Source organism: Micromys minutus (genome assembly GCF_963924665.1).
Source record: "Micromys minutus genome assembly, chromosome: 28".
NCBI classification, from domain to species: Eukaryota; Metazoa; Chordata; class Mammalia; order Rodentia; family Muridae; genus Micromys; species Micromys minutus.
This window is the reverse complement of record NC_137963.1, coordinates 9,374,339-9,518,517: the sequence shown is the minus strand read 5'-3', so window position 1 is coordinate 9,518,517 and position 144,179 is coordinate 9,374,339. Positions and strand designations below refer to the sequence as shown.

Here is a 144,179-nt window from a genome sequence, read left to right as displayed (position 1 = left end):
TCCAACCCAGCTCTTGTTCTCAGACAAGCGGCGCCGCTGGAATTCAAACCGCAGCCGCCGCCATCTTTCCCGGCGCTTCTTCCTACGGAAACAAGGCGGGGTCACACAGGCGCTCGCGTTGAAGCCGCCCAGCTCCGACCCGAAACCTGGCAGGGAGAGCTTGAATGGGCGCCATCTTAACTCAGGGCAGAACCTGTGCGCTTGAGCCTGCAATACTAGGAGAAAAGAAGCGGCAACCATGTTTTGTGTGTGAGAGCTTTCGGGCCGAAGCCAAGGTGAGCGCCATATTTGTTGAGGGTAAAAGTCGACTCGAATCAGTTAGTTTAAGCGGGAGGTGGGGACAGTTCAGACTACCAGTCTTTTTTCTGTTCCATACTCAAGAGTCCTCAATCACGCCTTGGATCTTTGTACCCAAAAGGCTTCTGCCTTAAGCTGAAACTCAGGTAATTGAGTTCTGCCTCGATTTAGAAAAATACCACCTGTGGAGCGCTATTACAAGCAGTAGTTTACAGGCTGAGTTTGAAGCCACATACCTATAAAGGGTCCATACATACATACTTTATGTGAATTTGTTACCATCAGGATTCGTGTACCACCAATAAACTGAGACTCCGAGAGAAAAAATGAGTTACCCAGAGTAATAAACATGTTTATTATCTACTGAAACCAGATCCTTAGCTCCTGGTTTCAACATCTGAGCACTCTTTAACCTTCTTGGCCAGTGAATATATTTTAAGAAGAGACACTTGTTCCCTCCCAAACAAAGGTCCTGACTAAATTGGAATTTCAGCTATTTCTGCCTTGAAACCCCTCCCGCTCTCAGTTCTTCCTCGCTTTAATAAATCTACACAGGAATGAGGGAAAGGAGGGGAGAGGAGGAAAGAAGAGGGGAGGAGGACAGAGGAGGGGAGGGAGATATATGATGCTGGGATGTGGAACATGGTCCCTGGCAGTAAAGCGGTTCTTCTGTCATGCCCCTTTGACTGAGAACTCTGCTGTTACAAGACTGTGCCAGACACCACTAGCTCCACCTTTCCCTGCCATAGTTTGCGATCTTTACCAGAGCAAGTGGGTGTCTATGACTAACAAGCTAAGCTCTGAGAGAATGGGCTAGTACCTATCCTATAAAGCTTTTGTAAGGATGACATGAGATAACTATAGGAATTTTTTTCAATAGTAATTCTCATTTCCCCACAACCCTAAACCCTCTTTCTTTGCAAACTGGTAATAACCAGAGATGTGATTTGAGCCCAGACCCTTCTGCACCCCAAAATTCTAAAACGTGCACATAGGCTACATTCCCCAAGTGTTCCGTTCTTTTTCCATCTTAAAACTTACAGTTCAGACATGAGATCTGCAACTGCTAGGGAGGAAGACCACTGAATAACCCCCATCCGTGCTCATACAGACAACCCTAATTAAACTCAGTGGGGAGGAAAAGAACAAGAAAGTAGGAGAGTATTTGGAAAGAACAATGGAGTCCCCAGGGGTCCATGGAGACAAGAGAGTGTAATGGGAGGTGATGATGAATATGACTAGAACGCATTGTATACATGTATGAAATGTAAAACAAAAACAGAAATCAAACAAACAAACAAAAAAAAAGAGTGAGAGAGAAAAAGTCTAGCAAACCAGACTCCATTCTTAAGGCAAGCATCTCAAGGTGGCTGACAAATAGGATTGTGGGGCAAGCAGCATGGATGCCTAGATTCTAACTACAACTTCTCCTGTGACCACTTCTGCCTTTCATACTTTGGTTTTCCTGTTTGTAAAATGAAGTAGAGAACCATAAAGAACCTATAGGAAGTTAATCCCTTACCCTATTCAGAAAGGGCATGTTTGTGGATTATGAGCTTAACCCCTGGTGAACCTGGAAACTGAAAATAGAATCAGTTACACAAAGGAGAAAGTATAACGGAAGTCGATTTTCCTGCTACTGTAGCATATTCATGATTAGAGACAGAGAGGCCATTGCCCTGTTTTTTTTTCACTGAGCTATTTCTTTCTGCCAAGCCTAGAAGTGACATCACTCCCATCAGCTGTTTGGGCTATCTGGAGCCATCTCCTTGACAACAGCCATCCAGCCACAAAGACAGCATTATTACTTCCTTGGAAGAAGGAATTCTGCACGGCTGGAAGTGGTTTGTATCCAGATGCTTTTGATTTGGCAGGAATCCCCTAAAGTTGTAGCAGCTCAAAACAGTAAAGCTGTAATTACTAACAGCAAGAACCACTTTGTACAAGTTAAAGCATTCACATTGCTCTTTGTACTAGTTTATCTTTTATTTCCTGACTCTGGTAAGTAGGTTAGGATGATCAACCCCCTCACCCCTCCACCCCCCAGCATCCCCCCAACCCCCATGGAGATAAATAAGCAGCTCTATAGTTTGGATCCAAGGTTCCATATATGAAAGCCTGTGACATGCTTAGAAAATGGTGGACCATGAGAATTTGCGCATAGGTTCTAGAAGGGGAACCCAATTTTCCATATGCCCTTGATGGAAGAATAGTGCCCCTCCATCAGTCAAGATTGTCATCTTCCAATGGACCTGAAGCTTTTAGAAGGACAACACATGGAGCAGTGAGAGAAGGGGCAGCAGCCTAGCCAGTCAGATCAGCCAGATCAACTGGGTGACAGAAGCCACAGCCAGGTCCCCTTTATGTTTCTACTGGAAGATGCTGAGACCATCAAGAGATAGAGCCTACTTTAGCGAAGGCGGGTCTTCAGAAGCAATGATGATTCAAAATACACCTTCCATCTTCACCAGTTGATTACCTGAAGCACCTTTTTTTTTTTTTTTTTTTTTTTTTTTTTTCTGTAAATAGAGGTTTAACAAAATCAAACTAGATGCTGTGAGGGGAAAACAATAAAAGCATTTGTCAAAGACCAAGTCTTCCTTTTTGACTTTTCATTTAGAAACACTTTCAGACTTAGAAAAATGTTGTGAAAGTGGCACAAGAAAACCAAGTATGATGGTAGTACACACCTGTAATCCCAACACTCAGGAGGCTGAAGTGGGAGGATCATGCAACATGGTCTATATAGTTTCAGAGCTCCCAGTCTGTCTGTCTGTCTGTCTGTCTGTGTATATGTGCATGCGTGTATGTTAACAGAGCAAATTCTTCACGTTTACCTTTATTCAGTTCCCTATAATCTTCACCTCTTATACAACTGTAACATACCTGTTGTCAAAAATAACAAATGTGCTGCCTGGTTTTGTGTCAACTTGACACGAGCTGGAGTTATCACAGAGAAAGGAGTCTCAGCTGAGAAAATGCCTTCATGAGATCCAGCTGTAAGGCATTTTCTCAACTAGTGATCAAGGGGAAGGGCCCATCCCATTGTGGGTGGTGCCATCCCTGGGCTGGTAGACCAGGGTTCTATAAGAAAGCAGGCTGAGCAAGCCAGGGGAAGCAAGCCAGTAAGTGACATCCCTCCATGGCCTCTGCATCAGCTCCTGCTTCCTACCCTGCTTGAGTTCCAGTCCTGACTTCCTCTGGTGATGAACAGCAATGTGGAAGTGTAAGCTGATTAACCCTTTCCTCCCCAGCTTGCTTCATGGCCATGATGTTTGTGCAGGAATAGAAACCTTGACTAAGACAAACAACGACAACAACAAAAGAAGTTTCTCTGACACAATTCAATTTACTACACACCTGATCATAAAGTACACAGTTGCTCATTAATTTCCTTCCAGGTCCTTGAATAGATCCAGGGTGTGACATTCCCTTTCTCACCTCTAGTCACTGATATTTCTTTTTTCACGGTATCGATACTTTCTAAAAGTTCATTCCCGATATTTTCTACAAAGTTCTTCAATCATGTTCCTTGATTTTTTTTCATGATTGAATATAGACGATACATTTTGAACAGGAATATTATAAAAATGAGATGCTATGCCCCTCTAAGGGAGCAGACAAGAAGGCATATGATGTTGATATGTGTCACTGACTAGAATATCTACTCCGATAAATTAGAAGAGGGTTTCTTTTGCCAAGTTTTCACAACAAATTTGGCGATTTGTTTTCTGGAATCAACAAGAATCTTGTAAAGAACTACATGAGATTATATAACCTGATCTTCAAATTTTCCCTGTAATTTTCCCATGTGTGCTTAAACCATACCCAATGCAATTATAGGGCCTGGACAATGAGTAAAGCACTTGCCACACAACCATAAAAGCTGACACTGAGTCCAGGTAGAAGCCAGAGGCGGTAGCAAGTATCTGGAATCCCAGTGTTCTTCGGCAGAGGTTGGAGGCAGAGAAAACAGAATGCCCTGCAAAATCACGCACACACACACACACACACACACACACACACACAGAGAGGGGGGGGGAGGGAGAGACAAGAGCTCTCTCAGATGGAAAAAAAGTAGACACCCAGGATTGTCTTATGAACTCCATATCCATACCCTGGCACAGCATGTACATCCCTTCTTAACATCTACTCACTACACTGTTTTCATTAGTAAGGACCTCCATACATTTGGTTCATTTTATGTATTAAAATCAATTGCTATTATTTGCTGTCTTGTTGCACAAATTGCCCTAGGTCTAACCATGCTTCTCTTCTAACCCCTGGCCGTGCCAAGGTTTAATATGTTTGGTCCCAAGGTCAGAAGCATTTCTGGAACACCCGTCTGCCTTCTTATTCTGAAGAACATTTTCTAGCTAGACTTCAACATCCATAGTTCTTATTGAGAGATAGTTTCCAATTATCACCCACTTTCTCTTCACAGTATGATGGTTTATAATAAACCCAACATCAAGCCCAAGGCTATGCACAGAGTAAGTGTTCAGTGCCAGTTTCTTAAATTAATTCCAACGCTGGTCTCTTCTGAAGATAAGAAGAGGAGGATGATTATACTTCACAATGACTTATAATATATTTGAAAAGGACCAGTTGAGCAAAACTCAAAGAATCCAAACAAAAAGAAATAAAGAACTGAAAATGTTATCTGTCTCATTTGATTAGTTCAACTTGTATATATGTACTGAAATATGACACTTAGTATACAATTGTTGTGTTGATTTAAAATAAAATTGAAATACCCCATTACGAGGAACTGGATATAGATTGTTGAAAAAGCATCTATATGGTATGGCATATGACTTGCTTGTGTCCCAGTTTGTTTTCCATTGCTGTGATAAACACTATGACCCAACTTGGGGCCATAAAAGATTTTTTAGCTTACAGGGGGCCACATCACATTTTATGATTGAGGCAGGTCAGAACAGGAATTCAAACAGGGAGGACAGTAGAAGGATACTCACCAGGTTGCCCATCGTGCTTTCTTATATAACCCAACACCAGCAGCTGCCTAGGGTGTAGTATCACCCACAGTGGGCTTTTCCACAACAATTTCACATTCATCAAGAAAAAGCTCAGTCCAATCTGATAGAAGCAGTTCCTCAATTAATATTCTTTCTCCTCCAATAACTCTAGTTTGTGTCAAGGTAACAAATAAAAATCCAACCACTGAAACAAGTAACAAATTAAACTTGCCGAGCTTTTGTATTTTGTTTTGTTTTTACTGGTGTATTAAATGTATTTCATCAAAGTACCAAGCCCCTTCAACTGAGAAATTCCTCGAATAACTGAAATGAACTGCCGTGCCTTGAGCTCTTTGAACACACCAAATGCTGAGCCAAGGGCATTGAACCCTCACAGTAACCCTATGAAAGACTGATTATGTACCAACTTTATAGTTAACAAGTTCAGAAAAGAAAAGCATTTATTTAACTGGTCATTGAACATGCGAATATCAAATATGTTCTTCTGGCTTAAGGATCACTTGAAACTAAAAGTAAGTCAGATCAGCAAGACACAGAAGAATTACCTACCTGCCCCTTTCCACCTAAAATTAAAACATAAACATCCCTTTATGAAGGTATTACTCTCTCCCATTCCCCCATCTATTGCCTTATTAATTTCCCATTATTTACCATCTTCCGAAGGCCAGTTCTGCTTTCTTTTATTAAAGCAGCACACTGGCCCTACTTCTTTGTGTAGCTCTAATGTGAAGGTCCTGTTTCCCAATTGGCTCTTGATCTGTCAGTAAAGAAGCCCTGGGCTAGTTGCTGGGTGGAAGTGCTAGGCAGGACTTCTGGGTTCCTGGAGGCAAGCAGACAGACACAAGGGAGGAGAGCAGAGTTCAGTATGCTTCTGGTGGAGAAACAATGACTAGACATGTGAGATCTCAGAGTCGCCACACAGGCTGCGCCAACAGGCAGGCAGTTGGGGATGTTTATTAGAGACTAGATTTAACGGAACAATTAAAGTTTAGAGCAGAAGGAGAGGTGCGGAGCTGAGAATATTAATGGGGGCATACTTTTTTTTTTCAGAGAAAAGATATGTAGCACCAAAAAGACAAGTTAAAATTGAACAGCTGTGTGTGTCTTTGTCTTTTATCTGTGGATTCAAGGGAAGCTGGATAGGGGCTGGTAGCGTGGCCCATTCTCAGTGTTGGGATTCTATAAACTCCACCCTACAGTTACCTGGCCACAGCCAGGTATGCTCCAACCCAGTTACCTGACACTATAAAGGGGGTTACTTGCCCCCTTCTCTCTCTCTCTCTCTCTCTCTCTCTCTCTCTCTCACTCTCTTGCTCTCCTAACCCTTCCCTTTCTCTCCCATTCCCTTCCCCCATCTCTCTTCACATGCTCATGTTCCCCCAACTTTCTTCATCTTTTAACTAGCAGTGGTGCTGAAACCCAGGACATAAACAACACCCACAGCTTAGAATGGATAGCAAAGCCACATGCAACATCTCTGAGTTTTACTTATCTACAAACTCACATACAATTTTCCTCTCAAACACTACACAAGTAGCTAAGCAGAGAAGTTGGAATCTGAACCCAGATTTCATTCTGAAGCTCATGTTCACCATGAAGTCACGCACTTTCTTTCCAGTGAGCTACACACATTCCAGCCCTCAAGCAGCTGCTTTAAATGTACACAGTTATACACAAAAGATAAAAATCTTCACTCAATTGATATGAGCAAAATAATAATAAACATCAGGATATAAACCAAGTCCTTGTGATCTAGGTGTTGGGAAAAGTTTTGTAAACAAGATCTGTGCCCCCACAAAGAGAAACCTGCATATACCGAATCCATGCTAGCATCTCACTTTTTGAGACCTGGAAAAAGAAGACAAAACTCCCATTGTGAGCACAATTTCTTTTTATTTTTTTTTTTATATTGGATATTCTCTGCATTTACATTTCAGATGTTATCCTCTTTCACCTAATCCCATCCCCCTTTCTTCTCCCTTCTCCCATTGCTTCCAATGAAGGTGCTCCCTCTCCCAACCACTCTCTCCCACCTCAGCGCCTTGGCATTTCCCTATACTGGCAAAACAAGCCTTTGATGGACCGAATACCTTTACTCCCATTGATGCCAGAAAATGCTAACCTCTGCTGCATAAGTACCTGGAGCTGTGGGTCTCTCCATGCGAACTCACTGGTTTGTATTTTAGGTGCTGGGAGCTGTGGTGGGTTTGATGAGTTGATAATTTTGTTCTTCCCATAGGGTTGCAAACCCTTTCAGCTCCTTCCGTTCTTTCTCTAGCACCTTCATCAGGGTCCCCATGTTCAGTCGGACGGTTAGCTGCAAGCATCCTCCTCTGTATCAGTATGGCTCTGGCAAAGCCTCTGAGGAGGCATCCATATCAGATTCCTGCCAGAAAGCACTACTTGGCATCAGCAATGGTATGGTGAGCACAATTTTTTTAACATTACTTATGAAGCCCGTGTTTTATTCCTCGGGGTGGATGTATGTGGTGGGCAACAGGAGATATGTGCTACAGGATTGAACATGGGGAGCAGCTTTTGGTTTTGTATTTGTACAAGGAGGGAGGGGGCTTACCACTTTACCCAGACTGTCCTTGAACTCATTGTTCTTACAGTACTTGAACTTACAGCTAGCCTTTACATAGGTGTTACGGATCTGAACTCAGGACCAAAAGCATTTGCTGCAAACACCTTTTCCAATACCTACCTCCTTAAACCTCTCTCTCTCTCTCTCTCTCTCTCTCTCTCTCTCTCTCTCTCTCTCTCTCTCTCTTCTCTCTCTCTCCTGTATATATGTAGACAGGGTGTTCTTTGATCCACGTGCCTCAGCTTTGCAATGCTATGATTATAGGTATACAATGTTTCATCTGGCTTAAACTTACCTTATGACCTTCACAATAGCCCTGAGTTTTTATGTTATACTGTGAAGTCAGGCAACACACTGACTTCATTTTGGATCATTTTTACTTCCAAAAAGCTTACATCTGTGTAGCCAGGGCCCCAAATCTCATGGTTTCCCTGACAAAACTTTGAGGGAACAGAGAAATAGTCAAAATCTGTGGTGTCCAATAAAGTAATCATCAGCCACATGTATCAAGTGGAATGTGCAAGAATCTCTTTGTGAATAAGGGAGTAAAGTTTGTTTTCCGACAGGGAAGGTCTTATACTATAGCCAAGACAGGCTTGGAACTTACTCTATAATGATGGCTAGAGTAGAAGTCATGGCAATCCTCCTGTCTCCATGACCCCATTGCTGAGATTTCTTGATGTGAACCATCACATCATAGTTGATTTTCTTGAGACAATATCTTTATGTATCCCAGGCTAGCTTAAATGCATAAGGCCAGAAATAACCTTAATCCTCTGATCAGCCTGCCTCTGCCTCCTGTATGGTACCATTACAACTTTATGTAATTAGCCAATTTATATGATGCTGGTGTTTCTAAGCTAGTGCTTCAAGCATGTTGGGCAAGCAGTCTACCAACTGAGGCACATCTCCAGCCCTGATGTTCTCTACTCTACTTAACTAGTAGAATCTAACTAGGTACTATTTCAGCATAAAGAGAAAAATAGTTCCCTTACTTCTAAAAGCTCCCCAGTGGCCTACTGGAAATGTTCCTCGCTTCATGTTAAAAATTTAAGTGTTCATGTAACTGCAATGGCACCATAATTTCTCTTTGGTGTTGGTCCCCTCTGAAGAGAAGGCTCTTTTATTTCTGCATCGTAGGGTTTAGTATAGTGGTTGGCAAATGGTGGGTGTTCAGTGAATATTGATTAAAAATGGATGATTCAATCTTAACCAGAAGTAATGATCTTACTTACTTACTTACAGAAGTCTTTTACTCTCCTATAACGTGAATCAGAAATGTGAAAGCCCCATGAAAAACACCAACTCCATCTCCTGATAAACCCTGGGGGAAACTGAATTAGTTCCAGGTAGGATCAGCAATCCTATGCTCACTGCAAACTCAGGGCACAGACCAGACACTCAAGCGTGTACCCTCTTCATGTCACAAACACACATGTGTACACACTTCTAACAGATAGCACAGTGGTTCCCACAATGCCACAGGATATTTAGTCTCCTGGCCCATCTACAGAAAGCACAGAAATAGCAACATCTTACCCTGGAAAGTATCTCATGACATTCCAAATGTTTCCCAAACCTAGCAATGGGCTCACTGCAACTTCAGGCTGTGCATTGGCTTTCTCTCCAGAAGACAAACCTCACTGTACACGGTCCAGTTCTTCACTCACGAGAGAGAGAATCACACTGTATTTTTCTGAAATAGTCTCCTTGAAAACTTGAGTAGAAGGAACTGTTGTGCACTATTGGCTGAAAGTCTTTCCACGTGTTTCAGCGAACCTTACTGCAATGCTAAAAACTAAGCATCCTTAGGTTAGAAGTCAGATTAAGATGACTACCTCAAAACCCTGCAGCTGGAAAGCCTGCACCGGAAGCTGTATTTCTCTGCTTCAAAGAAAATGGGCTCTGCCATGTGGCCTATTCTTTAGAACCTAGACAAATAGTTTTTCTTTCTGTTAGCATTCTAGGACTCTGCTTTCATGTGCAGGAGTCGCCAGGGAGCTCAGGTTAGAGTTAGTTGTCAGTTTATAACATAGACTTTTTAGCCCAGGTATTCTTCTTGGGAGACACAGAGACAGACACAGAGGCAGAGAGAGAGAGAGAGAGAGAGAGAGAGAGAGAGATTCATTTTATTTATGCTTATATGAATATGCCAGGTTTCATCAGCTCCCATGGGGCTGGAATCACAGGCAGGTGTGAGTCATAGCGCCATCTGACCTGGGTGCTGGGTATTGAACATGGGTCCTCTGGAAGAGTACCATGTTCCTTTAACCACTGAACTATTTTCTCTATTTGGTGACTGGGGAAAGTATACCACCAATGGGCAGGCTTTGAGATTTCAATAGACTTGTGCCTCTCTACTTCCTGTTTGTGGTTGAAGATGGAGCTGTTTCTTCAGGGGCCTGCCAACCTCCTACTTCTGTTCAATCATGGAGTCTAACTCTCTGGAACTATGAGTCCCAAGTGAATTCTTTCTTATGTAAATTGCTTTGGCCACGGTGTTTCGTCACATCAATAGAAAAGTAAGGGACATAGACATTGGTATGAGGAAATGGGCTGTTGCTGTGCAGAACTAAGTGACTATATTGGTTTTTTGGAGGCATGTGTAAGACCTTGAATGTTGGACTAGAAAAATGGTTGAATGCTGTAAGCAGAGCTCAAAGGCCTAGGAAGAACTTAGAAGACAGTAGTGCCAAGAGCAATATAGACTGTGAAGGCCTAGGTCAAGATATTTCAGAAGACAACAATATTAACAGTTAGGCTGGAGACCATTCTTGTGATATTTTGGGGAAAATATCGCTGCTTTCTCCCCTTGTAATCATTTACCTGAAGCTAAAAAGGCAATAGATATTTCTTTCTGATGGAGGATATTTCTAGACATCCTAATATTGGCTCTGTTGTGTGGTTATTAATAATCACTTCTTTGCAGGTCTATGATAAAAAAAATGAGTAAATGAGGTAGAAAGAAATACATAATGTAGTTTGGAGAGGAAAAGGACAGTAGGAAGCTTAATGTTACTGTCAGGGTTTGTGCTGGAAGAGAGGCTGAGATTGCTAATGATTATTACATTATATTATATTACACTATATTATATGATTACTTCCATTAAGCAGAAGGCAAATTATACAGAAGAAATAATTGGAAAGGGTAACCTCAGTGTAAGAACCCACCTTAGTTTCCAACTTGTAAAAGAAAAGGCCTAAGGAATTTTCTGTTCCTTGAATGGAACAGCAAATAAAATCTGATTTAAATGTGATTAAAGGGGGCCAGTGCTCCTCCCTTGTCGGGAGCCACATTTAACAACATTGTCAATATGGTGCTAGGTTTGGAGTCAGAAAGGACACACTAGTAAAGGGTCCATGGAATCTTCCTCCATAGATATAGGGAGCCACTGAATCCAGGTGCATGGCAGTGAAGTCCCTGCATGGATGCCTTTATGAGAGGCCACTGTGTGAAGTTGTAAAGGTGAAAGATGACTTGCTTTTGTGACACCAGGATGTCCAGGGTTCCAGAATCAAGAGACATCTGCCACGAACCATCGGGCAGAGGGGCCCTTTGATATTGGATCCGGTTATCCTGCTGGAGCTTCGGTCTTGCTTTGGTGTTTCCTCATTATGTTCCAACTGCCCCTGTTTGGAATGGCAGTGTGTATTATGTGACATTGTATATTGGAGGTATCTGACCTGCTTTTGACTTTACATCATTCTAATTAAGAGGTCACCTGGAGTTTTTGAAGAGACAGTGTTAGGCTTTCAAACACCTCTGAATCTGTGAAAAGTCTACGGGACTTTTGAGAAGTTGGACTAAATGCATTTTACATTGTAATATGGATACAAGACCGTCATTGAAGCCTGTAATGACGATTTTGGAATTTTGGTTTATTTTAAAAACACAGAATTATTATGAGTGTGTTTTCATTTTAATCCCAGGTGTGGGATATGGGGTTGCTTCAGATTACCCAAAGCAGCTGACTCTGAATGGCCTTGTGCTATAGCCGAGGAGTCAGCTGCAGATAATTTCCACGATTTTATGACATCTGGAATTTTGGAGACTTTTCAGAGGGTATTGAAATGCTAGGTAGGTTGGTCGTTGGTTACTGGGTTTGTTTGTTTGTTTGTTTGTTTGTTTGTTTTTTGGAGTTTGTTATTCAATAGGGCACCACGAAGAAACAACAACAAGAAGAAATGGTGAGGATCAAACTTGCCCCAAGCTTGATGCGCCTAGTCAGCAGGAAGTAGTCTAACGATAATGCTGCTCCTTTCTGACTCCTGACTTTATTCAGGGAGTTTTTTTTTTTCCCCTTTCTTTCCTTGAGTCCTTTTTCTTTCTTATCTTCTGTAGGAGGTTTAAAGAGTGGAAGAAAAGGGGTAGAGAAGGGTGAAAGAAAGAAGAAACCCCAAAGTAGAAAACACTGGCTACAGGGACCCATGAATGGAATGCAGCAGTTTGAATAAAATACCCCCCCCCATAAGTCTTGTGCACTTGAATGCTTGGGCCCTAGTTGTTGGCAGTTTGGGGAGTACTAGGAAGTGTGGCCCTGTGGAGAAAGTATGTCACTGGGGGTGGGCTTCCAGTTTTCTCAAGAGTCTTGCCATTTTGAGTTTGTTCTTTCTGCTTCCATTTGTGGCTCAGGCCTCCATGCTAGGCAAGCTTTCCACCACAAGCTACTACTACGCATGCTCAGCCCTTATGTTTTAGTTTCAGACAGTGTATTATTAAACTGCCCAAGCTGGTACTGAACTAATAACTAGAATGACAGGCATTCCTGCACCTACCATTTCACTCCAACGCCAAGAAACTCAAAAGGTAACTGCTGCCTAAACTCTGACTTGTTCTTTCAGCATGTGAAGTCTTCTGCATCTCAGGCAATCCCTCTGGGAATTCATGGTTCATTGTTGTCTATTCAATTTGCTTAATTATCCCCAGATTATTATCTCAACTAAAACAGAATCTTAATAGACAGTCCTTAATGTCTTTATCCTTGTCTAGGTGAACCTCATCTCTTGGGAAGGAAAAAAAAAATTCCTCTAAGCAAGACTGGATAATACTTTGCTATGGTGATTCAAACAATAGAATTATTTAGAAATAATCATTTAGAAAAGTTTGTGGGGTGTGTGTGTGTGTGTGTGTGTGAGAGAGAGAGGGGGGGGGGAGAGAGATTTGGGGAGGAAAGGAGAAGGGGAAGAAGAGGAGGAGGAGAAAGAATAAAAAGTTGTTGTTGTTATTGGAATGCAGCCTGTCCTGCAGGTTTCAAAATAAAGGCTAACTGGGGAGGGTACCCAAAGCATCCATACTTCAGAAGAGGTTTGCTTCCTACCCCAAAGCACGTGGTGTGTGAGGATTCTTAGCTCTGGCCAGAGACCTCACTGAGGAACGGGCTTCACCAGCATCATTCCTCAGGAGGGCAGGGTTTGCTCTTCCCAGGGTCCCTTACAAGCATCTCTATTTACAGGGGACTTGATGACTACCCAAACAACTTCCTGTTTGGCCTTTGTGCCCAGCACCAATTCAAAGTCTCAGGCTGCAGTGTATAGGTGGTGTCCACTACATTTACCCAGGATTCCTTTACCATTTATTAGCATTTTCTGTGCTTCTTGAGAACAAAGGACACTAGCCCATGCTTGGTCATGGGAATTCAGAACTGAAAGTAGGCCTTGCCGACAGCTTTTGTGCATCATCTCACAGAACAAAAAGTGAGGAAAGACAATTCTGATGCTCTCACACATTTAACCTCTGACCTGGTGGTAGTTTGAATAGCAATGGTCCGTATAGGCTCATAGATAAAAATTCTTGATCACTACAGAGTAGTAATATTAAAATATATGGCCTTATTTGAGTATATGTGCCTTGCTGGAGGAAATGGGAAGTCACTGGGCTTTGAGGAGTCAAATACTCATGTCAGGACCAGTGTCTCTTTTACCTTTACTGCTACTGGCCTAGCTATAGTATTCTCAGCTACTTCTCCAGAGCCATGCCTGCTTGCATGCTGCATGCTTACTGCCATGACGATAATGATCTAACCTTCTGAATCTGAGAGCCAGCCCTGATGAATTACATGTTTTTCCTTTATAAGAGAGAGTTGACAGGGTCATAGTAACTTCACAGCAGTAGAAACCTTAACACAGACACCAAATATGTATGCATGCTATCCCTCAGTTCTGTGTAGACATTAATGGGGTCTCTCACAGTTTATTGTCACCTGACAGTATATATCTGGAGGTGGTAATAGATCTTGTAGTCTCGGGGTATGGGGTACAGTCCCATTAAGACATACCCCATGTCAGATATAGATTAAAAGCCCACATCTCCTGTCTTGATTCTTACTGTTGCTAAGATTTATCCCTCTGACTTGCTACTTTCCTAGAATGGATTACAGAATTCAGGCGAACCCTTCCTTGTTCTTACCTGTTTACTACAGAGGTTACCACTCAGAAGTGCCAAGTAGGTGAGATGAACAGGTTGAAATACAGGTGGCAGAAATCCCAGGAGCTGTCCTAGTACCACGGTCACCAATCTGAAAGCTATCCAAAGTCCTCAAGTTGGAGTTTTATGAAGGTATAACTACATGAACCCAAATGATGAAGTCACTGGCCACAGTGAATTAAAATTGCTCTCAGACTTTTGTCCCTCCCAAGATCTTGAGGCAGGCTAAAAGTTCTGACATTTGGGAATCCTGTGTTTCATTCATGTGGGAACCTATACCATGTTTAAGGACTTTCAGACTAAGATATGGTAGGCAAAGGGCTTTTTGGGATTACCAAAAGGTGTTCCTTTTGTCTTTTGAAAGCCAGAGACAAAAAACAAATTTTTCAAATAAGAGGGGATGTCAGGGATTGACATGGTGCTGCTACGTATTCAAATGTAAAATCCTGGTCCCCAAGATCTAGCTGTGGCCTTATGTACACCAAGTGATGCTCCCCAATTGAAAACAACTGAATAAATAAAGGTGTATTGGTAAACTGTTGAAAGTCCATTTCATGCTTCTGGTGGGTGCATGCACCTCTTCTGTACCCATCCAAGAGGATGGATTCACTAATGAAAGACAGAGATAGACAGACAGACAGACACACAGGCACACACACGCACACACACACACACACACACACACACACACACACACACACACACTTTATATTTTAATATGCCTTAACTATCTCAATGACTGGGCACATCAAAACCTGCCTATGACTAGCACACTCACTTCCTATATTCCTGAGTTCTTTCTAAACTTTTGTCTTTGTTGTCCTGATTCCTTCTGGGCAGCCTTCCCATGGGACCGCTTTCCTTTTGTACCTACATTTCAGCTATCTTACCCTCCTATTCCTTTGGAGCATAGTCCATCTTATGTCCCCCTCATGTTCCCTGTCTTACCTTTCTTGCCCAGGTATCCCTCCTCTATCCTTCTGCCCAGCCATTGGCCATTGGCTCTTTCTTGACCAGTCAAAAAACCAACTGTTGGAGGAGACCTGCAGCAGATGTGCAAATTCCCATTTAAGTACAAATCACATCCCCAACATAAAAGTTGCTACAGCCAATTATTGGGAAGAATAGAGATAGGTGGGGTTTCATTTAATGGGCTGGGGTCTCAGGTAGGGACCACAAGGAGAGAGAGGAGGAGGGAGAGATAGAAGAAAGGATAGAAGAGGAAGGTGAAAGAAGACAGAAAGGAAGAAAGTCTCTCTCCACTAGAAGTGACAGATCAGGAACATGCAGCTGAGTGAAATGCCCCCTGAGGATGGGCTGATGGAGCAGAAATAACCTAGATGAGACTCACACAGCAAGTACTTGGAGACTGCAGCTGGGAAATTAACAATCTAGTGTATGGAAAAACAGATTAAGGGTAATTTGCCCAGTAATTGTGCTGAAGCTGATTTTAAAAATCCATAGTAGTCTGCCAGAATTATTGGGGGGTTCTCTAGGCCCTATTCATAGCTAATAAAATTATGAAAAAACATTTAGAACATTTATTTACAAGGGAACATTTCTATAGCTCTTTACCACTCAGCGAGATTATTAATTTATGTTTGTTTGCTTATTTGCATGTTCATTTTGAGAATTTTACCATGTAACATTGTTTGCCTGGAACTGGTTGTGTAGATCAGGCTGGCCTTGGACTCAAGGAGATCCACTTATCTCTGTCTTCCCAGCACTGTGATTAAAAGCACGCAGTCCAATGCAAGGCGATGGTGGTTAATTTTGAGTGATAACTTGACTAGATTAAAAAACACTTGGTGGCTGTATGATGACTGCAGATAAAGCTTTTTCATTTGTGCCTGGTGACCTGAATTCCATCCTCAGAAAAAAAATAATGGTGGAAGGGGAGAAGTGTGCCATAAGAATTGTTCTCTGACTTCCTTACAGTATCAGTCTATGCTTCTGTCACACACACACACACACACACACACACACACACACACACATACACTAATTAAAAGAAAGAACACCATTCTGTATTCACAGGAGGCAGATCTCTGAGTTTGAGGATAACCTGGTCTATAGATAAGAGTTTCAGAACAGCTAGAACTACACAGAGAAATCCTGTATCAAAAACAAAAGAAGTGGAAGAAGAAAGATGGTGATGAAGAAGAAGAAGAAGGAGGAGGAGGAGGAGGAGGAGAAGGAGAAGGAGAAGAAGAATGAGAAGAAGAAAACAACAGACTTGAGAGCTCAGTGGTTTAATGTGGTTCCCAGCACTCACCCTGCAGCTAGCTTATAATGATCTGTAACTCCGGTTTCAGAGAATCTGATGCTGTCTTCTGACCTACTTAGGCACAAGGCACACATGTGGTACAAAGATATACATGTAGGTAAAACATCTATGCACCACAAGTAGAAATCAATAACTCTCGTTTCCCACATTTATTTTATTTTAGAAATTCCCTAAGTAATGTAATCCCCTTGGCATATTTATTTTTATTTGATATTTTATTTATTTACATTTCAAGTTTTGTCCCCTTTCCCAGTTTCCCCTCTGGAAACTCCCTATTTTATTCTCCCTCCTCCTCTCTTTCTATGAGTGTGCTCCCACATCCAGCCATCCACTCCTGTCTCACCACCTTGGCATTCTCCTACACTGGGGCATTGAGCCTTCCCAGGACCAAGGCCTCTCGTCTCATTAACATCTGACATGGCCATCCTCTGCTACTTACGTGGCTGGAGCCATGGGTCCCTCCATGTGTATGTACTCTTTTAATGGTAGTTTAGTCCCTGGGAGATCTGGGGGAGGGGTTGTCTGGTGGGTTGATATTGTTGTTCTTCTGGGTTGCAAACCCCTTCGGCTCCTTCAGTCCTTTCTCTAACTCCTCTACTGGGGACACTGTTCTCAGTACAATGGTTGGATGCAAGCATCTGCTTCTGTGTTTGTTAGACTTTGGCAGAGACTCTCAGAAGACACATATGTCAGCATGTACTTCTTGGCATCTACAATAGTGTCTGGGTTTGGTGTTTGTATATAGGATGGATCCCCAGATGGGGATGTCTCTAGATGGCCTTTCGTTCAGTCTCTGCTCCACACTTTGTCCCTGTATTTCCTCCTGTGACTATTTTTTTCCCTCCTCTACGAAGGACTGAAGCATCCATGCTTCGGTCTTTCTTCTTGAGCTTCATGTGGTCTGTGAATTATATCTTGGGTAATCCGAGCTTTTGTGATAATATCCACTTATCAGTCAGTACATACCATGTGTGTTCTTTTGTGACTGGGTTACCTCACACAGGATGATATTTTCTACTTCCATCCATTTGCCTAAGAATTTCATGAAGTCATTTTCTTTTAAATAGCTGAGTAGTACTCCATTGTGTAAATGTACCACTTTTTTTTTTTTTTTTTTTTTTTTTTTTTTTTGTATACACTCCTCTGTTCAAGGCCATCTGGGATCTTTCCAACTTCTGCCTATTATAAGTAAGGCTGCTATAAACAGAGTGGAACATGTGTCCTTGTTATATGTTAGAGCATCTTTGGGTATACGCCCAGGAGTATCATAGCTAGCTCTTCAGGTAGTACTATGCCCAATTTTTGGAGGAACTGCCAGACTGATTTCCACAGTGGTTGTACCAGTTTGCAATCCCACTAACAATGGAAGAGTGTATCTCTTTCCTTACATCTTTGCCAGCTGATGCTCTAAGATCAACAATTGACAAATGGGACCTCATAAAATTGCAAAGGTTTTGTAAGACAAAAGACCCTGTCAATAGGACAAAACAACAACCAATGATTGGGAAAAGATCTTTATCAACTCTACATCCAATAGTGGGTAATATCCAATATATACAAAGAACTCAAGAATTTACACTGCAGAGAACCAAATAACCCTATTAAAACTTTAGGGTTCAGAGCTAGACAAAGAATTCTTAACCTAGGAATATCAAATGGCTGAGAAGCACCTAAAGAAATGTCCTATATCCTTACTCATCAGGAAAATGCAAATCAAAGCAACCCTGAGATTTTACCATACATCTATCAGAATGGCTAAGATGAAAACCTCAAATCAATAAATCTTAAATAAACAAATGAAGAAATAAATAATAAAAAAAAACCCTTGGGCAGCAGTGAGGCACAGTTTTTGGTGAGTCTATGTGGTGCCTATGAAAGAAAGCAGCATGATGAAGGGCTTGTGGGCTTGGATCTTGAACTAAATAATAAAGAAGTCATCCGAAAGCCAATGCTTTCCTTTCTGCTTCTTGATGTGCTAAGATGTGAACATGTGTGTCGTCAAAGACATGCAGAGGGATCTGTTCTTTCCTTCTGTCTTTACATAGGTTCTGGAGATCAAAACTAAGGTCATCAGGCTTAGGCTGCAAATGCTTTTTACCTGGTGATTCATCTTACCGTCTCTGATTTGATACTGGAAGCTTATTTAATCTTGTTTGACAGCTCAGTGTCTGACCTATCTCGGTAAGAGTTTTATGCGTAGCCTGCTGCTGATTGAAGTGCTCTAGGTTATCAAGGGGAGAATATTTTCTAGTTCTTACAACATTACTGTTTTCTCTAGCACAGATAATCAAGTTATGGCATTTCATCCAAAATATCTCCTTTATACATATATGTTTAGACATAGATAATATCTTCTATTGAATAGATATTACCAAGGCAACCTTTAAAAAAAAAGTATTTAGTTTTGAGCTTGCTTATAGTTTCAGAGTTAGTCCATTATAAACATGGTGTGTGGCAGGCAGGCAGCAGGCAGCAGGCAGGCAGCAGGCAGGCAGGCAGCAGGCAGGCAGGCAGCAGGCAGACAGGCAGGCAGGCAGCAGGCAGCAGGCAGGCAGGCAGCAGGCAGGCAGGCAGCAGGCAGCAGGCAGGCAGGCAGGCAGGCGGCAGGCAGGCAGCAGGCAGGCAGGCAGCAGGCAGGCAGGCAGCAGGCAGGCAGGCAGGCAGGCAGGCAGCAGGCAGCAGGCAGCAGGCAGGCAGGCAGGCAGGCATGCTGTTACAGAAGAAGCTGAACAATCACATCGGACTGGCGATAAGAAGAGAAAGGGGTGAGAGCAGGAGGGAGGGAGGGGAGAGAGAAGGGGGGTGACCTGATGTGGGCTTTTGAAATCAGCACGTCTCTTTAAATAAAGCCATACCTCTGAATCCCCCTCAAATAGTTCCATTGACTGGGAATCAAACACTCAAATACATGGCCTATGGGAGACATTCTCATTCAAACCAGCACAGATGAAATCATGTTTATCTATAGACTCTGTTCTATTACAGTTTCTGTATACGTGAGATGACTCAGTGGGTAAAGCTACTTGTCACCAAGCCTAAGGTCAGTCTCTGAGATCCACAGGTGTAAGAAGAGAACTAACTTCCAAACTTTGTCCTCTGACCTACACACACACACACACACACACACACACACACACACACACACACACACACACACACACCAGGGCATATTCCCCCAACCCAACTAGATACCAGTGGAATTTTTATATATCATCACTATGCACTAGTGCTACCTAGCTTATATCAACATGGCACATAAGCTAGACTTATCTAAAAGGAGACAACCTTAATTAAGAAAATGTCTCCATGAGATCCAGTTGTAATGCATCTTCTTAGTGATTGATGGGGAGAACCCAGTGTTTTGTAGGTAGTTCCATCCTAGGGCTGATGATCCTTGGTTCTGTAAGAAAGCAGGCTGAGAAAGCTATGGGAAGCAAGTCTGTAAGCATCACCCCTCTATAGCCTCTGTCTCAACTCCTGGTTCCTCTCTTGTTTGAGTTCCTGTCCCGGCTTCCTTCAGTGATGTAGAACAGAAATGTAGACATGCAAGCTGAATAAACTCTTTCCTTCCCAACTTGCTTTTTGGTCATGGTGCATTGTTGCAGCAACTAGAAACCTATGTAAGACAACAGTGTTACATATATAACAACTTTTGTTATATACTGTGGTATAGTGAATGATCAGCCCTCTACAGCCTTATTTTCTACATCCATGGCTTCATGCAACCGTGTGACTACAAAGAGCAGCCTGAGAACCCATGGATGTGAGTTTTCTGAAATGCGCATCTCCAATACCTTCACAGTCATCAGTGCAGCTGCCACTTCCTTCTAAAGTTGCACTTTTGCAATGATTATTGCCTTATTGTCATATACATACACTTCTAAACAACACATCTTACTTTCAAATTCTTGGCTCTTTTATTATATAAATTATACTATTTCCACATTCCCCGTGACATGCTCTTTTTTTTTTTCTTTCCTCAATGTTGTTTTTGGACATACTAATCAAGCTGATTAATGGCTATTATTCATGCCTCTCTCACTACTGCATAGAATTCTATGAGAATAGAAAGAGGCGGTGATCTATCAATCCTTACACTGAGGATATATGGCTGTTTCCATTTATCTTCTACAACAACGCCGCAACACTGAATCAGACACATGGCTTCTGCCGCATGTGTGTAAGTGGTTCTTTAGTCCCCAGGAGTAGAATGTCAGGCTTGTCTTTAAAATTCCCATATTGTAATATCTTTATCTCATATTAAACAATTCATCCTAATCATTTACTCGCTATATATTATCATAAGCATATGCATTCCTCTCCGATGTTGAACAGATAAAATTTTCTCTAATTTTAAGTAATTTTGCCCACAGTCTGGAAAATAATACCCATGTAGAAGTCTTCTTTTTTCATCCCAAATTTTGTGTTTTGTTTTGTTTTTTAGGTCTAGATTTCTAAGAGTAGTTTTTTTTTTTTTTTTTTTTTTTTTTTTTTTGTCAAGACAAATTTACCAAGTGAATCAATTTACATTCTTTGGGAGGTTTCCTATTGCTAAAAAATGGGAAACAATCTCCATCCAAGCAGTTGTTAATCTTTACGGGAATATAATTAAAAGTACTTTGTACTAAGGAGGAAAAAAAAAACCAAAAAACTAAAAACTAGATCTGTCACAATTGGGTTACTCAAATTTCTGAAGCCTGCATGTTGCTATCACTACTGAACAAGAAATACTCTCCTCTTAGTCCATCTGTGCTGCTATAATAAAATACACAAGGCAAAGTACTTTATAAAAATGTTTTATTTAGCTCACATTTCAGGAAACTCGAGAGGATTACTGGCTTTTGCTTGCTTCTAGGGAGAGCTTCACAGTAGACAGCATAAAACGGTGGGAGAACATTCAAGAGTAGTCAGCAGCACCATAAGGAAAGGAGTACTTGCTCTTATGGGAAACATATACTCCCATGACACAGGCATCAATCCCTCTAAAGACCTGGTCACCTCCCTCTGGGCCCCATCTCTTAAAAGCTTTCACTACTACCATACTGCTATCCTGGGGACCAAGACAGGACAATAATACCTAGATGGAGAAGCCCTATCTGAGCTCCAGCATTCTACTGCATATATGTAAGTTTACCATACTTTGCCTGAGAAGTTCATAAAACAATTATGCTGGTATCAACAAGTATCATTTGTTTTAAACCACATAGTAAGAGTTCATGAAGTATCAGCAAAATGGCAGACACCAAGTGTCCTTAAAACCTCCTAGTTTTAAGGAAAACAGAATCTACAGAGGATGGCAGAAAGTAACACGTGCAGCAAGAAGTATTCATTAGGCAAATAGAGGTTATATTATGGAACAATATACTGTCTTTCCCAAAGAGCTATAAGGAATGAGCATATAAGGTCTCTCACTAATCCTGCAGGCCACTGATTTGGCTGCATTGACTAGCCAGAGAGCTACTGAGATCTGCCTACTCTATCTTCACAACACTGGTATATCTTCTGCCATACGTGGTTTTTTATGTGATCTGGGAATCTGAGTTCAAGTACTCATTTATGTGCAACAAACACTGATGGAGTCATCTCCCCAGCTCTAGTATAAAAGTTTTAAAATTATTTATTAATACAATGAAGTGCATTATTAAACGATACCTCCTAACATCTAATACTAGTGGCTTTCTTTCTATAAACAGAAGTATCAGAAAACCTGAAAAATACTTACTGCTGTAGCTGTCTTTTGCTACTTTGTGGGTTCTTCTTTCCTCCACCCTTTTACACCCTTTTTCTTCTACCCTTTCAGTCCCCTAACACTATATAGGAGAGAAAAAAGATAATAGGTTTCAGAAAGGAAGTAAAAATATCATAATCTTGTTGATTAGGGGTGTTGAGTTCTTTGGTGCAAGTGTGATCTTCTCTGTTAGAATATCTAATTTCTTCTTTGCCCATGACATAACAAACCTCATCCAACAACACAACCAACAACCCACCCTGCTTCTTGGGGCCCTAACTTTTATATACCTTCTAAAAAGTCCCCAGAACTCCAAAATACACTGACTCATAGAAACTATCTACAGCTAGTAAAAGCATAGCCCTGATTGTAGAGCATGGGGCAAATCATAGTCAGCTGCTGTGAACACCTGGGACAGTCCCATATTTCATACCCGGGATTAAAATGAAAACATATTCTTACAATATTTGTGATGGTTTGTATATGCTTGGCCCAGAGAGTGGCACTATTTGGAGGCACTCCCTTGTTAGAAAAATTGTGTCACTGTGGGTATGGGCTTTAAGAACCCCCCACCCCAATCCTACCTGTCTGGAAGCCAGTCTTCTCCTAGCTGTCTTCAGAACAAGAGGTGAAAAAGTCTTAGCTCCTTCAGCTCCACATCTGCCTGAACACTGCCATGTTCCTGCCTTAATGATAATGCCCTGAACCTCTGAACTTCTAAGTCAGCCTCAATTAAATGTCATACTTTATAAGAGTTGCCTTGGTTATGGTGTCTGTTCAGAGCAGTAAAACCTAAGATAATACTTGTTTTTTTTTTAAAGAAATAAAAATAAAAAATTGTCACTGCATACTGTAATTTTTTAGTCTTTAAAAAATTTACAGGTATAAGTGATTTTAATATTGGCATAGATTGCTGCTTTTCTGTTAGTTCACAATCCTAACACTATCAATTTTTGTAAAAATTATTTTTAGTAACAATATTATTTTGTGTATGGGTTGGAGTCAAGAGGACAACTCCATGGAGTCAGCTCTCTGCCTCCACCTTTACCGGGGTCCTGGTGACTGAACTCCAGTCTCCAGGTTTGTGCAGTAAGCACCTCTATCAGCTGACTGAGCCCTCTCACCATTCCTAGCTTAACTGGAAGTCTAAGGGAGCAAGGGATAGAGATGAAGCTCTAGAGAGCTTGTCTAGCATGTATTAGCCTCAGGGTCTTCTGAAATCCTGCCATAAGAAAAATCAATAAGACAAAACTGATTATAATGGTTTTATTTACAATTGTTGCTGCATTTTAATTACAATAGAGCATTTAAATCAGTTGTGATAATGCAATGTATAAAGATACTTCATACTTTCAGTGGTATTTCTCCTACTGTGTTGTTTGTATACATTTTTTTTTTTTCTCTTGAAAGCTTTATTTAGCTTCCTGGCACAATTATTTTGTTTCCTTAACATACCAAATATATATCATACAGACATATGATGTTAACTACTTAAGGTTTGCTTATGAAGTATATTTTAAATTTTAGCTCAATCAACTGAAATATAATTTTCTTTTTAATATAGAGTCTCTTGTAGCCCAGGTTGGCCTAGAATACACTATGTAGTATTGATTCCCCTGCTTTCACCTCCCAAGTGCTGAGATCACAGGTGTGAGCTATCATGAGCAGCTGAGGTAGAATAAATTGACTTAAGGTTTTAAAGTTCTCAGTGCAAGGACCTGACTGAGGATGTTTAATGGGATAAGCAGATGGCATCTCATTAAACATGATTTAACAGTAAAAAGGAAACTTCTTCAATGGAATCTTAAAATTATAGAAAGATGCACTGTTTTATGGGTTACCTACTAAACGCAGAATGTACTTCACTTCCAGAGTTCAGAGAGTATTCACATGCAAATGTCAGAAATCCAAAGGGGATCAGTCTCAACCCATTTTGATAGAAATCCCAGTGGATAGCACACAAGCTTGTTAGAAATCTCACGGAGTGGAACAGAAGACAGAAAATGGTGTGAATAAATATATATGCTATTGTTTGTTTATTGTAAGGGCTGAGGTTGGAACTAGAGGCCTTGGGCCTTGGGCTTGGTATGCAAGTGAGGTATACCTAAGCCATATCCCCAGCCCAATAATAAATGCTCATATATGTTTTCATCTCTGGTGTGAGTTTGCTGTCTGAGAATGCATTGTCCCATGTGGTACCTCCTCCCCAAGGGTAGACACTTCTTTGATGAACATAAATAAGACCCTGGTCAGTACAGAAAGGATGTGAGGACTTCCATGAAATAAACTGACAAGTGATCTGTAGCACTTACCCGGAGACTTCTAAAATCTCAGTACGTAAAAAACTGAAGCAAATCTACAATGGGTACAAATTATATACATTTATTAATAATTTTAAATAACACTCTTGTATAAATTCTTTCATATATTCAAATCATACACAAATTTAGAAATGCATCATGAAGCCTAGTACAACACATATATGAGACATGGTTTTTAAAGTTTGGGTTAGGATTTTAGTGACATAAATACAGTTTTAAGTTGTAGAAACATACCGTAATTCATTGGGCTGGTATTTAAGAGAAGAGAATGCTTGTGCCTAGCATTAAAAGTGAACTAGAAGTCATTTAGCTTTAGGCAACTTGAATCTGAAGCTCTGGGCTCACTCCAGGGCCGCTGAAGTTTCTATGTATGTATAAGTAACTAGGAAGATCCGCAATGTCTTTGAAAAGTATCATTCAAACCACTGGTGTTTTAATGATCCATACTCTTTAGACATTTGATATTATTTGACTTCTTCAGGTCAATCACCATGTTCTTCCTGCTTAGCCATTCGCTCAGAGGGAAAGAAAAAGACAAATTAGCCTTGCCCAGCTCTACAACACAGACTCCAAACCCCCCTCAACTCCTAAATCATTTGCTGTCAAAATTACCAACAGACTTACAGGTATTTATTTATTTAATGTTTGTGTGTGTATGGATGAAGTCACAACTTCTGTTGCCCTAACAATAGCACTGGATTCTTTTAACTCATTCTGAATATTGAATATTTTGTCAGAGAGCTTTTCTTGACTGATGTAGAAACCCAATTCCTACACACACAGCACTTCAAACTATAAGAAGCCAGACAGAATCGTCAAAATTAATTTTATGTCTATAAATGTAAAAAAGAGAAGAGGACCAGGGTAAATAATGAATAATAAAGCTCCGACTCTCTTTTTCTAAAACACAACACCTTGATGATCAGATAATCCAAATTAACTGGTAGATCAGTGAGTATTTCTTTGAGATTAATGATTCTGGAAATACTATGACTAGGGAAGCATGATATCATTTGGGATTTAGATAGTCTTGTTAAAAAAACAAAATGAAACAACAACAAAAACAAACCACAAATCAAAACAACGATAAAAACCTATCCTCCCAGCCCACGCCTAGCTTGCTGTCCTACCTTAATACCTAAGTATCCCTGGGAAAAATAATGTACTGGGTCCACAGCATGTTCACATAAACAAGAGGCTTTCATTATCGTCTTGTTTTCTCTGGAATTTGAAAGACTGTGAATAAAAGTCCTTGGAGGCAATGTGGGGATGCTGATGAGGAGGGAGGTCAATGACATGGTTGACACTGGCACGATATCCACCTACCAGAAATGCACAGGGCTTAATAAGGGGAACCGATGAAGGTAGCACTGCCGTTTAGACAAAAGTTGCTCCAGCCTTGGGCTTTGCAGAGGGCTTATGGAAATGGGTGGAGCCTCCAGAGGAATGGGAACCCTGAAACGGGTTTTCTATTGGTTCCCACTCTACTTTCAAGGGAGGATGACCTCATGGTTGATTATTTACAGAAACACTATTTCTATAAGCAGGGCACTGGGGTCACTAAATAATGTTATTTGAAACACATTTTAAGGCTATACCTTTTCTTCATTAAAAAAAAAAACATGATTTAGGAGCTATTAACAGGTATTTGATAAATTTGTGGTTTAGTTTCTGTGTTATCTTTTAAGATCTATATCAGAAAATCTCAATTTAGCTGGAATTTTGACGATTTACTTTGGATCTCAGACTCATACAAACATTATTATATTTATCTATTGGGTGAACATCTGTTTAACAAGCGCTTGGTTTTTTTTTTTATCTCCCTACCATTATTTTGGGCAGGAGACGGGGTATCAGGGAGGCAGTCCCTGTGCTTGGTGCTTTGGGACTGTGTGCTGCACCTTCAATACACACCTGTGCTACAATGCCTAGAAAAATCCTCTCTGCTCCCCTCCCCAAGTCACTTGCTTTAATGAACACTAATCGGCAGCTTTGCCTTCTCATCATTAATCCTGTCTTTAGGTAGAAATCCTCTTAAGTTCTTTTAACAGTCTTTAGTAGCCCTGAATTGTGCCTGTGAGTCACATGCTCTCCCCTCCCCCATGGTGGGGAAGTACACGTGAGAGCACACAGGGCTCTGTAGAAGCATCCACAAATGGGGATTCTCATTGCAGCCAGCCAGGACCCATGGCCAGTCGATTCATATGTGGTCACATAGCAAAATGACAACAAAGTAGAGGCGAGAATTGATTCCAGGAATAATAATGATGTGCACGGTAGAGTGCTGAACAACTTAGACTCTCTGTGCCTCAGTTACTTCATCTATGAAATGAATATAGGACTACTTCCTAAGGAGGCTACAGTAAGGACCAAAGCACACACATGGAAAGGTATTTTGTAAATGACAAAGGGCAATAAAATATTAATATATTTTCTAATTCTAAGGATTAAACCCATAGACTTATATGCTAGGCAATCAATCGGCCACTTGTGAATTCTTTCAGTATGATGATATGTAATGTCTACCTTTATAAAGACAGACAACTATTCAGAGCACACTCAGGTTACCTATGGATCCTCTAGGATACAGTCATTTCTAAACCCTGAGAAAAAGGTGGGGTCTCCTACAGAGGATGACCAAAGTCTCTATTTTTCTGAGGACATAAGCAAAGGAGTCTGAGTTTCCTAGGTCTGGTCTCTGTTCCCACCTGACTACTTCGTCACCTTTCCTGGCTCTCAATCTGAAGCCTGTGGATGTGTAACAAATGAAAGCAGCAGTAGTTAGCCCCAGGGAAAATAGCATCAAAAGCAAGGACTGAATACACACCGACCAGAGTGACCCTCTGCCCAGAAATGAAGGTGGATGAACTCTCGCACTGAAGAAGCCAAACATTCCTCGTGATGCGTGGGTGACAGCTTATGCTCAAATGTCAGAGGCCTTTATTTTGGCAGATATGGGAGGCACATAAATATTTCATGGGCATAAAAATGAGGAACCCGAAGTGATGTGATGGCTTTTCTTTGCAATTAAAATTTTCTATCCTTTGGAAGACTGTCTTTTACATTCAGGAAAGAAGTCTTTTCTTGAGGATGTTTACACTGAGCACTGTAAAACAGAGTGGCTAATCAGGTGGGTCGGGAGAGTGCAGCCTGTGTTCCAGTTTCACAATTATAGACTTCAAAATCTATTGCTTGACTCTATGGTAAGTCAAAGAGTACATGACTCTAGGTGGAGAGAAGAAAGGTTAGAAACATTTGTCCTCTTACAAATTTCAACAGTGTCCAAAGAGGGACTAAAATGACTGATGCTCACCAGAGTCCCAGCTCTAGCAACATTGTTACCTATTTTACAGTATTTTAACCAATTTCCCATATCTTCTTTTTACAACACCATTAACTGCTATACAGATAAAGTCTAGATGATAAAATAGGACATGATTTTTTTACAAATAGATACAAGTACAATGTTGACCAGATAATGCTACATTAATTATGTACACCTTGTTTCTTTAGAGGCAGGAAGCTCTCCAAGGAGGACTATCAGCTCTCTGCCCTCTGAGTGCTGTGCCTGCACTCACCGTGGAAGCTTATTCCTGTGCTTTAATTCCATTCTTGAAGGAAACTCTTGGGAAGAAAGCCAAGTCCTTCTACAGAACTTCTTGGGACCTTTTAACCCTTAGTCTACACACACAACCAATATATATTTTTAACTGTGGTATAGCCTAGGTATCATCTCTTTCTCAGTTACATCTCTTAGTACAGTAAAATGAACACATCCCTGCCTCTCTTTTATAAAATATGTTTTCGAAATGGAGATGAAGTCTTCCATCAGTCTCTCTCCTCCACCTCAACACTGTGTCATGCCTGGTGAGGTGAACACTTTCTAAGCAGTTCTTTGAGAGGCCAGGTAGACTTAGGCTGCTCTGTGGGATTCAGTCTTTCCATACACACATGTGGTTTGCTACAAAAATATACTTTACTTCAAGTCCACAATGACGATGAGTGCTTCAGATCTTCATGGGGAGTAAGAGCAACAGACAGGCTAAGCACACTACAGTTTGTACCTGAACATTTGCACAATGCCTTTCTCAGCAAACGTTACCCATGCTCTGTGTAGCCAGAGGTCAGGTGCTACTTTAGTGAGCACTGTGTTCTGACAGCTCAGCTTCTCAGGCTTTGTAGTTATGGATGGGCGTTGTCAGGGTCAGCTGCCCATTGGGAGCCACTTCGTTGGCATCGTCCTCTAACAATCCCGACACATCTGCATTGGGGATGCTGTCATGATAGCTGCTGAAACTGATATTGTCTTCTTTCAGCTCGATGGTCCAAAAGGGAGCATTGAGTTTCCTATTTTGGTACTCTCGGTACATGTACACAGCTCCTACAAACCCCATTAGCAGCACTACCACAATGATGATGACTGTCAAAATGATGATGTTAAACTGGGTCCATGAGACATCAGCAAGAGCTGAGGTGCTGTTTTCAGAAGAACTTACTGAAAAGATAGTCTGCAGGGTTGTGGGGGCAAATGTACTATTTATAACAGGGGTGGGCACTGATGTGGTCAAAGAGGCATTGGAAACCAAAATGGTAGAACCTTCAGGAGTTGGAACAACAACTTCTGAAAATAAAAACAGAGAATGAAATGTAAAAGACAAAATTATCTAGTTTTGAGAAACAATAAAAGAAATACACATGAGAGTGAAAGTTGATATGGGATGTTGATATGGTACTCTGCTTAGAGGGATGCAAGTTAAAAATAATCTTTAAATAAATACAATGATAAATATGGAGTCTGGAAAACTCATTTACTGCATCTTACATCCAGGTCTGTTCTTCAATGTATAATGCCTATACTCAACTTTACAAAAATTCTAGCATGAAAGTTTTCCATCCCTCCTTATGCATGTATAATCACAGGCATTTCTGCAAAGGCTGCAAATGTGTCACCACCAAATTCTAAATCACATGGTTTAAGATGACAATTATATGATCTAAAATATATCCAGCACATCTGATGGCTTTTAATGAAAGTAAAATTCTCCTTAAAAAAGTATAAAAATGTAATCCGGTAAACAATTTAATGCTCCCAGTTGATGCCAGCCGAAGGAGAAAGGAGGTTTCCTTTAATCCTGTGAAGAGATTTCTTGCTTTGTGTGTTGTTATTTTATAATCAAGAAACTACATTTTAGACCCTTTATGGTGGCATAGCTCAGTGGAAGGATGAAAAGGTTTTGGATCAGGTTTTGGACTAGGTTAAGTCTGGGTTTGGACTACCGGTAAGTCAATCTCTAAGAATTTGAGATCCTTCATCTGTTAAACATGAATAATAATATCTAATTCATAGAGTTCTTGGGAAACTTTATATGTACATTAGTGAACATTATGGCTACTCAATAAAATTATAATAAAAATAGCTATTACTCTTCATCACCACAGTCTACTACACCAATTACCCTAAAACCAGGCAAAGCTTTTATTCCTTCATGCCTAAACAAAATCCCATCCCAACCCTATCTTCTTGGCAGTTTTGTCTGGATACATGGTGGAATGCTAAGTGACAGCATTTTAGCTAGTGATGTGGTTCAATCTTATCACCACATCAGAATACCAAAATGTGGCAGAAAGATGCCTCACGTCAGAGCCAACTGTACCTCAGTTCAGTAATCAGTGTACACTGGCAAATCAAGGAGCAGTTTGTACAGAGCAGGATTTAATCTCTCTGTAGAGAATAATCCCTAAATATCCCAGCTCCTCCTGAACAACTTAACCATTTCTAAACTCTCACTAAACACTCCCACAAGGAGCATTCCATAGTGTGCCTTCTAATTTAGAATTCAAATGGAATAGTAACAAGATTTCATCTCCCACATGAAGCCATGTCAGCTCAGAGTGGGAAGAGGCTAGAAAGAACTGGTTTCCCAGATGGAATTTCCAAGTAGACTTGAACATAGGTCCTTCCCTGAAAAGGCCTTTGATGATCTCTGAAATGATGTGTCAAGAAGCAATGGGAAAGAACTTTCAGGACCTTTCAGTTCTAACAGAGAGAAGAAGGGAAACATGTGCACTTGGTCTCATTGTCACGACTTGGTCTTGGTCTTCACATTTCTGGAATGGATGCTGGAAGATCAGGAGACAACAGAAGGGAAAGAAACCTCTTTAGGCAAATACCTATCAAAATTTATTTCCAGAAACTCGTTCTGGTAGGACTGGAAGGTTTACAGAGCTAATGGCAGCCGTGTTGAAACATTCAATGCTAGCCTCAGATACTCAATGTGTAATCTTAGCTGGAGTTTTACCTTGCTTGATGCAGTTTCTCTGAGGATCCCGAACATAGCCTTCTAGGCATTTCTCACACCAGAACCCAGTGGTGTTATGCAGGCAGTTGATGCACTCGCCACTCTCGGGCTTGCAAATCTTTGGAGTTTTAATTGGGTCCACATGGCCATGACATTTGCACCGTGTGCAGATGCTGTCGGAATTGTAATAGCCATTTTCACATTTATTGCAGTTCTGGCCTGTGTACCCATCTTTACACTGGTCACATGTAGGCTCCAACGCACCAGCTTCTAACAGAATAACCAAAATAGAAAGAACATTAAAACAACTTAGTATAGTTTCAACCTAATTAAAAAAAAACAAACAAACTATTTACCCTCCAAAAGTTTTCAAAATCCTCCCTGGTGTGTTCTCTCAAGGGACACACAGAACCCACAGTCTAACACAGTACGTTAACTTTCCAGTGTACTGAAGGAATGATGAGCCTGCTCAGAAAGCCCACTGAAGAGGAGGGAAAAAGAAATGTGCTTTCACTACATGTTTCAGCACCTGTGATACTGTCACTTACATAGAGCGTGAGTGTGAGTGTGAGTACTGTGCATGCGCAGATCCACATGGGCAACTGTGTGTTTGCATGTCCTCTCCACCCACCATGTAGGTTCTGGGGATCAAACTCAAGGTTGGTCAGTTTTGCTACCTTGTATCTTTTACCCACTGAACTACCTCACAGGTCCTCACATAGTATTTGCTTGTTTGTTACCTGTTTACAATGAAATATACACTTCTTCTCCATGTTGCTTTTGGCAATGGTGTTTTATCATAGCAATAGAAACCCTAAGACACCCTCTTAGTGCACCCATTATATTATGGACTTACTCACTATATTGGACTTATTTGTATGTTGTTTGAACATTAGACCCAGTGATCTGTACTGGTAATTTAGCTAAACCGCTTTGTGTTCCTGATGGGTTGCAGGCACGAATCTGACCAAGTATTATTCTGATTCAAAAATAAAAGATCTCCCCCTACTCTCTCTCTCTCTCTCTCTCTCTCTCTCTCTCTCTCTCTCTCTCTCACACACACACACACACACACACACACACTTACACACATACACACACTCACACATAAACTCACACACACACACACACACACACACACACACACCAGTTAATTTTAAGTATATCTTGACTAGCTCAAAAGTGGGTAGTTCCATGCATTTGCTAAAGAATTTCATGAACTCTAGAAAATATCATCCTGAGTGAGGTAACCCAGTCAAAAAGAACACACATGGTATGTACTCACTGATAAGTAGATATTAGCCCAAAAACTCAGAATTCACAGACCACATGAAGCTCAAGAAGAAGGAAGACCAAAGCATGGATGTTGCAGTCCATCTCATGGAGAACAAAATACTCAAAGGAGACAATATGGAGACAAAGTGTGGAGCAGAGACTAAAGGAAAGGCCATCTAGAGACTGACCCAAGTGGGGATCCACCCAATATACAGACACCAAGCCCAGACTCTTGTGGATGTCAAGAAGTGCATGCTGACAGGAGCCTGTTATAGCTGTTTCCTGAGAGGCTCTGCCAGAGCCTCACAAACACAGAGGCGGAAGCTCACAGCCAACCACTGGAATGAGCACTGGGTCCCCAGTGGAGGAGCTAGAGAAAAGACTAAAGGAGCTGAAGGAGTTTGCAGTCCCATAGGAAGCAAAACAATATCAACCAACCAGAACCCCTGGAGTTCCCAGGGACTAAACCATCATCCAAAGAGTAAACATGAAGAGACCCATGGCTCCAGCTATATAAGTAGCAGAGGATGGCCTTGTTGGGCATCAATGTGAGGAGAGGCTCTTGGTACTATAAAGACTTGATGTCACAGTGTAGGGGAATGCCAGGGTAGGGAGGTAGGAGGGAGTGGGTCGGTGGGTGGGGAACAACCTCATAGCTGTATTACAAACTGTTTAGAATGTTTAAGTAACCCAAGTTAAAGGGCCAGATAGTAAACTCATGGTTATATTAGATTCTGGTTTAATTATAATACTGGGACCTGGGAGGGAGGAGGGAGAAGAGAAAAAAACGGGGAGCAGGATCAGGTATTGGAAGTGACAGAAGTACATGCGGTCAGGAAATTGAATAGAAATCTATAGCAGTGGGGCATAGGGAACTGGGCATAGCCACTAAAAAGTCCCAGACCAGGAAAGCAAGAGGCTCTCAGGGATGACTTTAGCCTAATTCCCATCAAAGGAGAGATACACCCTGGACCCCAGTTGAGGGATGGGACCACCCACCCATCTCAAAATTTTTAACCCAGAAATGTTTCTGTCCAAAGGAAAGACAGTGACAAAAAAAAAAAAAAAAAAAAAAAAAAAAAAAAAAAAAAGGAACAGAGACGCAAGGAAAGGCCATCAAGAGACCTGACAAATATAGATGCAAATACAGCCAACAATTGGACTGAGCCAGGAGACCTCAACTGAAGAGCCAGAGGAAGGACTCAAGGAGCTGAAGGGGATTGCAACCCCATAGAAAAAAAAAATCAATTAATTGGATGACCCAGAGCTCCCAGAGACTCAACCACCAACCAAAGAGTGCACATGGGTGGGCCCATGGCTCCAGCTGCATTTGTAGCCAAGGATGGTCTTATCTGACATTAATGGAAGAGAAGGCCCTTGTTCCTGTGGAGGTTTGATATGGTACCACAGTATGGGGAGATGATTAGGTGGTGAGGTGGGAGCAAATGGGTGGATAGAGGAGCATCCTCATAGAGGCACAGGGGAGGGGAGAGGGGGGAAAGGATAGGGGCTTGTGGGAGGGGTAACAGGGAAGAAGTTCTCATTAGAAATGTAAACAAATAAAATGATTAATACATAAACAAATAGCCAGCAACCAATGGCTAGGCAGGTAGACTAAGATAGGACCTTTAGATTTGTGCGGACTAAAGATCAGGAGAGACAAAAGAAGAAAATCACCAGGATTTGGAGGGAGGTGGATCAGATTTAGAGCTACAAAACAAAACAAAACCCCCAAATAAAATGTAGATAAAAAGGAATGTGGCCCAGAAGGGCTATGCAGAAACATCTTGGGCAGCAAAGACTGGGGGTGTGAGGGTGCCCAGGAGCCAGGGCAATAATGATAAAATATAGAATTAGAGGTCATTAAGCCAGGGGGAATGAATGCTGGATGGAAATGTGGAATACTGGAGGGAAATGTGTACTAGCCTCAGGGAGGATTAGTACTGCTCAGCCTTGAGCTAGTGAAGATACATTTAAAATTAACTGGTGCATGTGTATGTGTTTCATTCACAAATCCAGATAGCTCTTGGGCAGGTGCACACATGCGACCTGTCAGGAACACAAAGCAGCCTAGCTAATTCACCCTACAGTGGTCTCTGAAAGCATCACATTGAACCGGCTTAGTACTTCCTACCTCTATAGGCACATGCATGCCTAATTGCATTGCTCATGCCCCGATTCAGGCTCTGGCTTGATCTACCACCTCTACATGGATACATCTCTAAGTGTCCCAGTCTACTTTTCAAGGCTCTATTTAAATGTAAGCTGTTCCATAAAGACTTTTCTGTATTTCCTAGTTAAGAAATACAAGTCTCTCCAAAGGTCTCCCAATCTAGTTTTACATACCTACTGACTCTCTCCCCTGAGATGGTTGTCTCTCTTTCTACTCAGCCAACCTGTACTATTGGCATAAACAACACACTGGGACTGGAGATTAAATGATAGAAATATAGATATCATCTCTACTGCAGTGCAGTGTGTAGTGTATAGAAAAGACATATAAGGACAAAAACTTTCAAGCACATTACTTTTCACAGGGATGTCCTTTCCATTGAATTTATACATTTTAAATTCAACATAGGAAAGAGAACCCAGTGACTCACTCAACTGAAGAATCATAAAGCAGCACCTTAAGCAAAGCCCTACGTTTTAAAAGAAATGCCACTCAAGAAGAGCCAAGAACTTGAGCAGCCAAAGTTCTGACTTACAAATCTTATAAGGGTCTGAAATTGTCACTAACAGCATGTCAATATGCTCTACAATTCTTTTATTGCAGATGTGAACAGATATTAATATTCAATTTTCATATTCCTGACTCAAAATGATCCTAACTTATTCTAAATATTTAATATGTACCTACTTATACAGTGATAACTAACAATGTATGCTATGCGAAAGTATCATCTCCTTTATTAAAAATAAGAGAAAGACATCTAGTTCCAGGGATAATGATACAACCTCATTCATGTCCTGTAAGATCATACCCATAAGTGTATGTACTACTTTTGACACTTTTCCTTTCTGTAACACTGACTACTAATTTAGAACCCATATCTTAGTTTTTAGACTTTTATATTCCTTGTCTATCACAAGGAAAAGCATGTACTATGTGATTATTTACTCTTTATTTTAAATAGCTTCCCATTAAAAGAGAAACATACCATTTCCTATTACTAGGTTTAACAACTGACTGACTTCCCAGATGCTGTCGAATGTTTCCAACTCCTAGAGTATCACATGTTCATACTTGATAGAATAGGTATGAGTAAATTAATGGGGTATTGCAAACACCTCTCTGGCTTTAGAAACTAGATGATAAAATACTCCATAGCTTGCTTTTTTCCTGTTTTTGGATCATTCACTTGTAGCAAAAGCCAGTTACCATGTTGCAAGGATATTAAGTGGTTTAATGAAGAAGTCCATATGATGACTAACAGAATCTTTTTTGCCGCTAGCAAGCTGTATGAGTTAGCCATACTGAAAGCAGATTCTACAGCTCCAATTAAGCCTTCAAACTACTGACTATAGTCCTAACATCTTGACTATAGTCTCAGGAAAAATTCTAAGCCAAGATAAACAATGAGAGAAAACAAAGCTGAAATTAAGCAAATAAATAAACAAAAATCATTTGTGTGACAAATTGGGTCATGAGAATGAATATTTATAAATTATTTTTAAAAACTTTTTATTTAAATATTTTATAATATTTAATTACAGATCAAACCTAGGATCTTCTATTTACTAGGCAATAGCTTTCCCATGGAGCTATATACGCATTTCTTAAAAATCTAATATCTGATAAGTAATTTGTATGTATTACTCTATAAACACAATAACAAAATGGATATGAACAAAAGAATACCAAAGGTATTTCTTAAAGAAATACAAAACTGTTCAATAAACACATAATTAGCCATCAGAGAAAGACAAAATAAAACCACAATGAATGCCGTTTCACACCCGTAAGGATGGCTTTAGGCATAAAAAGGATAGCTAACAAGTGGTTCTGAGTCTGTTGGCAGTTTAGAAGCTTCATTTATGCTTCCTAAAAATAATAATGTCAGGGGACAGGGGGACATCTTGACCCAGAGAATTGGATGCTTTCTTTTGGCCTTCACAGGCACCGCACTCACGTGCACATGATATCCCACAGACACGTGTGTAGTCATAATTAAAAACAAAAATTAAACCTTGAACATAGAGGGTGCAAGGAGGCTGAAGACACATGACATTCATCTCTGCTTTTAAAACACAACATGCTGTGTCACACAAACTCACACACAATGTACCAGCCCCACAAAATCATAACATAAGATTGTGTTCTTATTTTGGAAAACCATCTAATACCTCCTCCCAGAGTTAAACAGAACTGATGTATGACATAGCAAATTCCACTCCTAGGACATGCCCCTGAGAAACTAAAGCCCTTGTACTCACAAACCCTGGGGGATGCAGGTCAGAGGCAGATGCTTGGCTAGCACACACAAATCAGTTCCCAAGTTCTCTCTCCAAAAGTGGGAAGGGCATCCAACAATCACTGACTTGAGGATGGATCGGCAACATTTATACATACAAAATATGAACACTGCTCATGGCTGCTTTACTTACACCACGTAACTTTTAAATGCTCACCAACTCAGGAAAGAACATAAAATGTGGCTTCTATACAATTTACAACCCAAAGTACGCACTACTAACACCTGTTTCAATATGCATGAACTTTGAAAACATGCTACAAGAAAGAAGCCAGATACAAGCACAGTGTTGATTAAGACATCTGAATTCTCATTCCATATAGGATTAGAATTTGACATAAATTCATAGAAAGAAAACTGTTGTGATATTTTATAACCCATTTCACTTATATCCCCTAGAAGCTAATTCATCAATACAGTTTATTCCAGAGAAGGTGCAGACCTAGAAAAAGAGCTTACTTATGGTGCAATTGCCTGTAGAAGTCACAGCTGAGCACGGACAGCGGCGGCATTCTTTTGCAGCATCAGGTCTCTGATAAAACCCTTCTTTGCATTCTTCGCAGTGTTCCCCTTTACTATTTTCCTGGCAGTTTAAACAAACACCTAAAAGAATCAAATAAAGTTAAGAAACTTGCAGAAATCCTGCCTGCATCAGGAAGAGCACAGATTATACACAGAAAGCAGCAGGAGTAGTTTAGTTCTTATTCTATGTTATTTTTTGAAAGAAAGGAACAGAGGAAAGAAGGAAGGGCAAGAAAGAAAAGAAAGGAAGAGACAAGGTTTAGAGATGGAGACATAGCTCAGCTGTACAAAGCCTCTGTTGCTCTCACAGACAGTCTGGGATTCCCAGCTCTATGTGCCACCTCAGAACTGTCACTCCAGCCCAAGGGAACCCTGACCAATACAGTGATTATACATACATGAATAAATATGAATCGGGATCATGGTAAAGTATTCAGAGGTAGATACATGAATATGCTCATTAGTTTTTGTCAATTGATACAAGCTATTGTCATTTGAGAAGAGCAAAACCTCAGTTGAGAAAATGCCTCCTATCAGATTGGCTGTGTGGTGGTTTGAGTTTCCATTGAAAATAGACTCCATAGGCCCTTGGAGCCGGAACACAGCCTTCAACTGGGAAAGTGCTTGAGCAGGCATAGGAGGCCTGTACCACTTGGGGTGGGCCTTCAGGTTTTAAAAGACTCTGGCTGTTCTGGGTGCCCTCTCTGCTACTTGAGAGCTGGACTGAGACAGGAGCTCTCAGATGCTGCTTCAGACAACATGCATTCTGTTTGCTGTTATATTGCCTCAAATCATGATGGACTCCAACTCCCTGAATCCATAAGGCCAATTAAACATTTTCTTCTATAAATTGCCTTGCTTATGGTGTTTTAAATCAAGGAACTAAGAAGTAATCAATAAAAGACATACATGAGGTCTTTCTAGGTTGATTTCTCTTACTCATGCAATATTTTCAAAAATGAGTGTAGGAGAAAGAATCGGACTATAAAAGGATATGACACCTGGACAACTTTGATTTCTACTGAATTTTCATGTAGATGTCATCTTTTAAAATTATATAATATATTTAGTTATAAATGGTGTTTCATAGCTCATGCTGGTCTTGGATTCACTCTTTAGTTGAAGCGGGCTTTGAATATCTGATACTCTTGCTAAGCTCCACTGCAATTCTGGGATTACAGCAGGTGCTATCATGCCTGGCTAACATCACGTAACTTTTTACACATGACAGTGTTGAATGTATTTTTTCACATATATAACAAAATAGGATGCCTCATACAGGGATAAAAGCACTTGGACACTACTTACTTTCTAAGTCTTCCTATATTCTGATGACTCTAGAGCTATAAATTCTGTAACAGAAGTTTGCTTTTAATTTTAATTTCTATTGTTTTTGTTTCAGGCCATCAAAATATATCTTAATTCTACTCTAGGAATAACAGTAGGGTACTGGAGATTTTAGCAGGGGAGTGTCATAATTCAATTTTATAATTAAAAAAACTTCTTGCACAGAGACTGGACTGTGGTGGGACAGAAGCCTAGGGAGGAGGCAATAGACAGGGGCCGAAAGATCAGGTAAGGGAAAGAGAAGTCGTTCAGATTGCCGGTCATGGCTTGGGCGAGGACGCGCTGTCAGTGGCTGGTTCCAAGGAAGAAGAGACAGCCATGAGTGGGAAATAAGAGTTTCTGATGTTAGGATTTTAACGTTAATCAAAGCATTTGAATGAAGCAGCCTGTTGAGTGAGCGCGGAGATAAGGAAAGAAATGCTAGCCTGACATTAAACATGTATATCAGTGGCATCTCCACTAGATCTGGGGTCTGGAAGAGATCACTCAAAGGGAGAGCACAAGTGGAGGGGATGAAGGAGCTAAGCTCTGAGTTCTGAGGAGCCAGTGTAGAGCTGGCAGAAAAGGAAATGCAGCCACACAGGAAGGAAGCCAGGAGAGAGTGGCATCCCGGAGCAGCACAGGGAGTCAGTGAGTCACTATCATGGGATACGACCAAGACACAAAAGCACCTTGAGTTCTTAAAAACAAGTCTGCTATCTGAAAGACAGAGTTTGTGGTAAAAAATAATTGACTCTCTCATACTTTGATTTAAGAAAAAGTGTTCAAAAAAGAAAATCTGGAAAACAAGTAAAGGGACAAGAAAAGTGTCCCAGCAATCTCGTTAACATTTGGAATAGCTCCCTTCCAGTGTGACCTTATTATACAGGTTTGCGCTTTGTCACTTAAACAATCTAATTATATGGCACTTGTCATTTTAAAGCCTGAATATTCACATATGCCATTCATGGAAACGCTGTAATGAAGTCATTCTAATAGCTATCACTCCCAGGCTGCTTATGGTGGTTAAGGTACTGTAGAGAAGCAAACTACTTTTAATGTATTTAATTTTACAGCAAACTACTAGGTGGTTATTTGTTAACTCAAGTTTATGGATGCAAAAACACATTAAATAGCTTGCCCAAGATACAGTAAAAAATTGATTTACATACATATTACCTATGTAACAACATTAATTGGATATTGCTAAAAATTACGGTGTCTAAGTTTTTTTTATCGTCTTATCATTCTGGTGAGCATTTTTTTTTTAACATAAAGCTTTTTTATGAATTTAGAATTATTTTCTCTGAAGGTTCCTGAAAATAGAATTTCTGGGTTAAATATTTTTAACGAGAACTTTTATATATACTGTCAAAATTTCCCTGCAATATTTTCTCCAAAATATTTTACTAGAAAACAAGAAGTTTGAAACACTAAATCTATCTAAAACAGAAATTCCAGACATACTGGGAAGAATAACTGTGCAAGCATACAGAGTGGCCACCAGAGGGCGATGGTATCACAGCGCTCTTGAAAACTAATCTTAAAAATTGTGTATGAACTGGCTGTTTTCTGTAGGGTGCTCACTCCTTCACACTGAATTCCACCTTATTATGTTTTTCATATGTAAACTATTTATGGCCTTTACAAGTCAGAATTCCTCAATGGACTTATTTTACTTCCTCTCCAGAGCATGTGCAGGTCAGTGTGATAGCTGCCACCCGCTATGAGGAAAAGAAGTCATGTAAATAGCCTTCTGGCACTTTAAGCCATCTAGGGAATGACTGATGATTTGACAATAAAATATTCTTGCTATCCAATGTTGAGCCTCACCATTCTCTTTCGTATGTTACCATTAGTTTGTTCATTTATCCAGCAAATATGACGCGGGTGCTCGGTATGTGCCCATACCTGTGGCAGAGATGATATGAGCAAGGATGAAGCTGACCCTGTTCCTGCGCCAATAGAACTGCCAGGTAGTGTCTGTGCACATGAGATTAATGGCCACAAGTAAACCTAGATTGTGACAAGTGCTTTGAAAACTTGCAAGTGTCTGGACTTTCCATCTAGTGAGTATCAACAGGAAGCGCTCATGAAGTCACCTTTTGTTGAGGACCTGAAAGAAGCCTATGACTTACTAAGGCAAAGGGTCTGTGGTGTGGATGGAGGTGAGCTGGAGTGGCCTTTCTCGTAGGGGAGAGAGCAGGCATAGGGACTCGGGGACACAGACAACCGTAAAGAAAAAGAACATTAGGCAAGACGCTACGGACAGATGACAAGGTGTCTTCTAATCAGATCTCTCCACACACACTTCACTGACTGCAGGGGATTAAGTATAAAGAAGAAGTTTCCAGTGTAGATCCTTCTGGGGATCCAGTCAGTTTAGATTTACTCTGATGTTCTGTTCTCATAAAAGCTTATCAAAATCATATGTCCTGATGGTTTTTCATGTTGATGTTCAAAGCCTTTCCAGGAAGGTCCTCCAATCTTACGCTTAGGAAATTTGAAGATGAGAGGCACTGTGTTTAGTTTGTGACAGTTTGGCTGGGTTTGCTTAGATGTGCTTTTCTCTGTTATTACATAGCTTGGCGTTTTCTGAGTTTTCTGACCTGTAGGTTGAATTTTATTTTTTAATCATTTAGAAAAATTTTGGCCATCAATTCCTGAGCCCCCTTACATTAGACTCTGGCTGTTCCCTGCTCATCTCTCCTGCCTTTTTTCTACCACCTTGTTATAAAAATGCTTCAGTTTTGACAGTTTTTATTGTATTCTATCTGGTTCTTATCTTGCCTTCACTACGTAAAGCCTGCTCTTAGCTCATGCAATGTTACCATCTTCAAGTACCATAATTTGTAATTTTAGGTTGCTTCTATTTTAAAATTGTACTTATCTATTATTCCTTTTTAATGCATGAGTGCTCCGTCTGCATGTATTCCTGCATGCTGGAAGAGGACATCGGATCCCTTTATACGTGGTCATGAGCCACCATACTGTTGCTGGGAACTGAACTCAGAACTTGTGGTAGAACAGCCATTGTTCTTAACCACTGAGCCATTTCACCTGCCCACAGATTGCTTGTTTTTTTCAAATCCATGTACATGAGCTTGCAGCTTTATATGCATTCAAGTCCATATGTTTGTGTGTAAGTCAGAGGATAATCTCAAGTGTTAGCCTCAAGAATGCTGTTCACTTCCTTTGAGAGAAGAGTCTCTCAATGACCTGGAGTTTAGCAATTAGGATAAACTGGATGATCAGCTAGTCCCAGGAATCCTCCTGTCTCTGTTTCCTGAGCACTCAGATGACAAGTGCACGCACTGGCTGTGTGTTTAAGAATACTGGCTGCTCTTCTAGAGGACCTACACTCACCTGCCAGTACCCACTATGGCTCAGAGTGTTTGCAGCTGTAGTTACAGGGGTCAGATGCCCAGCACTTTAACATGGGATTAAAACCCAGGTCCCTACGCTTGCACAGTAAGCACTTTACTGAGCCACCTCCCTAGTCCTCATGATATGACCCCCGTCCCCAAGTGTAAGTGCCCGTGTGCACGTGCAATGCAGTGCTATTCTCTAGTGAAACTTTGTCTTTTTACTCTTTTTGTCTTATTTTTCCTCTAATTCCTCAACATAATAGTGTTAACTATTCTGAAGTTTCAATTCTAGTATCAGTATTTCTTGTAGTTCTAATTCCATTGTTTATATTTTTATTACAAGCCACATTTTTTCCCATTTTTGTAGCCTCTATTTTTTAACTGTGTATCAAACCTGATATATAAAAGAATTATCCAGGTGTGGTGCTACCCATCTTTAGTACCAGCAGTGAGTTTGTGACCAGCCTAGTCTACTGTTAGTTCCAGGACAGCCAGGACTATTACACAGGGAAACCTTGTCTTGAAAACTAAAACTAAACTAAACTAAACTAAACCAAACTATACTAAACTAAACTAAACTAAACTAAACTAAACTAAACTAACCTAACCTAGAACTGAACAGTCCTCTTTTCCTCTAATAGGCAAATACGAGGAAATGATGGCCTCGATTCACTCAGACATGACGGTCGTTGCAAACAGACTCAGTTTTCTTATTTGCCAGCTCAGCACTAGTTCTTCACTATTTCTTAGCGTGACCTTTTGGATTAAGAATTTGGCAGACCTTTGTCTGGACATTGAGGGTTTGACCATTCAGACTCATTCCACACATCTTTAGAGTTTGGCAATGTGTTAAGAAAGAGCTGGCTGCATGTTATAACAAGGCCTGTTCTCTTTAAAAGGATTTTGTCTCTTCAGCATAAAACATTTCCTGGCCCAGACTTTCTTAGTGAGGGTTGGGAAAACTGGCCTTGTGTTTTGGGCTCCTCTGGTTTCCACCTATCATACAGGCTCCAAATGGCTGTCAAAGGCTCTCCTTCAAGTACAAATCCTTTGCTTTGGCCAACCCTAACTCCTTTGCATATGCCCAGAATCAGCAAATCTCGACTGGAAAAATTATGTCGTGTATAGATGTAGCCTAACTCAATTGCAGACATGTTGAGCCATAACTTTTATGGCTATATCTAAGTAACCCTACACCCTTCCCTTATACAGCTTTCCTGCACACCGCAGATTAAAAGAATGAGAACAATATGGTAATGGGACTTTACAAACACAACTTCTCCACTCATACCAGGTACATGCTTGACATCTTTGATGTTAGCTTGAGACATTAGCTTCATGCTAGGTTTAATGAAAGTCGCCTTTGACCTTAAAGCCACACAATTCTCTATTTGTTGATTCAAGTTGTGAGGACGGGCCAACGTAGCTGCCACCCTTAAGTCCAGGTGTGTAAGAAACCCCCCAGTACACTTCACTCTGCAATCCTGGATCCGCTTCACTCTTCCTGAGTCACGTGGAGGATCAGTTCCTTCACACAGGAATTCCCAGGTGACCATGGATTGCTTGCAAGAGCTCTAACACACTTTGCAAAGTCTGAGACTTCAATTTGTATTGTTCTCCGATCTTTAATCTGTGTGATTTTTGAAATTCATGAAATATTTTAAGTTGTTATAAAAGTCTGACTTGCCGTATGCCTTATTGTATCTACTTAAAAGTTCAAGGCCTTCCTTATAATCTATTTGAAAATAATCAGTACATTAAGGCTTCAGATTGAAGGGATGGAGAATGATTTCGCGATGCTATTAGGAAAAGTACATACCTGTGAGAGCATCGCAGCTGTCAGACCGGTTGTTACACTGGCAGGGCAAGCATCCTTTCTTACCAAAGCCATAATGTCCATCTTGGCATTGGTCACACATGGAGCCGGTGACACCCGCTTTGCATTGGCAATTCCCCGAACTGCAAAGGAAAGCAAAGACAGTGAATAAAAGTAAGTGATTTTGAAAACTGTAGTTCAGTGCTCTATAGATTATCTTAACACAGCTAAGAATTTCTACTAGATTCTGCTTCCAAGAAGCATAAAGGGGGGCTTGAGAGATAGCTTAGTGGTTAAGTGCATTGACTGTTCTTGCAGAGAACCAATGTTAAGTTCTTAGCACCCACATGGCTGCTCATAACTGTCTATAACTCCTGTTCCGGGGGATCTGAGACCCTCAAACAAACACGTGCAGTCAAACCACCAGTGCTCGTAAATCAATAATAATACATTATAAAAAGCATAAATTATTATTATTATTTTAGGGTTTTGTTTGATTGTTTTGTTTTCTGGAGTCCTAGTCTCACCTCTTAGCACAGTCTGTCCTGGAACTCACCATGCAGCTTAGGCCGTCCTCAAATTCACAATCCCACTGCCCTAGCTACCTAAACTAGAGAAATTCATGGTTATATTTCAGCTAATAGTATTGATAACAATTTATGATAATTGTTATATCTTCTGTGCTTGGGAAGATTAAAATGCATGGCAAAGGACCCATGGGGAATAGAAGTTCCTAGTGTAAAACTTCTCTTTACTGAACGCTGGAGCTTAGAGTATGTATCTCATTCCAGAATTGTCTCAGAGCTCTGCAGATATCTATTCCAATTAGGAGAAAACAAGCAGACTTCACCTAGCTCTTGTCTCACAAACATGAAGAATAAGATCTTGATAGATGAATCATTCCACACCAATTCCTAGGCTAGAATCTCAATATGATTCTCTATTTTAAGTCTACAATGTATCTAAATCATAGTCCTGGTAAGAAAGGTGGAGTGAACAATTAGGTAAATATGACTAGAATGGTGGTGCCTAGTGAATTTCACACTAAATTCTTAAGATGGTATCTCTCTCTCTTGTGAGTGTGTGTGTCTATAAACATGTTTGTGGGTACTGACAGAAAACAGAAGAGTGTATTGGATATCCTAGAGCTAAAGGTACAGGCAATTGTGAGTTGCCAGACAGGGGTACTAGTACCTGGCCTCTAGTCCTCTATAAGAGCAACAAGCACTCTTTTTTTCCCAATTTTATTGGATATTCTCTGTATTTCCATTTCAAATGTTATCACCTTCCCTCATTTCAATCCCCACCCCCAGTGCCTCCATGAAGGTGCTCCTTCTCTCAACCACCCTATCCCACCTCAGCACCTTGGCGTTCTCCTATACTGGGAAAATGAGCCTTCACTGGACCAAAGGCCTCTTCTCCCATTGATGCCAGACAATGCTATCCTCTGCTACATGTGCAACTGGAGCCATGAGTCTCTCCATGTGTGCTCATTGGATGATGTTTTGGTCCCTGGAAGCTCTGGAGGTTTTGGTTGGTTGATAATGTTGTTCTTCCCATGGGGTTGCAAACCCTTTCAGCTCCTTCTGTCCTTTCTCTAATTCCTTCATTGAGGTTCCCTGTGTTCAGTCCAATGGTTAGCTGCTAGCATCCTCCTCTGTATCATTATGGCTCTGGAAGAGCCTCTGAGAAGGCATCCATATCAGGTTCCTGCCAATAAGCACTTCTTGGCATCAACAATGGGTTTAGTGGCTGCATATGGGACGGATCGCCAGGTGAGGCAGAGTCTGGATGATCTTTTCTTCAATCCCTGCTCCTCTATTTGTCCCTGTATTTCCTCCTGTGAGTGTTTTGTTCTTCCTTCAAAGAAAGACTGAGGCATCCACATTCTGGCCTTCCTTCTTTTTGAGCTTCATAAGTTCTGTGAATTGTTTCATGGGTATTCCAAGCTTTTTGGGCTAGTATTCGCTTATCTGTGAGTGCATACCATGAGTGTTCTTTTGTGACTGGGTTACCTCACTCAGGATGATAGCTTCTACTTCCATCCATTTTGCCTAAGAATTTCTTAAAGGCATTGTTTTTTAATAGCTGAGTAGTACTCCATTGTGTAAATGTACCAAAATTTCTGTATCCATTCCTCCGTTGAAGGACACCTGGGTTCTTTCCAGATTCTAGCTATTATAAATAAGGCTGCTACGAACATGGTGGAGCATGTGTCCTGCAACAAGCACTCTTAAGTACCAAACCACCTCTCTAGCTCCTGCATTAATTTCTATAAAAATTTTAGGCTGCTAATACCCCAAAAGTAAAAGTAAATAAAGACTTAAAGTTTATTAATATGCTATTAATTTCTATTTATATTCTTTTATTAAATAGCTATTATAACAATAACAACTCAAGTATTAAAATATAAAACTTTTGTGTTATTTTCCTTTAAAATTGTTTAGTATTTTTGTTGTTGTTGTTTTGAGCTAAGGTTTCTGTGCCAGTAGTTCTCAAGCCGTGGGTCATGGCCACTTTGTGGGTTGAACAATCCTTTCAGGGGGCCACGATCAGATATTTATATTATGATTCATAATAATAGCAAAATTACAGTTGAGAACATCGATGTGGAAAATTTTATGAGTGAGGTCAGCACAACACAAGGAACTGTATTTAAGGGCCACATAATTAGGAAGGTTGAGAACCACTGTTATGTGCAGTCCAGTCCTAGAATTCACTCTGTGGACCAGGCTGGTCTGAGACACACAGAGACCCACCTACCTCTGTCTCCTAAGTTCTGGGATTAAAGGGATGTTCTACCAAATCCGTTTTTTTGTTTAAATTAGGATCTCCCATTAAATAAATAAAAAAGAACTCAAAAGGCAAGAACATTTATTGCTGCGACGTATATAAAACAGTCTTCTGTCATACACCGTAGAATGTTCATCGCTGTGACCCATGTAAGACAGCCCCACCACACAGGCAGAGTAGGATTAACAGTGAACTCAAGGGACAAAAGAGAGATGTCCTGTGGTTGTCATCTACATAAACATCTAGCAGAGAAGACCCATATCAGTATACAGGTTCCTTTTCCAGTTCTGAGGATTTAAACCAAAGACAAACACTACCAATGATCTACAACACACTCCCTACAGAACCATTTCATAGCACTGTATCATGTCATTATGCAAACGCACAGTCTCTTACTTAGTTTCCCTGATGGAATTTAGGTTGCTTTCAACATCTGACTATTACAAGTGTTGGGAACCCCAGTCGGGTCTTGTTGTACTCCTATGGCAAAAAGTAGGAAGAGGACTGAACAAAGGCTTCAGTGGCTCATGGAGAAATGAACACATGGGTTTTAGGAAGACCATAGCTAGTTGGGGCAACAGTATACAAAGTAATGGACCAGAGAGTTGGTTCAGTGATTAACGGTACTTTTTGCTCTGGCAGTGGCCCCAATTTCAATTCCCAGCACCTACACTGTGGATCACAACCCATAATTCCAATTCTGTGGGATCCTATACCCTATTCTAGGTATGTCTGAAGAAAACTACAGCCTGGTATACTTCATTCAATGAAACAGAAGTCATCAAAGTGACCATAACACATGGCGTAAAGCACAGCATTTCAACATGGCGGAATCAGGCATAACCTTCAAAGCATTTCATGTACTCACAATGGTCCCTCTGAGTCATTTTCAAGTCATTCTCTCTATTCCATGTTCTTACAATCATTCACATGTGTCCAATCTACTTGTGTCAAATTGTTCTTAAGTAACTCTTGGTAGAGGTATTTCTTCTGTACACTTTTCTAGAACAATCCGTGCTGCTCTTTGCTGCTAACATTTTTCCGGCTTTCAAGGCCTTTTTCAATAAAACTTTTCTCTAGCCAGTTCACAGAGATGTTGTAGTTTTTCACATTTACATTTAATCCTCAATGTCATTTTTGTTTTGTTTGAAGACGAACTTTCTGTATGTAGCCCTGGCTGTCCTAAAAGTCACTTTGTAGACCATGCTGCCCTTCAAACTCAGAGCTCTACCTGCACTATCCAATCCCAACTGTAACCTTTCAACATGTAAAGTCCTCCCCTCTATCAGATTATAAAAGTTCTGAAACACAGGCCTTTCATGTGGTTTCCTATGGTCAAGACCTAGCACAAGTCCAGAGACTGTGTTTTGGAACTGACTACTTTAATGTTGTACCCTTGATAAGCATGTTCTTAATTCAAGAATCATATGTAACTAACTTGGCAACTTCAAAATGTGAAGAAAGTAAATGCTTGGTTTGTTGTACATATTTAGTATCAATACCCCCATGGATTTGCAATAAACATACAGACTTAATTTTGGTATTAGGCACAGGGAAGAGTAAAAGATTAAAAACACTAATTGTCAGGTATTCAGGGGAAAAATCCTAATTTTCTATTTCTATACCCTTCCTCAATAGGGATACTGTCTTTGTTTTGCCCTTTTAATTGGTATGATTTTTAGTCTAAGTTGGCCCTTAACTCTGTTTCAGCCTTTTGACTGCTGTAAGTACAGGTGTGCACCACAGCAGTCAGAGGGAAATGCCTTTCTTACATGCTTTACATGTTTCTTTACATGTCCATTCTAGAGCTCACAAGTTCAGACTTTATGCAGTCTTGGCAGCAGTCACACTAGAAAGGAGACATTAAAACTGAAAGCTGCAATTAAAAATAGTTTTCTGAGAGATTTAGTTGCTAATAGTAACTCCCTAAAGGAACTGATTCAGTTCAGGAGGCCACACTAAAACTGTTAATAATTAAATGGTTCTTAACACATCATTTGATGCAATCCCCTGTCACCCCCACTTTCTATTACTTTAATAAAAATAGAAGTTCTAAATTGGAAGATTACTGGGACTCGGAACTGAATTTTTCAGAAGCGATAGAACTCTGAACCATGGATACTCTACTCGTTTAAAATCTACTCTAGTTACAGTTTACACATCCAAGCTCGCTTTGTTTTTTGTTTGCTTTTAAACTGAGATAGGCTTATCAGTTTACCATACTACTTATATAACCAATAAGTTTTATATTCTACCCTAAGAAAGTATTTCAGAGTTGAAGTTTGCTTCTGTGATGGTTAATGTTGACTGTCAACTTGACAGGATCTGGAATCATCTAGAAGGCAAAATTTGAGACACTCCAGAGATTATCTAGACTAGGTTATTTGAGGTGAAAAGATCCATCCTAAGAGTGGCTTGTGTTCTGGAATGCAGGGAAAGGAGAAAGGCAGCCATGCATGAGCATTCATTTTCCTCTGCTTCCTGGCTGGCAGTGCAGTAAGACCAGGGGTCTGGTATCAGAACATCCCCGCTGTGTTGGGTTGTACCTTGGAGCTGTAAGCCAAAATAAATCCTTTTGGCCATAAGTTGCTTTTGTCTGGGTATTTTATCACAACAACAGGAAGAGTAGCTAAGACAGCTTCCCTCTTCTTTTCCTCTTGGTTATCTGAAGAAGTGTCAAAGAGGAGTAGAAAAGGAGAAAAATAAAAACCACTCAGTTTTACACGGAAATTTATTACAGCTTTATACTCAAATAAATTTAATCCAGAAAAGAAAGCCGGTCTTGTGTTAATATTATATACTTGCCACCTCTCAAATATTGTATCTTAAATAAAAACCATGAATTGAATTGCATTTTTATTTAAAGCTACCTAGTCCATTTAACCATATAATTTCCTGGCAAATAAATGTATTTACAGAAAAAAATAAAGATTTAAAATGGAGATACCCTAAAAGCAGGAACAATATAGTAATAATAATAATAATGATAATAATAATAATAATAATAATAATAATAATAATAATAATAGTGAACCTCTGTGTTGAAGACCTATGTTAATAGATAATGTCCTCATTAACCCTCTGAATATCTCTTCTAGTGGAAGTCATAATCTTTAATTTGCTATTGGGAAGGCAGAGTTATTGTCTACAGTCAGTGAGTTATGTTTATTTCTCATATCTCACTACTCCAACAGGTTCTGACAACTGATTGTTTGCTCCCTGATCTAGAATAGATAATGTCTCTTTTTCACTGTCAGTAAAAGTCAAATGTTCCCCAACAGAAGCTGAACTATCTGATAATTGGAGAACAGTTGTAGGGTCACAAAGTACAAGGTTCTCAAAGGAAACACCATCAGTATTTAGATATTCAAGTTAGATTATAATTTAAATTTTGTACTGTCCATATAGAGGGTGAGCACTAGTCTTTTAAAAATTCAACAGACATTTACCAAGGATGACTCTTAAGTAACTTTGCAAAGCAGAAAGGATGCTCTGATAAACATCTAGTCTTACACGAGAATACCCCAAAGCCACTACATGATCTGGCAAAGCAGATGAACATTCATCACGTCTGAAACAAAGGAAGACCTTGTGATTCAGTAAAAAGGGACCATAATTCTACATATGAGAAAACTACAACAAAAATCACCCTTACAGCAGATTTCTAACTTTATTAGCCAAGTTTCAGGCACTTCAGATACCCATGAAGACATGCTTGTTCTTTATTCTGCTAAGAACAGATTTATTTGGTATTCAAATAAATCGGGCAAAACATCTGAGGATCCGCCTGGTCTACCATGGGGCACTGAATCACAAGCACCCTGAAGCTATGATATAGCTTATGCTTCCTGAGTTGTTGCTGGCTGTGTTTTCCCTTTAGAATTCTGTTCTGGGAACACTGATGTCAGCTGGCATCTTTCCCCTGGAGAACATATCCCTTAGTTACTTATTTTAAGACCAAGCAGAGTAATTTCAGGAATCCTGATGAAGCCAGTGGTTGAACTGAGATACCACAATTTATTTTTCCTGGGTAGTTTTTTTTTTTTTCTTTTAAAATAAGAGTCACTGATAATTGGATACTAACCCCAGAAAGCTATGAACACCCCAGAAACAACTCACAGACTATATGAAGTTCAAGAAAAAAAAGAAGAAAAAAAAAAAGAAAATGAAAAACCAAGAAAACTTTGGCTAATCCCAGGTTACATCTCATTTACATGTACTTTATGCTCATTGTAACTAGTAAGATCTTAATGCATACTATGAAACCTTTAAAAAAAACCAAGTACTGACAAAAATGTATTTGTATACTTCTATGCAAAAATGCTTAAAATCTGTATATATTTCTTTGTTTTTTAAAATAAAGTTGTTCAATTAAAAAAATAACAGGAATGGAAGTACTTTCTTTTCACAACAGAACAAAACAAACAAACAAACAAACAAAAACCAAAAACCCCAATGGAGCAGAGTGGGAAGCTTGGTTGTGATATTGCACTAGAAGTGCTTTTTCATCATGTTACCCATGGTCCACAGCCAATCTCAGCATGTATAGGAACTGAATAACTCAGCAAACATAAAGCTTTGCCTGTGTGGCTTCTTTATTGGATAAAGCTGTACAGCACTCTCTTTCATGGGCTCCTTGTTACAGACTGCTGCCTTCTGAAGCAAAGGTCAATGATTTAAATCTGGGGGAGGGGGAAGCAGAAGCCTGTGCCTATCCCCAGATGCCGGAGGAAATAACTGAAGATTCATAGTTCCATCTCTGTAGCCTGAGAGGACAGTACTGCTGTACGAGCAGAAATCAGAAATGTATACACTATGCTAGAAGGACATTTAAAGTAGGAATCTTTCCTTCGGTGTCATGTCCTAGGGACTCAAATTTCTAGCAAACTTTGAATACTCTACAGAGAAAAAGCTTCCTATATGTAGGAAATCTATGCATATACCCCATTTTTCTTTTTTTTAAATTGGAAATCTTCCAAAACATTTTTTATTGAATATTTTACATATTCACGATTCAAATGTTATCCCTTTTCTCCATGCACCCTTCTCCCCCCCCCCCGCTTCTATGAAGGTGTTCCCACTCCCACTCACCTATTCCTACCTCATCGCCCTGGCATTCCCCTACACTGGGGAAATGAGCCTTCACAGAACCAATGGCTTCTCTTTTTATTGATGGCAGACAAGGCCATCCTCTGTTACATATGTGGCTAAAGCCATGGGTCCCTCCATGTGTACTCACTGGTTGGTAGTTTAGTCCCTGGGAGATCTGGGTGTGTGTGCGTGTGTTTGGTTGGTTGATATTATTGTTCTTCCTATGGGGTTGCAAAACCCCTCAGCTCCTTCAGTCCTTTCTCTAACTCCTCCATTGAGGTCCCCATGCTCAGTCCAATGGTTGGCTGCAAGCATCCTCATCTGTATCTGAAAGGCTCTGGCAGCGCCTCTCAGGAGACATCCATACCAGGTTTCTGTCAGCCAGTACTTCTTGGCATCAACAGTTGTACCTGGGTTTGGTGGCTGCATATGTAATGGATTCCCAGGTGAGGCAGTCTCTTTATGACCTTTTCTTCAGTCCTTGCTTTGTGCCTGTATTTCCTCCTGTGAGTATTTTGTTCTCCCTTCTAAGGACTGAAGCATGTACATTTTGATCTTCCTTCTTCTTGAGCGTCATATGGTCTGTAAATTGTTTCTTATACCCTATATTTCTTAAACTGTCCAAACAGGTTTTGAGATTTTTCTCATGGTGCCAATGTTTACACAGCTTATACAATAATTGGTACAATAAATATTGTAAGGCTTTAATACTTAAAATATATTTCTTTGGGAAGGTTTAATAATCAGAATCTACATTATACATGAATGATCTATTCAAAATACAAAGTCAGTGAAAGTGTTACAGAAAGTTATTTCTTAGGGCTGGTGTTACAGCTCAGTCTGGAGAGCATGCAAACGTGTTCAGGGCCCGGGGTTTAGCCTTTAGTCAACAAGTGTGATCCTTTAAAGCAAATGTTGTCCTCCAACATGAACAACTACTGATGTAGAATCCTCACAAGTCTGTCATCTCAAGACCTGACACATATCTATGCAAAAAGAACTATCCAATCTTCTTTACAGGTTCTGCTCTGCTTCAGATGTGTGGATAGAAAACATTCAGAATTTCCATTACTGTATAATCATATTGATTAACTGGGAGGAGTGGAAGACAAGAAAGAAGTTTATGGAAAAACAGCCCAAAGAGCCACATCTTGGTTCTCATCCAGCTTTGCTGGTGAGTTCTTGGTACAAAGCATGTTCTTTCCCAACTGCTTAGCTATTCTTTATGCAGTGAAGATAACTACAACTTTTGGCAGGTTAATATGAAAACTATAAATTATATACACAGTCTAAGTATAAGCTTCAACTCAAACACGATAGCAATGACATTCTTAGATCATGTTTTTCCCCTAGGACTTACTAGGGTAGGGTGGAATTCACAGTATTTAAATACAGGGAAAACTCGGAGCTGTTTACTTTCAGATTCTATTTTGAAGATGCTTTTTAAGAACTGGCAAGAAAGTAAAGGGTAACCACTTAATTATTTTACTAGTTTGGAGCAATATGTATCTAGGTAAAGAACACACGAACACATTACAGTTTCTGGAAAGAAAATTTCATAAGTGACAACAAAAAACTCTGGAAAGTCCTATATTATGCAGGATCAAAGCCACCTAGTCTACCTGTATCAACTAGCTAATGATTCCATTTCTTTCGGTTTAAACATCAAATATCTTGGCATGTTTTTTTGTCATTAAAACATTTGTCTTTATAATTTTTAAGGTTTGCAGGTGATAAATTGCCCGTTCATTACACATTTAGATATGCTGTCATTAACGTTAACTAAATACATATTAGTTGATGTACAGTAGGATCGGGAGGGATCTTTCAGTGGTAAGAGCACTTGTTCTTGTAGGGAACAGAGTTTGCTTCCCAGCACCTATGTCAGGCAGTTTACAAGTACCTATAATGCCAGTTTCAGGGGATTCTGTGCCTTTTCTGGCCTTCATGGGCAGCCTTAAACACAGGTGTGTACATGCACATGCATAAAATAAATACATGTTTTTGGTCACTAAAGAGCCTTACTGATTTTTCTTTCTTTCTCAGATAGGTTAGATGTCAGCCCTCAGACATAGAAAACAAGAAACAGAAAAATTCCATGTCTATCAATTTTCTTTTTTCTTGCTTTAACTTGGGAGAACAATTTAATTTGGCAAGACACTGAGATGGCTAATTAAAATTAGAGTCCAAAGAAAAACCCTTGCTAATTATAAGTGGTTTCAAATGCTTAAAATAATGTTTAATAGGTAGTGAGGAAGTTTAGCCACCAGAAAAGTTTTTACATAGGAACATAAAATGAAAGTTACTGACAATTCTTCATTTCATGTTTGAGCTCTGGTTTTGTAAAGATGAGAAAAAATACTGCTTCCTTTTTTGTTGTTAAAAATACTCAATAAGTGGACATTTTGGCTAAAGACTGTATGTTCCCTATCTTTCTAGTCATGGAAAAGGCCATTATACAATGAGCAAAGCTTTTTCTTGAGGAAAAAAAGGATAGCATTATTGTTGAAAACACTGGGCTATTATGCAAAAAATTCCTTGTATTTTTTTGAGGATATGTAGTACACAATACATAAGAGATAAGTCAAATTCAGACAGAAATCCCTAATAATAAAAAAGTATTGCCTAAGTACAAAAATATTTTTGGTAACTGATATTACCATTAACAAATTTAAAACCTTATTTGAAAGGTCAGAAGCAAATTAAAGGCAAAAAAGTACTATATTCCCAGAGCTATAACTCGGAAACTTGGCTTAATTCAGACAGGAAAGTTATTTCTCATTCCCTTCACTCTTTTTTCCTTCAACAGAGGAAACAGGCCTCTAAGAATTCTCAGCCCAAGCAATTACTCTATTATTTGGACAGTGATTTCTTTATTTTTTTGAGACAGGGTTTCATTATATATTGGCAACTGACCTTGAACTTACTATGCAAACCAGGCTGGCTCTGAACTCACAGAGATCCCTCTGTCTCTGAAGGGACAGAATCAAACATGTGTGCCACCATGCTTGCTTTGTTTTCAACATTTCAACTGTTGTGCACTGCATTCTGTGAAGCTCTTCTATACCTATTGCACTCCTGAGTATAACTGTCCCTAAGGAATGTACCACGGACTAAATTCCTAGGCAACGGATTCACCAGGCAGAACATGTTTTGCTATGGAGAAAGGTGCTCTGAGCTTTACCAACACTTGGCATTCTTGTGATTACTAATGTGATGAAGTATGTCTTCAGGATGGCAGGTCATGTGACTGCTCTTCTGTAAAGGATCTCCCAAGTATTCCTCAGATTTATTTCTAGGAACTCTTGAAATGTTTCTGGGAAAGCAGTCCTGTCATGTTCAAACATGTAGTTCTCCTTTCCCAGTGTGTGGTTTGTCTTTACCATTTTATAAGACTTTTTCATAAAGAGAAGTCTTGCTTTTAATAGTTAAATTGTTTAAATTTTCACATTTATATTTTGAAGAACAGTTTAGCAAAATTAAGAATATAAACACTACAATAATACTTCATACATTTTGAGTATAAGTAATGGGGCTGGTGAGACGGCTCAGCAGTTACAAGCACTGGCTGCCCTTCTAAGGAATCCAAGTTCCATTCTCAGCACTCACATGGTGGCTCACAAACCTCCTGAAACTCCAGTCTCAGGGGGTGGGATGCTCCCACTTCTGGCCTTGCGAACACTGAATGCAAGTGGTGCATATATATAAACCTATATATGGTAGAACACCCATACACATAAAGCTAATTAAAATAAAATGAAAGAATTTTGAAAATTTACCGTAAAGAAATGGACAAATATTTAAGGAGATAGATACATTGAACCAGATTTAAACAAAAATCAAAGTGAATATGCACTAATGTATTACATGTGTTACGTTAATGTACAATTTTTATATATTATGTATTAGTGAAAAATAAACTTAAAAATTCCAAAACTCTGGAATTAGAATGCTTGAATTCAAGTCCTCATTTTCTCACCAGTCAAATCTTCATAAACTATATTTGCAAGATTTTTGTTTTATGAGGCTGGAGAGATGGCTTAGCAGTCATCAAGAAGTACTTGTGCAGCTTTGCAGAGGACCTGGATTAAAGTTCCAGCATCCTCTGGGTTACACACGTGCTTTTCTTCCAGTTCCAGGAGACCCAGCACCCTCTTCTGAACCCTATGGATTCCAGACACACATATGGTGCACATAAATACATTCAAGCAATATATATAAGCCCAAAATATTGAAAAATTTTATTTTTAATTCACATGTAAGCATGCACATGCACATGGGTGCCTACAAAGTTCAGAAGATGGCATGGGATCCCCTGGAGCTGGGATTACATGCAGTTCCATTATAGGTATTGGGACATAAATTCAAATCCTCTGGAAGGACATTGTGTTGGTTTCAATGAGAATGGTCTCTATAAACTCGTAGATTTGAATGCTTGGTCACTAGGGAGTGGTATTATTTGAAAAGATTAAGAGGTATGGCGTTGTTGGACCAAGTGTGTCACTGTGGGTGGGTTTTGAGGTTTCAAAATGCCAAGCCAAGCCAAGAGGCTCTCTGCCTCTTCCAGCTGTCTATGGAACCGAAGGTAGAACTCTCAGCTACTTCTCCAGCACCATGTTTGCCTGAGTGTTTCCATGCTTCCTGCCATGATGACAATGAGCTAAACCTCTGTAAGCAAGATCCAGCTAAATGTTTTCATTTATTAGAGTTGCCAAAGTCATGGTGTCTCTTCACAGCCGAGCAAAGACTAAAACAAACAGCAAGTGCTCTTAACTGCTGAGCCATTAGCACTCATAAATTATTTAACCTCCTTTCTAAACTCTGTGTAAATTACTTAACCCTTTTTCTTACCTGTAAGATGGAGAAACATCTCATATGAATCCCATAAAGGTTAGTTTAGTAAACATATTAGATAGGCATGTAAACAGAACTGTTTCTGACACAGTAAGAACCGTATGTGCTGTCATTGTTTTTATATTACTGTCAAAGCAATCTCTCTGTCCTTCAAGGTCATTAAGATGCTTTCCTACAGCTTTATGTTTGCTAACTAAAGCTTTAGTAAGACCCATTGAGAAGTTACCCCATTGCCTCTACAGCTGAGGATCTGTTCAGTTACATGTTTGTTTCTTTGTGTAATTAATGTATCTTGGGGTTCAGGCAGTTTTATCTATATACCGGTCTCTGACCCAGGACCACACTGGAATATTTTTTCCCACCATTGCCCTTATAGGGAATTTGAAAGTATAACTGCACTCTGCAAATCACTGAAATATACTTTCTGAACACCTCACTTCCCTAATGCCTGCTTCTAATTTTCCAGCACTGTAGCCACAAGGACACTAGACTGCTCAGATGCCTAAGTGCGTGTCATTCCACTTTACATAAATACATCTTTTATTTTCTTGAGTGTTACCTTGTTCACTGTCCTCCTCTGTGAAGTCAGTTTTGTGAAGTCAAGGGGTTCTGTGTGCTTTCTCCCTTATATTTGCAGTGTAGCACCAGCCAGGTATGCAAACTTCATTTGGCTCCAAAATTCATGTAATTTTTTTCATTAACTCATGAAGTCTTCTAAATTCTTTCATGGTAAGAATCATTTCTACTCCTTTTCCTTTCAAATAATTCTTAATATATACTCTTGCTACTTCATATTGCCATCTTTGAAATACTCATTTTCACTGTGGTCCAAAAGTGATTTCTACATTTATCTCTGGAATGACCAACCCCTATTCTGATGAGTCATACTTGTCCACACCCAACCAAGCACTTACAGGAGATACCCACACTGCCATATATAATCTTGCCTTGTTCTATTTCAGTGTACAGTAGAAAGAGCCTCAGGGCCCAACAGAACTGGGTTCACCTATTTTTTTAACTGTTAGATTTCATTTATAAACTTCAAAAGTAGTTGTCTGACACATGCAAGTGTTTGGGTTTTTCCCCTCAGCTCAAATATAAATTTTGCTATTTATTATTTAGTCTGTGTTGCTAAATAACTTAGCTTCTGAGAGGACAGCGATCTGAGTTGTGCGAAGTCAGAGAATGTGTTCATGTAAAGTACCAAACAGAGATGTAACCACATTCACTAACATTAATCTTCCTGATGCTCTTCCTGAATTATGCTGCTTCTCTTAACAAATAGGTCAGCCAAGGAAAGAATTCTATTTCTCTATCAGATAGTTGTAGTATCTGTTCTGTTTTACATCCTATTCATTTTCTGACCTCTTTAAAAATTACTTCAAAGTTAAAAAGTGAAAAAGGAATAAATTGGTCATAGTATGTGTTGAAAATGAGACACAGAGGAGAATGGGTCTTGTAACTGATATCAGAAGCTATCATTTCGTGACAGTTTTTGACACCATGGAAATTATGTGTATTCCCTTTCTTTATAGTAATTATAATGAAATTTAACCCTTGTATCTTTGAGAATCTATTCAATATTATGAAACATCTCTACTGAAAGGTCTATTTACCCTTTAATACATCTCTTATGTCTCCCTCTTCACTGAGAACTCTTGGTCTAGAGAACAGAGACACATGCTAATCCAGCATTAAGTACCATGAAGGTATTTAGGGTTTGTTACATTTTTCTAGACATTTTTTTGGGGGGGGTTATTTACACTTCTGTTGTTGTTGTTGTTCTTCCTTGAGACAGCCTTGCTCTTTAGCCCAGCCTACCCTAGAACTTGTGGTCTCTTCCTGCATCAGCAACCTGTGTGCCACCATAGCTAGCTAGACTTCATGAGAGTTTAAAGTAGAAAAGAGCTTGCAATGTTAGAAGCCATCAAATTGATTCTTTTAATTCTAGTAGTCAATAAACACCTAAACTTGGGCTTATATAACCCTGTAATCTCTTATTTCTTACTTATAATTTGCTGTACAATCAAACTAACCTATTTCTTAGGGTTGCTAGTGAATAAAATTAGGAGTATACTATCAATTGTAAATTACTTTGGAGACAAATTAACATTCTCACAAAACCTACTGAATTTACTGTGAGAAGTGGATGTTCTAAAAGTTCACTGGAAAGGTGAAGTACTGCATTACTGATGGCAATGTGTCCAGATACAGCTTGATAAAAGAGTGCAGAGTGCTTCAAAATATATTTTATAAGGCAACTATACAAGGTTCATAACTAAAGGAAATAAAATCAGCACGCCGAAGAGGTATCTGCATTCTCATGTTTGTGGCACCATTCACAAGAGTCAAGAAATGCAAAAAACGCAACTGTCCATCCATCAAAGAATGGACAAAGAAGTATGTATGATAGAACCCTATTCAGCTATACAAAAGAGTAAAGTTTGATCATTTGTGGTAACCTATGAGGTCATTATAATAAGTGAAATAAGTCAGCCACACAAAGACAATACTGCATGATCTCATTTATATGTAGAATAAAATTTGATCTCACTGAGTTGAAAATAGAATGGTGGGGGCTGGAGCGATGGCTCAGTGGTTAAGAGCACTGACTGCTCTCCAGAAGTCCTGAGTTCAATTCCCAGCAACCACATGATGGCTTACAACCATGTGTAATGGGATCCCATGCCTTCTTCTGGAGTGTCTGAAGACAGTGACAGTGTACTCACACAAAATAAATAAATTTTTTGAAAAAAAATAAAATAGAATGCCAGTTTTCCAGAGTATTGGAAGAATAGAAGGAAGGCCAAGAAGATGAGGAAGACAGATGTGTAGGTGGGTAGAAAATAGGAGGAAGAATTTCTGGTGGGCCACTGTACTATGAGGTGACTAGAGATATCAAGTATGTGCTCTGTATTTCAAAAGGATAGAAGAAAGGATTTTAATTTTTTTCTACTATACAGAAATGATGTTTGAGGAGAAACATATATGTTCAATGTGAATAAATTGAGTTGTTGAACTACTGAGCAACTTATAATCTTTGACCCAACCATACATGTTAAAAGTCACAACAATACTGCTGATAAACTTAAACTTTCTCTTAGGAAATGTGAAGAAATGTCATATCCAAATTTAGGCATTTGGAGTGGAAATTACATTCTGAGAGAACAAAACCCCTCTACAGCCAAGTATTTTTGCCTGGTAGGACACATTTTTTTTTTTTTTTTTTTAATGTGTGATGGGAACAAAAAATCAGAGATGGAAAAAGTCATGCTGCTTTCAGATACAGGGAAAGACAAAGCCTTCTCTGTAGCAACAAAAGTCCTTCTATTTCAAACAAGGTCTATTAGCCTAGTTTTAGAAAGTCTTCTTGTAAAATCTCAAGGAAGGACATTAAATCAGGCGGTCATCTTAACCACATATTCTTACTGCAACAGCAGATATCTAAAGCTGCAAGTGTTCACGCAGCAAAGTGTCTCCCCTTAACCTACGAAGTATCACTAGGACCAACTCTCATGGCAAGACAGCAAACTATCCATACTACCTTTTCTGGTTGTTCCCAATAACGACTGTATTGACTTTTAATCATAAACTATGAGATTTAAGGAAGATTCCTTAAAGTATAGAGAGCTCTCACATGGTTTTCATCCAACTTCACCTACTGTTTAACATCTTATGTTAGCACAGAACATCTATAAGAGCTGAAAAGTTAATATATACATTGCTGTAATAGCTAGTCATGTTAGTAAACCTGTGTACATCTAGAATTAACTAAACCCCAAGCAGCTGGGAACACATTTGAGGGATTTTTTCTTAAATAAATCATTTGAAGTAGGAAGATCCACTTTTATCTGGATCTTGTTGAGAGGATACACCTTTAATTTGAGCCACACCTTCTGCTGGCAGCCTATATAAAGGACATAGAAGAAGGAAGCTCTCTCTCTTTGCTGGACTGGCCTTACATTTGCTAGCAAGTTTGTTCCTTCACTGGCTTTACCCAATATGTCTTAGTTAAGGTTATTATTGCTATGATATAACACCATAACCAAAGCAACTTGGGGAAGAAAGGGTTTGTTTGGATTACACTTCCATGTCACTATTCATCATTGAAGAAAGTCAGATGGGAACTCCAATAGATCAGAAGCTAATGCAGAAGCTATGGGGAGGTGCTACTTACTGGTTTGTTCCACATGTTCTTCTCACCCTGATCTCTTATGGAACCCAGAACTACCTGCCCAGGAGTGGTCCCACCCACAATGGATAGGGCCCCATCAAGCACTAATTAAGAAAAGGCCCTATAGGCTTACCTATAGCCTGATCTTTTGGATGTATTTTCTCAATTGAGGGTCCCTCTTTACCAGTGACTCTAACTTGAAACAAGTTAACTTAACACTAGTCAGCACACCACTTCTTCAGGATTATAGTGAATACTGAAGACCAGCTGAGATATCTGGTCTCATGGACTGAACATCTATTGGATTATTGAAACTTCCATCAGTAGGCGGCCATTGCTGGATTGGCTGGACCACAGTCATTAAGGCATTCTAATAAATCTCTTTTAAGCTGTATATATTCTGTAAGTTCTGTTCCTCTGGAGTGTCCTGATATAATCAATGCTGTGAACCACAGACTTCACTTCCATTTTCCATCATGTCCTTTTGTTTCAGGCTCTCGGGCTAACAGCCAGCATTTACTAGTTACATCTCAAAGGAGGCTCTTCAATGTCCGTAACTCCGAGGTCCTTCCTCATCAGTTATCAACTTGAAGCTTTTGAATAGTTTTCTTTAGAAATTTGGTCCCAGATGCTGAATTTCCGGATTGTGGCTGCTCGAACTGTAATGGTTATAGGAATGTCTAACGTGTAAAACACTCTTCTGGCTCCAGGTGGCATGTGTAATAGCATGAAGGTAGCATTTTCTAAGGTATGTGGTATTCTCATCTTAGAAGGAAGCCGGACTATAGATTAATACTGCTTTATGTTTGTAAGGCTTTAACCTTTTCAAGTATAATGAAATTGCCTATGAGAAAGATATTTATCTAGAAATTTGATTGCAGTTTCTTTCTTTTTAAGCAAGAGCAACTGATGGTTGCTCTGTCATTTAAATAGAAGTTGAAAATAACCTTGATGCTGATCTGCCTGAACGGAAGGGTTTAAATTAGCTTTCCTTTGGTGGTGTGAATATAGACCGTACAAGTTCCATCATGAAGAGAGACGGGTCTAACTAAACCCTTTACAATTTGAATGTCAATGAACAGTTCCTCGCCCTTAGGGAAGGAAGAGAATTTCAGGTTTGCTATCGAAGATTCCAAAAATGTTATTGACTCTGCCATGCAACAAAGGGATACTGCATCATGTATAAACTGAAGAAGCTAATAGGATCTGTAACTACGAAGTCCAACTTAGAGCATCCTTATGAGAACTTGGCATTGAGGGGTTAAATTTATCATCCCTCAAAACAATGCAACAACAGGAAAATCACTGCTACTTATAAGGATTCAGGCAGATGGTGAAGTACCCACAAAGCAGTGAGTACACATAAGCATCCAGATGTTTAGGGAACAGGCTGTCACAAATAATTCTACATATCAGAAAAAAATCAGCATCAGTGAACTGATCATTACACTGTCACAGGAGAACTGACCCCCAAAGTTATTGAACAACAAGAGACCTCAAAAGGAGGGCACTGCACTTTCTGCTACTGCACATGAGGGTCAGAGTGATTAAGTAGAAATATGATCTTTTGACTTCCCCTCATCTATTATTTTTGTACAATACAGTGAATAACAGCTCTTAAAATCTTAAAAGGTGAAGGGCCCTTGGATGTATACTTAGCAGCATGGAAGCAATTTAGGGATGAAGGCTTTGTGTGATACTCAAAAGCAAAACTTGACAGGATTAAAATCCCATGGGGTACAGCCACCCAACCTTTGCAGCTTGCAACAACACACACACACACACACACACACACACACACACACACACACATGCACACACGCACACACACACACACACACACACACACACACAGTGTAGATCTAAGGAGGAGGTTAGAACTGATGCACATTTCTATAAATTCACTTTAGGAACAGGAACTACCCTTACATTTGTTTGAATTAACACAAAGCATTAAGTCCTAGAGATTATACATGGAAACACAGCTACTATAGCACTTCATCCTTTATTCTTTATGTTCCTACCAGTCTCTCATTCCTGTTGTTACCCGTATTTCATCCTTATTAATTCTCACCCTGCATTTAACAACTCACTATCACACACACCTACACTGGATATTGCTACAATGCAGTGCTGACCTTACTCCTGCTGTGGAGGATAGCTTGCTAAGGAGCACCTAGTGAGACGGCTCAGAAGTTACAAGCACTTACTGTGCTTCTAGGGTACTCACGTTCAGTTCCCAGCAACAACAAAAACCACTCACAACCACCTGTAACTTCAACTCCAGGGAGTCCAATCCCCTTTCCTGACCTCTATGAACACTGCACTCCCATGCCGAAACCTCACTGATGCATACATATAATTAAAAAGATACGTCTTTAAAAATTATATAGTGAGCTAGATGCATACATATAATTAAAAAGATACATCTTTAAAATTATGTAGTGAGTAAATCTCAATTTATATGGTTTTTAATGTTCTCTGTGACTTGACCCCAAGAGGACATACCAGGTCCATCTCTTAACCCTGCTCCTTTTTTACTTCACATCTATGTTGAGTGCATTTCTGTGTCATTAATTCTTTTTCCTTTTCTAAAAAGGCTTTTTCTACTTTTTTATCCTGTATTTCTAGTTCCTTTCTTTTCTTCAAAACAGACCCAAATGCTACTAAGTCATTGAATTCAGTTCTGGTTTCCCCTGGTTTCAGCTATAATACTGGTCTCTCCCAGTTTCTCATTTTAGTTTATTTTCATACTTTGTGGAATGTGATTTTGCCATTATCTTATAGATGGAATGGACTATTAGGAACAAAAAATAATAATTTAATATTACTAATGATAAAACATTAAAATACTACCTTCCAAACTGTCCTAAGGAGACACTAAATAAGAGGAGTCTAAGATAAGATTTAGAAACAGTGACATGTTTGTGCAGCAACATCAACTCCTTGTCACAAAGGTCAGGAGTAGCTGGAAAGAGGGTTTTTTCCATTCATTTGCCTACAGTTGCTATCTAGTTAATAATTACATGGAGGCAAACTGTGCCTGATATGAAATGGAATCCTTAGATACAGAACAGATAACCCTTTTCAGACTACTTTAGATATGCTTTAGTTCCATAAAAATCTCAGTATTCTCAGTGCCTGTTTTTGAACAAGACCATCTCTGACCACTTAAGAGTCACAGTTTATTCCAAGTTCTCTTTCCATAAGCCATTTGGTATAATGACTGTAATATACCCTCTAAGACAAACTATCTAGCAATGTGCAAATCCTTATCGGAACAAATGAACCATGATGAAGAGACACAGGATGAGTTACATACACGACTGACCACTATGGTTGTCTTTAAAAATTCCATTTCCAACGAAAGGTATATTGAAGAATTCAAAACAAAACAAAACAAAACAAGACATCTTTGAACTTGAGGTTGGTGACTTGCAGAATTAATAATTGGCATATAGGTAAAATTATAAGGTGCTGTCCTATTTTTCTACAAAACAGAATAAAATATAGTATTTTAGGTACATAGTTATTTGCAGAGAACCTGAGTTCAAGCACCCACATTATATATGTGGTTCTGTTAGTCTGACTCTAGAGGATCTAATACCCTTTTCTGAATTCCACAAGCACTTGTACTCACATCAACACATATGTAATTTACAGTAAACCGTTAGAGAGCACACAGAGTGTGTCAGCAAGACGGCTCTAGTCATGACCATGTCCACATGATTAAAACCAAACGGCATCGCCACTTTCCCAACTTCACTTACACCACTATTTTTCCATTTGGCTAATGGAATATTTCTCTTTTTCCACTTCCACGGTCAAAGCCAGAAAGATACACAGTAGTCATCTCTCCCCATTTACTTCATTTATTTAAGGCAACCATCTAACCCTTAGCCTGGTTCCCTGCATGGGTCTGTACCAGGTCCTGTGCACGTACATTATGGATCCAGTTTAGTGATCGTATTGGATTCCTGAGCATGAGAACAAGTGGGTCTCTAGTCCTTACACCTTCTCTTGGGCTCCTTTCCTTCATTTATTAGTCTTGTCCAACTTCACTGTGATAGTTTTTGCTTTAATTATATTTTGAATAATTTTATTAATTAACCAGTTAATGAAAACATAGCCACTAAGGTAAAAGTTAACAACTGTATTTACTCATACCTTCTGGGAAAGGGAAAGACAGTTTTCTCTAATAGAGTGACACAGAGCATTTCCACCATTTTAGGATAGGCCTCATGTTCAGGAGTAGCTGACCAACATATGGATTCCACAGTTTTTAGTATATATATTTGGTTACAGTTTGGTGGGAATTTTGTTGTTGGATTTTTATTGTTTGGGGGCTGTGGGGTGATGTTTTTGTTTATTTGATCAGAGGTTGTTGTATTGGGTTTTCATTCGATTTTTTTAAAAGGACTTAAAATTTTATAGAGAGGGAAAAAGATCAGGGAAAGATGGGAGAAATATAATCAAATGTTTAAGTATAAAAATGTTTTAAATAATGAAAAAATAATAAAAAAGAAGAAAAAGTAAAAAAAAAAACAAATTTCTACTTACTGTTAAAATTCCATTTCAAACATGGATTCCCCCTAAGACCTTCTTGAAATAACTTGTGCACTTTTCAAGCTCTAACATGTGCTTTTCACAGGTACTCTTTCTCTAACTTGTGACTGTCTTGAGAACAGGGACAATATTTTCTGACATGGGTGGCAAACACAATTGAAAACTGAGGAACTGAATGTTTCTAGCAATCAGCTAGCTTTCTTTTAAACCTTCAGGAGCTGTGCCCACAAAACACGATTTTACACCAGCTGTGCTGCCCCTAAACACTATAAACACTATACAACATGTGATTCTTAGTGCCCTATGTAGGCAAAGGTCTTGGAAGAGTCTGCTATCTTACTGTGGGTAGCCACCAGCAGCCCCAGATGTTGGGAAAGCAAGAGGTTCCCAGGTCAATAGGGATGAGAGCAGTTGAAATGCCCAACAGAGGGGAGGGAGAACCTGGAGAGACCACATCCAGAGGTGAGGCACGGCCCCCAGTGGGGAATGCGGTCACCACTCATTTCCAAATTTCTAACCCAGAATGGCTCCTGTCTAAAGGAAACATAGGGACAAAGTGTGGAGCAGAGACTGAAGGAACTGTCCTACCTGGGGATTCATCCCACATACAGACACCAAAGCCAGACACTATGGCAGATTTCAAGAAGTGCGTGTTGACAGGAACCCGTTAAAGCTGTCTCCTAAGAGTCTCTGTCAGAGCCTAAGAAATACAGATGTGGATGCTCGCAGCAAATCATTGGACTGATCACGGGGACCCCAATGGAGCAGTTAGAGAAAGGACTGAAGGAGCTGAAGGGGTTTACAACCCCATAGGAACAACGACAATACCAACCAACCAGAGCTCCCAGAGCTCCCAGGGACTAACTAAAGAGTACATATGAATGGCTCCACCCACATGTGTAGCAGAGGATGGCATTGTCTGTGGAGAGGCCCTTGGTCCTGTGAGGGCTCGATTCTGATTCCCCAGTGTAGGGAATGCCCAAAGGTGAGGTGGGAGTAGGTGGGGAGGAGGAGGAGCACCATCATAGAAGCAGGGGGAGGGGAATGGATAGGGGAGTTCAGGAGGGCAAACTAGGAAAGGGGACGGCATTTGAAACATAAATATATAAAATATTCAATAAAAATAAAATAAATAAATTTTTGTCTACATTTATAGCATAATTATAATCTGCCTTCTGATCTGGAACACCTTTCAATAATTGAAAAAGCAACGTAATATATATATATCAAGACACACAATATAACACCAAAAATGAATTTTAAAGAGAATATTAGAAACATCATAGAAATTACCTTACTAAGATAATATAAAGTACAGAATCATGTATTATAATTTATTATGAATATTCTGATACCTTGTAGTAAAGCATGACAGGCAGATATGATAATATATTAAGAAATATATATGATGACATTCAGGACATCACAAGCAGATTTCTTTTTTGGATAAAACATTGTGTTTTTAGTTAATGAAAGATCAAAATCTGAATCAGGAAAACATTAGGAATGTGATCTAAAAGTGAAAATAAAAAAGTTCAGATGGTGCAGACCAACTTTTTCCAGTTAAACAGACTAGAACACCAATACTGACACAAGGGTGTGACCTTCTATCAGTACACAGAGAACTGTTTGCACACAAAGACACTGCTCAACCCACATCTGGCTCCTAGAGCCAAAATCTACCCTCACTGGAGCAGCTCCCACTACACCATATGGACAGAGAGAGTGGGAAATGAATTTTTAACATCAGTTGTCTGTCCCACAGACCTTCAATGTGTGAGTCAGGACAGAACTCATATTTCTATTCATTTTTAATGAGAACAGAGAGATCAAGACAAAAGGTTTTAGCTGGCATTAAGGGAAGAGATCTCTCATTGTCTTGCACTATTTTAGAACATTCTCTAGAATTCTGGGTCTCCCTCCCTGCATAAGGTCTTATTTCTCTACTTCCCTAAATTATACCCTAAAAGGTATATCTCGGTGCCTTTGGCAGCCAAAACTCTCTGCCGGTACACCAGGCATGCGTTGAGACACTTGTTTGTGTTATTTCCCAGCAGTTTATCTTCAGTCTTACAGATTATACATTTCCTGATAATGCAATGAGAAAGCAACTAGACATCACATAAGAGCCTATTCACAGGGCTGATCTTTAACTCCTGAGTCTCCTAACAACACGTTGGGATTAGCTCTGATTTAGCACCAGCTATCTCACCCAGGTCAGGGTCTGATTATCAGAAGACAACTGGAAGAAATCCTATAACAGTACAAGGACTGAGTGCATGAGTCAAGCATCAGATCTAAAACCACAGTGCTCACCCTCTTGGTTCTGCACTCGATTTTCTGGGAAACATGTATCACAGCAGACAGGAATATGTACTCTAGCTCTAGAATGCAACTATTGCAGCAGCGACTTTCTGTCTTACCAATTACTACCAATTACTACCACGTAAATGTTCAAGCCTGCAGTATAGTAAGAATAGTGATGCTATTGTCTACTTCATGTGCCTGCTACAGGATTAAAGCAATAACCTCCCAAGGGCAGAGGCTACTGATTAGCATATATTTAAATAAATTTACCTATTTTTAAAACATAAAAGGTTAGTTTTCTTTTTTTTTTTTTTTTTTAGAGTTTATACTTTCTTTTTTTTATGTACAAATTTTTAAGCATTTTTTTTTAAGGTTTGATACTCTGCATTAAGATCTTACTAGTTACAATGAGCAAAAAGTACATGTAAAACAAGATGTAACCCGGAATTAGTCAATGTTTTCTTGGTGTGTAAGGATTGAGCATAATGTTTTTTGTTTGTTTGTTTGTTTGTTTGTTTTTGTCTTGAACTTCACACAGTCTGTGAGTTGTTTCTGGGGCAGTCCGAACCTCTGGGGTTAGCATCCCACTATCAGTGACTGCATATTATGTCTGTCCTTTTGTTACTGGGTTATCTCACTCAGGATGATATTCTCTAGATGCAACCATTTTCTTAAGAATTTGGTTAAGTCATTGTTTCTGATAGGTGAGTAGTACTCCATTGTGTAAATGTAACACAATTTTTGTATCCATTCATCTACTGAAGGATATCTAGGATCTTTCCAGCTTCTGGCTATTATAAATGGAGCTGCTATGAACACTGTAGTGCATGTGTCTTAGTTGTATATTGGAGTGTCTCTGGGGTATATGCCCAGAAGTGGAATAGCTGGATCTTCAGGTAGTACTATGTCCAATGCTATAATTGGCTTTATGACAATAGGAAAAATCATTTTTCTTTTGTAGTGAATAATTTCTCTTGTAATTAACAAAGGGCTCCATTTGCAACTCATATCCAAGTCTAGCTGACTTAGTCCTTCTCTTTTGTGAGATACTAATTATATTGCTCATTTTATAACAAGACAAAATGAACAAATCATATTAAACTCCTAGAGTTGTTGAGTTGGATCTAAACACTCTTCACAATGTTAACACAAACATATATATCACACAGAAACAATTCTCATAGACATTCTCCATGTTACATACATATATTATGTTATACACGTTAATACACTAAAGTTCATAAAGTACATATATCTTAATCAAATTATTAAGCCAGTTAGCAAGTTATCAGCTTTTTAGCATCTTGTTTAAGATGGTAGGTGTGTTGTGCTGATGTAACGCTGTGGTAGAGTACCTGTCCTGCATGAACAAGATCCTGGGTTCAGTTACCAGGACCACAAAAAAAATAAGTGACTATAATTTGTATTTGGGACATGGAAGGAAGTACTGTAAGGGGCCAGGGATAGTGGCACCCAATTTTAATCCCAGCACTTGAGAGGCAGAAGCTCGATTGACAGGTACAGAGACGGCAGAAGCAGGTCTAACACCATGAGTCTGAGGACAGCCTGTTTTAAGAGTTTGAAGCCAGTCAGGGCTACATAGTGAAACCCTTTCTCAAAAAAAAAAAAAAAAAAAAAAAAAAAAAAGTACTATAGTCTCAATATAAAAAAAAGACTATCAATCTTCTCATTATAGGTGACATGGGGCATGGTGGTAAATCCAGGACTTGAACTTGGGAAGCCTAATTTGAAATTATTTTTGTGACCCACATATACATAAATAGTTGCTATGAAGATTAAGACTAACTCTAAAAATCATAAACATTCATCATTATTTCATTTGAAATTATAAACTTCTCAGTCAAATTCATTTCTGTAGTTTAATACGAGAACATTATGTAATACAGCACAACAACACAATATGATTTATAAAGCACCTAAAATATCTATTGGTAAAGTCTAAAGGACCTTTTGTTTTGATTTTGTCTTTTGTTTTTCAAGCCGGGGTTGCTCTGTGTAGCTCTGGCTGTCCTGGGATTCACTCTGTAGACCGGGTTGGCCTCAAGTCTGGAGATCTGCCTGCCTCTGCCTCCCAAGTGCTGGGATTAAAAGCATGTGCTACCACCATCCACTTAGTAAAGTATGTTTTTAACCAAGGAGCTATAAAAGTTCCTTTGAATTATTTCATCACTAGGAGTAGGAGATAAATATAATAAAAATACATTGCATGCATGTATGAAATTTTCAAAGAATTAAAGTATTTTAAAATTAAAATTTAAAAAATTCACATAATTCAATAATATGCCTTTAAAATAAAGACAATCCTGCTTTCTTGATTTGTGATTTGTGTGTGCCACACCCATTTGTAATAGACATAACATATATAACACATATAACAACTCATTTAGTTTTTACAGCAACCTTAAGAAGAAACTGAGTCACTGAAATGAGAGCATTTGCTAACAGCACAGTGCAGTCAAGAAGTGGCACCAGACCTTGGGTCTGTATTCAGGTTACATTAACCCTAAATTTCTTGTCCTTGTCACTATGTAAGGCTGTCTCCTTAGCTTTTTGGCTTGAGGTTCACAAAAAGCTAAATATTCACTTATATAAAATCAGTGAATAACTACTTTTATAATGTGATTCAGAACCAGGAGATTAAGTGACTTCCAAATAGAATTTAATTTGATATCTCTCTTTCTCTCCTCCCCTCCCTCTAAAAAAGTATACTTTCCACTCATTTAAAAACAAAGATACAGTCCAGAAGGTCCAGGTACTTCCCACAGAGCCTAGTGGCTAAAGCTCAACCCCAGGACCCATACGGCAGAAGCAGAAGTCTGACTCCTGTAAGTCGTTTTCAGTCACCACACACATGAATGTTTTTCAGTTAGCAAAATAAGAACAAACAGCAACACGAAGGGTAGAATCTGAGACTTCTGATGACGAATAAAGTAAACCAAGAATATAATTCCTTAATATCCAGTCACGTGCTGACACATACAAAAACTGGTCCTCCACTGCGTAGCATCTTTTTATTCTTTGATGCCCATGAAGTCTTAGTCATACCTTTAATTCTCTTCTCCCAAGTCCTCTAAGCTCCCCGACAGTTTCTCCGTACCACAGACGGCACCCCACTTACCTGTTACAGAGGACGCTGATGGCTCCATGCGGGCTGCAGCGACACGGCAGGCAGAGGCCAGCAGTGTGCTTCAGGTAAAAGCCCTCTTTGCAGGTGTCACAGTGAAGACCCTGGTAACCCACACGACACTCGCACTGCCCTGTGCTCTGGTTGCAGCGCTGTACGTCCAAACTTCCAAACTCGGAACAGTTACACATGTACTCTGAAAACAAGAGAAAGCCATCAGCAAACCCTAGTTTTTGTTAAAAACACTTGAGACTAATTTTTAGGGCGAGAAAAAATACAGCAGCGTTCATAACACATGTACACATAACTATAAAGCTGACATTCCCAGTGTCCTCTCCAGTTCTCCTCATTGTCTGCTTGCTCCTTCTAAGCCAGTGTGTGTGTGTGCATGTGTGTGTGTGTGTGTGTGTGTGTGTGTGTGTGTGTGTGTGTGTGTGCATGCACGCGCAGTGTGTCTATGCATGCTTCTGAACTAAAGGCCTCTAAGGGCAGGCTTATCTGCATGGTGCTTGGAGGACATGCTAGAAATGACAGCATGTTAAATAATAAATTCCCTGCCATGAGCAGCAAAGGTCTAAGGCTCAGGTGACTAAATCCAGTAAATTACACAAGGGCGTATAAAAGTGTGTCACCCAGGAATCAGAAGCTCAATGTTCCTTTGAGGAAGAAATGGAGAATTACCGGTCAGGGGAGGAAAGTGAACACTGAGCCCAGAGAAGGAAGTGCCAGTTCATCCTGATCAGAAACCAATCACAAGTCAATGATCTTTTCTAAATTAAGTTATTTAGAACCTGGGTGTTTTCCGAAGTAAATTTCAAACAGTTCTTTGGATGAAATGATTTAGAAGTGCCCAGGTTTAGCCTTTGAGTGTGAACACTCAGTGAGGAGGTGTTTGCTCGCACTTCTACTCATCTTAGCAGAGGGAACTTAGTATTACTCTAGATTATTTAAAAAAAAATACTGGACAGCAGCAAATCCAGAGTTCTACATAGAAAGTTATAAAGGTGTTTAATTTTTAGAGAAAGAAATATAGTTTAAAAACAGTATATCTGCACAAGTAAAACCAAAGGATTTTACACAAAATTCACATTTGGCCAACTTCCCAAGTCTTCTCAGTTTCTAAGTTTTGATATCAGTTCTTCCGTTTCCTTTTCATACATGTAATGAATATACTGTGGATAATTTGTTTCTTTTTTATATTTCAAGCATGGGTAGTAAACTATAAATTTCAATGGAGAGTTCAAACATTTTTTTAGTTCCAAGATTAGGGAAAGCAATCAGATTTACCTAAAAATTGGGATTCTTTTGGCTTGGGGGTTGTAACTCGGTGAACCTTTTCCTACCTGGATGCAAGTGACAGTTCACACACACACACACACACACACACACACACACACACACACACACACACACACACACACTTTGTTTTCTGGGTAATCTTTTTTATATAATGAAGCTATATTCAGATATTCAGTGGTTTGCAACTCTATCATGGCAAGACTTCTGTTAGACCAAATTTCAAGAAAAAGCTGAAATGTACTTCAGCACTGTGAACGAAAGTATAACTTACTTCCTGTAACTCGAATAAGAGTAAAGAGGCAATAAAGCAAAGAGACTGTAGAAGCAGTCAGCTAGTATTTAAGACCCTGCCTAAGAACTCACTAACTTTGTGGCCTTAGGTGGGTCAGTCACTCCCCTTTGCCTTCCTTTTTCATCTGTAGACAGTGTGGAGTGGTCACATTAGTGTCGTAGCCCCAGGATGGGTCCACGGTGTCTGTGAGAGTGGTAGTGCTACACAACACAGCTGGAATTCAGATGGAAACTTAGAGGCCACAGCTGCGATATGCTCTATGCGTGAGATCCCTTATGAACAATATCTAGAAAACAAAATTAGTACTGTTACAATATCCTACATGCAGTGGGTTACACACAGTCCTCATATGTGTGCCTAGGATACAGTGAGGCAGATAGAGGATTTAAGATGGAACTTTCAAGAACAAAAACTGAGACACCCAGGATTTGATTAGACACTCTTGGTATTGTGGTATTGGGTTATCCTAACAGTAACAAGGTGACTATTTAATAAAATATTTGAGCAAAAAAGACCAATCCAATGACAGGGAAAAACAGTGATGAAATATCATGATAATCTTTCCAAAACAAGGAAGAAAAGGAAGCTAGAGCAAATGTGAGAGGGTCCATGCATCATTTAAATTATAGCTCAGAATTCTGAGCTATCTCAGTGACAGTCCTCACATAAAATGGCTCGTGCTCAATGAGATATGAGCAACTACAGTAAATACAAACACTGAGCGTCCATTCAGTATATTATGTCACGGTAGTGTGAGCGTGGAAGAAAATGCTCAGCCGTTTCATGACTCTAGACATCCATGGAGAACTAGATGGAGTCAATAGACAAATAGTGCAATCGCCTTAGTGGAAACTTTCATGGAATGAAAAAACACAATCTCAGTGGATAAACACAACACAGAGAACTTTTGGGTGCCCAAGGCAACAGGACTGACTTGTAATGAGGCGGAGTCACAGACACTGAGCAATAGAAGCAATACAGTAAGAACACAGTTAATGATAAGTCACCAGGACAGACACTAGGAAATGAAGTGGCAGAAGCTAATGCAGTGTGGACGAAATGCCAGAAGCTCATCCAGTTTCTGAGAACTGAATCCAGAATGCTACCTATCAGGTGGGCAGCAGATTATCTTGCAAAGCCTTCAAGTTTTAGGGGGAAAACTCTATAGAGACATGACTAGAAAGATAGATGCGAATGCGCACAGACAGACTGCTATACTAGGTAATGTTTTTGTTGTTTAGTTTCTGAAGCGCATTGTAACATAGTGATTTAAACCCTGGAAAAAAAAAAAAAAAAAAAAAAGAAAACCTAAAATGTGGTGCCAAACTGCCCTAAGTGTTTGAAAAAATAAAATAAAAGAGTATAAAGGCCCAGAGAAGGGCAGTAGTTCCCCTGAGAACTTGAATTTATGGGAAGAATTTTATGGAAAGTGTCACTGAATCTACACCCAACAGCATGTTTTCTCAAGTGTCCCTTTACCAAAAATCAAGAGATGAGACTGACCATCTTTGTGGCTTTGTGGGGGTGGGAGGTGTCTTGCAGGTCCCATAACTCTTCTTTATGTGCCAACAGCTATTGAGGGAGGACTCTATGACCATATAACTGGCCCTTTAGGGCCTCTACATACTTTCATTTTTTCTCTCTCCAATTTTCATCATCTGTGTCTTTACTCAGCCTGGAGTGGAATCACATGCCTATAGCTCAGCTGTTCTTATACATGCTGAGGCAGGAGGATCACAAGTCGGAGGCCAACCTAGGCAACTCAGTGAGACACAGTAAATGTGAACCCTCTCCATATGCTTCTCTTTAAAGTCCTTTCTGGATGTTCTACATCTTAGAATTACCAGTGATGTTCGAAGGTTCAAGCAACTTTGTAGAACAGTGGGTTAGCACTTTATAGAAGGAAAAGAACCCTAGAAAAATGATAAATCAAAGATTTGAATAAAGAAATAAAACACTATCCTTGCTCTATTTAGTATGTAAATTTCTGAGAAAAGGAAATGTTACATTGATAATAATAAAATAATGGTTATTACGTGGGCATAAACACAAATGACAAGCAATATGCATGAACTAACAAAAACATAAGTTTTGGATTATAATGGCTCTTACGTAGAGAATATAAGGTGAAAGATGACGATCCAAAGGATTCCTGCCCCATCTTTTCTATATTTATTTCCTTTAAAGATATTTTTAAAAGTTCATACAAAGACTAGGAAAATTCATTTAAGTATAATAACTTGGGGTGTATTCAGTGTGTCCAATATACAATGTCACCATTTTCCAAGAAGCCTACAATTAATCATCTCTCTGTTTTCTCAAACTGGAGGGAGGGAAGAGGACTGACAAAAATCACAGGATACTACATTCAATGCCTGTATATCAAACTATTCTTTCTCTCCACGAATTTATTTATTAATTTTACATTCTGATCACAGCCTCCCTCTTTCCACTCCTCCAAGTCCTACCCTCAGACTCCTCTCCCTACTTCTTCTCAGAGAAGACTACCCCCCCATAGGTATCAAGTCCCAGCAGGACTAGGCATATTCTCTCCCTCTGAGGGGAGACAACACAGCTCAGCTAGTTGAAAGGGATCCAAAGGTAGGCAAAAAAATGTGGGAAACAGCCTCCCTTCCAATTGTTAGGGGATCCACATGAATATTAAGTTGTACATCTGCTACATATGTGTAGAGAACCTAGGTACAGCTGATTCGTGCTCTTTGGTGGTAATTCGGACTCTGTAAGTCCCCATGGACCCAAGTTGGTTGGTTCCATAGTTGGTTCTTGTGATGACTTTGACCCCTCCAGCTCCCTTAAGTTTCCCCTTACTTGTCTTCAAGACCCCCCAAGCTCCATCCAATGTTTGGCTATGGGCCTCTGCATCTGTTTCCACCAGCTGAAGGATGGAGCCTCTCAGAATGCACTTATGCTAGGCTCCTGTCTACAAGCATAGCAAAGTATCAGTAACAGTGTCAGAGGCTGGTTTTCTCCCATGGGATGGGTTTCAAATTGGGCCAGTAAGTAATTGGCCATTCCCTCAGTCTCTGCTCCATCTTTATCTATACACATCTTGTAGGCAGGGCAAATTTTTGGTCAAAGTTTTTTTTTTTTTTGTGTGTGTGGAGGGGTGTTGTTCTTCTCCTTCTACTGGCTACAAGAGGTAGCCACTTCAGGCTCCATATCCTTTTCCCCCACTGCTAGAAGTCTCAGGTAGGGACACTTCCATAGACTCCCAGGATCCTCCCTGTCACAGGTCTTTTTAGAGATGCACCCCACCACCACTCTCTTTCCTCAGCTCTCCCCACACCATTTCTAAAGCTGATTTTCCCTCTCTACCCCTGTCCCATCCAGTTCTCTCACTCCATCTACCTCTGATGTCCATTTTATTTCTCCTTCTAAGCGAGATTCAAGTCCTGTCCCTTGGAACTCTTGTTACTTAGCTTCTCTGGGTCTGTGGACTGTACCATGGTTATCCTGTACTTTATGGCTAATATCTACTTAAGTGAGTACATACCATGTGTGTTTTTCTGGGTCTGACTCAGGTCACTCCTTTGCTCCAGATCCTCACCACCATGTTGGGATTTTGAAAGGAATTGCATTTAATCTGTAGATTGCTTTTTGTAAGATACCTATTTTTTTTTAACTGTGTAACTGAACTATTTAACTATGTATTTTTTTTAACTGAAAGCTTATATTTTAACCACAGGCCTGATTTCTAAAAGGTCCTGTGCTTCAAACTGCACTTTTTATTAGGACTATGTTTCATTTTTGTATATTTAGAAAAAATAAAACTTGGAAAGTTTTCATTCTAAGGAAAAGTAACGATCACCAGATTTTTTAAAAAAAATAAAGTGTCTTATTTTAACATAGCACTGATAGTCAAATTACATTAATGTTTATGTTATGCTAGGGTAGGGTCATAAATATTTAAAAATCTGGCAAACAATGTTAAAGCTGATGAGTTATTTGAGTTAAAGCAGGCATCATGGAAATGTAAAAACTTAAAAGCCACCATTTGTAAAGAAAAACTCCAAGATTTCCTTTGAAAAATAAGATGTAGCCACAAAACTTCCCAACCACACATTTTTACAGTAAGACATTGATTTATTTTATTGTAGACATTTGTGAATAAAGGAGTGAACTTTTGGTAGAATTTTTTCTGTTTCATAGCTAAGGTTATATTATTGGTGTGTCTGACCTCTGGCTCAGTGCCAGAATTACACATTTCAAGGACAATTCATCTAATTAATGGGACAAGATGACAAGTCCTAGAAAAGTAACAGCTAGGCTTTACTACCAATAATGAAGATGATATCACCAGTCAGTGAGCATCTGCTCCGTGTGTCAGACACAATCTTAGAAATAACACAAATGTTCTCCTTTGTTATCCACTGCAATCTTGAGACACGGGAATTGTGAGTGAGAAATCTGATGCCATGAAAAAGAAAGAAATCATATAACTAACCAGGACCAGAGAAGTTAACAAATATTATTAGAAAAAGCCATAACCACTTAAAGTCATACTTTAGGGCTCGTTGGTTAGTTCTGTGGCTGTTGATAAGTATCACGCTTCTCTTTCTCTCTCTATGTGTGTGTGTGTGTGTGTGTGTGTGTGTGTGTGTGCGTGCACATGTGTGTTTATGTTTGCCCTGGGCATCAGCACTTATCATTAAAAATAAGTAAATAAAAGCTCATATTATCTCTAGTTACATGGACTGCCTTTGGATTATAAAACCCTGCTTTATAATTGAGAAAATTACTCACACAGTAAATCTAGGAAGTCTAAAAATACTGTTATGAAATGGGAATTATTTTGTTCTTAGTGTCATGGACACAGACGATTTCTTGTTTACTATCTTGCTCTGCAGTTGCAGACTGTTCAGCTCCTTCAGGATGAGCTAGCTGGTTCCTCTCCTCACCATGTGTTCCTTCTTTTATGTTTTATAATCTTATCTGAACTACTGAAATGCTCTCTCTCAAAAAAATACAGATGTAAACATGAGCCCTCCTCAGCCATATACCTCTTTAACCTTTTCTTATCTTTTCTTTTGTGGGGGGTGAGTGTGGGTAGTGAGCCCAAGAGACTCACATGTTAAGTACATGTCACTTCACAACCTACATTCTCACACCGGCATTCTCACATGTGCTCTTTCCAACAGTGCTTGGATTATTTACTGAGAACGTACTCTATCAATTACCATTCTTTTTTTTTTTTTTTTGATGTAGAATGCCTTAGTTATTTTTTTCCTCTTTCAACTTTATTTTTAAAAAAGGAAGATACATGTACAGATTTTTAAAGGCATTTTGGCATAACACAAAATAAATATATTTTTGTCAGTACTTAATTTAGAAGTTTGATAGTATGCACTTAAATCTACTAGTTACCATAAGCATAAAGTGCAAGTAGAACAGAACGTAACATGAAAACAGTAAGAGTTTTCTTGGTGTGTATAGATTAAACATAATAATTTTTGAATACCAAAAATTGTCACACAGCTATATTCTTAGCTCTTGGATTATTAATGATTTAAGGTCCAGGAGTACCACATTCTGAGAGGGTGCTATACACTTCATATTTTTCCTCAGAAGGACTGAGGCTTTCACTTTTTGGCCTTTGTTTTTCTTGAGCTTCATATGGCCTGTGAGTTGTTTCTGGAGTATTCAGAGCTTTCTGGGGCTAGTATCCACTTATCAGTGACTGCATATTATGTCTGTTCTTTTGTGACTGGGTTATCTCACTCAGGATGATATTCTCTAGATGCATCCATTTTCTTAAGAATTTCATAAAATCATTATATCTAATAGCTGAGTAGTACTCCACTGTGTAAATGTACCACAATTTTTGTATCCATTCATCTACTGAAGGACATCTGGGTTCTTTCCAGCTTCTGGCTATTATAAATAAGGCTGCTATGAACATTGTGGTGCATGTGTCCTTATGTTATGTTGGAGCGTTTCTGCGGTATATGCCCAAAAGTTGATCAATTACTATTCTTTCCTTATGTTCCTATTATTGTAGATCCTTAGAATAATGATTCCCAATAAATTTTTCCTGTGTCCACATCTATTTTGCACTGCGATGTTGCTGTAATTACTCATCAAAAGACAGTGTCTGTGTGAAAACCCTATCTGGCCTTATAAATGGAACATAAGTGAGATGACAGTTCCAAACCTGGTCTCTCAGCATCCTACATCTTCTGCATCATTAATCTAGGACACATTAAATTATCTCAGACAAATAACCATCCAATAAGAAATTCACAATCAGGGGGCTAGAGAGATCAATGGTTAAGAGCACGTGTTACTCTGGCAGAGGAGCACGGTTCAATTCTCAGCACCCACATGATAATTCACAACCATCTGTAAGCTCAATTTCCAGGGATTTGATGTTGTCTTTTAACCTCGGTAGGCATCAAGCACACACATAGTGCACATACACACACTCATAGATGAAGTAAAATGAATAAATCTAACTTTAAAAAATTAAGACCATTTGACAGATTAAAAAGCTGGCTATTTACCCATTCCTAGTGCGACACCAAACATGAATAAGGTCATCTTAGACTCTCCATTTAATGCAAACACGCAACAAAATGGGAATGCTGGATGTTTGGGGGGGGGGTTGTTTTTACTTTCACACAAATTAGTCATCAAGGAAAAGAGAACCTCGACTGAGACAATGTCTCCATCAGACTGTCCTAATTGATGTGGGAAGACCGGCCTACTGTGGGCAGAATCATTTCTAGGTAAGTGAACCTGGGCTACATAAGAAAAGCAGCTGAGCAAGTCACCGAGGCAAAGCTTATAAGCAAACTAGCAAGTTCTACTCCTCTGTGGTTCGTGATCTAGATCCTGCCTTCTGGCTCCTGACTTCCCTCAGTGATGGACTGTGACCTGGGAGCTGTGAAATAAATAAACTCTCTTCCTTCAAGTTCATTTTGGTCAGTGTTCTATCATAGCAACAAAAAAGCAAACTGAAATAATAAGAAAGCCCCAAAGAACCCAGCAAACTCATCCAGAAACAGAAATAAACCACGAATTATGTTTGAAGACTCTGGGTCTGGAGTGATTTGTTGTCACAGAGGAACAGACAGCTAACGCCAGGGGCCTAAATAAGATGCTTTCAGCAAAGCTAGTCATATTAATTCAGTGGTAGAGCACTTATCTCCAATGTATAGGTTCCAGCCCCAGTACCACATACAGCAATTATATTTAAAAGATCATTTTCCCTGGTTTTAAATACCTAACTAGGGTCTATGAATTCATTAATTCACTGCTTTCTTAGCAAGGTCAGTATGTTCTTAAATCCCAGGACTAGGAAGATCAAGGCAGAAACACCACAGGATCCATTCAGTTCATTCTGGACTACACAACAGGATCTTGTACAAAATATAGCAAGTGGTTGGTGGAAGTGGCCTATGCTTTCAGTTTTAGCACTCGAGAGCCAAAGGTAAGAGAATCTGTGAGTTAGAGACCACCATCTATATAGGGAGTTCCAAGACAGTCAGAGCTACATAGTAAGCTCCTATTTCAAAAAAGGGATGGGGAGGGAGAATAATAAAAGAAGTGTCTTAATTACATTTTCTAGGTTTGTTTTCATTTTTATTTTCTCAAAAGGCACCTTATACACTGATTAGTCAGCAAAATGGTAACCTGAGTTTGATACTCAGAAGCCACATGAAGTTGGAAGGAGAGAATTGACCACAAAGCTGTCCTCTGAACTGCATCCTCAAGCATACACCATGACAAGATGGCTGCACACATATGCAAGAGGGAGGGACACAGAGAGAAAGCAGGGAGGAACAGAGGGAACTAGAAAAAAAGAAGGAAGAAAAAGAGGAGGAGGGAAAGGAGGAGGAGGTAAAGGAGGAATAGGAGAAGTAGTAGTAGTAGGAGGAGGACTAGGAGGAGGAGGAGGAAGGAAAGGAGGAGAAATAGGAGAAAGAGGAAGAGAAGGAAAAGGAGAAGGAGAAGGAGTAGGAGGAGGAGAAGGAGAAGGAGGAGGAGAAGAAGAAGGAGGAGGAGGAAGAGGAGGGGAAGGAGGAGGAGAAGGAGAAGGAGGAGGAGGAACAACTATATGGGGCTGTATAAAATAATCTTTTAACTATAGAACATCATAGAAAAATGAACCACTATGGTATTTAATCTTTATAAGAACAATAAATTGTACAATACAATTAGAATTTAACTCAAAATTAATTTGAATTATATTTAGAAACACCCAAGGCTAAATATTTATTCAAAGTTGGTTAGTATATAAAGAGATAATTGTCATTAGATAGATTTTAGGGACATTCTTCTTTTTTTATTAGTTTTTTAGCTCCTTGATATAAAGATTTCCCTCCAATTGTGACAAAGGAGCTATATGAAAACTTACCATTGTAACATTTTAAGTCTAGAATTAGGCATTGTTAAGCACAGTTGCACTATCTGTACAATTACAAATAACTCTCTGTGTCCTTACTGCATTTTATTTATTTACTAGTTTGCATCTTTACTCCAAAACCTGAACACATAAAACGAGGTTTGAAAGAGCTAGCAGTTTAAAAACAACTAAATGTCACAGGGCCACAGTGATCTAAATAAATAACTAAATATGCCTTAAAAGTTAGGTTGAAGGGAATGCTCTTGCTTACAGTAAAATTCTAATTAATAAAGTAGATGATGGAAAACAGCATGATGTAGAATTTGGCATCAGAAGGTGGCTCGGCAAGTGCGTGTGGGATCTTGGCAGCTGAGTCAGCAGGATAAGTCTAGAGATTCTTTTCCCTGTTTACCAGGAGCTCTTCTGGCAAAAGCAAGGCTGGTACAGTTTGTTCTTACAAGACTAGAAAATGTAGAAAGAGAACCCAGACTGGCAGCTTTGTGAGTAAATTCAATATGTAGAGAGAATGCCTTTCAAGAACCTGGGAGAACCATGCATAGCTCTCTGCCTCTATTCAAGGAACTAGATGCTGTATATCTATCTATTCAGAAGAGCTTGCCACACACTAAAAGGACCCATGCTTGAAGAGTTATACCAACAGTCTTGTCCACAGCTTCAATATCTATAAAGCCAACTTAGAAATAAACGTTTTCAACTTAAAACAAAAATAAAAACACAGGGCCTAGAGAAATAGCACACGAACGGGAGTGCTCACCTAGCAAGCATGTATAAGACTCTAGGTTCTTTCTCCAGTATGAAAATAAAACAATAGAAGCTTTATTATTTAGCTAGGGTAATGATTGAAAATAAGGATGGAAATAAAATTAGTGAGTGACAGTTACTTTGGCAACTAGGACAGCTACATAGACTGTGCCCGTAAAGACTGAGGAAGATGCTTAATACAAACCTCTGGTCTACACACACACACACACACACACACACACACACACACATACAGGCACACAGACACACACACACATACACACACACACACACACACACAGGCACACACACACACACACACACACACACACACACACACCTCTCACAAGTGCATATACACAAATTCAAATTCAAATATTAGACAGAATTAGCAATCAGTGTTATTTGAAGTATACAGGTACAAAGGATATTCAGGTAGAACAATTTCTTATTGGGGTTGTCTAAGAAGAGACACTTGAATACAATGTGAGATTCTGTATTGGAACTATGACTGAATAAGGAATCTTTTGAGGAACATTGTAAAATTTAGCTAATACCTATAAGAATAATAAATATTGGTAAATAATTACTGTTATTATTATTAATTCTTGGTCTCAATAATTTTGACACTATTATTATAAAAGTAAACAAAAAATACTCAGTAAGGTTATTTAAAAGTTTTATGAAAAATAAAAATTTGTTCCCAGATATTTTAAGGTAAGGAAATAAAAACTTATAACTTTAATAGTTAAAAATCAGAGCAAACATGTTACAAAGTATGCATGTTCCTCACTTGACAATGAGTTTCTACTTTAATCTAAAAATATTATGACAATGCATACTCAACTTCACAAACACTAGCTTAGCAACGGTGGAGGCCACTGGAGAATGACCACTGCTTACTATCCACTGCCACTGTGTCACATCATAAGAATGTCAAGCCACACCCAGAAAAAGGTCAGCATTAAAATCTAAAACACAGTTTCACTATGAACATAGTGGAACATGTGCCCCTGTGGCATGGTAGGGCCTCTTTTGGGTATATTCCCAAGAACTGTATTGCTAGGTCTTCAGGTAGATCCATTTCCAATTTTCTGAGAAATCTCCAAATTGACTTCCAGAGTGGTTGTGCCAGTTTGCAATCCCACCAGCAATGGAGGAGTGTTCCTCTTTCTCCACATCCTTGCCAGCATGTGCTGTCCCCTGAGGTTTTGTCCTTAGCCATTCTGACTGGTGTAAGGTGGAATCTCAGGGTCATTTTGATTTGCATTTCCCTGATCACTAAGGATTTTGAACATTTTTTAAGTGCTTCTCAGCCATTAGAGCTTCTTCTGTTGTGAATTCTTAGTTTAGTTCTATACCCCATTTTTTGATTGGGTTGTTTGGTTTTGGGTGGTTAGCTTCTTGAATTCTTTATATATTTTGGATATTAGCTCTCTATCAGATGTGGAATTAGTGAAGATTTTTCCCCCAATCTAGAGGTTGCTGATTTGTCGTCTTGACAATGTCTTTGGCCTTACAGAAGCTTTCCAGTTTCATGTGGTTCCATTGATCAAGTCTTGATCTTAGAGCATGAGACACTGGAGTTCTGTTTAGGAAACATCCCCTTATGCCAATGAGTTCAAGGCTCTTTCTGACTTACTCTTCTATTAGATTGAGTATATCTGGTTTTAGGTTGAGGTCCTTCATCCACTTGGACTTGTGCTTTTGCCCTCATTTGTGATAGCCAGAAGCTGGAAACAGTCCCACAACAGAAGAATGGATATAGAAAATGTAGTTTACTTACACAATGTGATACTACGCAGCTATTAAAAACATTTTGAATTCTTTTGCCTGAGTTTTGCAGGCAAATCGATGGAACTAGAAAATATCATCCTGAGTGAGGTAAGTCAGACCCAAAAGGACACGCAGAGTATGTACTAATAAATGGATATAGCCAAAAAAAGAGAAAAAGTTCAGAATACCCAAGATATATTTCATAGAACTAAGAAAGGTCAGCAAGCTGAAGGGCCCCTGTAAGGATGCCTCAGTACCACTTGGGAGGGAGATGAAAGCAACCACAAGGTGGGGGTTGGGGGTGGGAAAGGAGATGGGAGAAGGGGAACATGATATGGTATTGGGGGGAGGAAGGACTGAGGGCCAGCAGAAAGAATGGAAACTGTCAACTTCAGGAGGTAGGAGGTTAGGAGGACCCTCCAGGATGTACCAGAGACCTGGGAGGTGAGGGACTCTCAAAACTCAAAGTGAGCAACCCTAGATGAAATGCCCTACAGTAGGGAGAGACAACTTGTAGAGCCTACATCCAGCAGGAAGACAGGGCATGAGAGATGGGGTTTCCATCCCACAGTCAAAACTCTGAATCATAATTGTTCCTCTCTGAAAGAACTGCAGGGATGGAAATGGAGACGAGCCTGAGGAAAAGGAGGTCCAGTGACAAGCCCAAAAGGGGATCCAGCTCAAGGGGAGGCCCCAAGCCCTGACACTACCACTGAGGCTATGGAGCGCTCATAAAAAGGGACCTATCATGACCGACCCAACAAGCATGAAAGAGTCAGATGCAGATATTTACATCCAACCAATGGACAGAAACTGCTGACATTTGTGCTTGAATTAGGGAAAAGCTAGAAGAAGCTGCGGAGGAGCCCTGTAGGAGGATCAGCAGTCTCAATTTAACCAGGGCTCCTGAGATCTCTCAGACACTGAATAATCAACCAAACAGCATTAACCAGCTGATATGAGGCCCCCAACATGTATACAGCAGAGGACTGAGGGTGTGAGTTCAGTCAGAGAAGATGCATCTAACAAGAGACTGGAGTCCCCAGAGCATTTAGAGGTCTGGTGCAGAAGGATGGGTGACTGGAGAGATCCTAGTGGAGACAGGGTTGTGGGGAGGGAGTTATGGAATGTGGAACAGTCAAAGAAAGGACAGGTAGAGAAAAAAAACCTGGAGTAAAAATGAAAATTAAAAATTAAAAAGTACATTTTCTATGGATGCATACTGCTTTCACAACATCATAAAGTCAAAAAGCATCAAGTCAGGGACCATCCGTAATATCAACAGATAATTGAACACCAGAAACCAACCACTTTTAAAATTAGTGATCCTATGCTGGACGTGGGCATACTGTCTCAGCTTCTCTGGAGAATCACCTGAATCCACAACTGTAGGTCCAGCCTGGGAAACAAGCACCTCTCCTCCTCACAAAGGCGGCACAATGCAAAGTCAACAGTGACTCAAGAGCAGGTGGACTGGAGAAGTGACTCAGCAGTTATGAGCACTTGATGATCTTCCAGATCCACATGGGTCCTGGCAACCCAGGGTGTGGCTCTCGACCGCCTCTAGCTCTAGCTGTAGCTGTAGCTCTAAGGGATCCACAGTCCCTTTACGATCTTCACAGAGCCCACAGAGATACCCTCCCACAGACACACACGTACCCAAATATAAGTCCTAAAAATACTTTCATGTTTAAAAAACAGTTTTATTCTCTGTTATAAATAAACAACTAGAACTCAATTTTAAGATACTTCTAAGAATTAATCTAATATGTAATAATAGGTATAGATTTAATGCAATGTTTATAGTCTTTAGGCTTAAAGCTACAAAACACCTGTGAAAGAAAGAAAGACTTAAATAATCGGAGAAAACGTACAATAATAATTATATCTACAGAGGCTATGAACCTTAATCAAAGTCCCAGAATAATTTTTTGGGATAAAGTTTTCACAACCAGGTTTTAAAATAAAATGAATCTGAAAAAAGCAAAGAGCAAAGAAGAAAAGTGTAGAAGTCATTACAGGAGGCTTTAATACTTCCTGCAGAACAGATATCGGGGGCTGGGGCAGCAAAGCCTGGCAACTTGTCTTCTATTTCAGTACCTAATGAAAAAGAAGTCCTCCACAAATTGTCCATGACCTCCACACCTGCGCTGTGCCACAGCGCAGTCCCTCCCAAAACCCCATCTAGTCCTTTACAGATATCAGTCTTTTTTTTTTTTTTTTTTTTTTTTGACAAAGAGAAATGTCAATAGGGCTGTTTTCCCATTAAAATAAATAATTCTAAAGAGCTGCAGTTAATCTTAGTTTCCTTTCTGGTTACTGTAATAAAGTAAAATCTAGGTTACCGTCCATCACTGTTGGGAGGGCACAGCAGCAGGCGCGTGGAGCACCTACTCACTCTGTGTGCACAGTCTGAAGTGAGCACTGAACGCATGCTGGCTGCTCAGCTCTATCCTTGCCACTGACTTCAGGGCCCGGGCCCATGAAGTGCTACTGCCTACATTCAAAGTGGGTCTGCCAGTTTCAAATAGCTCAGTGAGAAAAATCTCCCACAAGCATGTTCAGGGACCCATCTTCCAGATGATCCTAGAGTTTGTCAACCTGACAGTTGACACCATCACAAATTTCCACAGGAAGAAGACTAAAACTTGATCTAACTTCATACATACACAAAAGTTTTATTAAAAGACCATTATCCTAAATATACAGTATGAAGATAAAACAATGTTAGAAGAAAACTCTGAAAAAATGAATGGATTAGACAAATCACTGTCTTCTAGGCAGAGCTTTTAAATATAACAACAGAAATAAAATTCACAAAAGAAGGACATACAAATTAGACTTTACTAAAATAAAACAAAATGAACTTTTTCAAAGACTGCTCAGAGCTGAAATTACAAGTTACAGACTAGGAGGAGATATCTGCAAATCATATTTATTGCACAAGTATACGAAGAACTCTAAAATCCTAACAAAATACATATTTAAATGGAGACAAGTACCTGCTATGCAAGCATGAGGACCTGAGTTCAGTCATCCAAACCCACACAGAAAGCAGGGTGTGATGGTATACATTAAGAGAGGTATGGAGCGTGTAGCATATGTTTTACTGCTGTGCTTCTTCTTCACAGACAGCCTGGTAGTGTGGATGCTCACTGTCGAATCAAGGCAGCATTCTAACCAATCACAGTCAATAGGCTTCCACTGTATGCGCAGTTACTCATACACAATGAGCAGACAATCTCAGCACACATTACTGATTCTGATTCATAGGCATTGCTGTCTTGGTATGCTGGAGTGCTGGGGTGAGCAGACACATGATGATGTGATACACCACACTATCTTTTACCCCTGTGCCCATAAGGTGGACAAGACACATACCCTCCATTTGAGTAAACAAGGTGAATGGCATCCAAGGAATGACACCCAAGGTGGTTGACTCTGGCATCCACCAATGTGCACACACACACACACACACACACTATATATATATATATATATATATATATATATATATATATATATATATATATATATATACACAACCACACTATATACAATCACCAGTGCAATCTCTAACAGTATTATGGTTTGGACATGGCTGTGAAATGTCCTCCACAAGGCACAGGTGTTGATCCTTAGCAGATGAGCGCATTCCCACAGTTATGTGTTTAGAGTGCTGACATAATGGTCAGTGGCTTTACCCACTGGTGAGTCACTCGGTGGTATTATTGAGGGAGGCACAGAATATTACAAGTTGGGACCTAAATAGGCATACGGTCTTGGCACTGTCTGCTCCCAGGCTCCTTGGCCTCCTATTCCTATGGCCATATTTTGTCTTAGCATGGGTCCAAAAACAGATCATGAAACTAGGATCAAAGAAAATTCTTCTTCCTTTTATTTTACTTCTCCTAGGGATTTGTCATAACAACACAACCCATGCTAGCATAACTAGCCTTATCATTATCAATTACAGTGAGAAAAATTACCGTTTACTACTGAACAACAATGCTCCAACTTCTTTGAGTGCTTTACTTACTAACATTTAGATCACACAAACTTTAAGGGCAGGGATTACAAGCCCAAGTATATTAACAGGAAAACTGAAACTTAAAGAGGTGCAGTTAATTGCCTGAGTCCACAGCTGCAGTAAGTGGCTGAGGCAGCAACACATTTACATTTGTTTTACCCTGATGTTCTTATTCATTTCACTTCACCACACAACCTTTTGACTGCAGATACGAGATGGTCCATTCACCTAGTACTGTTCAATATATATCTTTCATTTACTTTCCCCGTGTAAGCAAGGGACATCAAGTCGAATGAGTACCAAATGATGGGTGGGAGGAAACAGTTGCTCAAGAAATAAAATTTATTCTCAACTGGTGACACAGAGCTCTTTGTTTTATCAAAAAAATGTATTTACATTTCAAACATTATCCATTTTCCCCCACTCCCATCTCTCTCCCCATCTCCTTGCTTCCATGAAGGTGATCCCTATCCCAACAACCCTCTCACACCTCAGAACTTTGGCATTCGCCTACAATGGAAAAACGAGCCTTCACTGGACCAAAGACCTCTCCTCCCATTAATGCCAGACATTGCCATCCTCTGCTACTGTGCAACTGGAGCCGTGGGTCTCTCCATGTGTGCTCACTGGTTGGTGGTTTAGTCCCTGGGAGCTGTGGTGGGTTTGGCTGGTTGATAATGTTGTTCTTCCCATGGGGTTGCAAACCCTTTCAGCTCCTTCAGTTCTTTCTCTACCTCCTTCACTGGGGTCCCCATGTTCAGTCCGATGGTTAGCTGCAAGCATCCTCAACTGTATCTGTATGACTCTGGCAGAGCCTCTGAGGAGGCATCCATACCAAGCTCCTGCCAAGTAAAGTACTTCTTGACATCAGCAACTGTGACTGGGTTGGGAGGCTGCACATGGAATGGATCCCTAGTTGAGGCAGTCTCTGGATGATCTTCAGTCCCTGCTCCTCTATTTGTCCCTGTATTTCCAATCCTGTGAGTGTTTTGTACTCCTTTCTAAGAAGGACTGAGGCATCCACATTCTGGCCTTCCTTCTCTTTGAGCTTCGTAAGGTGGTACAGAATATCTTGCATTTGCTTTTGGCTTATGAGTCTTAATATAATGTGCAGAAGGCCAAAGATATACATTCTTGTTTTAATATTTGTCATTGCTTTATTTTATTTAAATGCATCCTCATTTAATTATTGGACTAACAACCTGCTACCTGAACCTAGACACTCATTTTTTTTTTTTTTGCTACCATTTCTCTATTTGTAACACATTTTAAAAGCCTATGTGAAAACTTTTCCATTTAATGGAAATTAATTTTATTCTAATTAATTTTATATGCCATTGTCAAATTTCAAATGCACTAAAAGGATTAAGCTAATACTGCCTGAGACCTGAAAGGGTATTCTATTTTACTATCTGCAGGGTTGCTATTCCATCTTAGTAACCATTTTTTAATGTATATGTGCCTTTTCTTTGACAGCATGATTGCAATAGTCCTGAGTGTAATGAGTTGGAAGTGGTTGTTAAAAGTAAACACAGAAATTGAATTTGAATAGCAATCCAGGCTCAGACAATACTGGAAAGAAATCATTCTATGAGGTCAAGGGACATGGGGTCAAACCTGAAACCACTGTTTATTGCTCTGCCATTTTGAGTTTCATGCCTGCTTGGAAGTTAAGATACTTGATACTTAACTGAGGAGTGCCATGACAGCTAGAAGATACAAGGCAAAAGAAAATCTGCAGTAGTAGTTTTTCTCCACCTTATATTGTCATTATAAGGAATCTTTCTGGACAGCAGCATCCTTAGTTACAACTACAAACAGCAAGAACTGTACACTAAAATGATCATTAGAAACTTACATACTTAAAATACTCTAACTAATTTTATTAATGTCTTAATCTTATTAACATAAAGGAAAACAAATGTGATGAAAACAGAATTTCAATTTCAAGTACTACTTACTGCTTTTGTCATTGGACTGAATCTGCCTTAGTCTCTGTTTACAGAAGCCAGTTGAGCAACTTAAAGCCTGGAGCTATTCACTCACTGTAGTGCCTGGAAAAGTCATTCGGAGGAGTGCAAGGAGAACACAAGGGCAGGCCAAGCAAAGTCCTAAAGCAGCTGGTGCTGTAACCTAAAGAACTCTAATAGTGCGGCTTAGCACTCACATGCAACCGACTGTCACACATATCATTAATTGGATAGCTTACTGAGAATATACGTTTTTGATACAAGAATTAGACCATACTATCCTAAGAGACCCCAGGAGTTATAGTGGTAATTGAGCAAAGAGAAATTTATTTACCATGGCTACAGCAAATAGTAAATGAAGAACAGATGGAGAAACAGTTATCTGAATTCTTGAATCTAGGATGTTTGCATTTGATCATAGAATTATTCTCCATTGAAGATCCCAGCACCACTAGCTAAAGAACACTACTGGGATTTATCAGGTCTGGTTGGGGTACTTGGGATTATATACTATTATAATATTCTCACTTGAAAATACCTGAAAGTTTTGTTACAAGCAAAGGACAATTCAAAATTCTTGATCATGTAATAAGGTCATGTCTTAGGTTGGTTTTCTATTGCTGTTATGAAACACTATGACCAAAAGCAATTTGGAGAGGAAAGGATTTATTTGGCTTACACTTAAAATATCATAGTCCATCATGCAAGGTAATCAGGACAGGAACTCAGTAAGACAGGAATCTGAAGGCAGGAACTGGTATAGATGACATGGAATTGTGCTGCTTACTGACTTGCTCCTCATGGCTCACCCAGCCTACTTTCTTATATAGTCCAGGAATGGAACCACTCATAACGGCCTGGGCCCTTCCCCAACAATCACTAATTAAGAAAATGCTGCAGGGTTGCCTATAACCAATCTTATGGCTACATTTTCTCAGCTGAGGGTCCCTCCTCTCAGAAGAGTTTTACCTTGGGTCATAACATTGAAATACCTTGGGTTGACATAAAATTGAAACAGGTAGCCAGAATTCTACTTCAGAAGCAAAAACAAATAATAATAATAAAAAACAACAGTAACTATCTCTACTGCTTTTACTGTTTTGTTTATTTCCTTATTACACAGCATACATTGTATTATGTATTCTACATGCACTAAGTTATTGTTAATTTACTAGGAAACTAAGAGATAGGTATGATCTATATCTTAGGATAAAGCAATGGAATGGAGACACAGAGAAATTAATTTTCCCAAGGTGCAATAGCCACAGAGTCCAGATGAGATTAGATTAACCTCAGGAGCACAGCAAGGAAAGGACCAAATAAAAGAGACCAAAGGCAATACATTTATTAGTAAATTAGTTCAGCTGTCTAAAGGACAATTCAGGTTTGGAGAACAAGCAGCAGAAATAAGTTTTTGAAATATAGATTTGGCCAATCCTGTCACAGCTATTGTCAGCCACAGTTGCAGCTGGACCTCGCTCCTCAACTTGGCAAAATTGCCTACAGAGACTGGGAAGCATGGAGTCCCTGACTGCTGTTTTCCAAAATACAGTGGGAAGGATGGAAACACCTGTCAGCTCACCAAAACTGAGTTCCTCTCCTTCGTGAACTCGGAGCTGGCCGCCGTCACAAAGAACCAGAAGGATCCCATGTTCTTGACTGCATGATGATGAAGATGGACCTTAACAGTGACGGGCAGCTAGATTTTTAAGAGTTTCTCAACCTTATCTGCAGCTTAGCTATATATAGCATGCCATGAGTCCTTCCTCCAGACTTCCCAGAAGCATACCTAACCTTCCCCATTCCCTTCCAGCCACCAAATCATCACCCCCTTCACCCCTCCCCCATCCACAGCTGCACTGAGCCCACAGCACTTACCACACATGCAACCCTCGCCTGATAAATAAAACGGTCATTTTTTTTTTAATGTTAAAAGAAAGAAATATGGATTTGGAACAGTAGTAAAGTTTCTCTTTTGTGTTATACAATATAATTAAGTCTATTTGCTTCATTTCTGAATGAATAAATATTACAAAGTGGAAAAGATGCCTCTCTAGTCATCAAAGAGGCTACAAGTTTGATTGATGTGAATTTAAAGTAAGAAATCATCTGAGCTTTCAGTCATTCCAAAGTCAGGACATGGTTCTCCTTTGGAACTGGAAGGAGGCCATTCTTACTTTGTGTTCTTTATCTACTGCTCTTAATCTCCAAACCAGCTGACAAATTCTTCCCACTCTGCTGCCACCCTTGGCATATCACATACTCAGTATGACCATTGTAGCTGTCCTACTGTGCAAGCTGCAATGTTCTTTGCTTCATCATCATAACTGAGCATTTGAGTAACACTTCATATTAAAAAAGAAAACCCTTTCCTTATTGCATTACTTGCTCCTCATCTTGCACACACTGATGAAATTCAGCCACTTCCTCAGAAACACACACACACACACACACACACACACACACACACAGAATCTTGAAGAGGAAGCTAAAATGTAAGACATCATAATGTTAAATTTTAGCAGCTAAAACAAAGATTTCAATACTTTAAAAATAGGAATTTGGAATCACAAAGACATCAAACACTTAAAAAGGCTTCATGTCACTATCACTCTACCATAAACTCCTTCAGAGAAAAATGCAAAACAAAACCCTCAAGGTCCCCCCAATAACTGCTAAGGTACTATCAACATTAGTAATTTTAGAAATTCTCAGTGAACAATGATGGGTAACCATAACTCAAAATGATGGTTCTCTTCCTGAAGTGATAGCGCCCCCCAAAAAAGCAGTGTCAGCTGAGAAATCTAAAAGAAGCAAATTGTCTAAGTGATGTTTTCCTTCATACAAACAAAACTGTCTGTTCTTCCTTCATTGCTGCTTTTATCTCTCCCATTTTCTATTGCGTGCATCAACAATCTCCGTTGTTGTATGCACAGAAAGTAGTATGGTATAGACCCACCTGCGCTACAGAGACTCCCTCCAAAAGAGGTTGGGGCCAGGGAGAATACAGCTCAGTAATAAAGGGCCTGTCCAACATGCTCAAGTTTTGATTCCCAGTACCAAGAAAGTAAGAGGGAGGAGGAAGAAAATATTCTGTATATTACTTATGCTTTTCAATTTCTACGGTCAAATACCTGACAAAGCAAAGGGAAAAAACAAGTTTTCAGTCTGTTTTTCTGAGGGGTTGCAATGCGTTACTGCGAGGAAATTGAAGCAACTGGTCAACACTACTTTGCAACAGGAAGCAAAGAGTTGGTGTTGCTTAACTTGCCTTCAGTCAGGTATCCCAGCCACCTGCCAGTTCGAACGGGTCTTTCCTTCTCAGTTAAACCTGTCTGGAATCACCTTCACAGACACACTCAGAAGTGTGTTTCCATAGTGATTCGAAATTCTAACAAGTTGACAATCAAAATTAGCCATCACAGTATGGCAGTTTCTCAAGAAATTATAAATGGGCCATCCATATGACCCAACATTTCTGAGTATCTATGTCCTGGAGCACTGACTAGAGTTCCAGAAAGAAGATTCCTTCCCTTGTTGCTGTAACAGACTACTTGACAGAAGCAACTTGAGGAGTGAGGGTTTATTTTAGAGCCTGGATCAGTAAATACAGCCTATCCTAACAGGGAAGGCATGGCAACCACCAGCTCAATCCATGGGCGCATGAGGTCAGGCTGCTCCCAATATCTCAGTACATCAGGAAGAAGTGTTTGGGCCAGAAGAGGCATTAGGTATGTCCCGAAATACTTACTACAGTGACCCACCAGACTGTGTCTCTCTTTCTTTCCCATTTTTCATTGGTTATCTTATTTATTTACATTTCAAATGTCGTTCACCTTCCCAGTTTGCACTCCACAAACCTGCTCTCCCCTCCCCTCCCCCTGCCCACCCACTCCTGCCTCAGCACCCTAGCCTTCCTCTGAGTCATGAATCCTCTCCACATGACTAAGGGGCTCCCCTCCTAGATGCCAGGAAAGGCAATCCTCTGCTACATATGTGTAATCTTTGGTTGGTGGGTTAGTCCCTGGGAGCTTTTGGAGGTCTGGTTGGTTGATGTTGTTCTTCCTATGGGATTGCAAACCCGTTCAGCTCCTACAGTCCTTGCCCAAACTTCTCTCCATTCCAGTCCCCGCGCTTGATCCAATGTTTGGTTTCGTACATCCTCTTTGGCTGTGTTCATACACATCTGTACTGGTCAGGCTCTGGTAGAGACTCTCAGGGGACAGCTCCCAGGACAGGGTATCAAGTCCTCAAACACATGTGATTGTGGAGGATGTTTTCAAAGCATAAAAATCCAACTGTTCATTGATAAGCACATGGATTTTTAAAACATGGGGCATGTGTGCGTGCACACACATACATAGATCCAACAGTATATTTTAAAAATGAAAGACTGTGGCATGGTATAACATAAGTGAAACTTTCAGTCACTAAATAAAATCAAGTCACAAAAGACACTATTGTATAACTGCACTTGGGGAGATTATATGCAGTTGCTAAATTCACAAAAGCAAACCATAGAATTACCAGGATTTGAGAGACGGAAGAACGGGGAGCTTTAAAGGGGCATAAAGTTTTAGGTTTATAAGATGAAAAGGTTCTTGAGATAATATAATACTACTGAATTGTACTTTAGCAAATTCCAAGTATGTCTATATATGCGTCTTAGCCAACCAAGGATTTGAGGGAGTCTTAATGCTTCCACTTAAGTATTTGCTCACCTCTACCACTTCCTTTTTTCCCTAAGCGAAGCTGAGGCCAAGAGAAGTATTGCTTATTCTCCAGACCAACCCTGAAGCTGGGCAGTTTAAATCCAACAATGTCTCTTAACATTTGACACTGAGCTTCAGTTGCCTTATCCACACCAAATGTAGAAGTTAAAACAATGCAATAAGGTGCCAAGCTCAAGGAAGAACAGTTCATCTGGTAGCTAAAAAAAAAACCTGTCAAATGCTAACGTAGAAAAGCAGTGCAGGAAAAGGGGCTGAGGAGGGGCTTCCCCTGTTGCTGGAGTCGGAGTCCAATATTACATAGTCACAGTTTGACAGAGAAGGCATGAAGGGTCAGAAAGTTTAAAGTATCCTTTTGTTGAGTAAATGGGCATCTCAGTTTCTTTTCCTGTTCCTTTGATAAAATACCCCGACAAAAGCCACTTAGGGAAGGAAGGATTTATTTTGGCTCACAGTTCAAGTATACAACAGTACACTGTGTTGGGGAACAAAACAGCATCAGGAGCTTGAAAAGGCTGGCCGTTTCTGCAGTCAGAAACTGGAGAATGAGAAGCTCAGCTCTTTGTTTTTTTTTTTTTTTTTTTTTTTTTTTTTTTTTTTTTGTAGTATAGGACCCAATCTATTTTTCCATCTCAATTAACTGAATCATGATAATTCCTTACAGACTAGGCCAGAGGCTGAGCTAATCAAGATAATCCCTCACAGGTGTGCCTGGACAGCCACTGAGTGAGCAAATGAATATTAACAGAACATAAGGAGTAAAAGTTCAAGAACACGAGAACAGAGAGCTAAGATGTTCTCTGCACTTATCAAAGAAAGGATTCTCAGCAGGCCTTATGTTTACTAATTCAATCATTTACCAAGCTACCCAGTTCCAGAAACAGAGCCTATAATTTCTAGGTAATGTGGATACAACAAAGAGGGCAGACAAGGTTCCTGATCTCCAACCATTTCCTGTCTTGTGAGACAAAGGAAAGCAAATCAGCAGTATATTCTGTGAAGTGCCTCGTGCAGATATCACATGGTATTAAAGCAAAGTACAGTACAGCCAGGCTTCCTGAAGGAGAAACATCTAACCTGGAAACACAGAACAAGGAGGTATGATTAAGTCCAGCATGCATATGATTTGGGGATAAAAAACCTACCCTAGAGATTTTAAAACAGTTCATTGTAACTAGGGCAAGAAGTAAAAAAAAAGAAAAAGAAAAATCAGAAATGGTGACATGTGAAGGCTGAGTGGCCATGGGAGACTTTTACATAAGAACCACAGATCTGTATTATAAAATTATAACTCTGGAGACCATGTGGAAAATGTCTGGGAAAGAATGAAGGCAAAGAAATTTTAGCAGCCTGCTAAAATAATTCACTTAAGAGACATGTTCCTGCTAATCTGGCCACAGGAAATTCATCATTACCTGTACCTGAAGGCAGCTTGTGTCTTTAAAACCTAAGGTTCTCTTTAAGGCAGTAAAAACAAATGAACAGTGTCAGTAAATTATCAGTGCCTTTCATCCAGAAGGCAAGAAGGCATATAAAAGCAAACTAATATAACAGCCCACAAAAACAAACGTTTTCAGATTTAGGCTGCATAGTTCACAAAAATCACTGCACTGTTCACATAAGAAAGCACCTTCACCTGAAGCACATGTCAATGCCCAATAACAATTTTCATATTTTCTCTTCCCCAAACAATTCCCTACCCACTTTAATAGCTCCGGAGACCTGGAGATCCCAGCTTGGCTATGTGGAGGCAAGCACTGCTTTTCAGCTGAATAAACAAAGACAGACAATGAGGGTAATGTGGCAAACAGGCCTGCCCACTCAGATATTTTCCAGAGTAGGAGTTCATGCTGGGCTCCCTCAGTTGGAGAGCTCAGGGGAATAAACATTCCAGACATATAACTGCGTGAGTATCAAAGCCATACTCCATCGGCACTGCATTCTCATTACATGGACAGTGTGCACAGAGTTGTGGGGTAATGATGAGATCCAAGCGCCTGAAAATTCAACAGAAATAAAAGGGTGGGCAAAAGTATTTTCTGACGACACCAGACACATAAAGCAATTTTGCTTACCTAGAGAGACCCCCCCCCCAAAAAAAAAAGCCCATCTTCAATAAAATCTATTTTTATGTGAGGTTATACTCTAGGATCAATGGCTTGTATCACACAAAAAGAATATTTGGCTTGGATAATGCAATGTTTGAGGCAGCTTCTCTTTCCTTTTCTCTTATTCAAAATGAACAGTGCATTCCTCTCCAGGTCTGCTCAAACACCCAGGGTGCCAGGGAATGGCAGTCCAGACTCCTCAGTGACCGAGCAACCAATATCCTGGACTTTAAACAGAACATTTTGTAATGAGAAGTTCTTTCACCAATAATTTGTTTGAGTTGTTTTCATAGTTGTGAATGGTCCTCTGTTGCAGATCAAAATTTCTTTATTAGCTCTAAAGTCACTCAAGTTAGGGTAAGACAGAGGAAGAACAGAAGAAAGGGTAGAAGACATTAAATATTTAAAGTAAAAATTATGTGGCAATAAGCATTTGAAAAGAAGTATAAGGGACTGAGAAGATGACTTCTTGGTTAAGAATACTGGGTGGTCTTACAGAGGACCTGGGTTTGATTCTCAGCATCCACATTGCTACTCACAACCTTTTGTAATTCAAGTTAGTGGGGATACAATGCCTTCTTCTGACCTCTACAGGAGGAGGCACACATGTGGTGCTCTTTGATACATGCAGGAAAAACAGTTATGCACATTAAATAATATATCAAAAAGGAATACAAATAGTTTCTCACATTCAATATATATTTATGGATAAGCATTGTTCAAATAACAAATTTCAAAACTACTTGACAGCTTCATATTGATAAATCATCTCTTTGAATCAGATTCCTTACATTCAGAAAGTGCATTATAATCTGTACCTGACACTATCAAAACAGTCCCAGGGTTCCTTGCTACCTCCATCCTCAATTGGGCTATAACCAATACTTAACAGTGTGTGTGTGTGTGTGTGTGCGTGTGTGAGAGAGAAAGAAACAGACAGACAGACAATGACAGAAAGCCATCAGTTTACATTACAAAGGAAATTACTCTAGCAGCCCAGCTTTGGCAAGGCAAATGGGTGGAAGTGTTGAGGAGCGGTGCTCCACACGGGGAATGGCAGTCTAGATGGGTAGCAGGAGCAAGAAGGGTCACTGCTTTGTGCGTTTTTCTATGCTCAAACTCAAGTCTCTAAATTTGAACATCAAGCAAACAAAAAGACTTCTTTAGTCAAAAGAGAAAATGATTTCCTGAATCTCCATTAAATATTCTTGAGAAAACTGTTAGTTTTTATTTAAAAATGATTTGGAATCGAGAACAAACTTCTTTCAAAAATACATTCTGAAATATTCATAGATCATAGCGTGCCTGGCATTTACTTCACATAATTTCAGAACAAGGTAATCAGATGGAGGCATCTATGAGACAATGCCTGGTCTGGGTGGCCCAGAAAACGGTTGCCCAGATAGACAACAGACACAAAAGAGTCATGATCCTCTTATGTTAATTCTGGCATATGCCCCAAATTTTCTGTAATAAAAAAGTGTTTAAGCTACCCTCATGCCATACTTTATTGGAGTGTATTTGTGATGACAAGGTTTCTCAGAACCTGAACAAGAAGCCAGAGTTACAAAATGTGTCAGTAAAAGGCTTTTTACCAAGATTAATTTAAATTGAATAAACCAGTTTAAATGAATTTTTATCAGGTTTCCCAAGTGTTTGGAACAGAGATAAGTTGCTATTCCAATGGCAATTTTAACAACTAAAGTCTTTTAGTCCCTCTCTCTTAGCCTTTACTGTTTAACTGCTTTGCTAATATTTTCTCATAATATTAGTTTGTTTGTTTGGCACTGAAAATAATTAAGAGGGGGAAACATTTCAGGCTGAAAGTACAGAAATATTGCCTTGTCAGGGAAAGTAACAGAATATGATAGGGGTAGGTGAAAGAAAATTAAATATTGAAATGTGCTTTTATACTACTCATAATTAAATATCACATGACTCTGAGAAAGTTCATTATTTCTCCTAGATTCCCTTACCAGATTCTATCAGTTTGCCGTAAGGCTAGAAAGTGAAATGTATATAAAAGAATATAATATGTAAGTACCTAGAATATGCAAATTAGTGTCCAAGCCGATTCTTCTACCAGCCTACAAATCATTAAGTAATCTATCTCTCCTCAGCCCCTAGGACATATGCCCGGCACACAGGAGATGCCTGCACTTGGCCAGACAAATGCCAGCCCCATTGCAAGGTCCAGCATCAGTTGAGAATTTTATTGGTTTTATTTAATTTACTCTAATCATCTAAGGCTGAAGATTATACCAACAAACCAAATAGGTTTTAAATGTTTTCTTAACAAGAGAAGCTAGACAACTAATTCGTGCTCCCTCTGCTACTGTTACAGTGTATGCCCTTTAGTCCACAATTAGAGGCAGAAAGAAGAAAAGAAACAGCCAGTGGCCTCTAATTCCGTTTGCTGGGTGTCAGCACACGCTTGGGAGAACAATGCATTTCCACAGTCTTTACAAAGCACAAACCTTACCATATCACTTTCTGCCTTATACTACAACTAGTCCTTCATTGCTTTCAGAATAAGTATCTGAGTGGAACCTGAGTGGATTCACCATTCCCTGTACCACCCCGACAATGTCTCCGCCACCTGAGAATTAAACGTCCCATCTATGTGTTCTCCTACCTCTACTTTCCCCATGTACTTCCCTTAAATTCACCTTCTCTATCATCTGGACAACTCCTATTTATTTCAAAGACTCAGCTCATAAAAAAGTTTCCTTCAGAAAATTTTCTGCATCCTCCTCCTAGACTTGCTAAAAGTCTGGGTGGGGGTCCCTTCTTTGTCCTTCTGATTTCTCTGCCCATACTGGCCTGTGATCTAATTTTCCTCATCGTACATTGTGTTCTCAAGGACACAACCCTGTCTTATTTGTCCCTCCAGCAACTAGGTTAACAGGCATTGAGGGCCAGTGGAAAACTAACAGACCTGAAGAATGGACAAAACAGTTGCCTATTAATAATAACTATGAGTGAGGCAAATGTGGAGTCACCAACAAAAGTGCACACCGTTTCCTATCACATAAACAAAAATAAACGCAGGGCCGGACATGTAGCTAAGGGTAGAACCCCGAGCATGTTGTAGATCCTGGGTTCAGCTGTCAGAGTGGCAATCATGAGAATGCAACGTCGAGTTTAAACCTGTTGACTAAGTATAGTGGGCATGAGCATAGACATATAGAAAGAAGATCTAAAAATATTGTAGTTAAGAAAAAAGAAGGAAGACAACATTGAAATTGGTTAAATAGTAAGGAAACAATTGCATTCTGACATTTGTGACTTAAGTCCTGGAAAACTAATGACCACTGACTTTAATTGTATATTTTTGGAAATGCATACTCTATTACACAGATTATAAATTAAAGAAGTACAGTAAATACAAATGTTGGCTTTCTGATAAGCTATTAGAAGACTTGCTAAAAACTGGGTTGGAGTGTGTTATGAAAAGTAAGTCTCCAGAACAGCAACAGCAAATTAAAAAACTCCTTTCCCTTTTTCTCTTCTCTTCTCTTCTCTTCTCTTCTCTTCTCTTCTCGTCTCGTCTCGTCTCGTCTCTTCTCTTCTCTTCTCTCTTCTCTCTTTTCTACAAATATCTAGAATCTATTTGAAAATTTTCAGGTGTCTTGTACACAAGCTTTAAGAAAGATGAGCGAACACAAAATTCCACGCCAAGGTTGGAAAATAAGCAAGTATCTTCATTGCTACTGTCTTCCACTCTGAGAAGCTTATGCCACGTCTTTTATACCGGCTAAAATGGCCCTCCATGTTCAGTGTTTGGATGTATGATATTCTTTCTTAACTGACCTCCTGGATACTGTATGTTTACTTATCTGACTCATAACAGTTCCTCTATACAGACCAGTCAGGCTAACAATGACAGCAGCAGCAGCAACAAGAAAGCAAACTAAAAACAGGCCAGTGCTGGACAGTATGTTTTGTTGTCTCAGATAATGTGCAAATTTTCTACTACAAATACAAAGGATCACGAGAAAAGCTAAAGAGAATGGTGAGCAGATTTATAATATAGACAGAATAAAAGACTACAAAAATGAGGAAAGGGAAGTAGACGTGTTGAGTGAGTGAATGACTCATTTAAAACTAACAGCAGTGGAAGGAAGAATATAATAGAGATCATTATGTTTACCTTACTTCTAGCAAGTAAATTTGCCATGATAGAATGACTTCATGAATACGATGCATCTGGGTATGAATCCTGTAAGTAGCACTTCCCAGCCACAAGATTATTGGGAAGCAACCCAGACTTATTTTAGATGTTGGCTCTCCATTGTAACAGATAGAACATTGCTAATCACCAGATTTGGAAGGATTAGAAGTAGAGAATAATTAAGAATTGGAAACAGTAATTAAGAAAGGGAAGCAGATATTCAAATTATAGCAGTAAAAGGAACAGCTAACACAAGGCCAATATATGTTCAGAAATCATAAGTGCTGTATAAATTAATGTTTAATCTATACAATAACTCCCATTATGTCTATTATATAAGTAAGGATGCTAGGTATGTATCATAGTCCAAGTTACAACTGGGCAGCTTTGATCCAGAGATAGTAGTTGTTATTGACAATAATTATCAACTTGAAAAGCACTCTTGCGGTAACTAAATTATACTTTTATATGTTTTTATGTTTATATGATTATATGTTTTCATGATAAAACATTTACAACTAAAAATTTTAGAATGTATTTCTATTTTCCCACTACTCTTACTCAAATTAATTTCGGCATTATTAAACTTCTTTTCTTCAAATAGAGTTTTTAATTTTACCATTTGTGTGTTTATACACATTCTCCTAGGGTGTGTGTGTGTGTGTGTGTGTGTGTGTGTATGAGTGTGTGCATGTCTGTATCTCCCAGAAATTGATTTCAGTTGTCTTCCTTGATCACTCTCAACATTACTTTTTGAGACAGACAGTCTGTCTCTGAACTTAGGAACAAATGATCAGCTAGCATGGCCGCAGGAAGCTACAGGAATTCTCCTGCATCTTACCCCACAGCATCACTCCAGGGTGTTTACCTCGGTACTGGGTACCACGTCCAGCTTGCATCATTGCACAAGTACTTTACTGAGATTTCTCTCTGGATATTTTTTTATTTTCCGATGAGTTATTTAAAAAAAAAACATAAATCCAAGATAGTTTGCCTAACAGACTTTCTTCCCAGAAAAGATTATAATCACAGATATAGCTGGTTAGAATGGAGAAGGGAAAAATGGCTTCATAAAATGCAAATATAGTATCCTCGGGCCATTTCTGTGGCTACCGACCATAGGAGCAGATCTGGGGAAGTTCCCGATTACTTTTTTTTTTTTTTTTTTGGTTATGCTTCTGGACAAGAGGAAGAGGCGACCAAAGATAAGTCAGGCTGTTTCCACTCACTTATTGTTTGGAGTCTAATTGGAAACTATGACACAATGCTCTGAACTGGCCACTCATTCTCTCTGACTACTGGTTCATTCCCAAAGGTAAATAATTTATTTCAGGAGCTTTCTCCTATCTAACAGTTACCCAGGAGCTACCACACACTAGGCCTTGATCTAGGAGCCTGTGTTTGAGAGGGTGCCCGCCTTTCTAGAACTTACTTTCTAGAGGTGATAGGCAGTAAGTACACTTCAGTGCAGTGGAGCCTTTCATGTGAAAGATGAGATGATGTCAAAGTGGGAACATCAGTGAGGTGTAGACGTTTAGATGAGGAGACAGAGAGCCAGGGTGGTGACAGCTGACACTTACAACAAGAATCCCTTAAAAGCAGGTGATCACAACATACACTCAGTGATGTTAGAACATAGAATGCACAATAGCAGTAAGAGACAGAATGAATGATGTTTTCCAAAGATAAATAACTTTGATAGGTGGCTAAAAGAGGTATTTGACATCTGGCATTCTTTTAAACAAGCCGCTGTTAAAATTTCCTGGTTTTTCAGAATCCTTCTCTATGCAGAGGATTTATGCATATTTTTAGCTCTGATTCTCCATCCAGTGGTTTAAGTCAGAGTCTTATCTCTCTCTTCCCTGCATCAGGACATGCATAGCGACTAAAGATAAACAGTCAGATGCACCTTTCTTGTCTTTAAATTAGAAAGTACAGGTCCAAGGAAGGAGCGCGAGGTCCCCTCAGGGCTGAGGAGGTGATGTAGCATGACAAGGGGCCGCTATCATGCTCAGTACCCAGGTGCTCGTCTTCTCATCAAGCTCTATAGCTCAGAAGCAACGTCAGCAGCCCATTTGGTGGTATCGTCAGACACCACTGCCAGCTTTCTGGCCTACTTTGGGTTCCCTTGGTAATTTTCTGACTTCCTCGAAATCCTTGTAATAAACTCAATTTCTGATTAAATCAGTGTGTTAATTTCTGATACTTACAATGAAGGCTTCTATTTAAACTGAAGCGAAAGACACTCCAGGCAGAAGAACGGCATAAACAAAGTAAAATAGTCTAGTTAGATTAATGATTAACGAAACAAGCTGTGAGGGCAGACAGAGCTGAGTGGAAATCCAGGTTCTACATTTTAATAGCTATGAAATTTTGTTCATTCTCTTTAAAGTCTTAGAACTTCATCCCAGCATAACAGAGCAGGGATGATAACACATATTTCTAATTATACTTTCTGAGTATTAAATGAGGTCACACAACTTCCCTAAAGCTTAGTGTCTGAGATAGAAAAGGACCGTCACAGATGATTGCTTCCTTCAGTCCTAGTGATCACAGTAAGTATGTATGTGGAGGAAAAGATGGCAGTCAGATTCTACTAGAGTCTAAAGCACAAGTTGAAGGATGCAGAAAATGAGAACTTTTAAATCATATTAAACAACTTGTGCTTTATGGGCTGGGGTTACTTACTGTGCTTAACAGAAGTATCATACTGTAGTCTATATGTTAAATTACTGATTAGGAGACTGGCATGATTAGGTTTTTCATTGTATATGTGAGCCCTATATCTAAAGTTGGACCTGACCGTAGCTCTTGTTCTCTTGCAGGTGGGATAGTGTTAGTGTGGAACATTGGTTCACCACACACTGAAGCTATCCGTTCATTCTTTTTAACAAACATTCCAAGATTTTACACATCATGTGTCAATGTTTGTGAGTGAATCAGATTGAGCTGGGTCTATAGCTGAAATAATAACCCTCCCTTTGATTGAGAGAAACTAACTGTTCACTAAGAAGTTGATTAGATGGGGACAAGGCTGCTTCATGAGGTGACTGGCATAAGTCTGACTCACATTTGCACATCTGGCCTTTTGTGACTTCTGCACAGTGTTGTTATACATCAGCATCTTGATCTAGAGTTCATGCTAAGTTAATTATGAAAGTTCCTATTGTCAGTCAAGAAGTATTAATACTTCCGTTCCACAGTGTGTGGTTTCACTTGCCAAATTCTAACAAGCACTACAGGGTTGTCTGTCAGCCCCAGCCATCTGCTGCTGGAGGGCAAGCTCACAGTCAATCCTCGGTTCTATTTAACATTTTCCATGCTCATCCACCTGTTTGTCCTCATCTTATTCTTACCACAGCCTCCTCTCCTTACTCCTACTCCACCCACATCTGCCTTTGAGAAAGACTCTTTGATCTAATTCTGATTTTTGTAGGAGCTACTGAAAGCAAACGTGGATCACTATGTACAACGGGATCCAAGTGCTGAGAGAGAAAAAAATATGAGTTTGCTGGAGGAGGCTAGAAAAGGTGAGAAAATCAGAAGCCAAAATGAGATCTGTACCCACTTGATGCTTTATTCCATTTTCTGCTACTCCCATCTGCTTTGGCAATGCAACACAATTTAGTCAGAGGAAAAGTGCATAGCCTTTGGAGTCAGGAAGAGCTGGGTTTAAATGATAGGGCTATTAAGTAAGCATTATTAAACTCATGTTACAGGGGTAGCACTGAAGGCCAGGTAGTATAATTTGCACTTGTACACACAATCTATTTGGCATCCTCTAAGAAAGAACAACGTGTTACTGATATAGAATTGAACACACAGTCTCTTTCACTTTACTAGGCCATTTGTGACTACAACCTGGTACTAACAAAGAATCCCGGAAGCATGTACATTTAACAGACTGCCAATTGCTACTCCAGAAATTCCTTAAAGTTTGCATGTATTGCTGCTGGTGTTTCCCACCCCCTCCCTCCTTCCCTCCCTCTTTCTTCTCTAATTTGTTCTGGCATCTTGATCCTTCTTTCCTTACTACTGAGTGCTTATATTTGCCTTTTGAAATAGCTTTCAGATAGCTCAGTGCTGTCCTGTCTGGCAACGATTCTCACTTGAACTGGGCTCCTCTAAAGGACAGGGCATAGCTTTAGCAATGCTGGTCCTACCCTGCATATTAAAGCACTTATTAGAGAAGTTTTGTCTGTGACAATGTATGTCTTCCTAATTATAAAAGTCTTGTGAGACTGTCAAGAAAGATAGGGATATTAATCTAGAATTACAATGTTCTGATGTTACCCTAATATTATTGATAGGTAATAAAGCAATATAAATAATAATGACAGCTAATTGTGAGTGTTTAGTATCTGGTATCTATTAATATAAGTGCTGATTATTTCACACTGCCTACACATTGCACAATTTAATTATTTCTCACCAGCATTATGATTCACTATAGATTTCACAATTCAGAATTCAGAAAGTACTGATCATTGTACAGGATACATACCAGTTTTTGGCAGGCCAGGGCTACTTTTAAGCCATGTCCTCCGCATGGCACCTAGCACTTTGGCAATGCATGAGCTGGGTAGATGGGCACCCTGGTTTCTTACCACAGATCTGAAAATATTACATGCCAGGCTTGGTGCCAGAGTGCTTTAGGCTTTCAGGGACCCCTTGAAAACCTAGGCAAAAGCATCCTTGTACTGGAGAGACACACAAGAGCAAGTCACTGATCTGGCTCTGCCAGAAAACATCGAGCAAATCATCTTAGGTCACTATGTAAAGTAGATTTGTACTCTTTATGGAGATCAGATAATCATTTAAACGTGGTGTTTTTTTCCATGTTGATCTGTCATATATTTAACTCCAGAGTGCTAAATTCAACTTGCATTTTTGTCCTCTTAACAAATAAGTGATCTCATTTACTGCTGGGAAAAGTGGAACAATGTGCATAGCAATAGAACATTAAAGTTGGTGATAAAAAGCTTTATAAATAATTTTCCCCTGTAAATATTAGGAGGTACCTAATATGGAAATTTGAACATACCAAGCTCTCAGTGTTTGATAAAATAAATTAACATAACACTAAAACCTCAATTTACAAGTTCAACTGGAAGCCATCTCATTTTAAAATATTCACATTTGTGACACTATCTGAAAAAATGGCTTTTATGCATTGTATACATACAGAATTATATCAGTGGCAGGGAAGGGGAAGAAAACAATGTTGATAGAAAAATACCTTCAGGTACCACAAAAGTGTCACTTTTATTGCATCCGAGTTCACTTTTTAAATTTGCAATGGCTTTCATATTCTAAACGTACATTTATACATCTGAACATAGAAAGCAGAGTCCATCCAAAAGAGCACAGCCATGATCCAGGCCTGGTGCCCACGCCTATAATCCCAAAACGTAAGAGGCTGGAGCAGTAAGATCCTAAGCTCAAGGCCACCCTTTAGTCAAATTTCAGGCTCGACAATGAGACCCTGTCCCAAAACAGAATTCAGCAAGTAAACAAAAATCAATTAAAATAATATTAAAAATGTATAAAGCCTTATTTATTATGTTTTATCTCATCAAGGTAACCAACAAAGAATGGCACTAAAGTGTCCCAAATTTTAAAATAATAGCACAATTTATTATATAGGAAAGTAAATAAAATATTATAAAATATAAAACATATAAACTCATATATAAATTTGAGCATGGTTTTTGTTTTTAAAAATCTATCTTATTCACAGTATATTCTGAACAAATATAAACCACATAATCTGAAAAAAATATCACTAGAAAACAGGTTGAACTCTAAAAAGCCTTTTTGTTTGAGAAAAGGCCAAATTAAGTCATATATTACTTCTCAAAACCCTTGGGATACTGGAAAATCGACTTCATTTTATAGTCGGAACTGACGTAAGAACATTAGAAAGTATGCTCACTGACACAGAATCAGTGGAAAGGCTGGGCTTAGTTCTGACTGCCATTCCACTGAGTAGCCAAACCTCTCAGTCCTGCATCCGTGGACAAGTTGAAGCGACAAACTAACACAGAGATTAAAACCAGCTAAACAAGATAGGTTTGCAGGCAATGCACCAACAACTCAGTTTAATAACACCCAACAGCCAAAGTGCTTTGTGTGTTTGGTACACTGTCTAGCTATTCATTATCCCACACACTGTTAGTGGATGGTGGGTTTGGACTATTGACAGCCGTTGGAATGCCGACCACTCCTAATGCCCCATCATTCCCAGTAACCCTTCCCAGACCTGGACCACATTTCTATAAATGACTGACAAGACTGAGGAAAACCTAAAAAGCTATTCAGTTCACCTGACTTTCTTCAGAGTGGCCAACATCCAAATACCTCCTGGAATGTACGTGTGTGTGTGTGTGTGTGTGTGTGTGTGTGTGTGTGTGTGTGTGTGTGTACATACTTATCTGTAATGAGCATTAAAGTTAGGAGGAACTCAGGACTATCATGTCCTGCTCACAGCTTACCCCTTTGCCCACATCCAGGAAGAAAAAGCTGCAGATTTAAAAGAAATCATGAGAATATAAAAAGATCTGTGGACATATGTCAGTTGCTAAGAACAACACAACACTGAAACAAGCTTTCAAAATCAGTTATTTCAAGGGCATAACTAAAATTTATTTAACATTCCTCTTGTGAGTTGAAAACATTCCTGCTCCTTATCACTTTCTCTTTGAGTAGGCAGAACACATTCCTCCTTCCAAATGAATAAATTTCTCCTTTCCTTGGAGCTTAGCTGTCTCCCTGGCAAGGCATCATATAGAACAGCTGTTCTATTACCAGTATAAAAGCAACCCCATCTGATCTAATTGCAAAACATATGGGCAGATTGAAACCAAACATCTACGGTGCAGTGTATCTTTAAGAGGAAAAATGAGATTTCTGTTGGTAAAAGACAGTGAAAAATGCCATGAAATTAAATACTGTTCAGTTTACACAGTGTCTATTTAAACAGTTTATTTTTTTTCTTATTTTAAATTTCACTATGTATTTTGAAAATGCAAATAAAAAAGTACACACTCAAATTAGCCATACCTTAAAACTTAACTCAATGAACCTCTATTCTGTTAGAATATTTTTGAGAATGGAAGCTCTGGAGTTTCACCCTGAATTTTACAGTCTCACTACAAAATATAATTGTATGCACTTATCTATCAAAAATGAGAAGTACATGACAAAATTAGAATTAGAAAACAGCTTTCTATTTTCTTTCATAACTGTGTCATTACCTACACTCCATCTTTCCCCATCCCCTAAGACAGAACTTAGCCATCCTTGTCTTTTCTTTATGTTTTACTGTACCTATATGCACACAGCTTAGGCATTTACATATATCATTGGCTAGATTTTAGAGATGAGGAAGAACATGTCTTACTTTTCTTTCTGAGATTTTGTGACTTCACATCCATTCATTTTTCTGCAAATCTGTGATTTCACTTTTCTTTTCAGATGAATAGTAGTCTATATATATCTATCTCTCTCTCTCTCTCTCTCTCTCTCTATATATATATATATATATATATATATATATATATATAATGAAATTTTCTTTAGCCAGTCATTTGACTGACAAGTAGGTTGGTTATTATTACCAGAGTGAATAAAGTAGCAATAAACATGAGGGTGCACACATCTCTGTGGTAGGATGTGGAATTCTCTGGATATATGCCCAGGAGTGAAATACTGGGGTCACGTGGTTGTTCTATTTCATTTTTTTTCAGAGATCTTCCAACTCATTTTCACAATGGTTGTATTAGTTTTTATTCCAACCACTGGTGAATAAAATTTCTTTGTCCCCCACATCCTGTCCAGTATTTGTGGTCATATTTATTTATGATATCCACTCTGACAAGGGTGAGGTGGTATTTGTAGATACTTTAATTTCCCAATGGCTAGGGATACTGAGCATTTTAAGAAGTAGTTATTGGCCATTTGTGTTTCTCTTTTTGAAAAAGTATGTGTTGTCATTTGCCCACTTGTTGATCGGCAGGTCTACTTCCTTGGCATTTAATTTCAGCAATTCTTCGTCATTTCTGGACTTTAGCCCCTTGTCTGGTGTGCAGCTGGAAGAAAGTTCTCTCCCACTATGTGGGGTGTTTGCTTTGCTGTACAGAAACTTAGCTTTCACAAACCCCTGTCTATTGATACTGGGCGTTCTCGCCTACTCCAGTATCCCCTATGTTTTCTTCTAGATCCCGCAGAGCTTCAGGTTTTAAATTAAGCTGAATTGACTTTTATAGAAGGTGAAATATAAGAATCAAATCCCCCTCCTCTTCAGGTTCATTAGTTAAAATTAACTTTAAAGTGTTGGTTTCAAATCCTTTAGACTAGATAAAATGGGGAAAAGACAATATCCTATGTCCAGCTTTTATCAATGACTGCTGTTAATCTTTCCTAAAGAAAAAATACATTTAATCCATCATCTGAGCCTAAATTCTGTAGGTTTCCTATCTCAGACAGCATTTCTTCAGAACAGCAGCTCACTGACACTGAGTAGGTATCTCAGATGCAGATCATGCACATAGGAATTTACCATGCTCATCACACCTTTCGTTCATCATTTTCATTCCATAGCTATCTTGTGACTATGAAATCAAAATTGGGTATGGTAAATGAAAATGACTTGGAAATTTCATCAAAACATAAAAAGATTTACATTTTAGCCATAATTTCATTCTTTGGCTTTCACCAAACACCACTTTGGTAGATCTCTTTCCTGTGTATTTTGATCCCTACTTAAAGCTTGTAATGACTATGCAATAATTAAGAAACCAGTATAATTAACTTACCATAAACAGAATAGGAGAATTCTGTTTTAAATGTCTATTAGGATAATGTACTCATTATGATCCAGACGAGAATGCAGGTAGCTGGCATGTAGGTAGTGTATGAAAGTGAACATGAGCACTGGAGGCTGGTGATTACCTGAGTAGACTTATCTGAACTCTCACCTCAGCGCTGCCTCCCAAACACAGCTGAGGACGTACAAGTACCTAAATAGCACAGTTGATAAGTCAAAGGTCTCATTTCACTTCATAAATAAAATTCTTTGCCCAAATCACAAGATCAGGAAAATGACCCCAAAGCCCATATCTTATATATAAAAACTCAGCTTTCAAACTAAGCTGTACTTTCTTCCCATTTATCAGATTCTCATTTGTCTATTTTGGTTTCTCTTTTAGCTAAGAAAAATAGAAAGGACAAAGTCACGTAATAAAAATGAATAATTAGTGTAATATATAAGCTCTCAGAGTTTCACTTGCTCTATTAAATATGAGCAAAAGGGAAAAAAAGGGAAAAGCTAGGGGGAAGTTCATTTTAAGAGAGAAGGTTGTGATTACATTATATTCCTCAAGAAGATCCTGCATGACTACTCTAATTACCAACCCTTCATTCATTTGGTCACTAAATACTGAAAATCTATTTGGTGCTATTGAATGGCAGTATAAATGTAAATTACTTCTTTAAAACCTGCACTATTTATTTTGTGTATAGTGTATGGGGGTCAGAACAACTGTGGGAGCCTCATCTCTCCTCTCTTAGTATATTTATTACTGGAGAGGTGGATGTGTGAGCACGATCACACATTAGAGTGCACTTACACACACATGTGGAGTCAGAGGACAACTGATGAGAGCCAGTGCTTTCCTTCTGCCATGTGGGTTCAAGGGAATGAGCCCAAGTGATTGTGTGCTGAGGGTCCCCTTTACCAGGTGAGTTATCTCACTGGTCTCCTTTCTGAGTCCCAGTGTTTGCCATCTATAAGATGGGGGTGATGACATTTAAGTCCTTCATTGTTTAAAAGAAAATGAAGTATATTTTAAAACCCTGACAAGAAATTGTCCACATACCTACTGAGTTACATTTGTTGCCACAGTGTTAAATATCAGACTAGAAAGGAAAGCTGAAATGAAGTTTCTTTTCTACCAGCAAATCTATTTGGGCCAACACAACTGAAGAGGTAGATTAAGATATTTTAAAACGCGTTTATCATTCCTATTTCTAAATAAAAAAATTTAAGATAAAAAAATTTTATTTGGGTTTCCCAATCAAATTCCAGGGCTGAACTTTCTATTTCCCATCCCATATTTTTAAAAATTATGACTAGGTTCTTTTTATTACATTGAGCCCCAGCTCATATCTAGGAAAGAAATGTAGACAATCCTAATCTCTAATCGCCATCTTTCTGCTATTTAAATATGAGCAGTAGAACCAGCCAAAGGATTAAACTCAGCAAGTAAACTCCAAGGACAATAGAAATAAAAATGATGAAATGTAAAACCTATCAACTTACCAATAACAGAATCAATAGAGGACAGAAGCTAAGACTTTTACACTCATATAATACACAGAAATTAACCTCAAGGTAGTAGAAAGCTCTAGAAGTTTCCAAGAGCACTTTGAAACCCATACTTGTTAATTATTAGAAGCATTCTGTTCACTATTAACTTTAATTGTATTTCTACAAGGAAAATTCTGTCATTCAAAAGATCAAAACAGTTGTTTCTCAAGTCAATTAAGCCTCATATACCAAAGCATGAAATTAAAAGTAGCCAATATTATTCATAACAGAAAAAAAATTGCTCCTTAAAATACTTTATATTTTGTTGCTTAAATATATATATATATATATATATATATATGGGGGAAAAGTCAGTCACAGAAAAAAGAGAGGTTTTGTTCTGCATAAAAAGGGTTCAACTCTGTGCATCCTGATACCAAGATGTCTTCAAGGACTTTTTGTTCATCTAGAAAGATCTCTTGGAAGAATCAGGCTTTGAGGATCCATTGAAGGAAGACAAAGTGGTGAATTGTTCACTAGAGAGGGTACTTTGGCTTCTTACATAATGGAAAGAGGTAGGGCCCAAGAATGAGGCAGAGTAAGAGGAGCACATGGAGGAGTTTGCACTGAAAACAGGAGCAAGGGAAGGCGAAAAGCAGAAGTTCTCAGACAGCTACTGTGGAAGAGTGGCACTACTAGCGAGATTATTTTGGCATAAATTTATTGGATATATTTTAGCAAAACACCCTGATAGGTTACTGCTTTTTGAGCAAACATTCACTGTGATTCAAACACATATGGATCCGTGCATAGCCTTTATCTCCTTTATCACGATTAAAACAAAATCTCTTTTTAAAGTTGCATCTACAGATGATACAGATCTATACTTTAAAAAGACCTAAATGAAGCCACAGAAATACCTATAATATAATGCTCAAATCAACAATAAACAATTTTATACCTAAAGAAAACAAACAAAAAAATCAAGACCAAGGCAAAAGGCATAAAATAAAGGCACATGTGATTTAAAATAGCATCTAATGTTCTTTCAGCTAAACAAGATACTCTCTCTGTGTCTGCTCTATGAAGTACCCTCAAGCAGAAATCTCGCTACCAATAATTTACCCATCAGTAAAAGCAGCACCGTAATGCTTTGCTCCATTCTTTTATAAGGGTGCCAGGACGTCTGGAAGGATAATGCGCACATGTTTAGAATGCTAAGATTAAAAGTAATGCACTTTAATTTTATGAGTCTTTAGTTAAATCAAGATAAAAAGACCTAGTCGGATTATTTCAATGTGTAACTTTTCAACTAGCCTGAGGGCTTCCTAGAGACATTACTCAAAAGACTCGAAACTAAAGTGATGGAGTTTATGCTATTGCAGAAACTAATCAGACCAAGAAATTTCCTCACAAAAGTAAATGCTCAGGCGAGGAATAAGATACAGTGAATATAATAAGTCTTTATGACTGGACCTAAAGATAATTCATACAAATACACCCACCAAAGCAAGATAAACCCTAACCAAAAGGATGAACTATAGTTTAACATCACAGCCATGGACCATTATTTTTTTAAAAAAGTTAAGATGAATGAGCAGCACATAATCCAGTCAGTAAACACCACAGAGCACGGGGCCTCAGTTTCCTCACTTATAAAACAGGGTTAAAGTTGCAGCTCAAAAGAGGGGTGTGTACTTATCATATGCAAGGGCCTAGATTTAATGTCCAGCACCAGAAAAAGATGAAGATCATACTATATGACAGTACCTCACTGTTGTAAGAACTAAATAACTTAATGCTTATAAGACATTCTGTGCTAGAAGCACAGCGTGTTTGCAGTTACCATTATAGTGGTCCACAACCCCCAAACCTAATGCTAAGTAGCAGAAGATCCAAAATCAAAGATTTTTTTCCTGCTACTCTTAGTAGCAAAAGATACCAATATTTAAGACAAATACCAAAGGGGGGGGGTTAAGATTATCCTTAGGTAGACCCCTTATAACAAAAGCCTGGTGAGGTCCCCACCACTGGTAATCTTTTCTTGGTGTTAACGTTTACTCCTGTCTCTAAGGCAGGAGAGACACAGAACCCACGGGACTCTCATATTGTCTTCACATAAGAAGGCTGCATAGGGTGTTCTCAGTCTCCACCTGTCTTTTCACAAATGCCCATACTTCCTTCTAGCCTACTCCAGTTATTGGAATGCAGGGGGTAAGAAGAGCAGCTCAATATTAGAACCAAACTACAACTCATATAGGGAAGGCAGGGTTTAGGATGGACACCCAAACTGTGGCTCTGACGAGCAGTAACCCATAAGGTTTTTAAACAGTGTTCACAGAGAAGCCCCCAGCTTTTAATATCAGTGGCCTAGAGCCCCTCTCTGAAGACATAAGAGCCTGCCTTGGACCACCTAGTCCCATTCCTAGGCTGGCAAAAAGAAATATTGACCACAGGATTCTTCTGTCCTCATTTAGCAGGGTTGAACCAGGACTTTGCTTTACCCTGCTTTTGCCAAAGGCCCATAAGCAAAGCTTGGGCTCAAGTGTGTTTTATAAATATTGGCCAGCTGATGCAAGATCTGGACCCAACAAATACTGAAGAAAATTATTAAGAATCCAGACACAATGGTGAGCTCCTGTAATTCCTGTTACTTAGACAGAGACAGGAGGATGATTTAAACCCATGAATATAAGGCCAGCGTAGGTAACATAGTGAAACCTTATCCAAGATGGGGAAGGAAGTACTTGTATGTATTCCAAGATGGGTAAAGAACCAGGCTATCAGTCCTGCAAGCCCTACCCTGAATATGCATGACAATGAAGACTGACTTGATCAAAAGCAAGGCTGGCATAATTCTTATCCCACTGAACTGTTGATTTTGAGCATGTTAATATGAATGTCTTTGGAAATCTGATTACTGCATATTCTCCCCAGCTTCACTAGGATGTATCCTATTAACTTCCTACAATCTGAAAAGCTCTCCAATATATCTATACACCTAAGTTTTTGATAAAGGACTTTGAAACTGTCTTCTCTTTGGAACCTAGACAGTTTATATTTCCATAAAATGAGTGTTAGTCACAAATAACTACATATAATAAGACTCTGGACTGTAACACTAGAAACTATTGGAAAACAAAACAAACATCTTCTGGTCCAGCTAGGAGGATCCTGAATTTCTAGAATGCTCTTTTCAAATGAACTCTAAAGTGTTAGACATGGTGGCTCCTCCAACCACCCAGAGGGTAGCACAAGAGGAGGATGACAAGTTAGAGGCTGGCCTGAGCCACATAGCAAGTCCTAGGTCAGCCTGAGTCACACAGCTATACCTCATGTTAGACAAAAGCAAGCAAATAAAACAAGTCAAATAGAAAACATTTGGGATATTGCATTTATTCTTCACAGGAGTTAGAGGTTTCAAACTGGACTGTGAGGCTTGCTTAAACAAAGTTTCTTCTTGAAGCCTGGATCATAAGTAAATAATTAAGACTCCGTACAAGGTATAAATGTGCCTTGGGCTGTGCCCATTATTTAGTCATCACATAACTTAAGAAGTGAGAGAGACCCTTGAGAACTAAGGTAAGCTGTTATCCCTTTCCCTTCCAAACTGTTTCAAGATCCATGAATTTCTTCTTCCCAGTGAGGCAAGAATAACCAGCCCTGACTTGTCCTCAGACTTGGTTTGTAGGAACACCCTGCAAGTCATGTGAACAACCTGGGTGGAGTACAATTTGAGCTCCAAAAAAACATCTGAGTTTAACATAATCAATCTTAAGAGCATGGTAAATATTTCAGATATTTTAGAAAAAAAATCACAAATGTGTCTAAGTCCAGATAAAAGATTAACACATATCTTTTAAATATAAGTTAAAACAATCAAATATCTTGATGTATTCAATGAGTCAACCACACAATTTGGCTGAAAAAAAAAACCAAAAAAACAAAAAACAAAACCTGCTGTGCTTAGGGGGCTAAATACAAAATCAGTGTTGTACCCAGAAAGAACAAAGTAACCACTCTCTCTGCTGTGAGCCATGCTGGAGTACATCTAGACTATTGGATTCAGCTCTATTCTGTGTTTAGGGAAGTCACACAAAACTGAAAAGGTTCAGAACAGAGGTGACCAGGATAGTGAGGAAATATGAAACCATGTCAAGTAAAGACGAGCTGAAGAAGCTGAAGTTGTACATGTCTCAAAGTACAGTCTGTCTGGTCAAACGTTAGCTAAAGCAGAGATGTCTGACCTAAGCTTATAGAAGCATTTCTTAAAATGTAGATCCATGCTGGGCATTAGTGGCTTCTAAGATCCCATTAATCCACATAAAATAAACAAGGAAGCATTTGTCTTTACCTTAAGGCCTTACTGCTGATTATTAGTCTCTAGTAAGGTCACAGCATTTCCATCCACCCTTCATCCAACCAATCAGTAGAGTGTATGAGGTTTGTGAGAGGAAAGTGCTTGCTGCTGGGTAACTAGTTTCCGTTTGCAGACCACGGTCCCTGTGTAAACTACAGGATCCCAACCGACTGGTGGGTAAGAGCTTTCAGCTAAATCTCTAGGAGGAAAATTTTACTGGTTCATATAGCACTTTCCAAGACCTACCCAGTCAAATGATTATATTAAATGGTAACCAGTTCTCATAGAAGTGTTAAAATAAAATTCCACAACCATCTTTCCCAATGGCAGGAAATCCAGCTTTACAAGCCAAGTCAGCTCTTTCAAATTCATATAGAACGTTTTCTTCTTTTGAAGAGCTATGCTATGAATTGGAGCCCATGCTATAATTAAAAAGTCCCACTTGAATATAGTGACATAAAGCTAAAACTGCACACCAATAGGCCACAAAGTCACTAAAGCTACTGAGAACTAAACATCGAAAATTCTGTGAATGAGTTCACAGAAGACTATAAACTACACACTATTTAAACAGAGGTGAAAGGTTTCATTTCGAAATCCTGAAGTGTTTGCTACAGAAAGACAGACATACAGATGTTAGCCTACAGAAACTACAGAAGAACAGTTCAAATGGCAAATATTCATAAGTCCAGCTTGGTTCCACTTACAATTGATTTGAATTCTAAGCAATGCTTTGGTATCAAACTATCAGAGAATATAATCAATACGCGATGGATTTAACAAGAATACATTCTTCTCTGTGCTTTTCAAAGCAATCTATGTATGTGTGAATTAGAAACCTGTTCAGCGAATTAATAAGGAACTAGTTAAACAAATCTACTTTCTGTGTGCACATTTACAATGACAAATACTATTGGAAGGAATACAGTAGATCCATGGTACTGACATGAAGAAAAATTAAGTTTGATGTGAGTACATCAACTTGAATATACATACATATATACATATATATATTCCATTTTAATTTTACATATTACTAACTAGTTAATAGTTAAGATTATTCACACTAAACAAGTCTTTACCCTTGAGCCCTAAAAATTGTTTTAAAATATTTTTGTGTTGATATATGCCCAGGGAAAAATGTTTTAAAATGGCACAAACTGCTATAAGGAGTAACCTCTAGGTCCTCTAGGAACCAGAAGAGAGCAATAGAGTGACTGTTGTCCTTTTCTCCTACACTCCTGATTATCTCTTTTGGTAGTAAGGATTATCCTTGTGTTCTTGAAATGTCAAAAGTGAAGTGGCATTAATTGCATGTTTATTTATCAGATACTAACAAAAGGAAGCAATTGCTAGTTAAACATTATGTGGTTAAAACTCCAGAAATTCTAACTCACCCTTTTTCTGTTCTATAAAACAAGGTATAAAGGTCACGAATGCCCACTTGCCTTCTGATATTTCTCTAATCAGAAAACCGAGCAGGTCATAAATAAAACACAACACACAGGTAGTGCACAGGAACTATTTAAGCACTAATCAGGTATGCATTGACTAAGTGAATTTTTTTTTCCTTTCCTCTCATTACCTCTTTTCTACTGTTTTTCTTTCTTTCTTGATAGAGTTTTGTTATGTGGTCCAGGGTGTCTTAAATGTAGTGTGTAGCCAAGGCTGGCTTTGAACTCCTTCCTCAGTACATCAGGAGTACACATCCAGTCCTGTTGACATTGTTTGCACAGCAAACCTACAAGGACTATGGCAACCTTCATCTCGAGGTTGAAGAAAGTGAGATCACAAGGACCTGTCCATACTTATGTTGACAAAGTGGGGGGGGGGGGGTAATAATCTGGAATCCAAACCTAAAAAACTGACTCTAAAGTCTGCACTTAGGTACCGGTCTAACTCTTGGTAACATGTCAATCTTTCTTTATAAAAAGCTAAAAGCACCAAAGGTTTAAAAAAAATAACTAGTTAGTACATTCCTTGAAGCTAAAAGAGATCCAAATGTGGCTTTGGGGGTGAATAATCTGCATTCCTACTTATGCCTTTGCCAAGCTCCAACATACAATTCAAGACTTAACCATCTGGGAAAATCCTCTACGAACTCAATTATAGTCCAAAGTCCATACCTGACTCCACAGTAAACCACTGAGCCTAAGAATTAGGTCAACGATCAGATCAAGCTAGACGAGTAGATGCTCCGGGCAAATATCCACCCCAATGCAAAGCAAAAGATCTCAGAAACTTGCCGAATTTCTTAAAGAGGTAGGACATATTGGTTGAGTTCTTGGCCTACTTAAGATGCAAAGGGGTGAGAGACCAGCAGTTGTATCTTAACTTTGCTTGAACACTTTCACCCGCAGAAAAGCTACATTTCCTTTTGTGACCTCAGTCAGAAATCGGCATGCCAGCATCAGCAGTAAGGGACATCCTAGTTTTTAAAAGGGCAAAAGTGGGTATCCCTGCTTAAATGGCATTTGCCCAAGCACTGACCTTGGATCTGAGACAGAATGAAGCGGTGCAAAGAAGGGATTTAACCTAATTTGTAAACCTGTTCAACCTAGATACACACCTGTCCCAAATGACCTATCAAATCTACTTATTCGCAGGGAAAACCCCGACTACAATGCTGTTTTAATATTTAGTTACAGGCCCGATGTGGCCTGTTTGTAAGCAAAATACATTCTTTATCCCCCCCCCCCCCCATCTATTAACTACACCAATAAAAAAAGAAAAGGAAAAAAAAAAAAAAAAAAAAAAAAAAACAAGGAAACTAGAGCTCTGGGAGAATCCCTTTAAGGTTTTTACCTGGGCATTGATAAAGCACCCTTCTAGCTTTCAAACTTTTCCCCAAATATCCCAGGTGGGGTAGCCTTCTGGGTGGATCCAATACAAAACTTTGTGCCCATTCTGGGACTCTGACAAAGGCCAGAAACCCCCTAAGCTTCTATATAGCAGCAGCTCCCTCTGGATGGAGCTGCACTGGGTTGGGGGACAAAAGACTTTCTAGATTTGGAGGGATCCGGGTTTTACTTTAACTGGAGCTTGGATCTTCCCTGGGGAAGCTCTTGGGCAAGAACTGGCCAGGGTGACTAGGCTGGTGTGTAAACAGGCAGTACCTGGGGGAAGGTCCAAAGGACTAGGAAGCACCAGGACTTACCTGGGGTAGGAGGAGCAGGGGCTTCGGTGACAGGTGCGGTGGGCGGGACTCTGCTGCTGTTGCTGCTGCTGTCCGGGGACTCGGCAGTCGGGGTCCCCGGAGTGCTGGAAGCCTGAGCGGTGGTGACTACAGAGGTGGTCAGCGCCTGGCCAGCTCTGCTCGCAAGGGTGGTGGGCGCGGGTCTGGAGGGCGGCGATTCGGTGGTGGGAGTGTGTCCGTCCTCCGAAGGGGTGGCGGGCGAGAGGTCCGGAACCGGGAAGGGGGTGGCAGCGGGTTGTGCGCTGGTGTGGAGAGGGATGGTCTCCGGGGAGCCGGCCGACGGGGTCGCAGCCCCGGTTCCGCTGACCGTGGTGCGCGGGGGGCCGGTCCGCGGGACCTGCGTCGTGGGAGCCGCGGTCTTAGGGAAGGGGCTGCTGGCTTGGTCCCGAAGCCCCGGGCTGGGCGACACGACCACCTGCCCCTCGGCCCCGCCGCCACCGGTGACATTCCCTGCCGAGACTGTTGAAGCGGCTGCGGCGGCCGCGCAGCACAACAGGGCGAGGCCGCCCAGGCTCGGCAGGCTCCTCATGGCGCGCTCGGCTCCGCCATTCATTCATTCATCCAGTTGATCGGTCAGTCATCTTCTCTTCCCTGCCGTCCGACCAAGGAAAGCTTTGCTGCCGCTGCCGCCACCGAGAGCACCATCGCCACCTCCCTCTGACAGGCGGCCGGCCCCGCGGGCGGGCCTCAACGCGGAGGGAGCGACTGGGCGGAGCGCGCACTGCCCACCCTCCTCGATAGGCAGCGGAGCCGGACCAATCGGAAGCCGCGTCTGCCCACGTGACCCGCTCGCTTCCCGGCCTCTTTGTAATGGCACAGACCAATCAGAGGGCTCAGAGGGAAGAGGGCGGGACGTCGGGAGGCGCGAGAGTTGTTGGAGCCGGCTGTGTTTGCCGCGGCTCCGGCTTTGTCTACCCACAGAGAGGGGCGCGGGCCTTGGGCACCCAACGCCGCCTAGCAGACAAAGGACGCGGCCCGCGCGGCCGACTCTGGGCCAAATCATCTGTTCCACTGGGCTGCGAGCTGCATTTGGGGCGGGGAGTCCACTGTGGGCAGCGTCTCCGCCCTTCTGAACAATGGAGGCGCCGGAGCCGCACCCGGGCTGGTGCGGGGAGTGGGTTGCACGAGATGGACGAGGGTGGTAGCAGTGATGATGTAGATGGAGCTCCCCTCTCAATCTGTTGCTCTCTTACAGCTGGCCTCGGCCCTGCGGGGTCAGCGCTGCCATCCCCATTTCAGAGATGAGGTAACTAAAGCTGTTGACAGTTTCAGCAAACCAACCTCTGTGCCCCCAGTAAGCACCTGCTGGTGGTCTGGCCCTGCAGTAAGCCGGGTGGGACTGCCTGGAGCCCCATCGTGAGCACAAGAAGCAAGCTTCTGTCGAGTAGACAAACTCCCACGCACACTTTATGCCCAGAACCTCGAAAAGAATAGAACAGGACCAGGTTGAATTTCAGCTTCCTGTCTCTTGCTGAGTTTTGGCTCAAGCAGTTTTCTTAACCACTTAAAAATGGTGAGATGAGAGGACACACCCATCCCCCTCACAGAGTTGTGAAAAATGAAATCATGCATTTGAGTGCTTAACCCAATGCTTGGCCCGCTGTTGTAAACCGTCATTAATGCTAACCACTTGGGGTTTCACTATGTCAGGACAAGCCTAAGGTTGGAAAGCAGCCTGTACCGCCTCTGAGTCCCCAGAGATTCCTGCCTGTTGCTGGCATTGGGGTTGGGCTGATAACAGAACTTGACCCTGGATGACATTAAACTCTGGAGGAAGTTGGAAATCAGGCAGGCAAACTTGCACCATCACCCAGCGTCCAGTGCTGTTCGATATTGTAGCCTCAGCTGAGCAAATTTTAGGGGCAGCCTGACAGGACAAGTTTGTCACCTGATGGCTTAATTCCATCCCACCAGCTTCACTGTCAACCCAGTCCTGGCCTCTTCTAGGATGCTTGCCTTTGTGCATGATTTCCCATTAGTCATTCTCCTCTAACCAGACAGGCAGGATGAGATGTGTGTGTGTGAACTCCTGTGTGTTCACAAAAGCATGCATTTATTTGCCTGAGTGAGTAGTGGGTGGGGAGAGGATATGTTCGAGCTTGTGTATGAACGCACGGACACATTTGTAAGTCTCTCTGTGAAGACCGTCTCTCCGGGTCTGTCAATATAAAAACGTGTGTCTTCGTGGGGTATGTTAAACACATTACTGCCTGCGCACCACTGTGTGTTTTGTGTGAATGTCCTGGTTCTGAATGTGAGGTTGCCTCGGAGTGTGTCTTTATAGGCCTACCTATGTAAGAAACAGGGGCCCACATGAGAGAAACATGTAACTGCTCTGAAGACAAATACGTAGCAAGGATTGACCAAAGTTCTATTTTTCACTCCTCTTTAGGAAGCCAGTGGGCATGATATGCCCCTCCCCTGTATTCTTTTGGTTCCTCAGCCCCAACCAAAATGCCACATCCTCTAGGACTTGGGTTTCTGAGTGGGAGTTCATTCCTCTCTAGTTCCCGACCGGCCTTTGTTTATAGCCCTGATCTATCAACCCCTGCCTCTTCCTAAAAGGATTAATGATGGCGTTTAGACCTAAGTACCACAAATAAAATGAACCACCCACATGACTTAATTACTTCTCCTGGGCACTCAGCAAACTTAGGACTAGAACCTGTGATTAATGCCCCTGCCTGTCTATTTTATCCAGCTCGGTGTTCCTGTGCCTAGCAGTGAGCACCACTGCATGCTGATTAATCTGGAAGAGATCCTGTTGTACTCACAGGGAAACCTTGTGTCTTTAGAGCCACAGACTTGGATCAGGTTTCCTTGGGGGAACACTTACCTTCTCTGAACCTCGGTTTCCTTGTCTTTAAAACGAGGCCATTATTTCTTTAAATGGATCAAACAGAACCGTTTTTTTAAATTATTTTTTTAACAGAGCCTTTTTGATACACCAATTATACTCTATTGTCGCTTTGCATTTCAATTGCTATTGCTAACTCTGAGTTTTGTTAGCTGAAAGACTACAGCAGAAACCTCTGTCCCAAAAACTCCAGATCAGGTGACATGGCTTGACATTTGCTCTACTGGATATTTCCAAATGGTATCTAAAAACTGCTGGGTTGGCCCTGAGCTATGCTGTATCGGAGATTCTTCACCACTAGAGGGGAAAAGCTGATCTGGCTTTTTTCTGCCAGGAGAATCCCAGAGCGAAGGCCCAGAAGACCTTGCAGAGTTTGCTGTGTCTTAGACAAGGACATTGAATGCAGGACTTCTCAGATGGGACAATAAGCCAAAAAAAATATGTCTTGGAAATATTGAATTTTTTTCAAGGTAATTTTTCGAGACAGTCTCCCTTTGTAGCTTAGACTGGCCTCAGATGGCCTCCCAAGTGCTAGGATCCCAGAAATAACTACCAATCAAGGCCTGGAACATAACTTAAATATACTATTATCACTCCAACATTTATTTTTGCTATTACTTTTACAATTTTTAAATTTTTTGTGGTTATATGTGTACATACATGAATACATGCATGCTTGGCTCACATGTAAAAGGAACATTTTGGGGAAGCCAGTGCTTTTCTTCTACTATATGGGTTTCATATGTTAAAGTCAGATTGCCAGGCATGGTAATGATTACCTTTATCTTGCGAGCCATCAAACCAGCCCAAAGTTTTTTTTTTTTTAAACTTACTGCTTTCTTTTTATTTCTGTAGCACACACTACAAGATGGCTTGTTCTATTGTGTTTTCTGAAACAGTGTTTTATAATCTGTGCTGGCATAGAACTCCCTGTGTAGTCCATCCAGTTCAGCCTAGAGCTTATGACAGTCCCCCATCTTAGCCTCCTGAAAAACGGGATTGCATCACGAACAACACGACTTATTTTGTAAGTTCATATTTAAATATCTAGCATAGATAGGAATACATTTGTTCAATTTAATTATATTACACCGCTAACAGTATGGCTATCATGGAAGTGTAACAGACATCAATAATAGATACCAGAGTTTGCAAATTCTAGGCATGGTATTGAGAGATCCATGAATTATTTCATTTAATCCTTAGAACAGCCCCGCCATAAATATCCTAGACAGTTTTGACTACATAACAAAAACCAAGGCACTTAAAAACAATGCTGATATATCTCTTATAGCTTTGGTGGCTAAGAAATCCAAGAAGAAGACAGCAACTTGTTGAGTGTCTGGAAAGAGATTTCTTTCTATCCGTTCACTATCTTCTTGTGGTTGAAAGGACAAAGCAGCTGTCTGGGGTCTTCTTTGTATAAGGACACTGATCCTATTCACAAGGGCTTTGGCCTGTTGACCTATTGCCTTCTGAGGGCCTCCAAATACCATAGGATTTCAACACACAAATTATAGAGAGGCACAGCATTCACTGTCCGGCATTTTATTATCTGTATTTTACAGACAAAAGGAGCTAGGACATAGAAACGTTAAGCAGCTTGCCTAAGGTCCCTTAGAAAGTAAGAGTGGCTGGATTCAGACTGGCATCAGACTGTAAAGGGGAGATGCTCATGAGAAAGAGAAGACGACACTGATGGCCCTGACATTATGTATCCGAATGAGGTCCAGTACTTTTCCTGTTGCCCCAGAACAGAGCCGCCATTCCCACGATGGGAGTAATGGCCACAGAGATTCAGAGAAGGCCTGCTTGCAGTCTGCTTGAGCAGACAAATACTCTGGAAGGTTTAGTCTTATTATACTTTGTGCTAGGCACCAGCTTAGCATGAAATCCACAGAATCAGCTTAGGTATCCTGGAGATAAGACAAGTCTTGTGATGGGACAAGCGCTTTTTACTGTTTTGCACTCTGGAAACTGAATAGAGTGATTGCTTGTATGCACTGGCCTTTGCGTTTGATCGTCAACACCACAAAAACAGAAACACATTCATTCCTCAGGGTTAGAGCTATCACTCATGCTTGAGGGAAAAAAGAAGAAAAAGAGGAAAGTAAACTTCTAAAAGGTTAAGGCTTGCCTAAGATCTGCCTGACTTCAAAGCCAGTTCTCTATCTTCCAGTCTGTTAATGTGACCACCGGTGTCACCCATAGCAGTAGGCCAAGAGCAAATACTGAAGAAAGGTCAGAGACATTTTTCTGTCCTTGTAGAGCAGCATTTAAGAGGCATTGAGAGTCGCAAAGCATAAAAATATGATAGCAGAGGCTCATCCATATTGTAATAAAACGCAGAGATTTTGCCCTTTCTGGTTTTACTGAAGCATCGGTGCTGACAGACTCTTACTAATGCTGCAGGAACCTGGTCTCCTATCAGATGTAGCTGAATGCAAGGTTTGGCATCTTTTGCAATAGGGTTAGCAGGGCCACCATTAATCAACTCTGCCCAGCAAAGAACACGGGCAGACTATTCCTAGGAAAGGAAACTATACACGTATAAAGCATGAAATGCTGCATGTAGTCAGCATTGCAAGACAAGATGGTGGGTTGCTATCCTTTTAAATCTTCTGATTTGCATGGAACCAACAAGTTCTAAAAACCAGTTATACTTGTTACTGACCAGAGAACATCACTCAACAGTTGTTAGGATGTAGAAACTGATACATGGGAGCCTTCTAGGAAGTTTTGAACTTGTCCATTCTCTTTGACTCTAATTTCCCGCATTTAAGATTCAACTTAAAGAAAATAAATACCTAGATATATGCATTGATGTACAAAAATGGAATGCTGGGCGTAATGGCAGATGCTTATGATGCCAAGACAGTGGAAGTAGAGGCAGAGGTTAAAGCCAGCCTAGAGATCCTGCCTCAGACAGGGGAAAAGCTTAATAAAAATGAGAAGAACCTAAACAATTAAAAGGAATTGATTAAATATGTTGACTCTATGCTTCTTTGTTGGAATATGAAACATCTACAAAAATCAGCTGTGGGCTGCAGAGATGGCTCAATAATTAAGAGCCCTTGCTGCTCTTCTAGAGGACCCAAGTTCAGTTTACAGGTCTACCTGTGACTTCAAAGAGAGAGAGAGAGAGAGAGAGAGAGAGAGAGAGAGAGAGAGAGAGAGAGAGAGAGAGAGAGAGAGAGAGAGAAGAGAAAGGGAGAGAGAAAACATTCAAAGGCATAAAGGTAAAAACTGAATCGAGAACAGAACATGGAGTGAAGTCATATTCCAGTATTATAAAATTCTGTAAAGCATGGATTACATGACTGGTATGATCTAAATTATGTAATACATGTTCAGGGATAATACAGAATAAATGACTAAGTCAAAACACACTGAACTATAAGCACTCTTTGTTTTCAATTGAGTAAACTATGGATGTTCTAAATTTTTCCACATATTTCTGCATTTCCCCATAATTTTTTTTTTCAATGCACATCTACTGTTCTCAAAATCAGTTAGTAATCAACAACAGAATTAGCTTGCATCGAAGGTCGTGTCTTCCCACAATGCCCCAAGTCATAAACCTACATTCATTGAAAAGCACCATCTCTAAATAAACGATGTTAAACGTTAAAACCCAACTTCAAAGTCCCTCTGATGTTAAAATAAGCCCAGAAAAAGCATTTGCTGCACAGTTCTTTGCAATGCTGAAGGACGTCATTCACAGTGGGCACTGAGTCAAACCCTTGCTCATCATCACTGTTGGCAGCAGAGCAAAGAATTTGAACCATTTTGAGGAGGAATGGGGCCTGATCTTTTGGAATAAATCTTCCCCTTAGATTTCTATAATTGTAACAAACAGGATTACTGACAAGACCACAGTAAGTAGAACTTTCCCAGTCTGTTCTTCCTGTCAGTTTTGTAACAATCCTGGAAGATGGAAGTAGTCTCAGTAGCAATAACACCAACAGTGACTTTTACTGAGCATGTATTACATGTTAGGCACCAGCAGGAAGTGCTTGCTAGACATAGACCTTTAACATTATACTGTGAAGTAATGATTGATTGTTATCTTGTCATGAAAAAGTATACTGTCACTCAAGGTAGTCAAATAGTCTGCCCAAGGTTACCATGGTAACAAATTGGAGGACTTTAGACCTCAGGTCCAAAGTGGTTTGCACCACATCTTACCGATTTCTTCCACTTTGATTATTATTTTTTCTATGACTGTTGTTGTTAGGACGAAAAATTTTGTAACAAAGAGTCCTAGATTCTGGCTCACTGTCCTGATTTCCCTCTTGGTTGGATAAGCATCACCAAGCAAAACCAATTTTGTAAGGCATTGACCATTCAGAAAACATTGTTATACATCTGCTTTCCCTCAACTGGCTTTCTTCTTGTGAAGGACAGAAGAGTACAATGTCCTTGAGACTCCATTGCTGGAATTTCTAGACTGGCAGCAAAGTCACATTCCTTCCACTCTGTGCCCTCTGCTGAGTCTCCTTACCACAGCCTGGACCTGCCAGAGGCCCAGTAGGACTGAGGAACATTTGGCACAATTGACACCTGACTCTTTTCTCTATTTGAGGCACCTTTGAGTGTATATATTTTTTTAAGACTATGATGTCCTCTGGTTGACTGTTTTATGGTAACTGTATTAATTTTGTGCTGGCGTCTGAGTGATAGGCAAACGCCATTTTAAAGAAACAGTCAATTCTCTGAATGATCTATAAAGGGAACAAATGTGAAAAAGGACAGGTCACTGTTGAATGGTCACATTTGGAAGGTTTGGCTCAATGCTTTATATATTTGTATTTGCTTGGTGATGAAGTAGCTTAACTGAACCTACACAGTTACAATAACCTTAAGCGTCATGGGGCCTGTGAATTGTATCTTGGGTATTTCCAGTTTTTAGGCTAATATTCACTTCTCAGTGAGTGCATACTATGTGTGTTCTTTTGTGACTGGGTTACCTCACTCAGGATGATATTTTCTATTCCCATCCATTTGCCAAAGAATTTCATAAAGTCATTTTTAATATCTGAGTAGTACTCCATTGTGTAAATGTACCATATTTCCTATATCCATTTCTCTGTTGAAGGACATCTGGGTTCTTTCCAGCCTGTGGCTGTTATAAATAAGGCTGTTATGAACATAGTGGAGCATGTGTCCTTATTGTATGTTGGAGCATCTTTGGGTTATATACCCAGGAGTGGTATAGTTGGGTCCTCAGGTAGTACTAAGTCCAATTTTCTGAGGAACCTGCAGACTGATTTCCAGGGTGGTTGTACCAGCTTGCAATCACACCAACAATGGAAGGGTGTTCCTTTCTCCACATCCTCCCCAGTACCTGCTGTCACCTGAGTTTTTGATCTTAGCCATTCTGACTGGTTTGAGAAATCTCAGGGTTGTTTTGATTTGCATTTCTCTAATGACTAAGGATGTTGAACATTTCTTTAGGTGCTTCTCAGCCATTTGATATTCTTCAGTTGAGAATTCTTTGTCCCTCCTTTTTTGATAGGATTATTTGATTCTCTTGAATATAACTTCTTGAGTTCTTTGTGTGTATTAGATGTTAGTCCTCTATTGGACGTGGGATTGATAAAATTAGGAATACCCAAGATAAAATCCACAGACCACATGAAACTCAAGAATTTGGAAGATGAAAGACTGGATGCTTCAGTCCTTCTTAAAAGGAGGAACAAAATATTCACAGGAAGAAATACAGTGACAAAGTGTGGAACAGAGGCTGAAGGAAAGGCCATCCAGAGACTGCCCCACCTGAGGATCCATCCCATATACACTCACCAGATCCAGAAAATATTGTGGATGCCAAGTAGTGCATCCTGACAGGTGTCTGATATAGCTGTCTCCTGAGAGGCTCTGCCAGATCCTGAGAAATACAGAGTTGGATGATCTCAACCGACAATTGGACTGAGGATGAGGTCCCCAATAGAGGAGTTAGAGAAAGGACTGAAGGAGCCGAATGGGTTTTCAACCCATAGGAAGAACAACACTATCAACCAACCAGACCCCACCCCCCAGAGCTCTCAGAGACTAAACCAGCAACCAAAGAGTACACATGGAGGAACCCATAACTCCAGCTACTTATATAGCAGAGGATGGCTTTATCAGGCATCAGTGAGAGAAGTGGTCCTTGGTCCTATGTAGGCCCAATGCCCCAGTGAGGGGAATCCCAGGGTGGAGAGGTGGGAGGGAGTTGGTGGGTGGGGGAACATTCTCATAGAGTCAGGGAGATGGAGGTTGGAATAGGGAGATTCCATAGTAGAAACCAGGAAGGGAGATAACATTTGAAATGTAAATAAAGAAAATATCTAACAACAACAACAATAAAGAATGACCTTAAGCCCCTCTCCAAACACAACATGTATGAATGATAAACCAAGACTTACAGAGATGAAGGGTCTTAATAGGTTCTCACACTGCAAAATGGCAGCTGAATCAGTGTCAGATTCTAACCTCCCTACTCCCATGTCACCATTAAACTCAAATCACTCCTTACATGGGAGGAGCTGTGGGCCAATAAGAGCTCTTAAGTCAGGATGGATGCCCATGGGCCTTCCCACTGCTGATTTCTTTTTCAGGGTTCTCTTCACATCACCAAATTTTCTCTATAGCAACTGTCATTCTAGAATCACAGAGATGGCTTCTGGCTGCCAGCTTATTATCAGTGGAGAAGGCAATATTTTAAATAGTGAAAAAAATTATGGGCAGCAGTAGGAACCTGAGAAGTGGCAAAATCTTCCAAATCCAGTCACTTTGTGTAAGGGAAGTAGAAAGGGCTTTGTCATTCCATTCGTCCCAAATTAGAACAACCTCTGAAGAAGGTCCTAAAATATCAGGCTTTCGCTCAAGCCCGTGGGTATCTTTTGCTTGCCCAAACAATCAGGGCACTGTTCTGATGATCACTGGGTATTTACCAGTTGTGTGCAATGCCCCAAGTGCAGTCTGGAATTTGGAACTGGATGTAATCCTTAGCCACATGCTGGCAGGGCCACCTCTTTAAGAGGTAGGAACACTGGAATCTCTGTCATCCAGTTTCCCAGTGGGGACTTAGTCTATCGTTCTGCCAAGCTGCATTTGCTGCCCAGAATTATTTCCCTTCAAGATGAAATATTCTGGTGAGGAAAGTCCACAATTCTGTGGGCCTGGCTACAGCACTCCCAGCCTCTGGTGCTGAAGGCATATCTCAGTCTCTCTTAAGGTGTGTATGGAACCTATATAATGTGCATTAAATGTCTGGTGGAGGGGAATTTGTTCCTTCCTTCATTCATTCACTCATCAAAAATGTATAAGCCCAACCTAGTGACTCCTTGTAAAACAAGCAAAATGAGACTTTTCACTCATTGTAGTTCGAGCAAAGCAAGAGGTTCCAGTGATGATAAATGGGAAATAAGCCAAATTTTAGAGATGTTAGTCAATATTACAAGGGAATAACACAAGATTATGAAGAGATATCCTTTTACTATGTTCAGGTAAAGCCTCTCTGAGGTTTGAATATTCTTTCTGAAATCAGAGAGAGGCATTGAATGTACATATGTATATATATATATATATAAATATATATTTGTACACACAAATATAAACACATACCCACATAAATATATACATGTCCACATACATGACTATGTATATATACACACATAAATAAACACATGTACACACTTAAACATATACCTATGTAGACACATAAATTTACACAAGTTATACCTTTATGAACATACATATATACACATAAACGTGTACATGTATACACATACATATAATATGTACACATATAAATATACACATGAACACACACAAAAACATGAATATGTACATACATAACCAAACACATACAAGTGCATGCAAAAAATAAATATGTACAAAAATTCATAAACATGTACACATACATAAATATACATATGTATTCAAATAATGTACATGTGTACAAATATAGTTATATGTATTTACACAGACATAAAATATACATGTAGACACACATAAATATACAAATATACACATATACATAAACATTCATATAAACACATTAACATACAAATTAACATATACATAAATATACAAATGTGCGCATATATAAGTATCTGCATATACACACATGAATTTACAAATGTTTATACAGATAAATGTTCACATGTACACACAAATAAATATGCACCATGTAAACACATATGTAAATGTTTATGTGTAAGCAAGTGTTAATATACTCAAGTACACATACCAACATAAGCATACAAACTTGTAAACACACAAAAATATACACATGCCCACACATAAACATGAACACACCCTTGTGCATACATAGGTATAAACACATACATCTATAAACAGACAATATGTGCATGTAACATACCAAGGTACACACAAATAAATATATACACATGCACATGGACATGCACAGAAATACACATGTATACAAACATAACAACACACATGTACAATACATAACCTGTGTGTATACATTTATGATTGTGTGTATATGGTTATGTTAATATGTCTATATTTGTATACTTATGTATGTATATATGTGTACATGTGTATATATCTATACATTTTACATGTGTAAGCTTTTTGTGTGTGTACCTGTATATTTTTTTTATATGTGTGTGCATGTTATGTAACAGTTTTCTCCATGACTGAAACATTCCATCCTTCAGAGCAGCTCCTCAAGCAGGAAGGTTAAACAACTCAAAAGAGCTTCAGAATGTCCCTGAAACTGACTAGCCATGTTGTGTAAGTGTCTCTCAGCCTTGGTAAATAGTAAAAGCTGTGAGGCCCTCTAAGATGAAAGGAAGCTGAGCAGCAAAAAAAAAAAAAAAAAAAAAAAAAGCCTCTTAGAGAAGGAAAGTTGCATGGCACAGCTGCCATGCCATGTAGAAACAGGAACCAGCTGAGCTGCCTGGAAAGAGGTTTAAACTAACAAAAGCACCAGAAGGACACTCTTCAACCTGTTGAGCTGCTTGTAGACTATGCAATGTGCCTCAGGTTTCCACGGTAAGATGGGATTTGGTGATACAGTTGCCTTTAAATCACTTTTGCTCATGTGACAGAAGATGAGGGAGAAAGGGAAGGAATCAAGGGAGATGAAGAGGAAGAATTTGTCCAGAATGGGGTCAAAGGACTGCCTCTGGATAGAGAGAAGACAGACATGGCCCATAGGCAAATGGAGGTTTATAAAGGTAAGAGGGGAAGTCATGCGTTAGGATGAGGTGTTTAGTTTTAATGGGACATATTAATTAGGTGAGCCAAAAGGGGCTTTAGATTTCTGGAATTCAATACTTTAATAGCTGCACCTTTGTAATTAACCTTGGGAGGAGGAAGTGGCCAAATAAGGGAATAGACCTTGGCGGCTAGCTTTAGGAATGTAGTCTAGCAGTTTATAGAAAGCCAGGGAAATGAGGGGGGAGGGAAAGGCCTGCTAGAGCCATGTTTGTTGGAGTCCCTTCACATGTTACTGAGGCTGAGAAGCCTGAGGCAGGAATATTCATGGAGGGAATTCGGAGAGAGTTGTTCTTTTCTGTATTGTGCATGTCATTATGCCTTTGATATTGAATACTTTTTTTTTGAATACAGCAATTAAATACCCAATACTATGGGTAATGAGAAACACAATTAATGCCAAGCTATGGAGCTTAGGAGTATCTGTGGAAAGAATACCAGGATAGCAGTGTTCATCTTATATACTATATGTATACAGTGACATGCCTGCTTTATGAATGAGGTCAACCAAGTAAATACAGAGATGCCCTGAAAGGAGTTAGAGGGATAGAATATATTTTCCTGTCTTTGAGATTAGCGCAAAAAGAGGCAAAAGTGCTAGTCAACAATGGTAGAACTTTCCTGGCCACTGCTGTATGTAGTTAGAAATATATCTGAGACTGAGATGGGGGCCAAGCAGGAACTTGTTTGTGTAAAGCAGGAACTTGTTCAAGTAAAGGAGAATTTGAAGCAACAATTGTGCTAACCTCTCTGGTTTGGCAACTAAATTATATAAACAAGAAGTTGAAAGAGAGATGGTAAAAGCAATAAAATATACCTCTCAAGTCCAAACTTTAGTAGCAAAAGAGGATAAACCTGTAATCCAGCATGTAGATGGGGCACTAATCATGGGCCAATGCATGTAACAAGGATGATTAGGAAATACTCAGTGCTTCAACTGCTCAAATTAGGGAAGACTTAGGCAATAAAAGAGCATGTCTCAACCTGGCTTCTGAGGTTGTGGGAAACAGGCAGAGATGGGATCAGTTCAGTCTGACTGTTGTGGAGGCAGAAAAACTGAGTAATGAGATTAACTATTCATCTATTCTTAAGGCATACACAGCATAACCTAAAAAAGGCATGAAGGACATCAGTTCCTGAAGAACTGACTTATCAAAGGCACGAGGAACACTTGGTTATCTCCATCTGAAGTCCTCATAAATGCCAGAGGGTGGAGGGCCATAGCAGAGTGAATGGTGTTATTGAGGGGAACTAGGAAGAAGGAAAGTTGTGTTTGAACCCCTGTTCGCTGGAGCAGATAGAACTGTGTTCATAGGGGATGAGGGAGGTTTAAAAAAAAAGGTTGCCTGTAGACTGGTATGGAGATTTAGAAGCTTTGCTGAACCATTTGTTAGGACAGGATCTTTACTAAGTGGGAAAAACTTTGACAGTTACCAGTGATCTAGACCAGCATGTAGAGTGTTCATAAAGTGAGCAAAAACAAGATACAGGAAATATAAAAGAGGCAAAACAGAGAAAGAGAAGTGTCTGGGTTTCTTAAAGACAAATGTGACAGGGTTTAGATCATGCTGGTATTCCTACTGAAAGAGTTGATAGAGAGCCAAATTGTATGCTAAAAAGCTGGATTGTTTTGTGGCAGTAGTTCTCAACCTTCCCAATGCAACCTGTAGTATAGTTCCTCATGTTGTGGTGACCCTGACCATAAAATTATTTTGTTGTTACTTCACAACAATAATTTTGCTGCATATATGTGATATACAGGATATCTGATATGTGACTCTGTGGGGTCTCAACCCACAGGTTGAAAACTACTCTTTTGAAGCCTGAGCCACAGTTCACAGAGGGCATCAATGATAGAACAATTTAGGTGAAGACAATCACTCCTGTTCCATGGGTGGGTGATTATACTTCTAACTAAGGAGGATACATTTCTCTCCAAGAACAGGTTATCTTAGGTGTAGAAATGGTTTATCCAGCTGCAAAGACCTCTAGCACCTCGCTATAGTAGATGATGGGGCAATAGCTTCAATTTCAATCAGAGTCTTTTTGACCTAGGGAGCAAGCAGATGAAGCAGGAGGAAGCAAGACCATTTTCACTGTTGGACCTCAGTAGGACTGAAGAGATTAAGATAGGTCCGCTGCATTTATCAGGTATAGAGAAACATAGTAAAGCTTCATGGAAGAGCTCCAGGATACGAAGACAGAATAGCTCAGAGAGAATGATTGAGGATTACAGGAAGCTATTTAAGTTGGCAACTCCTATCCATGCTTTGTACCCAACTTTGATCTCTACAGGAAGTAACTGATACAATTGGATGGACTCTTTCCATGCTGTATTAACTCTGACTTATATTTGATTTCAGCATCTTCTTAGTTGTAAACCACTGGGATTATCTAACACTTCCTTACAACAGATGACTTTCAGAGTGTTTCAGCAAGATTAGCTTTGTGACCCCTATTTGTTATGGGGTGGTGCTTCTGGATGTTGCCTCATCTTGTCCATCCTCTGGAAAAAGTTTTGTTATATAGTTGACATAATGCTAATGAATTCCTTCCTATGCTTTTATTTTTCTATTGATAATTAATCAGGGGTCAGGAAGGAGGGTGACATTATCTTTAGACTATTTCCTGCTATGTCATTGGGGTGGGCCTCTGATTCCACAGCCAGGGCTGACAATCTTCTAATAACAGCTGATTAAATGACTGGTTAGAAATCTTTTGAATTTGCTGTTGAAAAAAAATCTAGGAAAGAAGTTCATAATACAGGGAGCAATTAGTAACATAAGGAAGAAAAAGGGAGATTAAAAAAGCAAAATTCCATTCTGTATTAGACCATCCACTGGCCAAAGCATTGAGATGTTTTTGTAGATTTGTTTGAAGTTGTTGGATCTTGTCCTTTACTATACCAAATTGCTTGATATAGAAGCAATATTTCTCCCCAAGGAAGAGGCAAATACCACCCTTCTACACACTTAGTAGACCAAATCCTTGCGAATTTTATAGTAGCACAGTAGCCAATGTGTCTGTTTGGCCCTGGAGTGTCAGGATGGTCTGAAGCACCCATGAAGGTCTTGGATGAAGATAGGGACTAGTAACAGTTCTTCACTGGATATCAAGCCTAACTTAAGAAAGAGGGAAACAAGAGCACAAAGTTCCAGACAGGTAGGCAGCAGTAAATCTGAGTACCACAAGGGTGGGGTCATTATGAACACTCGGGCATAGAGACTGGGTAGTAGTGCTCACGATTAGGGTATTACTACAGTCAAAAGAATCCAGTGTGACCATAAATCTAGAGTACTTTTGTCCCTGAAAATCTAAAGCTGAAAGAGTCTAAGAAACCATTGGGTAAGGTCATGAATGGTGGCTGTGGGTTTGACTTGGGAGAAACATACAGCCATCATTCTCCAAAGTGGCCATAGAGAATGTTGTTTAGTAGCTGCTTTGCAGAGGTTAAGGTCTGAAACAAGACATGGAGTAGTGACTACGAGGACAGAAAAGTGGGATCAGCCATCCACCCAAGTGGGGAGATGATAGGGAGATAAGAGACTGACAAATGTTGGACCACATTTTTTCTATACTTAGAAGTTGGAACAATGGAGTGTATACTCTGTATTTTGATCATGCCCATGAGGCATTTGGTGAACAGGTCACAATATGGTTTGCCAGTGACACTTTCTTCCCATTAAATGTTGCGTGAGTTTTGTATATTAAAAAAATAGATTTTATATACCAGATTTGTCCTCTGTAAATTCCTTGCTACTGTTTGCAGTATTTTTTGTCATAGAGAAAGTATGTATAGGAAGTAAACTCTGGTGAAGAAGATATAGATAAGAGAATTATGGCACAACAGGCACTCGGAACATTAACCACCAGGAAAGGCAGAGACCCAGACAACACAGGACTGGCAAGAACCGAGTGAGAATGGATTCCAACTAGCCAGGGGACAGAGAGATCTCAGCAGAGAACGAGGAAAGTGTTCGCCTGGCCACTTGGCTTGATCCAGGGATCCAGGAACCCACTGGCATCAGGCCCTCTGTTCCCAGTGGAGGCTTCCAGGGTGCACAACAGGCACTCGGAACATCTGCCACCAGGAACAGCAGAGATCAAGGGACACAGGCCAGGTACAAGGGAAAGGCGAGAACCAATCACTGACAACAAGATGGCAAGAGGAAAGCAAAAGAATGTGCCCCAGGGAAACCAAGACAACCTGGCAACACCAGTACCCAGCTCTCCCATCACAGCAAATAGCGGAATGCCAAACACTGCATAAAAAGAAGACACAGACCTAAAATCATACCTCAAGATGATGATAGAGATCCTTAAACAAGAACGGGAGGAAAAACATAAAGAATTAGAAGCTTTTAAAGAAGAAACAAGAAAAACACTCAAAGAACTAGAAGAAAACAGAACCAAAGAGAGGAAGGAATGGAAAAAGGAATTTAAAACGGAAATAAACATAATAAAGAAAACACTAAAAGAGACAAACCTAGAGGTAAAAAACATAAAAAAGAAATCAGGAGTCACAGATGCAAGCATTTCCAAAAGACTACAAGAGATGGAACAGAGAATCTCGGGGGCCAAAGACAACATTGAAAACATAGAAAAAACAGTCAGAGAAGATGCAAAAACCAAAAAGGTCCTAACCCAAAATGTTCAGGAGATCCAGGACACAATGAGAAGACCAAACCTAAGGATAATAGGAATAGAAGAGGGCGAAGAATATCAACTAAGAGGTACAGTAAATATCTCCAACAAAATCCTGGAAGAAAACTTTCCTATCCTTAAAAATGAGATGACCATGAGCATAAAAGAAGCCTACAGAACTCCAAATAGGTTGGACCAGAAAAGAAATTCCTCCCGACACATAATAGTCAAAACACCAAATGCCCAAAGCAAAGAAAGAATACTAAAAGCAGTAAGGGAAAAAGGTCATGTAACATATAAAGGCAGTCCAATCAGAATCACGCCTGATTACTCAGCAGAGACTATGAAAGCCAGAAGATCCTGGATAGACATCATGCAGACCCTGAGAGAGCACAAGTGCCAGCCCAAGCAGCTATACCCAGCAAAACTATCAATCACCATAGATGGTGAGACAAAGATATTCCAAGACAAAACTAAATTCACACAATATACGACTACAAACCCAGCAATACAATGAATTATAGGTGGAAAACCCAATACAATGAGGGGAACCACCTCATAATAAAAACAAGAAAACTTCTAAGGAAGAAAACCAAAAGAACAAAGACACACATGTACAATTCAACCTACCAAAGCAACAATAGCAGGAAACAGCAACCACTATTCCTTGATATCTATTAACATAAATGGACTCAACTCCCCAATAAAAAGATATAGGCTATCAGAATGGGTACATAAACAAAACCCAGCATTTTGCTGCATACAGGAAACTCATCTCAGAGACAAAGACAGACATTATCTCAGAATAAAAGGTTGGAAAAAACCTTCCAAGCAAATGTCCCCAATAAGCAAGCTGGAGTGGCCATTCTAATATTGAATAAAGTAGATTTTCACCCAAAAGTTATCAAAAAAGATAAGGAAGGAAGAACTCTCCTTTTTTTTTTTTTACTCATTATAGGGGAAATCTGTCAGGAGGAACTCTCAATCCTTAACATATATGCTCCAAATACAAAAGCACCCATATTTATAAAACAAACCTTACTAAAGCTCAAAAAATACATTATACCCCACACAAAATAGTGGGAGACTTTAATACCCCACTGTCACCAATGGACAGATCATGGAAACAGAAACTGAACAAGGACACTGTAAAACTAACAGAGACTATGAACCAACTGGAATTAATAGATATCTATAGAATATATCATCCTAAAACTAAAGAGTACACCTTCTTCTTAGCACCTCATGGCACCTTCTTGAAAATTGATCACATAATTGGACACAGAACAAGCCTCAATCGATACAAGGAGATCGAAACACTCCCATGCACCCTGTCAGATCACCATGGTCTAAGTCTGGTCTTTAATAACAACAAAGACAACAAAAAAACCATATACACATGGAAACTAAACAATGCTCTATTAAATGATAGCAAGGTCAAAGAAGAAATAAAGAAAGAAATTAGGGATTTTCTAGAATTCAATGAAAATGAAAACATGACATAACCAAACCTGTGGAATGCAATGAAAGCAGTACTGAGAGGAAAACTCATAGCTCTGAGTGCTTCCAAAAAGAAACTGGAGAGAGCAAACACTAACATCCTGACAGCACAGTTGAAAGCTCTAGAACAAAAGGAAGCAGATACACCAAAGAGGAGTAGACAGCAAGAAATAATCAAACTTAGGGCAGATATAGACCAAATAGAAAGAAAGAGAGCCATTGAAAGAATCAACAAAACCAAGAGCTGGTTCTTTAAGAAAATTAACAAGATTGATAAACCCTTAGCCAGACTAAAAGAGGGCAAAGGGAGAGTATCCAAATTAACAAAATCAGAAAGGAAAGTGGAGAAATAAAAACTGAAACTGAGGAAATTCAAGAAATCATCAGATCCTACTACAAAAGCCTATACTCAACAAAGCTGGAAAATCTGGAAGAAATGGATGAGTTCTTAGACAGATACAAGATACTAAAGTTAAACAAGTAAACCAGCTAAATAATCCCATAACACCTAAAGAAATAGAAGTCATCAAAAGCCTCTCAAAAAAAAAAAAAAAAAAAAAACCAAAACCCCAGGTCCAGATGGGTTCAATGCAGAGTTTTATTAGACATTTATTGACGACATAATACCAATACTCTCCAAACTATTCCACAAAATAGAATCTTAGAAAACACTACCCAACTCATTTTTGAGACTACAATAAACCTCATTCCTAAACCACCCAAAGACTCCACAAGGACAGACAACTTCCGAACAATCTCACTTATGAACATTGATGCAAAAATACTCAACAAAATCCTTGCAAACCGAATCCAAGAACACATCAAACAGATCATTCACATGATCAAGTAGGCTTCATCCCTGGGATGAAGGAATGGTTTAATATAAGGAAATCCATCAATGTAATCCACCATATAAACAAACTCAAAGAAAAAACCACATGGTTATCTCACTAGATGCTGAGAAAGCATTTGACAAAATTCAACACCACTTCACCTTAAAAGTCTTGGAAGGAACAGGAATCCAAGGCCCATACCTAAACATAATAAAAGCAATATACAACAAACCAACAGCCAACATCAAACTGAACAGTGGGAAACTTGAAGCAATCCCACTAAAATCAGGGACTCGACAAGGCTGCCCACTCTCTCCCTACCTATTCAACATAGTACTGGAAGTCCTGGCTGGAGCAATTAGACAGCAAAAGGAAATCAAAGGGATACAAATTGGAAAGTAAGAAGTAAGAACATCACTCTTTGCAGATGACATGATAGTGTATTAAGTGACCCCACAACTTCCACCAGGGGACTCCTACAGCTGATAAACAAGTTCAGCAAAGTGGCTGGATACAAAATTAACTCAAACTAATCAGTAGCCTTCCTATATTCAAAGGAAAAACATGTGGAGAAAGAAATTAGGGAAAAGATACCCTTCACAATAGTCACAAAAACTATGAAATACCTTGGTGTGACTCTAACTAAGCAAGTGAAGAACCTATGTGACAAGAACTTCAAACCTCTAAAGAAGAAAATTGAGGAAGATCTCAGAAAATGGAAAGATCTCCCATGCTCATGAATTGTAAGGATCAACATTTTAAAAATGGACATCTTACCAAAAGCAATCTACAGATTCAATGCAATCCCCATCAAAATTCCAACCCAGTTCTTCATTGTGTTGGAGAGAGCAATGTGCAATTTCATCTCGAATAACAAAAGACCTAGAATAGCAAAATCCATCCTCAAGAAGAAGAAAACATCTGCGGGAATCACTATCCCTGACCTCAAGCTATATTACAAGGTTTTGTGCTGAAAACTGCATGGTACTGGTACAGAAATAGGCACATGGATCAATGGGATAGAATAGAAGATCCAGAAATGAGCCCTTACATATATGGTCAACTGATTTTTGACAAAGGAGCTGTAAATATCCAATGGAAAAAGGACAGCCGATTCAACAAATGGTGTTGGTCCAACTGGCACTCAGCATGCAGAAGAATAAAAATAGACCCTTTCTTATCTCCTTGTACAAAGCTCAAGTATAAGTGGATCAAAGATCTCCACATCAAACCAGGCACACTGAAACTATTAGATGAGAAAGTAGGGAAAATCTTAGAACTCATAGGCACAGGAGAAAATTTCCTGAACAGAACACCAATGGCTCGAGCTCAAAGGTCAAAGATTGACAAATGGGACTTAATGAGATTTCAAAGTTTCTGTAAGGCTAAAGACACAAAACGGCAGCCAACAGAGTGGGAAAAGATCTTTACCAACACCACATCAGATAGAGGCCTAATATCCAAGGTATACAAAGAACTCAAAAATTTAGATACCAGAGAATTAAACAGCCCTATTAAAAATGGGGTATAGACTTAAACAAAAAGTTCTCAATTGAGGAATATCGAATGGCTGTGAAACATCTAAGGAAGTGCTCAACATCCTTAGCCATCAGGGAAATGCAAATCAAAACAACCCTGAGATTCAACCTCACACCAGTCAGATTGGCCAAGATCCAAATCTCAGATGACAACAGATGCTGGGGAGGATGTGGAGAAAGAGGAACAGTTAGCCACTGCTGGTGGGGTTTTAAACTGATACAACCACTCTGGAAATCAGTCTGGCAATTCCTCAGAAAAATGGACATAGTACTACCTGAAGACCCAGTTATTCCACTTCTGGTCATTTACCCCAGAGATGCTCCAACACACTACAACGATACATGCACCACAATGTTCTCTACCGCTCTATTTATAATAGCCAGAACCTGGAAAGAACCCAAATGTCCTTCAGTAGATGAATGGATACAAAAATTGTGGTACATTTACACAATGAAGTACTACTCAGCTATCAGAAACAATGACTTAATGAAATTCTTAAGAAAATGAATGCAAATAGAGAATATCATCCTGAGTGATATAACCCAGTCACAAAAGAACAGACATAATATGCAGTCACTGATAATGGGATACTAACCCCAAAAAGCTCTGAACACCCCAGAAACAACTCACAGACTGTGTAAACAAAAAAGAATATATTTTAATTAAAATAGAATTGTATCACATCCCCCTTTCCTCCTTACAACCCCTCCTAGTCTTTCATATCCCCTCACATTAATAGCCTCGTTTCCTATATTATTGTTACATATATGTGTGTGTGTGTGTGTGTGTGTGTGTGTGTATGTGTGTGTGTGTGTGTATGTATATGTACCCACAAATACTTAATTACAACCTTAAAAAATGTATCTCTGAAAAAAAAAAAAAGCCTGAGGTTGAATTGTCAACCACAAAAAAAAAAAAAAAAAAAAAAAAAAAAAAAAAGTGAGAGAGAGAATTATAGCGTATCAGATTGGCCTTTGACAGTTGGCTACAAAATAATTTCCAAGCCTTGTTGGCTGTTGATGGAGGGTCTTTTGAATGTTAAACATCCATATGTAAGAGCTACCTTGGACATGCATAGATAAGAAAAAAAGAGCATAAACTTTTATACTTGGTGGTGGGAACTGTGCGTGATTAGAGTAGGCCCTTTCTATCTAGGGTAATAGCCTCAAGGATAGACAGGTCTCTAAGATAAGACCTATATACCTGGCTATACAGAAAGTTTAGCAGAGTAGATGTGTCAGCCTGACTAATTTGTGGAGGTGGACCACAATGTAGAAGATCATCTATATACTGTATAAGCTTAGATTCAGAAAGAGACAATGAGAGTAAATCAGAGGCCAAAGCCTGTCCAAATAACCGTGGGTTGTTCTGGAATCGTTGGAGTAGGGTAGTGCAGGTGAGTTGGCTAGTTCTCTATGATAACTCCAGCTTGTGTCAAGTTACACAAAACCAGCCACTACACCAAGTAAAGAGTATATTTTATAACTGGTTATTGAGAAGAATGGAAAAGAAGGTATCTTTTAGGATAGAGAAATGAGAGGTCCCTGAGGGGATGGTAGATAAGAGAGTATAGAGTGAAGTACTACAGAGTAAAAGGGAACCACTGCAAAGTCAACAGTCAGAGATTCCCCAGTCAACTGATAGGTTCTGTCAGTCTTATTAACTGCAAATATGAGAATGTTAAAGAAGGAAAGAAGTGGGGGCACAGAAGGCCTTTTCTTAAGAAGTCAGAGATAAGAGGCTTAAGTCCTCTGAGATACTGGAGAGAGAGTGGGCATTAAGCTTGGGTGATAAAATTGGTAGTGTTTTATAATTGGGTGACAAGAGAGGTAGCAATTTTTAGCTATACATGAATTTTGGGTGTCACATACAGAGAGTGGGATTGGAACAAAGATAAGAGGAAGTTGCAAGGTCAGGGATAGGGAATCTCTTTCCAATTCCCTGATTGCTTTTGACAGTTGTAAAATTCCCACATAATATTGGGATCTATGGTGGCATTTTGGTTGGGATATTGAGGCCGAATCTGATTGCATAAATGAGTGAGTTTGAGATGTTTCAGGTTGGGTGCCAGGTGGAAAGGCTAGAAGTTTTCTAAGAGGCATCCCAAATGTTTATGAGAGAGTATGTATGGATGTCAACATTTCAAGGATGAGAAAGGGGTGGACAAAAGGTCCTAGCAGCTTGTAGCCAAGGGCATTCCTTGAACTCAGGGAGGACTGAAGGAGACCAAACCATTTAGTGAGTTGTCCCTATATTCAACAGTCACTTCATTAGACTAAAGGAATCATTTACATCAACCAAAGTAAAAATTTATTGATTATAACTGGTGGATGGGATGTTAAACAATAATGAACTGGAAGGTAAGTCTGTTGCAGATGGACATGAGATGAGGGTTAAAGTCCTGGTTTGCTCAGACCCTGAGTGGGTAGGCACAGGCATAGGTATCAGGAGAGCCTAGCCAGGTTTCAGAATCAATAAAAAGGTTTTTAACACCACAAAGGCATCTTAGGCACCAGGATCAAAAAAAAAAAAAAAAAAAAAAAAAAAAAAAAAAACCAAAAAACAAAAAACAAAACAAAAAAACCCAAAAAAACCAAAACAAAACAAAACAAAAAAAAACCCAAAACCCCCCAAAAAACTACAAAGTCACATCACGCAACAAACATTACATAAGAGATGTGTAAAGAAAAACACGAAATGGAGGCTGCCTCTGAATGGGAAAAGAGAAACCAGAGGACCGGGAGGACTTGTGGGCTTTTATTGGGTCTTTTGCACATTCACAGTGAGCTAGTGTAGCTTGTGTAGTGAGGTCCTGGCAAAGGACAGTGTAGCTGGAAGTATTGCTTAGCTGTTAACTCTGAAACATTCAGTCATGAAAGCCTCTGAGCTTCAGGACAGGCCAAGGGCAGGTCTATTTTTCCACAGGCCTGCTACCTTACAGTTAGCTTCTGAATGTTTGGCAGATTTAGAGAGCCATTAGAGTCTAGCCATACAGGTATCTAAAAGAATGAAAATGGAAGATTAGTGTGCACAAAGTGCAAAGCCCAGTCACAGTGTCACAGCTATAAAAACTCTTCGGTATTATGGTTTGGTAATATGTTTATGATACTTGGCAATGTTACCGACAAAACCTACAATAGTCAGTGCCTGTAAATATAAAGATGCCACAAACACTGGGGGGCTCTTAAGATGTTGACAGGTCGTTATACCATATCTTGCTTAAGCCGTTTATCCTCTGTATAAATTGTATTTGGAATTGGGACAGAAAAGCTGCAAAAGATTTTGAGCAGGCTAAGATTCCTGTAAGACAGGCCAAACAGCAGTGTGACCTACTGCCCTGTGCCTCTTCCTGTTAGAACTCACCAGTTCATAAGGCAATAGCTGGGGGCTATGCCTTAAGTATTCCCGTTCCAGTAGGATTTTGGAAAGGAGCAGAATCTTTGTACACAGCACTATATGCTAGGAATATAAAGCGTTGCAGCAGGTAGAATCTATAACTGGCTCTACCTCAGTGACTATATAGAATGAGGGCCTCTTGGCAAAGCTACTTGGGGTGACACAGAATTAATTGTACAAAGGGGACTTGCATACTTACAGCACTAAGATGTGGTAGGTACAAGCTCTGAGACCAATGTGCTGCAGGCTCTCCTAGGATTGGTGTTCTTTACAGCTACCAAGTAGTCCCTTACTCCACATGAATGAAAATAAAAATAAAAATAGCTTAATGACTTTGTAACCAAAAGGGACCTGTGGTGGGTTGAATAAGAATGGCCATCATAGGCCCATGCATTTGAGTCTTTAGTCATCAGGATGTAGAATTTATATAGGATTAAGATTAGGAGGTGAGGACTTGTTGGAGAAAGTATTTCATGGGGGTGGGGTGGGTTCTGAAGTTTCAAAAGCTTATGTCAGGCCTACCCAGTCTACCCCTCTCTCTGCCTGCAGATCAGGATGTAGCTTTCAAGTAGTTCTCCAGCACCATGTCTACCATGCCTGCTGTCTCAATGACAATGGGCAATAAAGTGGAAACTTAAGGGTTCTTTGGAAAGTTGCATCCTTTGTATTGCATTCTTTTTTTTTTTTATTTTTGCTGGGGCAAACACATGAAGGACCATTTCACCGAAGTAGACACTGGGGAAAGGGTAAGGCAGACTCATGAAGGAATGTTTCACTGAAGAATACACAGGTGAGAAGACATTCTGCTAAAACAAGCATGTGAAAGGACACACGGTGAAGGATTCTGTTCTAACAACACTCAAGGATTACTCTGTTTCACATTGGGAGTTGAGCTCCGTTTGCTGGGACTCCATGGAGAGAAATGCACCAAAAAACTTCAGGTGGAATGCTGAGGCTTTTTTTTTTTTTTTTTTTTTTTTTTTCCGTAGCTTCCTCAGACTTAGGCTGATTAGCAGAGTGATGTCAGCTGAGAAAGACTCCAATGGAATTTTGCTAAGTCAGACTCACATGCTCAGACAAGGCGAGTTATAAGACAGGAGGGCATGTTTGGAGAGAGTATAAGAAGGACTGGACAGACAGTGACGGAGGCTTACTTAAATAGTTAAATGCTTCTTGGTCTCACATCTTTACTGATCTTCACTTTGCTGAGAGAAATACAGGAGAAAACTTCTCCTGGCATTCCTCCTGGTCTGTCCTGCTGAGTCATGCTTTGCCAAGGCTGAGGTCTAGCTGTGTCTGCTAGGTCATGTCCTTTCTGCTGCAAACCCTATACTACTGGTATCCAATATCTGTGAGGTGTTTATGAGTGGATTGAGCTGTCACTGCTGACTCTGGTGAACTGAACTACTGATTTCCTAACAACATAGGAAAGACTTGCTCCAAATAACCGTGTTTATTCAGATCCACTTCTGCTGTATCCTTTTCTTTCTACTAAGGTGAGTGGTAGGCAAGAAGGGAGGTTAAAGAATTTTGGAACCATCATTAAAAGCAAGCTTTGAAAACAACGAAAGTTACAGACTAGGCCTCTGAAACCGTAAACAAACTCTCCGTTAATATTAAGAATTGCCATGATCATGGAAAATATAAATAGAACAGTTCCTAAGACACAAGTAGGTATCAGGGAATGGTATATTGTTGTGACAGGCCTCATTATGCTGATTGTTGGAGAGATTTAAGAGATTTTGGAAACTTTGGACTAGATAAATGGTTGGACACTTTAGTAGCACTGGGGAGACCAAGATGTTTTGAGATGCCAGAGCTATGAGATGTCTGCTAAGAAAAGCTAGGAGTGAAATTATTTCAGGAGAAAGAAGTTTGTTGCAGTCAGCAAAGATGAAAATGGAGTTGGAGATCTGAAGAACACTTTGCCATCAAACATGGACATGCAGAGTTTGGAGTATGTCCAGATAGTGTTCTGTCTTGCTTTGGGGATTACAGTTAAGTGATTGGATGCTTCTGCTTCAAGATAATGGACTGAACTTTTGAATCTACAAGTCAGCCCCAATTAAACTTTGTCTTTATAAGAGTTGCCTTGGTCATGGTGTCTGTTCATAGAAATAAAATCTTAGCTAAGAAAAAAAGGCTAG

The 144,179-nt window shown here is 39.7% G+C and overlaps 2 protein-coding genes across 6 annotated transcripts in view; both read right to left on the bottom strand.

Annotated features, from left to right (window-relative positions):
* The window catches only part of CDK5RAP2 (CDK5 regulatory subunit associated protein 2), a 165,015-nt gene extending 164,962 nt beyond the window's left edge, over window positions 1–53 (bottom strand). For all 5 annotated transcript variants that reach the window (XM_080940011.1, XM_080940013.1, XM_080940012.1 and 2 more), the window contains exon 1: window positions 1–53. This exon is cut by the window's left edge and continues 150 nt beyond it. The gene's annotated coding sequence lies outside the window, so the exon portion shown is untranslated.
* A 24,561-nt stretch (window positions 54–24,614) lies between these two features.
* MEGF9 (multiple EGF like domains 9) lies at window positions 24,615–118,657 on the bottom strand. Its single transcript, XM_080940370.1, has 6 exons — window positions 117,988–118,657; window positions 70,650–70,851; window positions 43,729–43,868; window positions 37,153–37,296; window positions 30,944–31,213; window positions 24,615–29,265 (listed from the first exon to the last, which is right to left on the bottom strand). The coding sequence occupies exons 1-6, from the start codon at window positions 118,577–118,579 to the stop codon at window positions 28,814–28,816; spliced, it is 1,800 nt and encodes a 599-aa protein (XP_080796496.1). The 5' UTR covers window positions 118,580–118,657; the 3' UTR covers window positions 24,615–28,813.
* Between the last annotated feature and the right edge of the window lie 25,522 nt (window positions 118,658–144,179).

What these genes read in the sequence shown, in the direction of transcription:
- MEGF9 (XM_080940370.1), bottom strand. Translation starts at nt 118,579, where the DNA reads ATGAATGGCGGAGCCGAGCGCGCCATGAGGAGCCTGCCGAGCCTGGGC. An exon ending in CCCTGCTCCTCCTACCCCAG is followed by an intron (nt 70,852 to 117,987) that starts GTAAGTCCTGGT and finishes TCTTGTTTTCAG; the next exon opens with AGTACATGTGTAACTGTTCC. An exon ending in GAGAAACTGCATCAAGCAAG is followed by an intron (nt 29,266 to 30,943) that starts GTAAAACTCCAG and finishes TTTTATTTTCAG; the next exon opens with AAGTTGTTGTTCCAACTCCT.